This window comes from Myxocyprinus asiaticus, chromosome 7 (genome assembly GCF_019703515.2).
Source record: "Myxocyprinus asiaticus isolate MX2 ecotype Aquarium Trade chromosome 7, UBuf_Myxa_2, whole genome shotgun sequence".
NCBI lineage: Eukaryota > Metazoa > Chordata > Actinopteri > Cypriniformes > Catostomidae > Myxocyprinus > Myxocyprinus asiaticus.
The window spans coordinates 36,419,894-36,560,000 of record NC_059350.1 but is presented as its reverse complement, the minus strand read 5'-3'; the positions used below and the strand labels follow the sequence as shown (position 1 = coordinate 36,560,000).

Genomic DNA, 140,107 nt, shown 5'->3' with positions numbered 1-140,107 from the left:
AGAGAGAGAGAGAGAGAGAGAGAGAGAGTAATTAGCGCAAGTCTCAGTACCTGCCTCTCACTGACATAATCTTCACATTCCTCTGCTCTGAGGAGGAAAAAGAATGAATCTGTGTAGGAATACTGGCCCCGCGTGAGAGTGTATGGTCTAAAAAAATCCAGAAGTTTTTCAAAAAAAGAAAAACCATCAAACACTTTCCAATAATTGGAAATCATGGAAACAATTATGATTTTAGAAAATTTGAAGGTCTCAGACACTGATAGGAATAGAGAAAGTGTGTGTGTGTGTGTGTGTATATGTGTGTGTGTGTGTGTGTGTGTGTGTGTGTGTGTGTGTGTGTGTGTCAGTCGGTGTCTACCACAGTTAGTACCGGGAAATGTTTAGTCTCTTTCTCACCGGGCTGGTCCGAGCAACCTGTTCCTTTCTTTGTGTGTGTATGTGTGTGTCTCAGAAACTCACCAAACCAGAATACTTCCAGCCTCTCGGATTGGAAACGCTATCCTCCCTCAACCTGGAGACTGGCCAGGGCAGCATTCCACACACACACACACACCTTACAAATATCAGCTCACCATCACTTTCTATTTCTCTGATTTATGCAATAATGCTCAAAGGCCTCAAAGTGACAAAAAATACACAAAGAAACTCTGGAAGTGTGTGACTACAAATTATAAAAATTAATCACTCCATCTGCCAAATAACCATTTAACCTATGTTCACTGACCTCCAGCTTGTGTGTGACCAAGCAAGCAGTTTAAAAAGCATAATAATATCTAAAAATGAAAATCAAAAAATGCAAAAGGTTTAGGGTTCGGGTATAACAAATATAATTAGCTCAGTATAAAAACAATAGAAGTCAATGATAGAAAAAAAAAAACACGTATATTGAATTAAATGTTAGTTCAATTCAAGTTAAGCTCAATCGACAGCATATGTGGCATAATGTTGATTACCACCAAAAATAATATTGACTAGTTCCTCCTTTTCTTTAAAACTGCAGCAATCGAGGTTACAATTAGGCACTTGCAATGGAAGTGAATGGGGCCAATTTTTGGAGGGTTTCAAGGCGGAAATGTGAAGCTTATAATTTTATAAAAGCACTTACAGTAATGCTTCTGTTAAAACTCATGTATTATTTGAGCAGTAAAGTTGTTTAAATCGTCATTTTAATGTCATTAAAGGGTTTATGCCATTACATCATCATGGCAATGAAGTTGTAAAATTGGCTATAACTTTACACAGAAAAGGTTAGCAAGCGATTTTATCACACTAAAATCATGTTAACATGCATATTGTTCATCTTGTGGCTGTACTTTTGAAACAGTGAGTATTTTAACATTTACGAATTGGCCCCATTGACTTCCAGTATAAGTGTCTCACTATAACCCAGATTTTTGCATTTTTTTAAAGAAAAGGTGGGATGAGTCAAAATTATTTTTTGTGGTAATCAACATTATGCCACAAATGCTGTCGATTGAGCTTAACCCAGAATATTCCTTTAATTAAAAATACTGTCATACAGAACCAACAGTGCGATGTCCTACAGTTGTTATGCCATAAGTATATTCATGTTATGAATAAATTACAAATCAAAGATAGCTTTACCTAAAAATGAAATTTCTGTCATTATTTACCTACCCTCATGTCGTTCCCAACACATATTACTTTCTTTCTTCTGCGAAACATAGAAGGATACCATTGTCTTATGTCATTACTTCATGCCGTTTGGTCACAAGACCCGGAAACACAATGACGTCAGGTGTTAATGATATGTTGTCATAATTGATTTGGGCTTTGTATACCAGAGTTGTGTACCATTCAGAATTAAATTAAGAATGGCAATTCAACTCCAACTCAATTCCTGAATTAGAGTTGGGGTAGCAAACTGGATGTAGAACTGCAATTTGAATTCAAACTTAAGGTAGTAGAATTAAAATGGAATGAAATTAAAAGAAATTCATTACTGTTCAGTTTCTTTATTAAACATTTGATTATTTTCAGTATTACATGAAACATATTATCATTTGTACAACAAATGGGGTATTTCAAGAAACATTATAAAAGATTACACAATCAATATATTCAGTTTTTGATCTATTTTTATGAAGTTATCTGAAAATAATGTGGTGGAACATTTCTGGTGTTGTATGGCAAAATTAAAATCTGTTTTAATGGCTGTGCTAATTTTAGTTAGTGTATGTGTATATATACTGTATATATATATATATATATATATATATATATATATATATACATACACACACATGCACACTCTGGTGGCCAAATGTTTGGAATAATGTTCAGATTTTGCACTTATGGAAAGAAATTGGTACTTTTATTCACCAAAGTGGTATTCAACTAATCACAGTGTATAGTCAGGATATTAATAAAGCGAAAAATTACTATTACAATTTGAAAAAAAATTACTTAAACTACTTCAAAGAGTTCTCATCAAAAAATCCTCCATGTGCAGCAATGACAGCTTTGCAGATCTTTGGCATTCTAGCTGTCAGTTTGTCCAGATATTCAGGAGACATTTCACCCCACACTTCCTGTAGCACTTGCCATAGATGTGGCTGTCTTGTCGGGCACTTCTCACGCACCTTACAGTCTAGCTGATCCCACAAAAGCTCAATGGGTACCAATTTCCTTCCGAAACAGCAAAATCTGTACATTATTCCAAACTTTTGGCCGCCAGTATATATATATATATATATATATATATAAAGAAATACTGTATAAGTAAAAAATGTAATTTTCTATCAGGGAATAAATAGGCATAATTAGTAAAAACTAATAATGTATTTAAATATGTCACAAAATCTGTCTTGTTACGTTGGACTAATAAAACTAAATCCCAATTTAACTTCCTGTGGAGTGTGACCAATTCAATTCAAATTCCAACTCAATGGGAGCCAATTCTAAAATTCTTATTTTTGCCCAACCCTACTGTATACATGAGCTGATCAATGATTTGATTTGATTTGATTTGAGTGAATAACGACTTAAATTTCACTCTGTTCATCATACAAAGTGATCATATGCCTTCAAAAGACATGTAATATGACACATGAGTTGCATCAACTACCTTTTTGAAACTTTTGAGTGCTTTTTTTAAGCTGTAAACTGAGTCACTATCAACTGCTATTTAATGGAAATCAGTGATCACAACTTTCTTTAAAATATACCCTTTTGTGTTTCGCAGAAGAAAGAAAGTCATATAGGTTTGGATTGGAACGACATGTGGGTGAGTAAATAATGACAGAAAATTCATTTTTGGATGAACCATTCCTTAAATGTGTAATTTATTAATGTGTACCGTTGTCTTCCCACAGCTGCTGATTGGAACAGTCAGAGAAATTATTGACTCAGCTGGACAAAATGAATGATCCAACCCCCATGAGAGACCCATGCATGAAACCTAAGTCTCTGTGTAGAGAGCTGCTCTCCATTCTTACACACAGAAAACAGCTTTCATACAGTCAGTGCATTCAAAACACCTTCTATTGAGAGACAATGCGGGGAGAAAGCGAGAAATATCGGAAACACTTCCTCAATGCTTGACATGAAAAAGGCCTCCAGGTGAATTGCACATAGCCAAAAGCAGGAGGAGTGGATGACATTACATTCCTCTGACATCTCTGGTTGCAGTACAGTGACACAGCAAATAAGCAATATGAACTAGATTGATCAGAGAGATACAGGCCTACTTTGCTGCCTATAGAAATTAAAAATCACAAATGACATCTCTTTAATATCTCAAAAAAAGCAAACTCTGAGCAACAACATTTTTCACTGAGTGATGTTAATGGGAAAGGGAAATTCAGCAGAAGATATACAAAGACAGGTGGAGAGAGAAGTAAACATAAAAAATGATAGAAATTGTCAGAGATGGAGCGAGGAACATGTGATAGGGTCAGCATGTTCTAATGAGCAGTTTTTGTTCTGTGTTACTGGGTGGATTTGAGACTCTGACTGTTAGAATGTTAATCTGTTTAAAGCCAATCACACTCCTGCCTGAAGAGGGGGAGTACAATCACACACTCTGCTCCCCACCCTAACCACACACATTCATTAACATGCAGTCCATAAACATACATACAATAGGTGATTTGCAGTCCCAAAACACAAATACACCACCCCCTCAACCCAAAACACTAACACACACCCATAGAAAAAATGTATGGCTTTGAAGTTGCTCTTTTGCAGCTCAGGTGAATTAATGGAGTTTTCAGTTATATTTCAATTAAGTTTCAACTTTGTGTCAGATGTTTCTCCTAGGAGCAAAACATAGACACAAATGAGGGGCAATTGTTGATAAGAGGATTGAGCCATACAATTAATGTGGATTGCCGAACTGATGATTTGGTCTTGGAAGAATTTAATGAGAAATGTTTGAATTCAAAATAAAATCTTTGACATTTGACTGCATATTTTTTCAAATCTGAGAACAGTTTGTCGTTTTTGAGATCTTGTGAGATTACTAGTATATTTATTTGGCAAAAAATCTTGAGAAGCAACTGTATCTATTTGATTTCCACTTAATCTCATTGCTGTCTAGGATAAACTATTGAGCAATAACATCTCATTTGTGATTTTTCAGAACAATGGCACAGCTGTTGTGCTAATAAATAAAAAATATAACAAAAAATTTATTAACCCTTAAATGCATGGGCGTTTCACCAAATATCAGGGGTGTAAAAAGTACTCAGAAATTATACTTAAGTGAAAGTATGGATACTGAGTGAAATTTTTACTCAATTAAATGTCCAAGCATCTAGCCAAAAACATAGTTGAGTGAAGGTAAAAATGTTATCACATTACATTGTACTTAAGTATTAAAAAAGTAAAAAGTAACTTTTTTAAGTCACCTTTTTACTGTCTCCAACGACCGTCATATTTCTCCCCAGTGACATTCGCAACCTGGTCATAGAAACACGTTATAATAACAAAACATTTTCAAAATGATATTTATGTGGCCTGTTGCACGTAACATGGCAATTTTCTGGTGCAATGAACACTAGAGGTGCTACAATAGCAATTACTTTTATTCCCTTTCACTCAAATCATGAGTAAAACGGCAGATTATCAGTTCATAAAGACTTACTTTTCGCTCTGTTCCTCACACAATGCTGTCTTATGACATATTAACACATTTACTATAGCGCATGACTCATTTTAACATTTGCATTATATAACCAACTACATTTACAAGCTTGTTCAAGTGTGATCAAATTGTGCGGTAGCTTACCTGATAGAGCATTGCACTTATGATATAAAGGACTGGGGTACGAGTCCTGAAGAGCATGGCAAGCGAGTCAACACGTGAGCCCAAAGTGTCACAGAAGCACCACAAAATGATGTGAATTTTGTTTTTCGTCTCACATTTGCTTTTTCTGACACTATCAGTTAGGTTTAGGTTTAAGGTTTAGAGTAGGGGGGTTGGTTTTGTTGATTTAAATCTCGATAGAGCATTAACCTTAAAAATGTTCAGGAGAACATTTCACTCACTTTTAGCGCCACACTGTTAAAATTTCACTTCGGAACTGCCCTGAGACGTGTAATGAACCACATCATAGTTTTCATAGTCACGCAATGTTCATTGCATGGGAGAAGGCACTAACGAAATGTGATGTCAGAGCACCCTCCTCCTTGAGACATAGAGAACAAAACAATTCAAATGAAGCTTTGAAGAACGTTTGTAATGTTGTTGGTTTTGTGAATTGTTTTCTGAGGTTTTCTACCAAATCTTGCTGTTGAGCAGATGGATGAATTTAATAAAATTCATAATTAATATTTACTCATATTCCATTATTTTTATTATCATTATCATTATTATTATCATTGCTGGTTTTATAGTTTTTATTATAATTAATAGTTGCCTAACAACAACAACAACAACAATAATTCAGCAAATAGGGTGTAGAAATTCATAGCCATGATTTAAATATGAAGGCAAATATAGGAATAAATGACATGTACACATTTAATTACAAAAACCTTTTGTTTTATATATATATATATATATATATATATATATATATATAACTTTTTTTTTTTTTTACATTTTAGAATAATAGTAATCAAAACTATGGAATAACATAAATGGAACTATGGGAATTATGTTGTGACTAAACAAAATCCAAAATAAATCAAAAGTGTGTTATATTGTAGAATCTTCAAAATAGTCACCCTTTGCCTTGAATTTGCAGACATGTACTCTTGACATTTTCTCAACCAACTTCTTCAGGTATCACCCTGGGATGCTTTTTAAACAGTATTGAAGTTATTCCAATCTAAGTTGGGCACTTATTGGCTGCTTTTCTATATTATTTGGTCCAAGTCATCAATTTCAAAAAAAAGAAATTGTATAATTACATTTTAGTTTTATAATAAAATAAATTAATATGGTGCCACAATTATATTTTTGTTTACAAAACTAATTTCAAACATTTAAGCATACGCCTTCAGATCAAAAGATTTTTAAGATCATGAGAAACATTTCAGTCAAGTGTTTCAAAAGTTTGGCCTCGAATAAACCCCACCTGATCTATATGTATAAGAGATGTCATAACTTTACTTAATCGGTTAGTCATAATTTTTGACAATATTTTAACGTCTAGCTGGATCAGGGAAATTGGACGGTAACTCTTACACTCACTTGAATCTTTGTCTTTTTAAGAATCCGACTGATCAGGGCTTGTGTCATGGTTGGTGGAAGCTTTCCATTCTTTGATGATTCCGTATAAACTTCTAGCAAAAGTGGAGCCAGTTCTGTAGCATATGATCTAAAAAATTCAGCGGCAAGGGGTCATGTGACGCCATGCGAGTTTCGGACGTGTGAATGGTGAGCTCTGCACACTTTACTAGTTTTAACACTATTAATGACATAAACCAGTGAGACTCCATACACTCTGTTCCATAACAGTTCTAGGAGGACAATACGTCAAAGAATTAAAAATTCTCTGGAGACATTAAAAGACACTTTCGTGCTCAAGCTGATGTCCCTGAGCAGCAGACCCTGAGAGAGGGAGTCGATTTAGTTGGAGAGACCTGAGAAATTCGGCGAGAGATGCTGAGCATGTCGGCAATGCTGACGAAGGTCATTGCTGACTTGAAGGATCTTGCTGTAATGCATCGATCGATCACTGCCATGGAGACAAAATTCTCTGAGGTGGTTACAAGAGTGAGGGATGTTGAGAAACGGATCGATTATCTGGAGTCATTGGAGAGGGAATTATCTGCTAATCCACTAGCGACCAAGGTGGATTTGGATCGTGTCTGGGAGAAGTTGGAGGACGTAAAGAACCGTAGCCAGCGGAATAACGTCCGAATGACTGCATCGCCAAGGACCCCTCTGTCAAGCTCCTGAAGTTTGCAGATGACACCACTATCATCGGCCTTATCCGAGATGACGATGAGTCTGCATACAGAAGGGAGGTTAAAAAGCTGGCTGTCTGGTGCAGTCAAAACAACCTTGAGCTGAACACACTTAAAACGGTGGAGAAGACTGGGGACTTTAGGAGGAACACCCCAACACTGACCCCCCTCACCATTCTAAACAGCACTGTGGCAGCAGTGGAGTCATTCAGCACTACCATCTCACAGGACCTGAAGTGGGAGACCCACACTGACTCCATTGTGAAAAAGGCCCAGCAGAGGTTGTACTTCCATCGCCAGCTGAGGAAATTCAACCTGCAACAGGCACTGCTGATACAGTTCTACTCAGCAGTCACTGAGTCTGTCCTTTGCACTTCAATAACTGTCTGGTTTGGTTCAGCTACGAAATCAGACATCAGAAGACTACAAAGGACAGTTCGGACTGCTGAGAGGATTATTGGTTGCCCCCTGCCCCCCCTTCAAGAACTATACACTTCCAGAGTGAGGAAAAAGGCTGGAAAAATCACTCTGGACCCCAGTCACCCTGCCCAATACCTTTTTGAACTATTGCCTTCTGGCCGACGCTTCAGAGCTCTGAGCACCAGAACCATTAGGCACAGGAACAGTTTTTTCCCTCAGGCTATCCATCTCATGAACAGTTCAATTGCGCCATAACTATGTGAGCAATAACTATTGTGAAATAACTATGTGCAATACACAGTTTAGACTTTCATATATTTATCCAACACATCCAACCTCTTCTGCCATTTCATTCCTCTGAAAAAAAAAAAAAAAAAAATTGCACTGTACATAACAGAATTGTATTTACACTGTACATAACAGATTGTATTAGATTTGCACTACCCATGTGTATGTGTGTATGTATGTATGTATGTATGTGTGTGTCTGTACGTATGTGTATAATTCGTTTTTATTTTTTATTTTTTATTATTATTATCTATGTCTTGTTGCTGTTTTTGTATTGTTTTTGTATTGTTGTACACTGGAAGCTCCCGTCACCAAGACAAATTCCTTGTATGTGTAAGCATACTTGGCAATAAAGCTCATTATGATTCTGATTCTGAATCGTCAGAATTCCTGAAGCTGAAGAGGGTCAGGATATGGTGAAATTCCTGGACGGGCTCTTTCCAAATCTGCTTGACATAACAGGCCATAAGCTAGAAATCGAGCGAGCTCATAGCGTTCCAGCTCAGCGATCCGCTGAGGGAGACATGCCCCAATCAATTCTGGCCAAATTTCTGAGATCATCCGATAAAGATCTGGTGTTACGCGAGGCGAGCAGTAAAGGAAGGCTTTTTTGGAAGAACCACAGCATTTTGTTGTTCCCAGACTTTGCGAATTCGACAAGAGAGAAACGTGATAGATTCAAGGAATGCAAGAAACTCTTCCACTCTTCGCTTTTGCACTGATGTTTCCAGCCAAATTGAGAATAGATTCTAAGGATGGCCGTAAAACATTCACATGTCCTCAGCAAGCGATGTCCTTCATAAAGTCAATGGAGTGAGTAAGTTATTTTGTGGTACTCACGTTGTAGCCGAATGGACCGACTCACTGAACATTCACTGGACTGTTCGAGGAAACTGAGTGCCTTTTTTGTTTCTTTTTGTGCTGATTCCGCCTAGCAGCTGGAGTTTGTTTTGTGGAGTATTTCTCGCAAGACATTGGAGTGATTAGGTCATTTGTTGCACACATGTAGCTGCCGAATGTGCCGGCTCACTGAATATTCGTTTGACTGTCCGAGGAAACTGAGCGCCTTTTATGTTTCTTTTTGTGCTGGTTCCACCTAGTGGCTGGTGTTTGTTTTGTGGAATAACACACCTTCGGGACAGTTATGTGGATGAATCTACACGTTCTTTGTGTTTATTCCGCCTATTGGCTGGAGTTTGTTTTATAGATTATCTTTTGTTGTGTAACTCTATCTCACAAAATTTTTATAGAAACACCGGATTTGAGCAATCCAATGGCAAAATTGTTGTGGGGGCTCTCGTGGGCGTACATGGACTGTTTGAGTTTAGAGGGATTCGTGCGTGGGGATAATGTGCACATTTTTCCTTTTTCTGTTTGTTTGGTTCTGGGGGAAGTTCAGGGTTTGATTGTTGCACTAATGTTGGAATGTGGTCTTTATAATTTTGTTTTTGACACACAATCTATTTTTTCTCATATGTCAAAATGTCAAGTGTTAATATGAGCGGATTGTCTCTTTCCATGTGGAATGTGAATGGGTTGGGGCACCCCTTAAAAAGAAGGAAGGTTATTTCTCTTCTTGAGCATAAGAAATATGATATAGTGTTTCTTCAAGAATTGCATCTTTCCCCACAGGAAGCTGAAAAATTTGGGAAGATATGGGGTGGAAATGTTTTCTTTAGTGCTGGCTCAAGTAAGAGCAAGGGAGTCATTACACTGATAAGTAAGCATCTACAATTTAAATGTCTCAAACAGATTAAAGATAAATTAGGAAGAGTCATTATTGTTTGAGCAGAAATTCAGGGTCAAAGTCTTATTTTGGCTAATATTTATGCACCTAACATTGATGATTAGGGCTTTTTTATAGATCTTGAAGGGATGTTGCAAGCCTCTGGCACCCCTCGTGATATAATATTGGGAGGAGACTTTAATCTTTTGATGGACTCAGTCATTGATCATAGTGAAGCAAAAGTGTGCAAGCCCCCTAGAGCAACATTGACACTTCACAGGATGTGTAAAAATCTTGGTCCTAGTATTTGGAGACTTTTGAACCCATCTGGTAGGGATTATACATTTCTTTCATCAGTTCATAAGATTTATTCTAGAATAGATAAGTCCCTCATTTCATCTGTTGTTGATTGATCAATTGGAAACATTTTAGTCTCAGATCACGCCCTGGTGAGTTTAGAGGTGTTGCCACATATGGAGAAAAGGAAATCATATAGTTGGTGCTTTAATGTATCCCTTTTGCAAAATCCTGAATTTCAATAAATGTTAAAGGCTGAAATCAATGTTTATATGGAGACCAACTGGTCTTCAGTATCCTCTGTGGATGTGGCTTGGGAGGCACTTAAGGCAGTTCTTAGGGGCTGGATCATACAGTATGCCTCATTCACCAAAAAATCCAAAGCACGAGAACTCGTGGAGTTGAAAGGGAATATTAAAAGTGCAGAGGCAGAGCTAAAGCGCCAAATGTCGTCTGATGGCCTCAGAGAATTGACCCAATTGAAATACAGATTTAATACTATTTTGTCGCAGAAGGTGGAGTTTTGGCTGTTCAGGGCAAGACAGTCATACTTTGAGTCGGGGACAAGGCAGGAAAACTTCTGGCTAGATATATAAAACAGAGAGAGTAGTTTTCTACCATTCCCTTAGTGAAATCTGCTGGTGGTGAAATATTTACCTCAGCCATTGATATTTATAATGCTTTTAAAGAATTCTATCTTGATCTCTATAGTTCCACATCTTCATCTACTGATGAGGATATTAAAACCTTTGTGGAACCATTAAAACTTCCTGAACTGATGGCTGAGCAAAAACATTCCCTTGGCAAGGTAATTAAGGCCAGATGGCTTTGCCACTGAGTTTTTTAGATATTATGCTACAAAACACTTTTGCTAGAAGTTCATACAGAATCATTAAAGAATGGAAAACTTCCGCCAACCATGACGCAAGCCCGGATCAGTCTAATTCTTAAAAAGGACAAAGATCCAAGAGAGTGTAAGAGTTACCGTCCAATTTCCCTGATCCAGCTAGACATTAAAATATTGTCAAAAAGTTTTGGCTAACTGATTAAGTTATGGCATCTCTTATACATATAGATCAGGTGGGGTTTATTCGGGGCCGTAACTCTTACGTTAATGATAACATTAGGCATTCCATCAATATCATGTGGTCAGTGGCGAATGATCAGACTCCGGTCGCTGCCATCTCACTTGTTGCTGAAATGCCGTTTGATATGGTAGAATGGGATTATCTTTTTAAGATTTTGGAAATCTTGGGTTTGGGAATATGTTTATTGGATGTATTAATTTACTTTATAGACACCCAGTAGCGGCAGTACAAACGAATAGATTAATTTCAGATTATTTTACTCTGGATAGGGGCACCCAGCAGGGTTGCCCTCTTCCCCCTTATTGTTCTTGCTCTGGAACCATTAGCAGCTGCGATAAGAAAGGAGGATGATTTTCCAGGGGTGGTGGCGGGTGGCGTGGAGCAGAAGCTTTTGCTTTAGGCAGATTACATTTTATTATATATCTCCAACCCTACTAAATCTATGCCTTGCCTCCACAGAATTATTAATTCCTTTTCTAAATTCTCAGGATACAGAGTGAATTGGTCTAAATCCGAAGCTTTGGCTCTGTCAGCGTACTGCCCAGTAACGGCTTTTCTGCCGGGCACCTTCCAGTGGCCCAAACATGGCATTAAGTATTTGGGTATTTTATTCCCAGCAAATTTGTGTTATTTAGATAGAGTTCATTTTGACCCTTTAATAAAAAGTTTTTCGAGCGATGTAGGCAGATGGGCTTCAATACATTTATCTATGACTGGAAAGGTTAATGTTATCAAAATGAATTGTATTCCAAAATTCAACTTGGCTCAAATTGGAGTGGGCCGTGGTCTGAACAGAGAGTGAAGGCCCGCCCCAGCAGGTAGTACCGGAGAGTGAGGACCGCCCATTTGATGGCTAGACACTCCTTTTCAACGATGCTGTACTTAGTTTCCCTCAGCGAGAGCATGAGACTAATGTACAGCACCGGGCACTCCTCCCCCTCCACCACCTGCGAGAGCACCGCCCCCAGCCCATCTGTAAGACAAAAGGGAGAGCGAAATCAGGTGAATGTAAAAGGGGCCCCCCACAAAGTGCGGCTTTCACTTGCATAAATGCCTGTTGACACTGCTCCGTCCACTGGACCGGGTCTGGAGCTCCCTTTTTAGTGAGGGATTTCCTATAATAGCCAGCCAGCCCCAGGAACTGTCTCACCCCCTTTTTGGTCTTGGGCCTCAGGCAGGTCGCAATCACCGTAGTCTTGTCAAGTTGGGGATGCACCTGCCCGTGGCCCAAGTGGAACCCCAGATAACATACCTCCACCTGTCCAATAGCTCACTTCTTGGGGTTTGCTTTGAGTCCCGCCCATCGCAGCGACCTCAGAAACGCCCTCAGATGCTGCATGTGCCGCAGCCAAATGTGGTCTGAGGATTCGGTCCATGACACACTGAAACTTAGCCAGGGCCCCAAACAAATCGAACGGAAGCTTCACAAATTGGTGTAATCCAAATGGTTCGGAGAAGGCCATTTTTTCACGGAAAATTGTTGTCAAGGGTATCTGCCAATAACCCTTTATCAAATCCAGTGTAGAATAAAATCGAGCAGTGCCCAACTGATCGAGCAACTCATCGACGCTAGGCTTTGGGTAGACATCAAATTTAGACACCCCGTTGACTTTTCTATAATCCACACAGAACCGTCGCTCTTAGGAACTAGAACAACCGGGCTGGACCAATCGCTGTGGGATTCCTCTATTACCCCCATATTGCATCCAATTCTTCCCGAACAATTTTCTTTTTGTGCTCGGGCAATCGGTAGGGATAGCTACATACCACCACCCCCAGCTCGGTCTCGATGTGGTGCTGGATGAGGTTTTCAAAACCCGGCAGAGGAGAAAACACATCTGCAAACTTCTGTTGCAACTTGGCAACCTCTGCAACTTGACACGGTGAGAGATGGTCCCCGCAAGTGACCGGGGTAATATGATTGTGTTTTGTATTCACCTCTGGCCCGAGCTCCGCCCTCTCCGGAACTACCGTAGCCAACGTCACAGGCTGAGGTGATATATTTGATGTGCACCCCCTCTATCGGTTCGCTTTACCTCATAATCGAGATCCCCCACTCGTCGTGTGACCTCAAATGATCCTTGCCACTTGGCGAGTAATTTGGAGCCAGATGTGGGGAGTAATATGAGCACTTTGTCTCCCGGTGAAAATTCCCGCAGCCGAGTTCCCCTGTTATACAGTCGGCTTTGACGTTCCTGAGCTTGGAGCAGATTCTCCTGTGTTAGTTGACCCAAAGTGTGGAGTTTTGCTCTAAGATCAAGAGCGTATTGAATTTCATTCTTACTGGTTGAAGGTCCCTCCTCCCAAGCTTCATGTATGACATAAAGCACGCCGCGTGGGCACCGCCCATACAGCAGCTCGAATGGGGAAACCCAGTGGAGGCTTGCGGGACCTCTCGTACTGCGAATAACAGGGGATCGAGCCATTGGTCCCAATTTCTAGCATCCTTGTGCACAAACTTATGAATCATGTTTTTAAGGGTTTTGTTAAATCGCTCCACCAGGCCATCTGTTTGTGGACAGTGAACACTGGTGCGAATCTACTTAATACCCAACGATTCATAAAGCTCGAGTGTCCGTGACATAAATGTTGTGCTTAGATCAGTGAGGATATCTTTCGGAATCCCCACCCAGGAGATTATTTTGAAGAGTGCCTCCGCAACACTGCGTGCTGAGATGTTGAGTAGAGGAACTGCTTCCGGATATCAGGAATTCCGACAATACAGACGTTATTCCACCAGATACGGTTCTCCATGTCCTCCAACTTCTCCCAGACACACTCCAAATCCACTTTGGTCGCTAGCAGATTAGCAGATAATTCCCTCTCCAATGACTCCAGATAATCAATGCATTTCTCGATATCAACCACTCTCGTAACCATCTCAGAGAACTGTACCTCCATGGCAATGATCGATCGATGTATCACAGCAAGATCCTCCAAGTCAGCAATGACCTTCGTCAGCACTGCTGACATGCCCAACATCTCTCGCCGGATTTCCCGCATCTCTCTGACCAAATCGAATCCCTGGCTCGCAGCCCTCTCTGAAGTATCAGCTAGAGCACGTCTTTTAATGTCTCCAGAGCCTGAGGATTTTGAATTCTTTGACATATTGTCCTCCTAGAACAGTTATGAAATGGAGTGTATCGAATCTCACCAGTTTATATCATTAAAAGTGTTAAAACTAGCAAAGTGTGCAGAGTTCACCATTCACACGTCCGGTCCTCGCATGGCGTCACGTGACCCTGAATGAAGTAACAAAAACAAAAGCCGTCAGTGTTTCTAACCTCATGCACATAGTTTTAAATGATACATCACATTCAGATGGGCAGTCACACACGCTCTAGTCGCACAAATATTTAAACATATCCGAAGCTCAAATCATATCCGAAATTCCACTTCTGCAGATGGTCGGAACTCCACACACTCCACACGTGTGACACTCTATTTGACATGACTGACCTCTGGTCTGTTATCTGTCATTTGTTAGATGCAGTGAAAAGGTGGCTTCAGTCCAGTAAGATGGAAGAAAATGATCTGCAAAAATGTAATGAGTACTTTTCAAGTTTAAAAAGTACTATTTTGTCTTTGGAAATGTAATTAAGTAAAAGTACAAATATTCAGTTTAAATTGCACTTGAGTGAAGTTCAAATCCCCAAAAATAATACTTAAGTATTTTTACTTAATTACTTTACACCCCTGCCAAACATTACATACGAGTCTTTAGAGACCTGGCAGTATATGGATCTACAAAATGCCCAGATAGTGTTACATTTTCAAAACATATTCAAGACAATTAGAATAATAAAATAGATTATATTCTAATATAGTTTACTGTTTTATTTTTCATATATCAAAGAGATGATGCAACAAATATAAAACAGGATTCCTTACTTCCACACTGAAATGACCTGAGACGCAACTAGCTGTCAAAGCAATATAAAGATACACATAACACATAATCTACACATAAGCTACACATATTTTTTTTCTCAGGCACTTTGAGTCAAAATAGACACACAGCTTACATCCAAAATTAAGACATACGAAAAGCATTGCCTTCATGACTGTTACACTGAGCCGAGATCTATCCAGTGTCCATGCTGCGTTCATTAATGAGAACACATACTCCACAGATGCAGATGTCCCAGGCAGGCATAAAACAAACTCCACGACCTTGGCTTAGACTCCAAAGTTGATGGTCTTGCTCTTCAGCTCACGAAAAACATCTATCCATCTCTCAGACATGGCCGTCTTGTTCATGTTCCACTCAGTGATGCGACGAGTGACAATGTTTTTCACACAAGCCCACACATCAAAGAGCGTGGTTTCATCAATCAAACTGAGAGCGAGGATTCTGGAGTAGAAGTGTGCAAGGCTACTTTGAATGTCTTTTAACTCTGGGATGTCTCTCAGTAGGGCCCACTCAAGTTTTTCTGTGTTCTCCAATGAGCAGCTCCCGTTTTGGAGGTAATCCACGATGCTGAATAAAAGTTTCTCACTGCACAAAATAAATCATCCACTTGCATGCCACCAGCTTCAATCCAACTGCTTTTTAATGTCAGAGGGTTTGAATGATTTCTCCAGCCTGACTTATCTCAGGTCATGAATGTGCAAATCTATAGCCATGCACAACATAATGATAAGCAAAAATTCCTTCACTTGCGTGCACCTTGTCAGATTCGGAACTTTTCTTCACAAAAAAATGGCTAACACTTGGTGTGGCACACTTACCTTTAGCAGCATCCACATGTTTTTTTGTATGAACATGCTGCGCGATGACGGTGCAGCCTCCATGGGTGATGGAAAAGTGAGCTCCACAAATCTCACACCTCACTTTACTAGGCTCTGTCTCTGAATCCTTTTTTAGAAATGTAAACTCTTTTTGAAGATCCTCATTAAATGTACATGCACGCTTCCTTGACATTTTTCCAGCCGCAATTTCATCTGTGCTCTTTCAAATGGACTCTTCAATCAGTTCACTAACTGGACGTCTATTGATAGAGGATTGTGATTGGATAGTTTAATCCAATCATGTACGGTGTGATTTTATTTTTGTTATTAACATTTTTATTGATTCATAAATTAACACACAAAAAAAAACAACAACATATAATTAATCAAGCACTTTAAACATTAAACCCCCATCATATCCCCTCCCCCTACCAAACTCCCACCCCATCCTGACCCCTCACGAACACCCCTGTGGTCACTAGAATACACACACACACACACACACACACACACACACACACACACACACACACAAAAAAAAAAAACAACGGTGTGATTTTATTGGTTTTACAAGCCGCATCCTTGGCTACCTTTGATTAGAATTCTCACATGACTGAGAAAGCCGCTGTGGCAGTGGGGGCGTGGTCAAGAATCTCTCCGGAGAGAGAGAGAAAGCAGTAAGGGCGCTTACACCCGAGTTAAATTATGTCTAACACCTGTCTCTAATTTCAGTGAGCACAGGGATAGCAGCATAAATAAAGCCACACAGCAGGTAGACGAGAGAGAGAGCCTGGGCACCAGAGACCAGAGTATGAAGCGAAGACTTATTGTAAATGTCGAGAGTTTATTTTGTGAAGTGGCTTACTGAACAACATAAAAAGCTCTAAGAGTGTACACCTGCTGTAGAGAGGGAAATGAAAATCCTTACCTGAACCAGGAAATCTGTTTCTCACCTCCTCCTTCCACGGAGAAGTGTTACAGCCACATAGGCGATAGAGAAATTTTAGGAGAGGGGAAATACAGGACAAAACACAATTTTTACAGAATAAGTCGGGACACTAGAAAAAGTGCTTAAATACGGGACTGTCCCAGGAAAAATGGGACGTCTGGCCACCCTAATTTTTCAGCAAATAGCAATGTCAAATGTAAATCAAGTCAATTACTGACACATCAGTGCCACCTTGAGTAAGAAATAGCATGTACTGTATAACATGTGTCACAGTAGTATGGCAGAGATGAAGGGCCCAAACGCAGAGATGGAACTAAAAGGATTTAATAATCAAAGAGAAAAAATACAAACAAAATCTCACAATGGAGTTAAAAGTAAACTCAAACCCGAACAGGCAACAGGACAGGCTCATCGACAGCCTCAGGGAACTGAAAAGACTCCATGACCACAGGGAACTGGATAGGCTCGTCAACGGCCACAGGGAACAGGATAGGCTCGTCGACGGCCACAGGGAACAGGATAGGCTCGATGACCACAGGGAACTGGACAGGCGATGCGGCGACCACCATGGTCAGGAGCGCTGGCAGCGACTGGGAAACTGCCTTCGTGGCCATGAGCACTGACAGGGACAGAGGAACGGACTCCATGGCAGTGAGCACTGACAGGGGCAGGGGCACAGCCTCCATGGCCACGAACACTGACAGGGAACAGCCTCCGTGGCCGTGAGCGCTGAAAGCGCCAGGGGAACGGCCTCCGTGGCCATGGACGCTGATAGCGGCAGGGGAACGGCCTCCATGGCCAGGAACGCTGGCAGCAACTGGGGAATGACCAGCACCTCCTGACGGTCTGCAGAGGGCTCCTCCGCCTCCTGGCAGTCACCAGAGAGCTCCTCCGCCACCTGGAGGTCACCAACATGCTTCTCCACCTCCTGGCAGTTAGCAGCGGAACAGCCCCCACCTCTTGGCAGTGGGAACGGATTTCTTACTTCTCCTCCTCCTCTTCTGAGGTGCAGAGGCACTGGCTGATGCAAACACTTCCGTGTGGGGAATGTCCCCGTCCTCGGGTTGGGATGAAGATTGGAAGTCTTCTGAGGCACAGGCTGTGATGAACTCATCCCATTTCATGGCCAGCCTGATCAACTCGAGAAGACTCCCACCCTCACCCTGCTCTGGGACACAAGATTTAATGGGCTCAGTCAGACCTGCCCTAAAAAGCTCAATAAGGCAGGCCTGATTGTGTCCCAGACCCAAGGACAGTGCCAAAAATTCTAAGGTATACCCCCACACGGACTTGTTCTCCTGCTGTAGCCAGAACAGCCTCTTAACATGCGTGCAGGATATCCATATATTTTTTTTTTTTTAAATCCATCTCTGCTGGGTCCATCTGGGGCTTGTTTGTTATGTCACAGTAGTGTTGCAGAGATGAAGGACCCAAATGAAGAGATGGAACTAAAAGGCTTTATTAAACAAAGAGAAAAATACAAACAAAAACTCTCACAATGGAGGAAAAAGTAAACTCAAAACTGAACTAGTAAAATACTAGAACCGACCGAAGACTTCTATGGTCAAAATGACAGATTGGGTGCATGACACACAAACTCACCAACAAACAAAACAAACGAGCAGGGAACACAAGACAGAGGAGAGTTTAAATAGAGGAGAAAATAAAGGGACACAGGTGCTGCAGATCTATTAACGAGCAATGCCACTGGCAACGCTGATTGCTGCTGAGTAGCACCTGTGAGAAACGAGAGGGAAACACACAGGCACATGCAGACATGACACACAGACAGAGGAAGGTGGAACACCTCATGGCCAGACTGTGACAATATGTATGTGTACACGTATATGAAATACTGATAATTCACTATTGTCAACATGATATTTGATATATATTGGTAGTCATTTGTATGAATATAGCACTCATTTGTCTATATAAAAATAAATATATATACTGTGATAGTAAACTTAAATAGACATGAAATAATCATAAAAATATAATTTATGGAAGTGCAAAAAAAAAAAAAAAAACAGACACTATTACATATCTAGGGTCTTTAATGATCCTACGCATTTTTGGTAACATTTTTTACACTATTCAGAAGAGAAAGGTTGAGGAATACTAAAGACAAAAGGTGTGGGCATGCCTGCAAAAAATGGATGAGGTACAGGGGGTGGATTGAGGTCCTGGGTCACTAAAGACCCGAGGAATGCATTAATGACTAAAAAAATCCTTCTCCACTGTTCTGTACCCTTAAACTCTATGGATCCGCCAGCGGGTCCAAAGGGGGGCGCTGTATCGCGAAAAAGTTTACACACAAAACGTTAAAGTCTCCATATACATAAGTCAGGCTTATGAGATATCATTTGAAAGCGTACAATCCGAACTTTTCAGAGATAACCACCACTTAAAATAACAAAATAAGGCCTCAAAACATTCATGTTGAAAATTAGCTAAAATGATAAAATGATAAAATATTAGATAAAATGTTTTATATCATCGCAAAGAGGAGGATCTCAGCTTTCTGCTGACACCTAGATGAGCTTCTAGTCCACTCAGAGGATAAAATATGCAATGAAACAACAAGGGTGGTGCTTGAACTGAAAATTAGACTGTCACACATATGTGAGGACTAAAATGCATTAGATCTGTATATTGTGATGGAATGTGATAGAGAAAAAAAAATTCTGGTGCTTTCTGCCACATAGGGAAATAAAATGAGACTTTTCAAAGTGAGGTTGTGTGAACAGAACAAGAATTACACGTTTACAAACTTAGGACAACAACAACAAAAAAGTTGTTTTTTTATATCTGTTTATCATAAGTTTACAAACACATACAATATTATTTATGAATAATTGGAGTATTTTTTAATTTTATTTTTATTTGGGAGGTTCTCTGAAAAATTAGACCAATTTCTTGCAATTAGTCCACAGTATTTGTGAATGGTGAGCTTTTAAATTTGAGTGTGAAAAATTGCGGGCGGCAACCCAAAAATGCACCAGAGTTGAATTAAACTTTCACTTTAGTGTTGTACTGTTCTAATAAAATTGTGTATGATTGTACTAAACGTATTGTTTTCTCCCTTGGATTAATCGCTTCTGCTTTTATTATTCTCATTTGTAAGTCACTTTGGATAAAAGCATCTTCTAAATAAATAACATGTAAGTGTAAATGATTTTTTATTCCTATAGGTAAGTACACTCACCAGTGTACTGTTCCCAATCAAACTGCACTCATTCACCACAAATTTCTCTTTACTAAAAATATAAATGCACAAAGTGGCAAAAAGTATATTTTGACTGTAAGAGAGTGACCTTGTCCTCTGACTGCACTTCTGGACTTTTGTCAAAGCTATTCTGTCTTGTTCCCTCTCTCTCACTCTTTAATACACACACAAATCTCACACAGATCACCTCATTAAAATCTTATACACTAATTCAACTTCTTGATGCGTGAAAGTAGTGTTTCACAGAGAGACAGATTTTTAACCACCAAACTATGGCCTCTGAACAATTCTCCAGATAAAATCAATCTTAAATCCAGTTTTGTTCATTAGACCCATAAATCAACTACACACAGTCCAACATTTTTATATCACTCACATAGCTGTATCAATTAAGCTTTTACACTAAAACAAATGTTATTATCGAAGAAATTTCTCTCACCCCATTCTCAATTTATTATAGTTAACAGTTACTAACATGTAAAATGTAATTATCAAAATCCCACCATGGAGGTAAAGAGATGTAGTGTTGTTTGTAAGATTAAGTGGGTGAGCATGTTGTGTGTGTGTAGTGGATATTTGGTGTAAAGTTGTGCACATGTAAGGGGGATTTCAGGGTGAAAGCAGGGCGCGCATTTAGAACAAACGTTCTCCTCTCCATTGCTACCCCGCTTTTAAGATTAACAGTTTATTGCACAAATTCCACATCAGCTTACAGCACAATGTCTACAAAAAACACACTCATGTTTAACCTAGCTATGTGTTAAAAGTACTACAGAAAAAACCTAGCTAAAAACCTACAAGAAAACTTTTTGAATTTTTAGAAGAAACAAAGAAAACAAACCGCTCTTTACTTTATTTGTGAACCACTTTTCCCTTTGAGGATGCCCCAAAATGTTTTAAGTTTTGGAAACTTTTGGGACATTTAGTAATACTAGCTAGGTCATGAACACACACACGCAGGCATGGTGTGAGAGGCTTTCATTCCAGTAAACTGTTCTGTGTTTTGTTTAAATGAGTGGGTGTACAGGCCCAGCTGACACAACACTGAATATTCCGAGATAAGGCAACCCTTCTCTCCTTCCTTCATTCACTTACACAATGCCATCTAGTGGAGTACAGAGCTACTCATTCAGTAAATGAGTCATTCCTACTACTATGCAATACATTTCATGTCCTCTTCATATACACTCACTGAAAACTTTATTAGGAATACCTGTACACCTCCTTATTCATGCGATTATCTAATCAGCCAATCGTGTGGCAGCAGTGTAATGCATAAAATCAGATATGGGTCACATCAACCATCAGAATGGGGAACAAATTTGATCTCAGTGATTTGGACCGCAGCACGATTGTTGGTGCCAGACGGGCTGGTTTGAGTGTTTCTGTAACTGCTGATCTCCTGGGATTTTCATGCACAACAGTCTCTAGAGTTTACTCAGAATGGTGCCAGAAACAAAAAACATCCAGTGAGCAGCAGTTCTGTGGACGGAAACATCTTGTTGATAAGAGAGGCCAACGGACAATGGCCAGACTGGTTCGAGCTGACAGAAAGGCTACAGTAGCTCAGATAACCACTCTGTACAATTGCAGTGACCAGAATAGCATCTCAAAATGCACGTCGAACCTGTGCTACAACAGAAGAATACCACGTCGGACACTATATTAACACCATAGTGTTCCTAATACAATGCTCAGAAAGTTTGTTAATATATTGTATATAAAATTGAACTCATAACTTTAAAAGATGGAAATCATATAATTGCAATAATTTCATTTTGGGCTGAGCGGATTTTGCCATGTCACCGAATGATATGGTGCTTCAGCACTGCAGACACAAAATGTGTGTGAATCTGGCCTATACTGTGACTTGAAGAAATAGAAGGAAGAGTGAATGTGGACATTATCATTTTAATGTTTTCTACAAAACTTTACAAGACTGCACCAAGAGGGTTTCCATTCAATCTCAATAAGGAAAATATTACTTTAAAAATGAACTAAACAGAAAGGAGCAATTACCAAAATATCTTTCATTTGTATAAATACTTCAACCATTATCTTTCATGTAATAAATACATTTAGACAATCATTCAATTATGACAACACACCAGTTTTTCACTGTGACATTTTTTACACTTCAGGGCTAAAGATTTTATCGCTCTTGTAAAGTGTATTTATTCATCCTTGTACACAATTTCAAGTGCACTTATTGGTACCAGGTCATGTCATTATACAAATATGCAAGGTTCCCTGAACCCTGAGCAATTTCAATATTACAAAACCATTTTAAAGAGCAGTACACTTAACAAGTATACTGGTCTTTTATTTTTAGTTTATTTATTTTTATTTTTTATTTTTATTTTTTCATAGTTACGATGTATCTAGTATTCAACTGCTCCAATTAAATCTTAACATTGTCAGCAGTTTCCAGTGCATATTGTTTTTTTCCCCCTTACATGTAATAGTGGCACTGAAGTTCCTCTGGAACATAATGGGATAGTTCACTCAAAAATGTACTCACCCTCATATTGTTCCAAACCTGTATGATTTACAAAAATAGTTAGAATGTTAGGCTCAGTCACCATTCATTGCATGCAATGAAAGTGAATGGTGACTGAGGCTAATATTCTGCCTAACACCTCCTTTTGTGTTTCACGGATGTCATATGGTTTGGAACAACATGAGGGTGTGTAAATGATGACAGAATTTTCATTTTTGGGTAAACTATCCCTCTAAACATTTTGAAAATGACTTTTTCCACCCTTTTACTGTGCTGATCACTTGTTGGTAATTGTCAGTCTTATTTCAGAAGCATATATATTTATAACCCACAGGCTATCATCCTGAACATTGATCCTCATGGAAACATGTCTGTTCTTTTTCGGCTACAGTACTGAGGCAGTTAGGTCACAAAGAGGTCATATTAGGGTTCAGAGACCAAGCCAGTAGCAAACTCCACCAAAGTACGTGTAGGTCTTCCAGACATTCCTTTCCGCAGGTACGGCACTTCGTCCTTATTGGTCATGACCCTGGCGATGTCAAGATGAGCCTACTGATCAGCTGTCACAAACTCTCTTAGGAAGGCTGCAGCAGTGCAAGCACCTCCTGAGCTGTGAGGTCACATACCAGTTCAGTGTCATGGCAACCATAAACAAGCACAGTCACAACAGTGATTACATATCACAGAGACATCAATGGGAAGATGTTATACTGTAGGTTTTTAAATGGAGAATAAAGACCCCCAAACTAAATTCTGTTCCTGTGTTGATGCATTTCCTATTTAAACAGGAAGTTGGGGCAATATGTATCAAGCAGCGATGAGGTGAAAAGGTATTTTCAGTTTATTTGTTTGTTATATTTAAAGATTTAAGTGTTTAAGCACAAAGTACCCATTTCAAGTGATTTTCTTAAATAAAATGTGGACAATTCGACCAAACAAATTGGGCAAATTAGTTCAAAAAAAGGGTGACTTTAGCCAAAAGGTGAATAGAATACATCCCTGATCAGGAGCTTTTCTGTTTTTTTAAAGGCCAATAGCTTTAAGTTCAAATCTTGATCCACCAAAACCATAATCTGCTGCTCTAACATTCTAGTCAGAGGAGAGGGAGGGAGAATTTTGCCAAGCAAGTTAGTTAAACTCAACATGCTTAAAGCTAGCTACTGTACCTGAATAATAACAATTCCGGTTTAATGGCAAAGACATTTGAACGTAACTCTATGGCCCCTTGTGTAAAGTGATTTGTTACTGCCAGACCAATGCAAGAGCACACGTTAAAGGAATAGTTCACCCAAAAATTATTATTCTTTCATCATTTACACAACCTTATGTCGACTCAAACTCGTATGCCTTTTTTTTTTTTCAGCGGAGCACAAAAGAAGATATTTTGATAGAGATATGATGTCTGTTTGTCCATACAATGCAATGGAATGGTGACCAAAATTCCAAGCTCAAAAAATGACAAGGGCAGCAAAAAGGAAATCCACAAGACTCTGGGTGTTTAATCCATGTCTTCTGAAACAATCCAATCGGTTTTGGGTGAGAACAGACCAAAATGTAACTCCTTTTCACTATAAATCTTGACATCTCCAAGTCTCCTTGGCAATCATAATTTCAAGCTTGATTACACTTCCTAGTGCCATCTAGCGCTCTGTGCATGCGTCAAGCACTAGGAAGTGTAACTGAGCTTTGACCGTGCCTAGAGACTGCAATGGCAAGATGTACAGTAAAAGAGGAGTTACATTTTGGTCTGTTCTCACCCAAAACTGATTGGATCACTTCAGAAGACATTGATTAAACAGCCATACTGTATGGATTACCTTTATGCTGCCTTTATGTGCTTTTTGAAGCTGAAAATTTGGTCATCATTTACTTGCACTTTATGAACAAACAGACTAAAAAAAAAAAAAAATCTGTGTTCTGCGGAAGGAAGAAATTCATACGAATTTGAGAAAATATAATGGTAAATAAATATTGAGAAAATTATCATTTTGGATGAACTATTCTTAAGTATGTTCAACAGGACCATGTGTGCTCATGTAGTATGCTTTTGCCCATAGGAACACACTAGTATATAGCGGACCTCAAAGCTTCAGAGATTACATACAGAGATTTTGATTTCATAGTCTCTTTAAGAAAGTGAGTGAATAATTTTAAAAAGTTAAGTTGTGCTCAAGAATGTAAGAAATTGTGTGACAATTTGCTTGTGAGGGGGAATTTCAGATAGTGTTTGTGAAAGAGGCATGCATATGTACTGGCTGCATTTTCCAATGTTGTTCAGGTCTGCCAGTGCACTGTCTGTTATTTGTTTGATGTAGTGCTGAAACAGTGGCATCCTCCACACCCAGTCACCAGTAACAATGCTTGCCTGGGAACATACAAATAAGCTCTATTAATAATCTATTATTCAAGTTATTTTGATGAGATGTGTGTAACATCAGCTGCTCCGACAGCTAATCAGAATTAGTGAAGACTCCTGTAGCAGCAGAACCTAAGGCCACATCCATGGCACTTGTGAGAAGAATAAAAGACAGAGAGAAACCATAAATATAGGTGTATGAGTACTTGATAGCACAGCTGTAACAATGTAATTGATCAATGCAGCTAGTTTGTGTGTGTACCTGTAAGTGTAGCTGCATTGATTATTGCTTTGTGGCTGAAACTATGAGCGTAACACAGAGCATCAGCCAGAATCAGTTTGCTCACTGCATCAGTGTTGTCGACCTACCAGAGAAAAACAATCATCCAACCAATGTTCCCTCTCATTTTCATTGTCGCTTATTAAAACCTATTTTTTGGGCAGACCCGTTCAGTGTTCTCTGTGCCATTCTTTAAAAATAAACTTTATAAAAATAATCTAATGCAGAACAGTTCATTTCTTTCTTGGGCTATTTATCACAGATTTTGTAGACCTGCTCTTTGAGGGTGTTTCATTTTATAGAGTCGACTAAAATGCCAGGATGTTAGTTATTTACTATTGTTAATTTATGTTTGGAAAGTACAGAACTGTGCGAAAGTTTTAGGCACTTGTGAAAAATTTTGCATAGCAAGGATGTTTTCAAAAATAATGCCATAAATAGTTTTCATTTATCAATAAACATCATACAAAGTCCAGTAAACATAAAAAAAAGCTAAATCAATATTCGGTGTGACCACCTTTGCCTTAAAAACAGCACCAATTTAACCAGGTACACCTGGACACAGTTTTTCTTGGTTATTGGCAGATAGAATGTTCCAAGCTTCTTGAAGAATTTGCCACAGTTCTTTTATCTATTTAGTCTCAATTGCTTCTGTCTCTTCGTGTAATCCCAGACTGACTCAATGTTCAGTGGGGGCCATCTGTTGCAGGGCTCCCTGTTCTTCTATTCGAATCTATACTATTTGCAAAAGATTTTTGGGAGTCTGAAATGTATATCTCCTATTGACACACTTAAGTTTAAGATACAAATAACCATCTTAAGACAAATATTTTTGTAAAACATCTTATGTGCCTAAGACTTTTGCACAGTACTATTGTAATGATGAGTCAACGGAGTTAAGATCCATGTGCAGCTTTACTAACAATAAACATATTAATACAGATAGGCAGGGGTCAATCACCAGCAACAGTAATATCCAAGGTGATCCAGGGAGGTTGACAATAAACAGGCAAGGTGTCAGGGCAGGCAGCAGACAATCACAGGTTATATCCAGGTAAAAAGGTAGTAATAGTAGGCAGGCAGCAATGGGTCAAAACAGGGTGAACAGTCCAGGATCATACGCAGGTAATACAAAAAACTCAGACTTCACCATGACAGAGAGTGAGTGTGAGACTTAAATAGCTGAATAGGTTGGAAACAGGTGAATAGGTAATCATTGCCACGTACGGGGATTATGGGAAATGGAGTCCAGAGAGTTAACATCAATCCCCAGGTGATGGAGCCCTCTGGTAGTGAGTGGGAGGAACAACAAAGGCGGGATTCATGACAGAATCCCCCCCTACCCCCTGCGAGCAGATCCTGAAGCAAGGAGGCAGGCGACACCGGGGTCCAAAGAAACCAGGGCAGATCAGGTAGATGACCAGGGAACCAAGGGAGCCAGAGCAGACCAGGCAGACGGCCATGAGACCAGGGATACCAGAGCAGGTCAGGTGGACAGCCAGGAGACCAAGGGAGCCAGAGCAGACCAGGTGGATGGCCATGAGACCAGGGATACCAGAGCAGGTCAGGTGGACGGCCAGGAGTCCCAGGAGACCAGAGCAGATCAGGTGGACGACCAGGAGACCCAGAAGACCAGAGCGGATCAGGCGGATGGACATGAGACCAAGAGGACCAGAGCAGATCAGGCAGATGGCCATGAGATCCAGAAGACCAGAACAGATTAGGTGGACTACCAGGAGACCCAGAAGACCAGAGCGGTTTAGGCGGATAGCCATGAGACCCAGGAGGCCATCTCAGGGTAGGGCTGGATCAGAAGGCCTGGTTGATGACCACAGAGCTGAAACAGGGTCAGGAAGCCTGGGTGGTGACCCCAGACTGAGACTGGAGCCGTGGCAGGCTCGAAGGGGGAAGCCGTAGAAGGCGGAGCCATGGAAGGCTCAAGGGGCGAAGCTGTAGAAGGCGGAGCCATGGCAGGCTCGAGGGGCGAAGCCATAGAAAGCAGAGCCATGGTAGGCTCGAGACTAAGAGTCCAGGATGACTGGGAAATGACCTCAGTGGTCGCGAACATGAGCAGAGTCTCAGGAGTGACCTCTGTGGTCGTGGGAATGGACAGAGTCTCGGGAGCGACCTCTGTGGTCGTGGGCATGGACTAAGACTCGGGAACGACCTCTGTGGTCGTGGGCATGGACTGAGACTCGGGAACGACCTCTGTGGTCATGGGCATGGACTGAGACTCGGAGACAACCTCTGTGGTCATGAACATGGACATAGTCTCGGGAACGACCTCTGTGGTCGTGGACATGAGCAGAGACTCGGAAACGACCTCTATGGTCGTGAACACTGGTAGAGACTTGGAAACAACCTCTGTGGTCGTGAACACTGACAGAGACTTGGAAATGACCTCTGAGGTCGTGAACACTGGCAGACACTTGGAAACGACCTCTGTGGTCATGAACACTGGCAGAGACTCGGAAACGACCTCTGTGGTCGTGAACACTGGCAGAGACTTGGAAATGACCTCTGTGGTCGTGAACACTGGTAGAGACTTGGAAATGACCTCTGTGGTCATGAACACTGGCAGAGACTTGGAGATGAAAGCCTTTCCTCTCCTCCTCCTCCTCCAGACGCTCAAAGTAGGCAATGCAGGCTCTGGGGCGGATGAGGCTGGCAATGCTGTCTGTCCCTTCTGGAAGCCGGTGGATCAGCTGCTCCAGCACCACTTGGTCGACCACTCCCTCGACGTCCACCCACAGCCATTTCCGGCAGGCATCACAGAGCCACTGAGAAAAGGCAAATGGGTGACCGGCCCCTTCCATCTCCATCGAGCGGATCAGTTGACGGTATTGCTCTGGGCTCTGGCCGACCCGCTGCAGGATGGTCTTCTTCAGGTCACCGTTGACCAGTAGATTAGCCACCGGTAGTTGTTGTGCTGCAAGCTGGGCTTCCCCGGACAGCAGAGGGAGAGCGTCTTCCACCCCAGTCTTCAAAAGCATGGGTGGGCGCAGGGGGCTGCTGTTGTCTGGGGTCACTGCCGGGGCCTTCTCCTGGGTGAGGAGGCTCTGAATGTCCTGCCGGTCCTCTGCCTGAACTCTAGGGACCTAATGGAAGTGGCGTTCTTGATCCTGGCGGAGTTCAAGCAGAGCATGTTGGTGGGTGTGATGTAGGTTGGTGAGGGACTTGATGATGTCGGACAGCGGAAAGGACTCCATGGGGCGTGCAGCCTTCAAGTCAGATCGCGGGTTTTGGCACCAGTATAACAAGGAAGTACACCTGGAACTGGATTCTTCAAACACAGTTAGGGAACTTTTAATTGACCACTTCTCTGGTTTACAGCTTCACAATAACACATCAGCTTCACTCTAACTCATCAGCTTTACACTAACGCATCAGCTTCACGATAACACATCAGCTTCACAGAAAGGCTCTCGACCCAGTCTCTCTCTCTTGATCTGGTGCTAGCATGGTCCTTTTATGCCGCTCTCCCCAATCTCACTACTATTAGAGACAGGTGTTATTTATTTGGCTCAGGTGTATGCACCCTTACCACTCTCTCTCTCCCGACGGACGCTCGACCAAGCCCCCGCTGCCACAAGGACTTACATATTGATCTGTTTCTCACCCACACCTATCATATGGCTTCTGAAGACAATGATTTAACCACTGGAGTCATATGGATTACTTTTATGGTGCCTTTATGTGCTTTTGGACCTTCAAAGCTCTGGCCACCATTCACTTGACTTGTATGGACCTACAGAGCTGAGATATTCTTCTAAAAATCTTTGTTTGTGTTCAGCAGAAGAAAGAAAGTCATACTTTCATAGTTTAATTTTTGGACGCACTATTCCATTGACAGTGAAAAACAAAAAACACACACAACAACAGCACTTACTTGACACAGCTGCATGGATGCTTTCCTTACAGTTATCCCAGTTCTCTTTCCTACACACACCTGTGTCACTCTTACCAAGCCCACCACAACTACTCTAGGAAAGTCCTTAAAAAGTAAGACAATTCTGTTTTTACAATTGACATATATAAGAATCCTGTCATCAGGTTCATCTGAAGGGCAGCCAAGATCACGTAGAAGTCAGCTCACACCTGATGTAAACCATAAAAGATCCTGCTCTTGCCTTTCTTCAGAGGAGATCCAGATCTACAGAGCAGAGAGGAGAAAAGAAGCAGACATGCTCAGGAATGGTTAGCTTGAAGAGTAAATGGACGAGTCATTTAATAGAAGGGTGAAAATGTCAAATTAATGACTTACAACAAGAGCATTTCTGACAGTTTTCCTGAGAGTGACCAGTCAAACTCCGCTGCAGCCTCTGTGAAATGCATTCCATCATTGTCTAACTGTTTCTCATACATGCCTAGAACTAAGCCCTGAAAAAACCCACAAATAACCTGTTAGTCACCTGTAAACACAGTGAGACATTTCCATTTAGCTGTCAAGTTATGAAACTTATTTTTCTTGCAGTGGAAATGCTGTTAGAGTCCGAAAACAGCCGACCATTATGTTTTCGTACTGCAGAAAGCAACACTCTTCTAAACGGTATCAGCATCTTCACTCAATAATGAAACCACATTCAACCGTGATTCTACTCATAAAACTCCACATGTGACATTATAAGGTGAAAATATGTTGGATCTTCACAGGTATGACATCAACAAAAGACGACATTCCGTTCCAAAATAAAAGACAGGTAGACTTAACAAGAACCCTGTACAATAAATATGTAATAATAATATGTAATAAATATAAAATGTTATTCACTAATGCTTTTGTATTCTTATTCAAATGTGCAAAACTAGCACTTCATTTAACTTTCCAAATATAAACATGAAAGGATGGTGACAAAGTAGCTATAGATACTTGTAACACAACTTCACAGAAGAAGGGAAGGAGAACACAGGGAGGCGGGTTTTCCAGGCTCAGGTAAGACTTTTAATCGGCCATTTCAATGCTTCACAACTTTACAAACTCATCAGACTCACAGGCATGTAGACCTTTAAACACATTAGCTTCACAGGCACGTAGGTACTTAGACACATCAGCTTCACAAACACAACAGATTAAACGCAACAGCTTCAGGAGCACCGTGGCCTTCCTTGTGCCAGGCCCTCTCTCTCTGCTGGTGGTGTGGCTGCTTATATGCCGCTCTCCCCATGCTCACTGGAATTAGAGACAGGTGTTAAACATAATCTAGCTCAGGTGCAAGCGCCCTTACCGCTTTCTCTCTCTCCGGATGGATGCTTGACCACGCCCCCGCTGCCACAATACTGTACCACAGACATACAGTAATGGAAGAAAAAGTGAAAGAAACTGGCAAAACTATGGAAGCCGCAGTTTCTGCCGCAGTCGATTAAACCAAATGTGATTCTGTCAGTCATAATACTGAGATATCAAGACATTGTTATGAATTACTGTTATATATTATAATATTTATAAAACATTATCTTAATAATGAGCAGGCCCAGATAGAATCTGTTGACATTTTTTCACATTTTCTGCGGAATTCTGTGGAAAGGGATTTTAATGTAGTAAAAAGTGTTAAATGAAGCTGAGAGTACTATACTTTTATAGCTTATAGCAAACCCAAATTAGCCAAAATATATACACTGGTAGCCAAAAGTTTGGATTTTGCGGTTTCAGAAGGAAATTGGTACTTTAATTCACCAAAGTAGCATTCAACTGATCACAAAGTATAATCAGGACATTACTGATGTAAAAAACAACAACATCAATTTGAAAAAGTCATTTTTGATCAAATCTAGACAGGCCCCATTTCCAGCAGCCACCACTCCCACACCTTATCCTTGAGTAATCATGCTAAATTGCTAATTTGGTACTAGAAAATCACTTGCATTTATATCAGACACAGTTGAAAGCTATTTGGTTCATTAAATGAAGCTTAACATTGTCTTTTTGTTTGTTTTTGAGTTGCCAGAGTATGCAATAAACTGGCATGTCTTAAGGTCAATATTAGGTCAAAAATGGCAAAAAAGAAACAGCTTTCTCTAGAAAATCGTCAGTTAATCATTGTTTTGAGGAATGAAGGCTATACAATGCTTGAAATTGCCAGATTTCATACAAAGGTGTACAATACAGTCTTCAAAGACAAAGGACAACTGGCTCTAACAAGGACAGAAAGAGATGTGGAAGGCCCAGATGTACAACTAAACAAGAGGATAAGTACATCAGAGTCTCTAATTTGAGAAACAGACACCACACATGTCTTCAGCTGACAGCTTCATTGAATTCTACCCGCTCAACACCAGTTTCATGTACAACAGTAAAGAGAAGACTCAGGAGTGCAGGCCTTATGGGAAGAATTGCAAAGAAAAAGACACATTTGAAACATAAAACAAAAAGAAAAGTTTAGAGTGGGCATAGAAACAAACATTGGACAACAGATAATTGGAAAAGAGTGTTATGGATCTTAACCCCATTAAGCTTTTGTGGATCACTGTAAGGTGCGTGAGAAGTGCCCGACAAGACAGCCACATCTATGGCAAGTGCTACAGGAAGCGTGGGGTGAAATGTCACCTGAGTATCTGGACAAACTGACAGCTGGAATGCCAAGGATCTGCAAAGCTGTCATTGCTGCATGTGGAGGATTTTGTTATGAGAACTCTTTGAAGTAGTTTAAGAAATTCTGAACATTTTTTTTTCAAATTGTAATAGTAATTTTTAATGTTATTTATGTCCTGACCATACATTGTGATCAGTTGAATGCCACTTTGGTGAATAAAAATACCAATTTCTTTCCATAAGTGCAAAATCTGTACATTATTTCACTTTTAGCTGCCAGTGTATAAAATATATACAGCATATACAGTATATATATATATATATATATATACATACAGAGTTGGGGAGTAACGGAATACATGTAATGGGAATACGTATTTAAAATACAAAATATAAGTAACTGTATTCCACTACAGTTACAATTTAAATCATTGGTAATTAGAATACAGTTACATTCAAAAAGTATTTTGATTACTAAAGAGATTACTTTGCATTTTATTGTCATTTGTTTCGTTTAATATTTAGTCCTTTCAGATGGAAAACATTTATACATATAAATGATGCGATCCAAAGTGCATTTGAACAGCGGTGAATCACTTTCTTGTGATGTGTTACATTCATACAAGCAGACAGAGAAGTAAGTTTGAAGTAAGTTTGGAGCAGAAGAAATAGAAATAAACATTGTGTAAATTGTCAGCTTTACACTAAGCTAAAATGCTATTTCTAGCTATTTTACATGCACAATCATATTTTTTTATCAAGATAATTCACATTGGATCATAATTTCTTTTTTTCTAGTAAGACCTTTGATATTAGGGCAAAAATTTTATTCTTGATAATAATTTTTGTATTGTTTTCCTGTAAAAATATCAAAAATCCTTAAAACAAGATCAATTAGATTAATCTTGTTTTAGAAACAACACTGCATAAGATATTTAGGTTTTTCAGAGAATGTATTTTTAACATGTGTATTTTGTCTTACTGTACTGGCAGAGTTTTTATAGTCAAAACAAGTGAAAAAATCTACCAGTGCTGAAGAAGTAATCCAAAGTATTTAGAATACGTTACTGACCTTGAGTATTCTAACAGAATATGTTACAAATTACATTTTACAGCATGCATTCTGTAATCTGTAGCGGAATACATTTCAAAAGTAACCCTCCCAACCCTGCCGATGAAAACTAATGGGGAACAGAGGAGAAACACTATGTGCCTCTAATCGAGCCTTCTTTGGCTCTGGGCCATGAATAACAGCGAGCTCCACTTCAAAGGGCTGGGCATGTCAGTAACGTTTCGTTGGCGCATTTTCGCGCTGAGACGGCAGGTGCTTACACTTGGGCCACGGCTCGTGTGGCTTCACTGACGGCTCATTAGTAGCTTTCAGCTGCGCTGGGGCAGCAAGAAATTAATTCTTTGTTGGGTGCTGACCAGAAATAGATCGGGAGCATGCCGGGAAAGGGGAAGTACTACTTCTCTTTGGTAGAAAGTTTTTTAACGCTAGAGATTGCTTTTGCGCCATGAAGCGCTCTGAAAAGCTTTCTACGGCGTTGCCAAAGAGACCATTGGGTGACACAGGGGTGTCGAGGAGGGTGGCTTTCTCTGCGTCATGCATCTCCATGAGAGTTAGCCAAATATGCCGATCCAAAATCACCAGGTTGCTCATTGCTTTGCCAATGGCCTGAGCAGTAGCTTTCATGGCTCACAGCGCCAAATCTGTAGCAGTGCAGAGCTCTTTGAACAGCTCTGGATCGGAACCTTGCTCATTCATTTGTTGAAGAAGCTTCACTTGAAAAACCTGGAGCACTGACATGTTGTGGAGTGCTGAACCAGCTTGGCCCACTGCTGTATAAGCTCTTCCAGCCAGTGTGGACGTCAGTTGACACGGCTTGGAAGGGTGGGCGGGCCGGGATTTCCATACCATGGCAGTATTATGCAGAGGTGAGCTGCAACCACCTGTTCTACAGGGGTAAGTTTTGAATAGCCTTTTTCATCGGCATGGTCCACTTTAGTGATGACAGCAGCACCTCCGACCTGAATGCGCGAAGAGTATAAGGCACACACCAGGTCTCTGTGAGCTACATATAGACCTCAGGGAAGAATGGTGTGCTCCTCCGGTCTGTTGATGACGGCCGATTTTCAAAAAATATTCATACAGGCGAGAATTTTCTGGCTCTTCTGGAGGGGACCACTCAAGACCGAGCTCTTCAACCACCCTCACAAGGATGCGAAGAAGCTCCTTGTCTGTGGCGTGTGCATGCTCTTCACCTTCGCTGGGGAAAGAGCGAAGGATTCAGCATCCTCCGTGAACCACTCGCCTGAAGCCGTGAGCAACACAGCATCATCCCCATCGTCAGAGCCGCCAAACGTAATGCTGTGCACTCTAATAGAGGGCCAGAACTCATCACGTGCATATTGCAAAGGCAAGGACGTTAGATCGGAAGTTCAAGAAGCTCGCTTGCGCCGGCACGAGATCCTCCTCTAAGACTTCCAGCTCAACCTCACTGCCCCACCATGCCTCCTTATGTGGTCCCTTGGGACTTAACACTGAAGTGGTAGGTGGGAGGACACGGGAGGCTGGACCTTCCCTCAGAACGAGGTCGTTTCCAGAGCGCAACAACAGGAGATTCATGCCCTCGCAGTGAGGGCAGTCTGTCTCTATGAGAGCTCCTCATGCGTGGGCATGGCCCAGACAGCGAACCCAGCTCTTGTTCTCATCAGATGGGGGGATGTGCCATTCGCATAGAAAATACTTGCTTAACGACATCTTTAGAAAGACACATATCACGCAAGTGGCTCTTTTAGTCAATATTGTATATATGTGGGAACGACGAGCATCTGAAGCGAAGAACCTTTTCATCGAGAGCGTCTTCGATGGTGATGTGGAGAACTCTTCACCGGAACACACAGGGCAGTGGAAAGCTTCTCTGTGCAGGCACTGATCACAGGCAACGAGTTGTTCCATCCACAGTAAATGTATATCGACAACAAAGCAGAAAGGGTTCCAAGATGAAAATTAAGTTTACAGTCTTGAAGGAAGAAAATTCTGAAAAAATGGTGACTGAGCACCCGCTTATATAGGCCTAATGCATGCCTAAAGGGGTGGGGCTCAGACACCATTGCCAATTAGAGGATTGTATAAGGGTTTCAACAAGGTTGTGGAGAAGGAATTCCCCATAGTGCTAACGGAAATATTGAGTGAACTGAATCGATAGAGAACTGCATTTTTGCACCCATGAAGGGCACTGCGGGAAGGGGAGGCCATTCGATGGGTCGTTAAAAACTAAAGTAATTAAATGCATTTTTTCATGAAGGTCCCTTCTACAACACTGTTAGCAAAGAGTACATTCATACAGTAATGCCATGCTCCCTTCAGAGTGCATGACCACTTTAAGAGCTCTGTCCTTAGGAGTGAGTAGGGCATAGGGATGATCACTTTCGATTGGAGTTTGCCCACCGTCGTGAGTTTTCGTGGTAGATATTCAAACTTACACTGTTATTATGAAAAATAAATTACATAAATAAAGAAATAAAAATATTTTATTTTTAATATTAATAATAATATTTTAAACTTCTTCTAACAAATCTAATATTTAAAAGATTGTTTTCCTTTCATGGTCATTATGGATGAAAGACATTACAAACAACATCTTTAAAGAGAAAATAAGACTTTGACTTAATAGTTTAGTTTTACACTTGTGATCATCTTCATCCTTAAGGGAACATAGTGAGCAATGATGCTTCCTGGTTTTAAGGTGCATTCTGGGAATTTTTAGGGAGTGAACGTTTCAGTGCACTGGAACGAATTTGCAATAAAAGCCCTAGAAATGGCCGACTCCCTGATCAGTGGCCTGACTATGCAGCTGATTGATACCCATCCCTCGTATTGAGAAAACTTCTTATAAAATAACTTGGAATCTCATAAGATAATTATTTCCCTGCTGGAAAAATCCAGCTTAAGCTGGTAGCCGTGTTTTGGAACATGGTAGCTGGTTTCTAGCTTATCCAAGCTGCTTATTAGGTGGTACAAAGCTGGTCTTAAGCTGGTTCAAGTTGGGAGACCATCTTTGACCAGCTATCAGCTGGTCATACCAGCTCAAGGTGGTCAACCTGGTTTTTGGGACATGGTAGCTGGTCAACCAACTACGAATCAGCTTGGACTAGTTCCCATGCTCCAAAACACAGCTTACACTGGATTTTCCTGCAGGTTTTTTTCACCCCTTTTTCTCCCCAATTTGGAATGTCCAATTCCCAAAGTCCTCATGGTGGCGTAGTGACTCGCCTCAATCCGGATGGCGGAGGACAAATCTCAGTTGCCTCCACGTCTGAGACATCAATCCGCGCATCTTATCACGTGGCTTGTTGAGCGCGTTACCACAGAGACATAGCGCGTGTGGAGGCTTCACGCTATTCTCCGCGGCATCCACGAACAACTCACCATGCGCCCCAAAGAGAGCAAACCACATTATAGCAACCACAAGGAGGTTACACCATGTGACTCTACCCTCCCTAGCAACCGGGCCAATTTGGTTGCTTAGGAGACCTGGCTGGAGTCACTCAGCACGCCCTGTATTCAAACTCGCGACTCCAGGGGTGGTAGTCAGCGTCCTTACTCGCTGAGCTACCCAGGCCCCTTTTCTGCAGGGTTTTGTAATAATGAGTAAGTAGCCTACTGCATAATATTGAGACATACTAACACATACAGTACAATTATGAGAAATGTATAATTATTATAAGATCCTAAGTCATGATTTTAAGAAAATGCCTTAATATTATGAGATACTAATGGCTTAAAAATGAGAGACAGGTGTCATGATAAATTGAGTCTGCCAGGTATACTGAGTCCCCATTTAACATCACATCCATTCCATTGGCTCAAAGAGCTAGTAATGGGTACTCTATTCAGTGCCTAATTAAAGATCTTACAAATTCTCTTATATTTACACATTTGGCAGATGCTTTTATCCAAAGCAACTTACAGTGTCCTTATTACAGGGATAATCCCCCTGGAGCAACCTGGAGTTAAGTGCCTTGCTCAAGGACACAATGGTGGTGGCTGTGGGAATTGAACCAACAACTTTTGCTTACCAATTCAGTACTTTAGTCCACTACACCACCACCAATCATATTTTACACATAATAATGTATAACTGAAGTTATAGATTGTGAAATTAAAATGTGTCGTTGTTTGTGTTTTTCAGTTAGCCTAGACTTCAATGACATGCTACCACGATAACACGATAGGTTTTTGCTCAGGCATTACAAACGGTATCCCCCATGGGGACTCTGGCTTCCATTCAAAACAGTAGGCAGCGCACTATTTTGCAAGGAACCTATACTGTATGCTTATTGTTTGCGCACTATTTTGCAAGTGAAGTGTCCTGTGTGCGCTTATGGCGTAGGCTAATGCGCATGCCTTTGACTGCTTGCGTGAAGAAGGCCTGGCCTAATGTAATGTTTTCTTCCAACTCGCAGCCGAAGTCGCGCTCGAACGGCCACCGATCGAAGGTAAAAGAAGACGAAGCCTTTAAACTGCGTTGGTGTAAAGCAATGAAGGCGCATATTGAAATTGTGTGCTGGGGTTGAGGATCAGGACGAGCTTCCGTTACGCGGTTACGCCTCGCGAGTTACTAGGCCCACTGACCCACATTCGGGAGAGCTCTCGAGGAAGTGCGTGCTTGAAATTCAGTATTGCAGTTTTCATTATTGCACCGTGATTTTTATTGACCCCAGTGCTGCTTTATGACCTAGTGGACGACAGGAGGCCTAAGAGTTGTCCGGGCACCTGTGTGTTTAACGGTAGGTAGCAGATATGCTAATGTCGTTAAAGGCGGTAGTTTGGTGACACATAAGCTATGTTGGAAGGCCTATATATAGTGTAAGGTTTTTACAACTATTGAAGTTTACTTATCACTTTGTATGCATGACGTGAATTTTCCCTTTTCTTTATAAGATATAAGGTTGGTTTCGTTTCAGTGTTTTCGTACAATGCCACTGTCCTTTTTATGAGGTGTTGATCGCTGTTGTTTTGGTTGTAATATGCGTGTAATTACAGTGTTGAACTGCAATGAGCATAATGTTTGAGGCTTGACAGTCATTTGCATGCACTTTTAAATGCACTACACTAGTTCTGCATTGACTCAGACTGGCACTGATTATTGTCTTTTCGGATCTGTAAATGAAAATTTACTAAGGAGAAAGTAAATATCCACAGTTTCTTGTGTAAAGGAGTCTGTTTTTGTTGTGTAAGCAGTTATGTGACCCTTCTCTATGTGTCCTCTATTAACCTTTCACCTCTGACTATAGAAAGAATGACCTGACAGATTCTCAGGAAGTATATAAAACTACACAGAGATTGATATGTTGTTGTTCAATTATCTTTCTTTTGTGTGTCCATGTGTTGATTTCACAGGTCTTCTTGTTGGCCAGTCTTTTTCACCAATGTCTTCCCAATGCGGCACATTTATTTTACCCCAGACTGATCCATGAGACAGCATTATCATGAGCTCCAGAGACAGGTATGGCAAACCGAAAGTCCTCACATAGTTCTACAGACATACTACTTTTTGACATCTATGTATTACAGTATTAGTACATCAGAAAATTTGGTTTGATGTTCTGTGTATAAATGTTTACATGTATATGTAGACAGGTTGCTTGTGATGGTGTAGGACCACTTTTATATCCACACATGGGGCTTTACTGTCCCACACTCTGCATTTATGTTTACTCTTACAATAAACAAGAATTCAGTCTGAGTTTTTTTTAATTCTGCAGTTTGTCTTGAATCATATTCTAGAAGCACAGTTTAGCAGCACATAGCTTCTCTCACAGGGCAGCAATATGCAAAAAAAGACAAATTTAACTATACTGCTTTTACAGGGAAAAAAATCATTTAAATTTCCCATTACTCTGTACCTCATCAAACAGAGTAATGCAATAAATGTGTGTTTTGCGTCTTCGTGTTTCAGGGATGATGACAGTATTTTTGATGTGCTGATGGAGGAAGATGAGAAGGATAAGGCGAAACGGTGACTTTAATTTCACCCACTTGTCTTGTCTTACATCAGCAACTTTATATATTTTTTCACTTGAGTGGAATTTTTGCTCGTAAATGCTTAATGTGATAGTTTCCATCCTTTTTTTTGAAATTCTTTTCCTGTATGAATGAAAAACACTGTGCAAAACTGTAGATAGACGGAAAGGTCAATAAAAGTGAGTCTTAGTTTTTTTGCGTGTTTGATTGCTGTTGTATTCTTATTTATTTATTATTTCTATATTGTCTTTTCAATCTGTCACAGAGTTTCGAGAAATAAGTCAGAGAAGAAAAGGCGAGACCAGTTCAATGTCCTCATTAAAGAACTTGGCACCATGTTGCCCGGCAACACTCGTAAGATGGACAAGTCCACCATCTTGCAGAAAAGCATTGACTACCTGCGCAAGAACAAAGGTGAGGCAAAGGGAACAGTTTAAGTTCTGAACAGTGGCTCCATACGCACAATCTAGCTGTTCTCTGGAATAAATAAAGATCTGTACATCATGATAACAGCATTAACTTTAACAGGGTTCTTAAAAAGTCTTACAGTTACTTTTTAAAATTTAAGGCCTTAAAAAGTCTTAAATATCTTAAATAAATTACAAGCAGTCTTACATTTTGGGGCGTGAATAGAGGAGACGCTTAAAACAGTCTTCTGCATGAGTCAAAATCATCTCTCTCTCTTTCTCTCCCTCTCTCTCTCTCTCTTTTGCATCCGTCATTTAGCAGCTGACACTTGAGTTTAGTGTGAGCGTTCGCAGGGAAGTGCATTTTTACTGAACTTATGATATTACAGATGTTACACTTTCATAGACCCGTTAGAAATGCAAATGGCGTTATTTTGCGTCTCTTTAAGCGAGCGATGCACTAACACTGTCGCTCCTGCTTATAATCGACAAAGCCGTCAACGTTACAATTTGCAAGCGCGTGAGGTTGGAGTGGTCTTTTGATGCCTTTCAAATCATGGCGCTTCCTTATTTTACATCACCTTTGACAAGAATTGTAAAGCTAACAGAACTACTCTGCTGCAGAGTTACACCTGTTATATCTCTTATCTCCACCTCTCTTGAGCTCCATCTGACATACAGGTATTTTCTCTGCCATCTGAATCAGTCAATTTAAGAAAAAATGTAATAATATACAAAACAATGATAATATAATGATATAAAATTATAATATTAATAATATACATAATATGAAAATATATTATCTATATTTAATATATAGAATGTAATCTGTTTTCAATATACATCATAACTAATTATGCAGCACAGTTCTCTTTCATAATTTAATCTGTTAACATTTTCAATACATTTTGTCAACTTTAAACAGCCATTTTTAAGGTAACTGACGAGTTTTGACTTGAGATATTTCACACAAAAATGAAAATTGTCATCACTTTATGCTGTTGCAAACCTGTATGACTTATTTCAGTAGGGAGTTTCAGTCACCATTCACTTACATTGAATGAAAAACAAGATGCAGTGACAGTGAATGTTGACTGAGACTAAACGTTTTGCTTAACATCTCCTTTTTTGTTCTATGGCAGAGAAAAATTCATACAGACTCATGGCTTAGCAGTGATGACAGAAATTTCATTTTTAAATGAACTGCCCTTTAACTACTTGTTAAAGTATTTGGTAAAGGTGTCTGCCAAGAAAAAAAATATATAAATGATATTCAGCACATGCTAGACCTTATTCACAGCAGCGCCATATAACATTTTTGATGAGAGTGACAACGAGGCTGTGAGGGATAGACGCACAGTCTCTTCAATGAGCTGTACTGCAGTTTAAAGTGTTTTTGGATCGTTCTGCCATTGGAAAAATCTCTTTTCAAGGACATTCAGTAGACAAAAAACTCCAGACAATTGAGTTGTGGAAAATCAGATGGGATCTTGGAGCTTTTTACAGATTTATACCATGCATGCCATTGAAGAAATGGTAAGTCTGTCCCTCACAGCTTCATTTCCATTCCCATTAAAAATCAAACATGGCGCTACTGTGAATAAGGTCTATAGTCCAATCCTCTTGTTTTCAAAAATGTCAGCGCATGCGCATTAAGTGGTGGTAGAAAGCCCACTGAGTGTTGTGTTAGATTTGACAGATTAGATGATTAAACGAAAGTATGGCACAGAACCATCATAAATACAAATGTTCTTAGCGATACAATTACTATAATAAAATGAGTTAATAACAATCATGTAATCATGTTCGCTATACATTTTTGCTGCAAAGTTGAGAGTTGAAATGATCTCAGTCCAGTCAGCTCTGTTGATGGCTTGAAGCCACAGCAGTCAACTAGAGCACTCGGAATCATTTTTCAACAATGTAATCCGATAAAAGTTTACTTTTTACACATGGTTTTTGCCACCACTTCCATGTTTGACATAAGCTGTGACATTGCCAAAGCATTGGTCTATTGCGTTATGTCTTGCGGGAAAGCAAGTGACTAAAGAGAAGGGTCACAATATAGACTACATACTTTAGGCTACGTGCATTCTTAATGAATTCATTTAGAGTTTTAATGTTGTATTAACTTAATTAAAAAATGAAAACACATAAATGCACAATAAAACATGTCCAGAGACATCCAAGTAGTCTCAGTGGTTTTGTATTTACCAGCTAATGAATTATTTAATGTGTTTTTTTTTTTTATTATTATTATTGCGAAAGTGGTCTTCAATTTTTCTTTTATTTGGCCTTAAAAAGTCTTAAAAAGTCTTAAATTTCATTCCTTCAACAAGCAGAAACCCTGTTTAATGACACAGTCTGTTTAGGTAAATACAAATTCTGGTCTCTGGTTTATAATAGGTCCTATTATCCAATTCCATAAAGAGTTTGAGGTATTTCCACCCTCAAGATCCAGACAGATGCAATTAACACAGAATGTTCAGAATAGCATACTACTCATGCAGGGTTGGGTAGAATACTTAAAGTATTTTGGGCTGAATACAAAATTTTCACCCTTAAAGGGATAGTTCACCCAAAAAGTCATCATTTACTCACCCTTATGCCATCCCAGATGTGTATGACTTATTTTGTTCTGCTAAAAACAAAGATTTTTAGAAGAATATCTCAGCTCTATAGGTCTATTCAAAGCAAGTGAATGGTGACCAGACCTTTCAAGCTCCAAAAATCACATAAAGGCAGCATAAAAGTAATCCATATGACTCCAGTTGTTAAATCGATGTCTTCAGAAGTGAGATAATGTGGCTGAGAAACAGATCAATATTTAATTCCTTTTTTACTATAAATCTCCACTTTCACTTTCACATTCTGAAATTGAAAGTGGAGATTTATAGTAAAAAATGATTGAAATATTGACCTGTTTCTCACCCAAAGTGATTGCATCACGTCAGAAAACATATATTAAACCATGGAGTCATATGGATTACTTTAATGCTGCCATTATGTGCTTTTTGAACTTCATAGTTCTGGCCACCATTCACTTGCATTGTATGGACCTACAGAGCTGAGATATTCTTCTAAAAATCTTTGTTTGTGTTCTGCAGAAGATAGAAAGTCATACACGTCTGGGATGGCATGAAAGTGAGTAAATGATGAAAGAATTTTCATTTTTGGGTGAACTATCCCTTAAAAAGTATTCAGTAATGTATTCCAATATATCACATAAAAGTGACGTATTCCGAATACATGAATACTGTAAGAATACATATTTATAAGGGGCCTGGGTAGCTCAGCGAGTATTGATGCTGACTACCACCCCTGGAGTCGCGAGTTCGAATCCAGGGTGTGCTAAGTGACTCCAGCCAGGTCTCCTAAGCAACCAAATTGGCCCGGTTGCTAGGGAGGGTAGAGTCACATGGGGTAACCTCCTCGTGGTCGCGATTAGTGGTTCTCGCTCTCTATGGGGTGTGTGGTAAGTTGTGCGTGGATCGCGGAGAGTAACATGAGCCTCCCGTGCTGTGAGTCTCCATGTTGTCATGCACAACAATGCACAGATTGACAGTCTCAGAAGCGGAGGCAACTGAGACTTGTCCTCCGCCACCCTGATTGAGGTGAGTAACCGTGCCACCATGAGGACCTACTAAGTAGTGGGAATTGGGCATTCCAAATCAGGAGAAAAGGGGATAAAAAAATGTATATATATATATATATATATATATATATATATATATATATATATATATATAAGAATACATATTTATAAAGGCAAGGCAAAATTGGAAGAATTATGTATTATTATCCAGGGCTCAACAATAAAGACTGCCCGATGGCCCGGGGCCAGTGTGAGAGTGATTCAGGCCAGTTGCTAGAATTGTCACTTGCCCGATCGGACCAGTGCTGCATTTATAACATTAGTGGAAGCAGACAAGTGTGAGAGCACAAAAATTACATGGAGCAAACAAAGTCTTCTAACCCCGCACTCAGAGACGAGTGAGCGCGATTATATTTGGCTCGCAAAGACGTGTGAGCGCATAATATATTGGATGCGTGTGCGCACAAGAACGTGCACACACCGGGCGCTCTCCTAGAACTGTCCTTGCTATTTTCCGAGTGTCTTAGCAGCAGCAATTACCAATGTGTAGAAAGTAGCAGGAAAAAAACCCACTTCATGAATTTCGGAGCAGGATTGCACATCTTGCGCAACATTTGAAGTATCCCCGCACTTTCCCTGTGTACACAGTGCATGAAATTCCCACATTTTTTCGTTTTAACATGTTGGTGAAAATTAGTTATCCATTCATAGGAACACAAGAAATCAATAGTTTCTTTCTGTTGGACTGTAAATCTGTGTCTCTCCGTGCATCTCTCTTCATTCAGTGTAGACACTGTTTAAGGGACAGAGCACTAGAATTGTTCCCACAGTGAAAAAAAAAGCGCCTTTTATCTCATTATTTTGCCTTTAGAAATGAAGTGCAGAATGAAACTTAATAACCTCAGTTAAACACCGGTTATACATGTGGCTGATATTCATGAGCTCAGTATCCAAAATGTAAATATAGATTTAATTAGGTAACGTAATCGTAAAAAAAACGTAAACATTAATTCGACATGATAATGGCATTTGAATTGAAAAGAAGCAAAATCACTCTAGTAATTACTATTTTCAGAGCTGTTCAGCTGCAGGGATGACTATTTAAAACCGTCTACTTTATGTCATCCTCATGACACACCTGTTGCATGTCTCATTTCTGGACTGTACTGGTATTTTCTTTCTGTGCTTTGTGTATCAGTCATTGTTGGTCTTGTCTGGGTTGTCTAATTTCATGTTTATATCCACATTCTTAATTCACAGATTAGGCCTAATGTCTACCTACTGTATATTACACATCACAACCGATTTAGTAGCAAGGGGCCAGTTGTACCAGCTATATGTGAGTTACATCTTAGCCAAGTTGTGGCGTAAATGGGCACTAAGTCACAATTTACACACTACTAAATATTTGAGCAGTGCACCATTAAACTTAGGTAGAATGTAACCCTACGTATAAACTAAATATTTACGGAAGACTCCGACCAGGAGTAACGGTTGGAATAAAAAAGCAGACTGATATTTTATGACATCAATGAGCTCATGTTTTGCGTGACAGGCTTCAGTCCTTTCGACATACAGTATGATGTTGACATTTACACTCGTTTACATTTATGAGAGAGATAAAAACGTACTTTTAAGCAGCTCTTTCAGCATGAAACCATTTTAACGGTACAGTTTTTAGGGTGTGTCGCCCAGTGTCAATTTTCAGCACATTCAAAATATACAGGTGCATCTCAATAAATTAGAATGTCATGGAAAAGTTCATTTATTTCAGTAACTCAACTCAAATTGTGAAACTCGTGTATTAAATAAATTCAATGCACACAGACTGAAGTAGTTTAAGTCTTTGGTTCTTTTAATTGTGATGATTTTGGCTCATATTTAATAAAAACCCACCAATTCACTATCTCAACAAATTAGAATACATCATAAGACCAATAAAAAAAACATTTTTAGTGAATTGTTGGCCTTCTGGAAAGTATGTTCATTTACTGTATATGTTCTCAATACTTGGTAGGGGCTCCTTTTGCTTTAATTACTGCCTCAATTCGGCGTGGCATGGAGGTGATCAGTTTGTGGCACTGCTGAGGTGGTATGGAAGCCCAGGTTTCTTTGACAGTGGCCTTCAGCTCATCTGGATTTTTTGGTCTCTTGTTTCTCATTTTCCTCTTGACAATACCCCATAGATTCTCTATAGGGTTCAGGTCTGGTGAGTTTGCTGGCCAGTCAAGCACACCAACACCATGGTCATTTAACCAACTTTTGGTGCTTTTGGCAGTGTGGGCAAGTGCCAAATCCTGCTGGAAAATGAAATCAGCATCTTTAAAAAGCTGGTCAGCAGAAGGAAGCATGAAGTGCTCCAAAATTTCTTGGTAAACGGGTGCAGTGACAATGGACCAACACCAGCAGATGACATTGCACCCAAATCATCACAGACTGTGGAAACTTAACACTGGACTTCAAGCAACTTGGGCTATGAGCTTCTCCACCCTTCCTCCAGACTCTAGGACCTTGGTTTCCAAATGAAATACAAAACTTGCTCTCATCTGAAAAGAGGACTTTGGACCACTGGGCAACAGTCCAGTTCTTCTTCTCCTTAGCCCAGGTAAGACGCCTCTGACGTTGTCTGTGGTTCAGGAGTGGCTTAACAAGAGGAATACGACAACTGTAGCCAAATTCCTTGACACGTCTGTGTGTGGTGGCTCTTGATGCCTTGACCCCAGCCTTAGTCCATTCCTTGTGAAGTTCAGCCAAATTCTTGAATCGATTTTGCTTGACAGTCCTCATAAGGCTGCGGTTCTCTCGGTTGGTTGTGCATCTTTTTCTTCCACACTTTTTCCTTCCACTCAACTTTCTGTTAACATGCTTGGATACAGAACTCTGTGAACAGCCAGCTTCTTTGGCAATGAATGTTTGTGGTTACCCTCCTTGTGAAGGGTGTCAATGATTGTCTTATGGACAACTGTCAGATCAGCAGTCTTGCCCATGATTGTGTAGCCTAGTGAACCAAACTGAGAGACCATTTTGAAGGCTCAGGAAACCTTTGCAGGTGTTTTGAGTTGATTAGCTGAATGGCATGTCACCATATTCTAATTTGTTGAGATAGTGAATTGGTGGGTTTTTGTTAAATGTGAGCCAAAATCATCACAATTAAAAGAACCAAAGACTTAAACTACTTCAGTCTGTGTGCATTGAATTTATTTAATACACGAGTTTCACAGTTTGAGTTGAATTACTGAAATAAATGAACTTTTCCATGACATTCTAATTTATTGAGATGCACCTGTATATAGGATATTAAAATTAATAAATGTCTATTTTTCCAGCCTGTTGTATTAGTATTTATTTATCACCCCTTATTTATTTTAGATACAGTTCCTATATATTGTTATTTACACAGGGCAAATATACTATTTATCAAATTTACTTTTATTACGTATCGTATTTTAATGGGGATATAATTTATTACAGCTGACAGTTGCATGAGCAAACAAAGTTTGAACATCAACCGTAACAAGATCAATCTGAAACTCACGGCTTTTTAACAGGTCTGTGTACAAATTTGAAGGCTGTTTATTGGATCAATACAGGTAAACGTCATATTCTGTGACTACTAGTTAAGTCTTGCCTTAAGAACAGGTGGTGCGACCAAATTAAGCACTGACTTAGTTACAAACTAACTAGTAGTTACAAAGCCCTTAGTGTGAACTTTATGTCCCAACTTACGTGAGACCTTACGCTCAGCTGGTGCAACCCTACCAAGGTCTCCTCTCTCAGGGATTCTTATGTTTATTACATTCAGCCAATAATCAAATCTTTAACTCAGTAACTAAATCTTTGATCCTGGTTGTGAAAACATTACACAAGGCCCAAAAGTTGAAAGACTGACTAAATGGGTGATGGAAAACCCATCATTTGCTCCACAAAACTCTTCGCTTAAAAACGCATGTGTAAATGGCAGGACGGCTGAGGTTAATGTGATGAATTAATAACTGTAAACCGCTTATATGTGGTTACATAAGGCATAAATCATATCTTGTAAATTATAAACGTGATACAGTTTTGGGGGAATAATACGTCTAAAAACGTAATATACAGGACATAAAATATATTTAGCTTTGGACACAGTTTTTTAAAGCCATGATCGTAAAAACAGCTATTTTTCATTTTTGTGTTGGGGCCAGTGAAAATTTTGGCAGGGCAAGTAAAAATCTGAAGCACTGGCCTGACCGGGCCAGTAGAAAAAATCCTTAGCCTTGAGCCCTGGTATCTTATCTGAACTGCTACATCTCTAGTATTAATGTCTAAGTGAGTCTAAACAGCCAGTTAGCTATTTGTCAGCACATTTTATTAACCTAGGACTATCTTGATTTCTTTAAATTAGATCGCTGATGTTCTGATCTAAAATTAGATTTGGTCGCTGATGTTTTTGATGAAAGGCAGAAGACAAACAGAAGGCAGCTTGGGGTCAGCTAAAATATCTCATCCCCTTTCCAACAAGAAAAATGCTGCCTGTACCTCCACGCCCAAAAAGCCTCTAGCTGTGACATTGTAGCTACCAAGCTGGGTTGTTTGTGAATATTTAGAATGGCATTTTTAATGTTTTTAACACTTTTTTGTATTTCAGTCTTCTTCTTAACCAATTATTTGATTGGACTGACAAAGATTAATACATTTTGAAACACAATTGGATAAGAATTAACCTTTTTTTTATTTTTTAGATGATAACTAGATGCATAAATTAAACATGCAACATAGTGAGGTCCTGTGACAGCAATGTAGGATATGAATGATTTTAACTAGGCTTGCTTCCATATTAAAGGAATAGTTCACCCAAAAATGAAAATTTGCTTATAATTTACTCACCCTCAGGCCATCCAAGATGTACCTGAGTTTCTTCATCAAAACAAAATTTATGATTTTTAGGATTTCATTTCAGGCCTCCTCCTCTAAACAATGCAAGTGTATTTATTCCATTTTTTGATGGTCCAAAATGCATATTTAGGGTGCATCAAAATAATCCACACGACTCCAGTCGACAAATACAGTTCTTCTGAACCCAAACGATTGATTATTTTTAGAAACAAAACAATACTTATATACTTTTTAACTACAAATGTTCGCTTCCGTTCATCTCTGTGACTCGCGCTCATGAGAGGGATGACGTAAGCTCATTGGTAAGGCGTCACGTGGAGGAGGAGGCAGGAAGCACGTCATTGTTTACAAGAGAAACTTGCACAGACCAAGTGCCGTTCACAAACCAAAACAATATAATTGTTGTTTTTTTTTCTCCAAATAATAATAAAAAAACCATTACTGCAGTAAATAATCATCCTTTAAATCTGAGAAATGCCGTTGTGTTATCTACTTGTGCTTTTTCTTTAGCAGAAATATATAGGCTATATGACTGTCAGGAATTCAAGCCACACAAGTTGTAGTTAGTGAAACCAAGCGCGAGAGCGTTTGCTGAGATTCACCGGATTTACAGGGTTTACACAGTGAGATCAATGGTACAGGGGATATCACATAGAAAAGAAGCTTCACAAACTTATTTATGCAGGCAGTGATGAGCGAGTGAATTGAGTGCAGGTGCAGTGAATTAGAAATCGGGTGACGAGGAGCGGAGCGCTGAGGGAGGTGCAGAGCCCGAGGGAGGCGTGACAATGACAAAGTTTTCAAGCATACCTGAGTTCGCTGGAAAAACAGCACGGGCACAGCCGATGAATTCAGATATCGACCCTTTGTTTCTTTCAATGGTCTGAAATCCTCAGGGGTAAAATGTTCACTGCACACCCTCCAATATTTGAGAGAATGTAGGGGTGTACTGATATCCAGGTTCAGCATGATAAGCCAGAGCTTCAGTCGCTTATGATCATGTATAGGCAATTGATGAAAAGTTAATATTTTTCCCGGCGTGCATTTTCTTTGGGGTTTCTGAAGACTGTGGAATCCAGGATACACACACCAAACGACCGACAAGGGCCATGATGGTGCCGGTGTAAGTCGTATCTTTTGCAGCTCTTAGAAAATGAAGTGCAATTCCTGATCAAATTTATCCTCATGTGATTATACATATTCTTAAATGTTCCTAATTTGAGAACAGGAATATCCCTTACGTTTTAAGTGTTTTGTCTTGAGGATGTCTTTTTATTTTACACTTTTTTTTTTAAAATTAGCATGCTAATTGCAAAGCGGAAAGTGACGGAGTTCTCTTCTCTCGCTTAAAACAAATTTGTCTCATCAAGACCCTTACCCTGCACTTTTCAAAGCAAATGGAAGACGTTATAGCAGTAAAACGTGCACGTGACTACGCAAAGACTTCTGGTGAAGAGGATACAACTAAAGATTTAGAGGCATTCCCAGAGACTATGACCAAGAGTCCCCACTCGATGTCACGGAGCCACCAAACGCAGTTCTCTTGGAGGCAATTGAGAGGTTGGGGAAAAAACAGGATACATTTTTGGAGAAGTTATTGGCGATCGAAAAATCAGTGTTCTGTAACTCTGGCCATATTGATGATTGATTGATTTGGTCTCTGACAAGGCTGACTGTGCCATCACCAGTTCTAACAAGATGAAGGATCAAATTGTATCCTTAATGACTGAAAACAAGCAACTCTGGGAAAAGTTGGATGAACTAGAGACATACAAGAGACGTTGGAATCTACGGATTGCTGGTGTCCCAGAAGTGGAGGGTGAAAATGTAAAAATGGCCGTGATGGAAATATTGGCTTATGTTTCACCTGGCCTCGCTGATGTTCTCCAAACCTCGATTGACGTAGCCCATAGGCTTAGAAAGAAAGGGTTCACTCAACCTTATCGATTTATTGTACAGTTCATCTCCCGCACGCACCGTGACCGCATCTGGACTGATGCAAAGCACTCGGAACTTCTCAAGCAAAAGAACAGTAGGATAACGGAGGACTTGACACAGCGTGCAAGGGACGCTCGAAACAAGTTATGGCCACTTGTAAGTCAAGCCAGACTTGAAGGTAAATGTGCAAGGTTTCAGGGTTCAACTGCCATCATCGATGGGAAAAAGATAACAGTGGACAGCATTGTTCAAACTCTTAATGACATATAGCCCCATAGTGTGGGGTTTACTATCCTCATGAGAGAGTTTTATTTTTAAGGGTTCTACTGAACTTTATACGCTAAACTTTAGGCTTGAATTTGTTGAGGATGAAGGGACAAGTGTTGCACTTAGCTCTTTTTTTTTTTTGATGAGGCTTCTGATTTATGTTTGGATTGTTTTCCACCCAAAAGTGGCACTAATACTATTAATAAAATAATTAGTTATATTTGCTCTAATCTCTCTTTGGTAGATATTTACAGATTCATTCATATGGACATTACCTCATACTTTACTTGGTTTAAATCTGACATGTCGCAAAAATCCTGCATTGATCTTTGGTTGGTATCTGATAGCCTAGTCCCTTTTGCTAAATCCTGTAATATTTCTCATGCACCATTAACTGACCATGCTGGTATTGATCTAGAAATTTCTGAATTTACTCATGGTTCCCTAAGGAAGCCAGGGTATTGGAAATTAAATACTTCCCTGTTACAAAACCATAATTACTGTTCGGGCATAAAAAGCATAATTGAAACTTTTAAAACAAATACTAATATCTCTCAGACTTTAAATTGGGAATTGTTTAAATATGATTGTCATAAATTGTCTTTACAATTTAGCAAAAATCTTTCAAAATTAAAGGAATCACAATACACAACATTATTAAAAGAAATTAATCGTATTGCATGTCTGACTTCTAGTGCACTAAACAAAGAAAAATTATATTTGTTAAGAGAAAAATTAAACTCTCGTTACACGGAAAAGGCTAAAGGGGTCTTTATTAGATCCAGGGCCAAATGGTTAGAATCAGGGGAAAAAAAGCAAGATACAAACCTTTATTCCCTCTATAGGTATAAATACCAAAAACGTTTGCAAATAGGAGATGGCACTGAAAGAACTAGATGGCATTATTTAAAAAAACTCCTTTTAATAAAAGCCCAGGGCCTGATGGTTTTCCCTTTTGAGTTTTATATAATTTTTTGGGAAGATATCGGAGTGTTTATTTTGGATATGTTTACGGAATGTGTGGAAAATGGTGAGCTTTCAGAGTCAATGAAGCAGGGCCTAATTACATTGATTCCAAAAAAAGATATTTTGCATTTAGATAATTGGCGCCCTATTACACTGCTTAATTCAGATTACAAATTATTAGCATCTTTATATGCCAATAGATTAAAACCATGCTTGGAGGAAATTTTATCAGTCACCCAATCAGGTTTCATGAGAGGAAGACACATTTCAAATAATATTCGATTGGTGTTGGACCTTTTAGATGATCTAGAACTAGTTAATGATGAGGCTCTTATTTTATTTCTAGATTTTTATAAGGTGTTTGATACGGTAGAACACAACTTTATGTATCAGGCTTTAAAGTGTTTTGATTTTGGCCCAGGATTTATAAATATGGTACAAACATTTTATAATAACATTTCTAGTAATGTGTCCTTATCTAATAGTACTTCTCCTTGGTTTATTCTTCGAAGAGGTATTAGACAAGGTTGCCTTATATCCCCCTTTTTATTTTTATTAGTAGCTGAAACATTAAATCTCTACACTATACATTGCTCTAAAATTAAAGGCATTGAGATAGATCACAATTTAATTATTATTCAACTTGCAGATGATACCTGATAATTTTTAAAGAACAAAAACAAAGTCTCCTTTATTCTGGAGGCAATAAAATTGTTCTCTGATGCCTCAGGTCTATCGGTGAATAAGTCTAAAAGTGAGATTATGGCAGTGCATCAATTAGACGACTTAAATATATCCGGAATAGAGGTCAAACAGGCAGTTCGATATTTAGGAATTTTGATTAGCAAATTGGCCTCTGAAAGAGTCAAAGAGAATTTTTTACAAAAAACTAGAAATATTTTAATTGTTGGCTCCAAAGAGACTTATCTATTTAGGGTCTTGTATTGGTTTCCAAGGCTGAAGGGATTTCAAGACTGGGATATCCTGCATTGTTTCTCTTTGTAGAGTCTAAGATGTGTGCGGCAATTGATACTATTTAATACAGATTTATCTGGAGAAATAAGACAGAGTATGTTAAAAGGAAAACAATTATTAGAAGTTTCTCAAAGGGAGGATTGAATGCGTTAGACTTTAGTACTACTAACAGTATCTTTAAAATTAATTGGATCAAACATTGTCTCGATGGGAATAATAGTGCATGGTTTTTTTATCCCCAACTTACATTTACATTTATGCATTTGGCAAAGTGACTTACAGCGCACTTATTACAGGGACAATCCCCCTGGAGCAACCTGGGGTTAAGTGTCTTGCTCAAGGACACAGTGGTGATGGCTGTGGTAATTGAACCAGCAACCAGTTATGTGCTTTAGCCCACTATGCCACCACCACTGATCTTTAATAGATGTGGTGGATTTAAGTTTCTACTTTCTTGTAATTTCAAATGTACCAAACTCCCCTTTAAACTGACCAACTTCCATAACTCTACAAGCACAATTTTTCTCCACACTCATGCATAATTTGGAACAATCAACATATATTACTCAAAAACAAGACTATTTTCAAGATAGACTGGTTTAACAAAGGATTAATTTTTGTTGCAGATTTATTAAATCATTCTGGTGAAATCTATAGTTACAATGAATTCATTAATACTTTTGGAATAAATGTATCTCAAAAAGAATACTTAAAATTTGTTTGCTGTATTTCCCCAAAACTACTTCATCTCATAAAAAATGAAAAGATGTATATTTCTATAACTGGTTCACTTCCATGTCTCACGGTTTCTCACAGGTCAAAAAGGTTTTGCTTCATGAGAAATAAGGTCTCGTGGGTTTAATTAAAGAGCACTAAAATAACGTGTGAAAGTGAAGAAATTAGGACAGAAATATTTTACTAATATATATATATATAATGTATGTGTGTGTGTGTATATGTATATGTGTGTGTGTGTGTGTGTGTGTGTGTGTGTGTAATTATTTTGTTTTTTTATTAAATTATTAGTGGTTTAATAGATTTCCAAAAACAACAGTGTAAATGTAAAATTTACCAAAATTAAATTTGACCAAAAAGAGATATTTTAAGTATTTAGAAATATTTTAATATTTGATATGATAATGTAAGTTTTTAAAGCCTTAAAAGGAAATCATATATCCCTATTTTATTATTGGATTTATATGTTTGAAGTTAAATATGTCAAATTACTATTAAGGTGAATGAAGCACACATGCACCTTAAGAAATATGACAATTTATGTCAATTAATCGTGAAAGCCCTAAAATAGACAATTAATCGTTAACTCTAAAACAGATAATTAATTGTCATAATCACAATTATTTGTTTGACATTTAATCGTCAGCCAAATTTCATAATTGTGACAGCCCTACGTAATGACATTACATGTATTCCGTTACAGCCTAACCCTGTAAACATGGTATTTCTGCAGTATGCAATATTTTAAAATGCATGGAGTAACTTTACAAGATTTCAATTTGAACTAAAACTTGTTTTTTTTTATTGGATGAGGACCAGATAATAATGGAAATGCAATCTCCTTCAGTACTGTTTAAAAAGCATACCAGGTGGGTATCATGAGGTTGTTTGAGAAAATGCCCAGAGTGTGTAGTAAAGTGTTTAATTTCATTGTTTTGCTAACTTTATTATTCTAAAATTACTATTATACTAACATTATACTATTACTGTTATTCCAAAATATGCAAAATTTTGAGTAGGTGTGTCCAAACTTTTGACTGGCAAAAAAAAACAAAAAAAACAGATAAAAACGCCCCTCGCTGAATCAGTAATGCTACTTAATGAGATTGTGTGACAACAATGTAGCATTCTATCCAACAAAGTTATCCAACACCTAAATCACCCATGTGAAAAACAAACTTCCCCCTTAAACTTAATAGCTGTTTGTGCTACCTTAAGCAGCAACAACTGCAACCAAACACTTCCAATAACTGGAGATCAGTCTTTCATAACGCTATGGTGGAATTTTTGCCCACTCTTTGCAAAACTGCTTTAGTTCAGCCACATTGGAGGATTTTCAAGCATAAAATGCCTGTTTAAGTTCCTGCCACAGCATCCCAATCGGGTTCAGGTCAGGACTTTGACTAGGCCACTCCAAAACATAAATTGTGCTGCTTTTGAGCCATTCAAAGGTGGACTTACTCCTATGCTTTGGATCATTGTCTTGCTGCATCATCCAGTTGCGCTTGAGATTCAACTCACGGACTGATGACTGAAAGTTCTTCTTTAGCATTTTCTGGTAGAGAGCAGAATTCATGTTTCCCTGACGCAGCAAAGCATCCCCACACCATCACACTACCACAACCATGCTTGACTGTAGGTATGATGTTCTTTTTGTGGAATTCTGTGTTTGAATTATGCCAGATGTAACTGGATCCCTGTCTTCCAAACAGTTCCACTTTCGACTCATCCGTCCACAGAACATTCTCCCAAAAGCTTTGAGGATCACTGTGACAAGGAGGAGAGTGTGGCTGGGCCATAAGGATGGACGCCTGGCGCTGAATCATCTCAATCAGTCGGGAGAGAGATAAAGAGGAGCCAGAGATGCCAGTTCGAGAGAGAGATGTATGCAGAGTTGTGTGTGTGCGTCAGTGTTTGTGTTGTGTCTGATTAAAGTCTTCGTGATTGTTCATCTGGTTCAAGTATCCTTTCCGATAAGCAAGAGAACTTTTGTTACCCTGGTGCCGAAACCTGGGACTTTGGAGGAGGACCATGCTTTCCTGGAGACCTCGCTGCTGGCTCAAGAACGCAACGCCGAGAATACAGGATCTGGTGGTACTGGAGCGGTTCGTCAGTGAGCACCGGGAGGCAGAGGAGCCAGCTGCCAAGCGCCGGAAGGCGGAGGAGCTCGGCGGCGGCCAAGGGACGGCTGAGTGAGTCCAGTGCCATTGCCCAGCATTGCTGATGGAGGTGTTCCAGCTGGCTGAGGACCGGGTGGGCGGTGTAGTCAGGAACCAAAGTTTTTTTTTCTTTCACTTTCTTTTTCTTTTCTCTCTCTCCTCTCTCTCGGTCTCTCTCACTCTCTCTTTCTCTCTCCCCTCTTCCTCCCCTCATCCTGCTCATGTTTCCAGGAGGCGGGGAAGACCAGCCGGTGGCCGAACGACCGGAAGGGCAACACCCCCTCCCCTCAAGGAATGGGGAGGAGTAGTAAGTCAGGCCAGATGGTTCCCCGGCCTGAATCGGGCGTTGGGGGTATGTGACGAGGAGGAGGGGGTGGCCGGGCCATAAGGATGGACGCTTGGCGCTGAATCATCCCAATCAGCCCGGAGAGGGATAAAGAGGAGCCGGAGATGCCAGTTCGAGAGAGAGATGCACGTGGAGTTGTGTGTGTGCGTCAGTGTTTGTGTTGTGTCTGATTAAAATTCTTCGTGATTGTTCATCCGGTTCCCGCCTCCTTTCCGATAATCAAGAGACCTTTTTGTTACAATCAACAAGGTGTGTTTTGGCAAAATTCAGACAAGCCTTAATGTTCTTCTGGGTTAGCAGTTAAGCAGTGATTTTCGCCTCGCCACTCTTCCATAGATGACATTTTTGCTCAATGTCTTTCTGATAGTGGAGTCATGACAGTGACCTTTACTGATGTGAAAGAGGCCTTCAGTTCCTTGGATGTTGTCCTTGGCTTTTTTGTGACTTCCTGGATGAGTCGTTGCTGTGCTCTTGGAGGAGTTTTGGAAGGTCGGCCACTTCTGGGAAGGTTCACTACTGTGCCATATTTACTCCATTTGGAGATACTGGCTCTCACTGTGGTTCTTTGGAGTCCCAGAGCCTTTGAAATAGCTTTGTTACCCTTCCCAGACTGATGTATTTAATTCACCTTTCTCCTCATTTCTGAAATTTTTTCGACCTTGGCATATTGTGCTACTGGGTGAAACCTTTTAGCCAACTTCATGCTGCTGAAAAAGTTATATTTAAGTGTTGATTTGATTGAACAGGGCTGGCAGTAATCAGGCCTGTGTTTGTCTAGTCCAGCTGAACCCCATTATGAATGCAGTTTCATAGATTTTGGGATTTAGTAACTGGGGCAAATACTACACACAGGCCTAGTTGGTATTGGATAACTTTTAAGTAAATAGCATTATCATTTAAAAATTGTATTTTGTGTTTACTCAGATTTCCTTCGTTTTATGTTAGATTTTGTTTGAATTTTTGAAACAATTTAGTATGAGATATACACAAAAATAGAAGAAATCAGGATGAGGCGACTACTTTTTCACAGCACTGTACATTTTACTCAAGTTGTAAGATTACAAAAACTGAATTATGTAGAACACAGTGTACTAGTGTTTGAAATGTTCATCATTGCATAATGCACACTGTTCAGGTCCACACATTAGTTTGAAAATGCATTGATTTTGCTACATTTGTGCCTTTCATCTATATTGGAACGATTTTTCCTCTACCAAAGCAAAGCATATTAGTGTGGATGTGGCCTAAACCCAAAATCCAACTTTAGAATATTTGAAATGTGGATGTTTGTTGGGTCAGTTTAAATTAGACTTTAGAGTGCAGATCTCAAGCAGAATGGTCAAGAGTAAGTGTTTGTTTTCACATGCAGAAATTGCTGCGCAGTCTGAGTCGAGTGAGATCAAACAGAATTGGAAACCCCCGTTCCTTAGCAATGAAGAGTTTACACAGCTGATGCTAGAGGTGAGACCTGCTGTGGCTGATGTGTGTCTGTATGTGTTTCTCTTTTGGTATCTTTCTGTATTGAAGGATGTATCCACTAATAGAATGAGTGCATTTTTCACCAAACACTGTCCAATTAAATTTTAGTTCATAAATTGGAGTTGTGCTAATGCTTGTTGGTTTTTTTATGTTGTCAAGGCGCTGGATGGGTTCTTCTTAGTAATGCTGACTGATGGCAACATCATTTACATCTCAGAAAGCGTCACCTCTCTACTTGAGCATCTGCCTGTAAGTGAGATGATGTGTGCATACAAATTTTAATTAGTGGTTAACAGATAGGTTTTTCGATGACCGATGTTTAGACAGCAGGGTTGGAGAAATAATGTTGATATGTACATAGTGCAATTAAATGACAGCAAATGTAATGTAAACAAAATTGCTGAAATGAAATGAACACCTATTTGATAGAATATTTACTCAAAATGCCCTGAAACAAATATTTATAACAGTAATTGTTCATTATTGATGTAGATAAGGCTGTCGGTGCAGTTTGAAACTGACATGAGGAGCTAACACTTCTGTTTATCATCCAAGCTAATTATCAAAATGGCCAAATATGGACTGATTCATCAGCTTGGCCAATATATCAGTCTGTGACTAATGTACATATATAATCATATTTTTCTGTGTTTCAGTCGGACATGGTGGATCAGAACCTTTTGAACTTCCTTCCAATGGGAGAACATGTGGAAGTGTATAAAGCATTGTCCTCCCACCCAGACACTGAAAACCTCAGCTCTGATTACCTCAAGCGTGAGTGTCCACCCTCATCCCCCATAAGAAATTTCTTCTGCTGTGGTGATTTGCCCTGCCCACTGAGATGGTGTTGCCCTCAAATATTATTCTGTGCAAATGTCTCAGCATGTAGTCTTTTTCAAAGTAACATAGTCTCAGTGCACTTTGTTATGTTACCTAATCCTTTTTTTGGTTATTCTTCTTAGCTAAGAACCAGACGGAGTTTTGTTGTCACATGCTCAGAGGTTCTGTGGATACCAAGAAACCACCTGTGTACGAATACGTCAAGTTTATCGGCAACTTTAAGTCTCTCGCCAATAGTGAGTGTTTTTTTTTTTTTTTTCTAATGATTAAATACTCAAAAATATGTTCCCAGCATTTGACTCAACAATTAATTTTTTGTTTTTTAAAGGAATAATTCACCCAAGTATGAAAATTCTGGTGAACTATGTAGTTCATGTAGTCCCAAATGTGCTGATGAATATTCATGTGTTAACATGTTCACATGAGAACTTGCATCACTAATTAACATGCAACAGACCTCAAGAGTTCCACTGATAAATTACTTAAAAATCTGTCATATGCCTTCAGAAGACTTGGAATGTGAGCATGAGTCGCATGGACTACTTTTATGATATTTTTGAGTAGGGCTTAGCAATAAAACGATATAGATTTTTATCGGGGGGAAAAATCCTTGAAATTGATAAACTTTTGAGTAATTTTCGATATTTAGCCGATGTTCTACAAAGAGAATTGGATCAGATACTTGTTGCTAAAAATGCAAGCAGTTCAGCAAAGTTATGCACACAACTAAATAAATGAATAACAGTCATTAAATCAGTCAGTTAGGAAGTACTAGCTGGCTAGCAGCTACATAGTCCTGTTGTCATATAAACCAGTAATGAGGCTTGGTAGCCCGGAGCTAGCACTTAGCTATCTGACTTATATTATATCATTGTGTACCAAACAAGACAGCACTGACAATGCAATAGAGCGCAACAGTCTGGTTCCGGAAGTTAAAATCCCATTAATTTATCCCATAGATGAATTGATTTTCAACTATAGCTTATAAACCTTTAAAGACAAACCAACCGTGAGCTACAAGGTTGTTCATCGATGGTATATGCTTCCGTTGAAGCCATCCGTCTGCGTTATCTCAACTTCATTGTTTAAAAATCGTGTTTGATAGCAGAATTCATGGTAAACAACTACATTTCCCATGGCACAGCAGAGAAAGATCCACAAATCAGAACCGTGCCACGGAGCGACCACACACTCCCTTGACACACTGTGAATGACGTAATTGAGTTGGTCTCCCTTCGCTCTTAAATTACTTATATATTTGTACATATCGGGATATTTAAATGGAAAATATATTGTTTCTATACTTATCAACAACCTAAAATCAATAGTTATATGTATTCCCATAGTTTTTTTATTCATTGATATCATTCGCAATGCTTCATGGGATTGTAGTACGTGCCCTCAGTAAAGACGATAAGTACACAGCCTTGTACCTTCAAATAAGTTTTTGCCTCAAAACAAAGTTCGTGATGTTGTGATTCACCTCAGAGCTGATTGGTTTGGTTCATGGCTCACAACTCTTATGAAGGATTTTATTAAAATCTATGGAAGAAATGAATGGGGAAAATACTTGTGGAACGGTTGAAAAAGTGGGCGGTCACTGTTGCGCTCTATACAGCTATCGACTGGACACAACAGCAACTCCGACATCAACACCATTGCTGTTTATTTATGTATTTAGTTAAATGTTTTTCATGATCCATAGTGCTGTCACGTCAGCAAATTGTTTGACACAGGCTAGAAAATATTTACTTGATGTTGTTTATTGGTGGTTGGCATTCTAGCTCATGGCTCACATTACTGCATTACACTTCAAATTAAAAGGTAGCTTACTATGTGGAGTTTACTTGTAAACCAACAAGTTTACATTTATGCTTTAGGTCTAACTTGTGGAATGCTTTTCTTTCACCATTAACGGGATGCAATGTATATCATGATATCGTTATCGAATGATATGAAAATAAATATTGTGCTAATATTTTTGGCCATGTCGCCCAGCTCTATTTTTTAGTCCTTTTTTAAGCTTTAAAGTGAGGCAGGATCCACTGTAATTGTATTGAGAGGACAGTCTGTGAATCATGATATTTATTAAAACATCTCCTTTTGTGTTCCTCATAAGAAAGAAAGTCTTACAGGTTTGGAACATGAGAGTGAGTAAATCATTACAGAATTTAAATTTTTGGGTGAACTTATTTCTTTAAAGCAAATGCCAAAAACAACAACATTTCCTTTTATGCAAATATCCATTTTGTCTCTCTCCTCTTGCAGTGCCTCAGTCAAAACGAAATGGCCTTGAGGGAATTTTACAGCGTTCGTTGCAACCAGCCTTCGGTGATCAAGTCTGTTTTATTGCTACTGTGAGGCTGGCCAAACCCCAATTCATCAAAGTAAGCTGATAATCAATCATTATTTGTCATGCAGATCTATTTTGCACAGACAACCATGGAAATGCATCATAACTAGGCATTACAGGTATAAACAAGCCAGTATTGACCCGTTTGCTGTTATTGATTGTGCTCAGGAGATGTGTACGGTGGAGGAGCCCAATGAAGAATTCACATCTCGACACAGTCTGGAGTGGAAGTTTCTTCTGTTAGATCACAGGTTGTACACTCACCCTCTGTGTTGCTTTGTTTGTCTAAGACTCTTTCATAACCATCATTATCCAGTCTTTTCAAAGTCTTTAATGAGGTATTTGTGTGTTCTTTTGTTTCAGAGCACCACCAATCATTGGCTATATGCCGTTTGAGGTGTTGGGGACATCAGGCTATGACTATTATCACGTAGATGATCTGCATTCACTTGCCAAATGCCATGAACATTGTGAGTATTAGATGCATATTGCAAAAACACATGTTTTTTGAAAAAACAAATTAAAAGTGCTGTAAAACAAGTTTTTCCCTCAACAAAAATAACTTTTGTGGTCTGTTATTATGGTATAATATACAGTATCTCAGATAACTCTGTCCCTCAACACCACATAAGCACTATATATATAAATATATCTATATATACAGTTGTGCTCAAAAGTTTGCATACCCTGGCAGAAATTGTGAAATTTTGGCATTGATTTTGAAAATATGACTGATCATGCAGGTCTTTATTTAAGGATAGTAATCATATGAAGCCATTTATTATCACATAGTTGTTTAGCTCCTTTTTAAATCATAATGATAACAGAAATCACCCAAATGGCCCTGATCAAAAGTTTACATACCCTTGAATGTTTGGCCTTGTTACAGACACACAAGGTGACACACACAGGTTTAAATGGCAATTAAAGGTTAATTTCCCACACCTGTGGGTTTTTAAATTGCAATTAGTGTCTGTGTATAAATAGTCAATGAGTTTGTTAGCTCTCACATGGATGCACTGAGCAGGCTAGATACTGAGCCATGGGGAGCAGAAAAGAACTGTCAAAAGACCTGCATAACAAGGTAATGGAAAAATACAGGCTGCTCTGGAAAAGACGGTGTGGTTGTTTCAAGGAGCACAATACGACGATACTTGAACAAAAATGAGCTGCATGGTCGAGTTGCCAGAAAGAAGCCTTTACTGTGCCAATGCCACAAAAAAGCCCAGTTACAATATGTCTGACAACACCTTGACACACCTCACACCTTCTGGCACACTGTAATTTGGAGTGACGAGACCAAAATAGAGCTTTATGGTCACAACCATAAGCACTATGTTTGGAGAGGGGTCAACAAGGCCTATAGTGAAAAGAATACCATCCCCACTGTAAAGCATGGTGGTGGCTCACTGATGTTTTGGGTGTGTGAGATCAGCAGTTATAGAAATACTCAAACCAGCCCGTCTGGCACCAACAGTCATCCATGCGATTATCTAATCAGCCAATCGTGTGGCTGCAGTGCATAAAATCACGCTGATATGGGTCAGGAGCTTCAGTTAATGTTCACATTAACCATCAGAATGGGGAAAAAATGTGATTTCAGTGATTTGGACCGTGGCATGATTGTTGGTGCCAGATGGACTGGTTTGAGTATTACTCCGAATGGTGCCAAAAACAGAAAACATCCAGTGAGCGGCAGTTCTGTGAATGGAAATGCCTTGTTGATGAGAGAGGTCAACAGAGAATAGCCAGACTGGTTCCAACTGACAAAGTCTACGGTAAATCAGATAACCGCTCTGTACAATCATGGTGAGAAGAATAGTTGGTGCTGTTTTGGCGGCACGAGGGGAATCTACACAATATTAGGCAGGTGGTTTTAATGTTGTGGCTGATCGGAGCAAATCTATAGGGATGTCATAAAATATCAATGTATCGATTATTGATCAGCATGTTATTTTATCGATAAATTCGAGGGATTGATATATTAACATTAGCCAACGTTTTGTCAGTTGCCTTTCGTCTAATGCAGGGGTCGGCAATTGTACAACATTGGCTTGCAGAGGGGTAATCACTGGCACGCCAGCAATGGTGAGAGGAGTAGACTGTTTTATTTATATGAAGTTTCTCGCACCTGCATTCCAATCTACATCTTGACGTAATCCTTCCTCATGATCACACAGCGTGTTTTCATGAGCTGAATGGGAGGATAAACAAAAACATAAAATGTGACAAGACTGCTGGGTACCCAACGGACTCATGCAGTGCATTCAAGCCATTCACGCATCACGTGCCGGCAGCGCTTCACATTCGGTTAATTACACGAGTAAACGCACCCGCTTTGCTTCGGTCAGGCTGCGCGGATGACAGCCTACATTCGGTGTTTAATTTGTTTCTTTTTGCTTTTAGAACAACACGTGATGTAATTAGGAAGACACCACTATTAATCCTTGAGATTTTCAACCCAGCATACACCCTCCTTAAACCACGGTCGCACTCAAATCTACATTAAACAATTAAAAGAGAAAACATAAACCCACATCGTGGGGTTCAAAAATATAAGTCTATTCAAAATATAAATTAAACCTGGAAATAAAGTTTTAGGAGTTTGCAGGCAATTCACCAAAAAGTGCTGAATAATTGACCCGCTTGTGATGTGCGAATGGGTTGCTCGTACAGCACGAGTCTCGTCACACTTTAATAGTGTTTAACCTCCCATTCAGCTGATGAAAACACGTTGCATGATCATGAAGGATTACATCAAGATATAGCGTGAGGAACATAATATAAAAAAAAACAGTCTGCTCCTCTCTCGCTGTTGCTTGCATGCTAGTGATTACCCCGCCGCATGATTTTGAAAAATGTGTGACATAAAAATAAATATTTAAGATTCCACACAATATCATGATCCGTAATCAAATAAGCAGATTTGTGACATTAACTGTGTTAACACATTTTGTACAAAAGGACAGGTTTTCTTTCATTAAATTCTTCCACAAGATGCGCTGTGAAAATGTACTTGCCGGATCATGATTATATCATAATCATCGGGTTTTGCACACATTTTTCACTCAAACTTTTATGCTGATAATATAGTTTGTAATGAAAAATAAACAAATAAATTAGAAAAAGTGAACGTTTTCCGCCGAGTAGTAGAGGTACACGTGTACCTTCATAAAAAATAATTGTTTCTAATTTTAGAATCTGCCATGTCGTTCTATGGTGATAAATACACTATATTGCCAAAAGTATTCGCTCACCCATCCAAATAATTGAATTCAGGTGTTCCAGTCACTTCCATGGCCACAGGTGTATAAAATGAAGCACCTAGGCATGCAGACTGCTTCTACAAACATTTGTGAAAGAATGGGCCGCTCTCAGGAGCTCAGTGAATTCCAGCGTGGTACTGTGATAGGATGCCACCTGTGCAACAAGTCCAGTCGTGAAATTTCCTCACTACTAAATATTCCACAGTCAACTGTCAGTGGTATTATAACAAAGTGGAAGCAATTGGGAATGACAGCAACTCAGAACTCAAATGACAGAGCGGGGTCAGGCGCATAGTGCGCAGAGGTCGCCAACTTTCTGCAGAGTCAATCGCTACAGACCTCCAAAGTTCATGTGGCCTTCAGATTAGCTCAAGAACAGTGTGTAGAGAGCTTCATGGAATGGGTTTCCATGGCCGAGCAGCTGCATCCAAGCCATACATCACCAAGTGCAATGCAAAGCGTCGGATGCAGTGGTGTAAAGCACGCCGCCACTGGACTCTAGAGCAGTGGAGACGCGTTCTCTGGAGTGACGAATCACGCTTCTCCATCTGGCAATCTGATGGACGAGTCTGGGTTTGGCGGTTGCCAGGAGAACGGTACTTGTCTGACTGCATTGTGCCAACTGTGAAGTTTGGTGGAGGGGGGATTATGGTGTGGGGTTGTTTTTCAGGAGCTGGGCTTGGCCCCTTAGTTCCAGTGAAAGGAACTCTGAAAGCTTCAGCATACCAAGAGATTTTGGACAATTCCATGCTCCCAACATTGTGGGAACAGTTTGGGGATGGCCCCTTCCTGTTCCAACATGACTGCGCACCAGTGCACAAAGCAAGGTCCATAAAGACATGGATGAGCGAGTTTGGTGTGGAAGAACTTGACTGGCCTGCACAGAGTCCTGACCTCAACCCGATAGAGCACCTTTGGGATGAATTAGAGCGAAGACTGCGAGCCAGGCCTTCTCATCCAACATCAGTGTCTGACCTCACAAATGCGCTTCTGGAAGAATGGTCAAAAATTCCCATAAACACACTCCTAAACCTTGTGGAAAGCCTTCCCAGAAGAGTTGAAGCTGTTATAGCTGCAAAGGGTGGGCCGACATCATATTAAACCCTATGGATTAAGAATGGGATGTCACTTAAGTTCATATGCGTCTAAAGGCAGATGAGCGATTACTTTTGGCAATATAGTGTATGTTTGAAAAGACAAAGACTATTGTGCAACGAACAGCCCTATTTATATCTGAAAATATCCCGATATATTGATAATTCTCTGGAGTGTGAAAAAGGTTTCAATCCCAAGCCTATTTAAACTTTAGTATGAAATCTGCTTTTCTTAAAAATATATAGAAATACAAAGTATGGATTTAGGCCATTATATCTGTTTACAGCATAACATAAAAAAAATTTCTACCTGAATTTTCATATTGGTGCATCCCTGTCATCATACTAATACTACACAATATCATTTGATACTGTACTTTCTACATGTCTTTCTCTGTCTACTTAAAGTAATGCAGTTTGGAAAAGGGAAGTCGTGCTATTATCGCTTTTTGACTAAAGGGCAGCAGTGGATTTGGCTTCAGACTAATTACTACATCACCTATCACCAGTGGAACTCGAGACCAGAGTTCATTGTGTGCACCCACACGGTTGTGAGGTACAGAGATGCACACACACACACATACACACTGCTACATCAGCCAGAAAGTTGCCTACAGTGTCCTCACTTCTGCTTTTTTTTTTTTTTCAAATCTTTCTGTCTGTAGCTACGCTGAGGTGCGAGCAGATCAGAGGAGAGAGATGGGTATAGAGGAATCTCCCCCTGAGCTGACTGTAGACAAGGTGAGACATTTCAGAGAGAAATCTCTTGGACATACTTCATCAGTCCAGTAATGTGGGACTGATGAAGATGCTGTGAAATTCCTCATTTAAGCATAATCCGTAAGATCAAAAGGTTTTTAAGATCATCAGAATCTAAAATTCATCCAAATCCAAACATTTGACTGGTAGTGTATATAGACACTATATTGGCTATTGCTTTCTAGATATCAGTCATTGGAAACCTTACCAACTCTACAGATATTTCACTTCTTATTCTCTCTCTCTTTGCAGCTGTCTCAGACTTCTGTCTCTGAATCGCAGTTGAACACCTCCAGTCTGAAGGAGGTGCTGGAGCGTTTTAGTAACAGCCAAACTCCCTCCAACTCCTCACGGAGCTCCCGCAAATCCTCGCACACCGCCGTCTCTGACAACACCTGCGTTTGTAAGCTTTAGCAATTGTGGACAAAAAGTGCAGCTTTGTAATGCATTTTTATATATCTATTTTAAAACTCATCATGTCTGTATGCTTTCCTCTTCAGCCACTCCCTCTAAGCTACAGATGGAAGTGAGCACTCCACCCCGGCCCGCCAACGTTGACATAGCACCACAACGGCGCTCCTCAGTCAGCATCCAGGTGGGAATTACCTCTTTATCACCACTCTTAAACATTTGCTGTAAATTATCCTATAAAAACTCTTCTAACTTATGCTTGTGCCTCATATGATTTTTTTTTTTTTAATGATCATGTCTGCTGAGTAACATTCATCTTATTTGTATTGATAGTCCATGAGTTCTCAGCACACCACTCAGAATGGCTCTCCAGCCCAAATGAGCCAACAACAACAGCAACAACAACAACCGCAACAAACCCAGCTACAGCAGCAGGTTCAGCCTAATGCCATGGTGAGAATCTGCCTGTTCAGGTTTCATGTTTCATAATTCCAATGCAAAGTAAAGTGGTCAAAGAATAAAAACATTTTATTCTTAAAGCTTAAACATGTAACTTTATGGGGCCTGGGTAGCTTAGCAAGCAAAGACGCTGACTACCACCCCTGGAATCACGAGTTTGAATCCAGGGTGTGCTGAGTGACTCCAGCCAGGCTTCCAAAGCAACCAATTGGCCCGGTTGCTAGGGTGGGTAGTCAACTTGGGTTACCTTCCTCATGGTCACTATAAGGTGGTTCACGCCAGAGATGTTCACGAGTCTTTTATTTAAAGTCTGTGTCAAGTCTGGAGTCTTTAACTCTGGAGTCAAGTCTCGAGTCTTTTTTCACGAGTTCGAGTCGAGTCTCAAGTCACTGAACGTTTCATCTTTTTTATGTATATATATATTTTAAATACTCAAAAAATTAAATATATTACTTTGAAAAATCTGGGATGCCAATAGGATTCTACCTGAACTTGTAAACATTTATTTTATTTATTTCATTTTATTTTATGATGTCACAGACTTGATTAACTTATCCTGTACGTTTTTTTTTTGTAATAAAGTTGCCGCAGTTTTTCTCATGGTCAGTTCAACAAGGCTCAGAACTCGCACACAAGCGATGCAATATGACATATGCAATGTAATGCGATATCATTAGGTAGGGCTGGGCGATTTGGCCAAAAAAAATTATCACTATATATTTTTCATATCATTCGATATCAATATTTATCACAATATATACTGTACATTTCATATCATTAATGGGGACAGAACTGCATTCCACATGTTTGTTTGACCTCAAGAATGATTTAAACATAACTTGTTTGTTTACAAGTATACTCCAGAGGGTAAGCTATATTTAAAGTACACTCAGTTTAGGATTTAATGCAACATATGGTGTGTGAACTCTTTTTGATGAAATTTAGCCAATTTCATTATCTTCAGCTGATGTTTGACTCCACTGAAAGACTTTCTTGTGACGTTTCACTGTCCTGCTCAGTAGGTGGTGGTAATGCACCATAAACTGGATTGCCAATCGGCAATAAACATCACCAGAAGAAAATTTCTTGCTTGTGACAGCGCTATGGATCATGACATTTTTTTTACTAATAGTACATAAATAAACTGTGGTGATGTTGGAGTTGTTGTTGTGTTCAGTCGACAGCTGTTGTATTGCATTGTCAGTGCTGTCTTGTTCGGTACACAATGATATTTAATTAGCTAGCTAATGGCTAGCAGCTACCAAGCATGATTGGTTTCCATGACAGCAGGGCTGCCTGCTAATACTTCCTAACAGGCTGATTTCATGTCTGTGATTCAGTTAGCTTGTTGAGTGTATTACTTTGCCGAACTGCTTGTGTTTTTAGTGACACATACCTGTTTCGATCGGCTACTCTAGATGTAGAACAAATTACTCAAAAGTTTATCATCGATATCAAAACATTTTTTTTGGATAAATATCTATATCGTTTTATCGCCCAGCCATATCATTAAATATAATTTTGACAAAAACTTGCCAGCTGTTTTAATGCGTCTTTCAATTGGACTTGGAAATATCGTAATTAAGAGTTCCGAGCATATGAATGACCCAGCAAAGTCAGAAGTTCAAGTGGGAAACTCGGAATTCTAGATGATACCCGAGTTGCCGAGATTGGAGGAGTCCTAAACTTTCAACATGGCAGAGGAGAGTACGGTTTCTGTATTGAATGACAGGTTTTGTTCATTTTTCTAAATACAGCTAATTGTTTGCGCTTGCCGTTTTGGTCATATTCATTTATGTATATCAGCAACCATTCTATGCATGTTGTACATTTTTACACCGTGAAATTAGGTTATATTTGATTATAATGCTATTATCGTCAGCAAGCTGACTAAGTGATATGTATTTTGGTGTCAAAATAAAGGTTCCTCGAGAAATATGAATGGATGAACCTGGTGTCGTCCATGTTTCCAGTTCTTTCCAACAACAAAGCACGTGAACACAACATACTCGTAATTACCACTTCAGAAGTGGGAAGTAGGAAAATTCCAATAGCACATGAAGGCAGCATAAGTCCACAAAATCTGTATGCGTGCTGATTGCAGGATACTAAAATACGGGACAAATCTCTCTCTCTCTCTCTCTCTCTCTCTCTCTCTGCTCTCACACACACAGACAGAGAGAGAGAAAGAGAGGGTGGGAGAGGCGGCATATACTACCAAAACATTAATAAAAGCGCAAGGTTTAACTTGACGCTACCTTTGGTCACCGTCGGCGATCCTAATGAGCTATGTAGCTACACTACCCAATGTTTGTTATGGTACAATATTAGCTAGCTTTGTGTGTTAATGTGACTAACCTTTAAGAATGTGTTCTTCCTGAAGTTTCTGCTTCTGAACCAAATGTGAGCACAAATGGCACGGCGGGTGCCGTCAAGTTTAATGGGACTCATCACATTTCGGGGTTTACGTGGAAATACATCATCGAATTCTATGATGACACACGAGGAAATGTGAAGCAGATGTAATAAAACCATACAAATATCCTTAATATCCTTGAAGATATTAATAATTATATCTCACAAACTATTAAGATCAGACTTAAGTGATCAGGGACCTTGTTAAATATAAATTTCAGTCTCTCTTCCTATCGTTGGGATCATTTGGAAGAATATGCACGTGTTACACCTATCCAGAAACAGCATTTTAGCTTTAGTATTAGTTCTGGTGTTAGATATAATAGTATCTATCCTACACTCTACATATTACTTTACAGTAAATATACAGTAAATCCTTCATTTTGAGTGAAAAAAGCTGATAATTGGAATACTTACACATTGTATCTGTTTGAAACAAATACAGAATCATGGTTTATATTCTAAAATATTGTTATTTTTAGAAAATAAATGTCTGGCCGGCAGATGAAAAGTGAGCGAAAAATCTCATATACTTTTATTGATTAGCTCCCCGCACGTATCTAGGGATCAGGATATCACAGAGACTTGGTAATGATCTCTTTTGACTTGGGCCTGTAAGCAACCATGTAGCAACAATTTAGTAATGCCCTAGCAACAGAACTACCCAAGTATCTTAAAAATGTAATACCTTTTGTTTTACTTGGGCATTTATAAAATGTGAGGGGCACACCAGAGGTGTGCCAGAAGATGTGGTATAAGTGTTTTGGCAGTTACTTTTGCAATTAAATTTAATTACATTTGGGGCCGCAAGTAATGCAGAATTTACACAATTCACCTTTTTAATGAAAGTTATTACCTAGTGTGCTTTTTTAATGACCTGATAAGTTAAAGGGATAGTTAACCAACATTTTTTTAATTCTCTCATCATTTACTCCCTCATGCAATCCCAGATGTGTGACTTTCTTCGTTCTGTTGAACATAAACAAAGATTTTTAGAATAATATCTCAGTTCTGTAGGTCCATACAATGCAAGTGAATGGTGGCCAGAACTTTGAAGGTCCAAAAAGCACAAAGGCAGCATAAAAGTAATTCATATGACTCCAGTGGTTTTTAAAACGGATCATTATTAAAGTTTTTTTTTTTTTACTTTAAATTCTCCTCCCTCCCCAGTAGGTAGTAGGAAAAATGTGAATTGCCAAAAACAAAAGAAGAATGTGAAAGTGGAGATTTATAGTAAAAAGTATTTAAATATTTAACTGTTTCTCACCCACACCTATAATATCACTTCTGAAGATTTAACCACTGGAGTCTTATGAATTACTTTTATGCTGCTTTTATGTGCTTTTTGCAGCTTCAAAGTTCTGTCCACCATTGACTTGCATTGCATGGACCTACAGAGCTGAGATATTCTTCTAAAAATCTTCATTTGTGTACATCTGAAGAAAGAAAGTCATACACATCTGGGATGGCATGAGGGTAAGTAAATGATGAGAGAATTTTCAACATGTACTGCCAGCTACCTTAGTGCACGACACATTATAATTGTATCACTGTACTTTTGTGTGTGTACTAGTTCTCTGCGCAGTTGAATGCAATGCAGCACCTGAAGGAGCAGCTGGAACAGAGGACACGTATGATAGAAGCAAACATTAATAAACAGCAGGAGGAACTGAGGCAGATCCACGAGCAGCTGCAACGAGTGCAGGGACCAGGAGCTCAGGTACACACACAAACACACACATACACACTCATACATGATGTCACACAAGTTTTGTGAATGTTGATATTGACAGTTTTGTTGCCATGGTGACAAAAACATATGATTCCTGTGGTGTCTTTTAGGTGATACTGCAGCAGTCAGGCAGTGGACTCAACATGCAGTTGCCGCATGTTGGTGGAGCACAAACAAGCATTCTAGGGATTGGGACACAGGCTGGGGTCGTAGCTATACAGGGTCAGAGTGTGACAAGTACAGCACACAGTGGGACTGTCTCACAGCAACAAGTACTTTCACAGCAGCAACCTCCACGTTCCCTGCAGCAAAATCTACAGAGCTCCTCTGTTGCACAGGTGGGACTCAAAATTTGCTCTGACAATGTTTGGTGCAATGGACCCTTTTCACAGACTGTGTTTTTGCCTTATTTAGCTGCGTAAATCTTGCTATATGCTAATATAAACATTTTTATATTTGTAATTATTAAATTATTTGGTGTAAATTGACCTTTCGCTAAGTTCTGCCCCCCTTGGGTACCGTTGCACGCTCTGACAAGCTTTGCAGAACTTCCAATAGGAATGATTGCCGTGAACGGCATGGTTTCTGACAGGATATTCTCATAAATGGAATTTATAATATTCTTATGTGGGCTGGAATGAAGAGTGACATTGTAAAGCATATTCATTTGAAGTTTTTTGTAAAATAAAGTGTTAAATTATACAGTGATTTAATTGAGAACTGTGAATCAGAATTGAGGTCACCGATTATCACAGTCACTTGAAAAGAGAAATGCCTGATTACACACCTGATAACATTAGTGTAAGTGAACAGAACTGCTCATAACACACTTTGATGCTGTGAACTCTTTATATAGAATTGCCTTTATTAAGACATGAATCAATACGTAAATTAATTAAGTTATTAGCTACGCAAGTTATTTACCTTGGAAAATGTTGTTGTCTTTGCTGATCTTATACATGTTCATTTGGGAATGAGGGCTGATACAGTTTAATCCATAGAATGCTTTTCTTAAGATTTGTTTAAAGATTAAAAAACAAACACACAGAGCTGCTAAGATAGGATTGTTCAGAAAGGCTTTTAAGGCAGGGCTTAGCGAAGGGTCAGTTTATAACATTATTTTTTGTATTACGCATTAGTTAAAAAAAGGAAAACAACTAGCTACCACTGCTGCAATGTGCTTTCAAATACAGCTGCTGAGAGTGTGACACTAAATTTGGCAGCTTTCTCTATTCTGATTGCAGTAATATCCACTGTTCTCTATTTTTTTTTTTCTCTTTTGAAAGTTGTGGAAATGTAATAGTGTAGATATTATCACCCATTTACCACTTTAAAAGTTTACCCCACTTTCATGTTCCAAACCCAGAAATGTGGAAAGGGCTCATTACAATTCTTACTAAAGACACCATGAAATCTTTGTGCAAGTGCAGTTTTCTTTCTTGTGGTGATGTATTTCCTTTTGAAACAGGAAGTTGGGGTGGAGCATATCAAAGGACTTGTCCCTTTATTTGAATATAGCCAGTAGCCTTTAGTTTTCATTAGGGTTAGGCACCAGTAATCAACTAATTGAGTACTTGTTCTGCACCAGCTAGTCAAGTATTAAAAACACTACTCAAATACTGAAAATGAATTTTCTTTGCAAATTTGCCTGCCATGAGCATCACTGATTACTGTAATTTTCCTCTAAATCTCTCACCAAATCTTGCAGTTACAGTAGTGTCCACTTGTCATCAAAGTGTTGGATGAGGGCAGAAGATATGATGGCATCTGTGATTTTGAAAGCAAAGCCTAGTGTAGCTCTAGCAATATTTGTAATATTTTTATTCTTATTGAATTCTACTCTATTGATATTCGGTTCTTGTTGGAATCATGCAAACCAGTGGACGAAGATCTGCTTGTATGGTGGAAAGAAACTGTGAAACGGTACAAGAAACTCAAAAGCTTATCAGACCAGTATATATTAAGTTCAATCGACTATATTTGTGGCATAATATTGATTACCACAAAGTTATTTGTGACTTGCCCCTCCTTTTCTTTAAAAAAAACCTAAAAACTCACTGTTTCGAAAATATAGCCACAAAATGTAAACAATACGTGTTAACATGATTTTACATTGACAAACCCTAAAATTACTTTAAAAACAATGATTTTAACAACTTTACAGTTGAAATAATACAAGGTTTAACAGAACAATTAGTGTAAGTGCATTTATAAAATTATAAGCTTCACATTTCTGCCTGTTAAACCCTCCAAAATTTGGTCCCATTCACTTCCATTGTAAGTGCCTCACCTGTGACCTCGATTTTTGCTTTTTTCAAAGAAAAGGAGGTACGAGGCGAAATAATTTATGTTAATCAGCATTATGCCACAGATGCTGTCGATTGAGCTTAACTTGCATTGAACCTGGAATATTCCTTTAACATGGGCAGATTTGATAAAGTCCTATTTTTTTAAAAGAGAAGCATAGTTTGTTGAAGTTACCATATTTTGAAACCGTTCTTGGTAACGTTTGTGAATAAAACAAAATATAAATTTCACTTGGTTTATGGTTGTGTACTCAACTAATGTTTTTTTGAAAATGCCCATCCCTAGTTTTCATCACAGCTAAGAACCTTGATGTGCTACCTGCTATTGCAAGTCAGAAGTATGAGATAAAGTATTAGGGGAAGGGGACATTATCATTGTAAAGCATGGACAAAAACTCGGATATGGTTGTGAGTGCAAGATGTGTCATCTGTATTTTTGGTTTGTTTTCCTGGAAGAGAAAAACAGCAACATTTTGTGTAGTTGTATAATTTACAGTAGTGCTCAAAAGTTTGCATACCCTTGGAGAATTGGTAATATATGTACCATTTTTAAAGAAAACATGAGTGAGCAGGCAAAACACATTTCTTTTATTTCTTATGGGATTCATATTCAACTGTAGGTTATAACAGAATGGCACAATCATAAAACAAAACATGGCAACAATGAAAAAAATGAAATGACCCCTGTTCAAAAGTCTGCATACCCTTAGTTCTTAATACTGTGCATTGCCCCCTTTAGCATCAATGACAGCGTGCAGTCTTTTGTAATAGTTGTCTATGAGGCCCCAAATTTTTTCAGGTTGTATAGCTGCCCATTCGTCTTGGCAAAATGCCTCCAGGTCATGCAAAATCTTTGGTTGTCTTGCATGAACCGCACGTTTGAGATCTCCCCAGAGTGGCTCGATGATATTAAGGTCAGGAGACTGTGATGGCCACTCCAGAACCTTCACCTATTTTTGCTGTAACCACTGGAGGGTCAACTTGGCCTTGTGCTTAGGGTCATTGTCGTGCTGGAAAGTCCAAGAGCATCCTATGCGCAGCTTTCGTGCAGAAGAATGCAAATTGTCTGCCAGTATTTTCTGATAACATGCTGCATTCATCTTGCCATCAATTTTCACAAGATTCCCGTGCCTTTAGAGCTCACACCCCCCCAAAACATCAGTGAGCCACCACCATGCTTCACAGTGGGGATGGTATTCTTTTCACTATAGGCCTTGTTGACCCCTCTCCAGACATAGCGCTTATGGTTGTGACCATAAAGCTTTATTTTGGTCTCGTCACTCCAAATTACAGTGTGTCAGAAGCTGTGAGACGTGTCAAGGTGTTGTCGGGCATATTGTAACTGGGCTTTTTTGTGGCATTGGCGCAGTAAAGGCTTCTTTCTGGCAACTCTACCATGCAGCTCATTTTTGTTCAGGTATCATCGTATTGTGCTCCTTGAAACAACCATACCGTCTTTTTCCAGAGCAGCCTGTATTTCTCCTGAGGTTACCTGTGGGTTTTTCTTTGTATCCCGAACAATTCTTCTGGCAATTGTGGCTGAAATCTTTCTTGGTCTACCTGACCATGGCTTGGTATCAAGAGATCCCCGAATTGTCCACTTCTTAATAAGTGATTGAACAGTACTGACTGGCATTTTCAAGGCTTTGGATATCTTTTCATATCCTTTTCCATCTTTATAAAGTTCCATTACCTTGTTACACAGGTCTTTTGACAGTTCTTTTCTGCTCCCCATGGCTCAGTATCTAGCCTGCTCAGTGCATCCACTTGAGAGCTAACAAACTCATTGACTATTTATACACAGGCACTAATTACAATTTAAAAACCCACAGGTGTGGGAAATTAACCTTTAATTGCCATTTAAACCTGTGTGTGTCACCTTGTGTGTCTGTAAAAAGGCCAAACATTTAAGGGTATGTAAACTTTTGATCAGGGCCATTTGGGTGATTTCTGTTATCATTATGGTTTAAAAAGGAGCCAAACAACTATGTGATGATAAATGGCTTCATATGATCACTATCCTTAAATAAAAGACAGTTTTTTTGCATGATCAGTCATATTTTCAAAATCAATGCCAAAATTTCACAATTTTTGCCAGGGTATGCAAACTTTTTAGCACAACTGTATATCAGCTAAAAATTATTTTGTCAACTTTTTGGAGTACACTAGCATACAGAAAGCTTCAAAGCTAACAGGCATGGACTAAAAGCCAAAACACACAAAATTTTAAATGATGCACTGCATCATAAAATCTAAGAGGGGGCCAGTTGCACCAGCTATATGTAAGTTACAGCTTAGCCTAGTTGTGGCATATATGGGCACTAAGTCACAATTTACGCACTATGAAATATGAATGTTGCATCATTAAACTTAGGTAGGACATAACCCTATGTATGAACTAAATATTTATGGAAGACTCTGACCATGAGTAACGGATGGAATAAAAAAGCAGACAGATATTTTATGACGTCAATGAGCTCATGTTTTGCGTGACAGGCATCTATCCTTTCGACATACAGTATGATGTTGACATTTACACTCGTTTGCATTTACGAGAGAGATAAAAATTTTGAAGCGGCTCTTCAGCATGAAACCGTCCTAACGATGCTGTTTTCAGGGTGTGTCGCCCAGTGTCAAGTTTCAACACATTCAAAATATATATAGGATATTAAAATTAATAAATGGTCTATTTTTTCAGCCTGTTGTATTAGTATTTATTTATCACCCCTTATTTATTTTAGATACAGTTCCTATATATTGTTATTTACACAGGACAAATATACTATTTATCAGATCTACTTTTATTATGTACAGTAATGGGGATATAATTTATTACAGCTGACAGTTACAGTTGAAGTCAGAAGTTTACATACTCTTAGGTTGAAGTCATTAAACATCAGTTTTTTTTAATCACTCCACAGATTTCAAATTAGCAAACTGTAGTTTTGGCAAGTCGTTTAGGACATCTACTTTGTGCATGACACAAGTAATTTTTCCAACAATTGTTTACAGACAGATTGTTTCACTTTAACTGACTATATCACAATTCCAGTGGGTCAGACATTTACATACACTAAGTCAACAGTGCCTTCAAGCAGCTTGGAAAATTCCAAAAAATGATATCAAGCCTTTAGGCAATTAGCTTCTAATTGGAGGTGTACCTGTGGATGTATTTTAAGGCCTGCCTTCAAACTCAGTGCCTCTTTGCTTGACATCATGGGAAAATAAAAAGAAATCAGCCAAGACCTCAGAAAAAAATTGTGGACCTCCACAAGTCTGGTTCATCCTTGGGAGCAATTTCCAAACGCCTGAAGGTACCACATTCATATGTACAAACAATAGTACGTAAGTATAAACACCATAGAACCACACAGCCATAATACCACTCAGGAAGGAGACGCATTCTCCTAGTCTCCTAGAGATTAACGTAGTTTGGTGCGAAAAGTGCAAATCAATCCCAGAACAACAGCAAAGGACCTTGTGAAGATGCAGGAGGAAACAGGTAGACACGTATCTATATCCACAGTAAAACGAGTCCTATATTGACATAAACTGAACGGCTGCTCAGCAAGGAAGAAGCCACTGCTCCAAAACCACCATAAAAAAGACAGACTACAGTTTGCATGTGCACATGCGGACAAAGATCTTACTTTTTGGAGAAATGTCCTCTGGTCTAATGAAAAAAAATTGAACTGTTTGGCCATAATGACCATAGTTATGTTTGGAGGAAAAAGGGTGAGGTTTACAAGTGGCTTAATGACAACAAAGTCAAGGTATTGGAGTGGCCATAACAAAGCTCTGACCTCAATCTGATAGAAAATGTGTGGGCAAGCAAGGAGGCCTACAAATTCGACACAGTTACATCAGTTCTGTCTGGAGGAATGGGCCAAAATTCCAGCAACTTAGTGTGAGAAGCTTGTGTAAGGCTACCCAAAACGTTTGACCCAAGTTAAACAATTTAAAGGCAATGCTACCAAATACTAACAAAGTGTATGTAAACTTCTGACCCACTGGGAATGTGATGAAAGAAATAAAAGCTGAAATAAATCATTCTCTCTACTATTATTCTGACATTTCACATTCACAGTAGTGATCCTAACTGACCTAAGACAGGGATTTTTTTTTTCTACGATTAAATATCAGGAATTGTGAAAAACTGAGTTTAAATGTATTTGGCTAAGGTGTATGTAAACGTCTGACTTCAACTGTATGTGAGCAAACAAGGTTTGAACATCAACCGTGACAAGATCAAGCTGAAATTCACGGCTTTTTAACACTTCATTGTACAAATTTGAAGGCTGTTTATTGGATAATACAGGTAAACGTCATATTATGTGACTACACATTACTTTACGGTGAGCTTACGACCTACTAGTTAAGTCCTGCCTTATGAACAGGTGGTGCAACCAAATTATGCACTGACTTAGTTACAAACTAACTAGTAGTTAATAAGCCCTTAGTGTGAACTTTACGTCCCAACTTACATGAGACCTTATCCACAGCTGGTGCAACCCAACCTTGGGCACAGTTCAGTTTGATTCTATTATTTTGGCAAGAAAATGGTAGTGGAAAAGAACAGTATATTGCTTAGTAGTGTTAAAAATCAAATTGATAAGTCAATATTCTTCAATTTAAAGTTAACAGTCCTGAATTAGCTTTACCCTCTGGCTGTAATAGGCACTGTACATTTAGCTGCCTGTTGTCTAGAAGTTGCTTTTAAAAGAGCCAATTAGATATGACATAATGAAATCTTTCATTCTGCACTTATGTAATGACATCATCCAAATGGTTGACATCATGTCTTTTTCTTTGTTTTTCTCAGCGTGGTCTGGTATATAACACCATGATGATCAGCCAGCCTGCCAATACCAATGTTGTACAGATACCCAGCAGCCTGGCACCAAAAATCAATCAGGGCAATGCAATAAACAGGTGAGCGCTCTGTCTTTCTTTTTTTTTTTCTCCTTTCAATCTATTAATGCCTTTCCCAGGGCACTATTTATAAAATTAATTGCTGTATTTATCAGTAATTGTACCAGAGTATTTTATGCTGAGGCTATTTTATATTAATTGAAGATGAATGAAATGAAGGTACAAAGAAATTATAAAGAATAACAACAACAATAACAGGCAATAGTATGTTACACAATAGTAAATAAAAACAAAAGGCATAAAATTCATTAAGGAATTTGACTATTGGCTTGAATTATAACAATCAAGATAAATAATTGTTAGTTTATTCTCTTCAACTCTGCAGACCCATTACCGGGTCCTTGGGCGTGACCTGGACAATATACAAACGTCTCATGTCTGCCCTTATCACTGCTTCTATAAGCCCCAAATAGCCACAAACTCTATATCAGCTCTTACCTTAGGTTGTTTTCTATAAAATGAGCTATAGTTTACTTGTCTGTGAGCTTGCTTGGGTAAATAATCAAATGTTATGTCTCAGAAGTTCAGAAGAAAAAATGCAGTCCAGTAGAAAAAGTATGATAAACAAATCACCGGCAAAATATGCCACCTAGCAACACCTAGATTGAGATTCTAGACTATTCCGAAGCCTAGATATTCAACGAAACCGTGAGGAAGGTCAATATGCTCTAAAAATACAAATGGTGTCAATTAATTACAGTGTGAAATCTAATGGCACATTACTCTATATGAAATACACATTAATAACAATCACTTACAAAAACAGTGGTAAGCAACATGTGAACCATAATCACATTTTCACTCTATAGCAGACATTTTGCCACTTAATGGCAATAATAACACATTAATAACTGAACAAGAATAGCAAAAACATGTAAACTTGCTTTTAGCTGCATACACAATGTAAAAATGTCTTGTGGAGAACTTGTGTGCCACACTTTAAACTTTGCTATTTTAATACTGATGTAACTTTCTGGATTGAACTATTTGCAGGGGGTGCTAAAGTCTGCATTGGTGGCTGTTTGAGCTGTCTGTTAAAAACCTACTAATCACATTTATTCCTATATTGATATGTTGTGTTGTGGGTTGCATGAATGACAGGCCTGTAATGCTAATTTTTCTTTTTTTTTTACTCTATATGTCTGTATCAATCCCAGGTTTCCTGCAGGGCAGCAGTTGGTCACTAAGATAATGACAGCTCCAATGGCGTGTGGCACTGTCATGGTACCCACCACAATGTTTATGGGTCAGGTAGTGACAGCCTACAGCCCATTTTCACAGCAACAAGGCCAGACGCAGGCCATAGCGCTGCAGACTCAGCCCAATGCGACTGCAGAACAACAGGCTCAAGCTACATCATTACAATCAAATCAACAGCAGGGGGCAACACAACAACAGACAAAACAGCAGCAACAGTTTTTGCAGGTAAGGTTTGTTTGAATTTACTTCTGAGGTCCACCCATTGACATCAGAAATTAGTTGATTAGTCGCTCAGGCAACCTTGCAGTTATTTGAAAAACAATACATACTGTATATATTTTGCTGTAAATTAGGGCTGGTCTATGAAGCTTCAAAAATTATATCTCCATGTTTTTCACCCTATTCTATATACATCTCGATAATTATGTATTTGCTCTGAAAAAGCTAGTAAGTGATTTATTTTTTTATTTTTTTTAAATCAGAGGAACCTTAATTTCATGCAGTCAGCCATTGTAGCTAGGGATGCACCAATAGGGATACTGAAGCTTTTAGATGGATCGGGTATCGGTCTGATGAGCCCCTGATGAGCCCCATCCAAATCTGATACTGTGTGTTAGTCATGTTTGTTATTGTCAAGCTCCAAAAATGACATAAAAGAACCATAAAAACACCATTAAAGCAGTTCTTATGATTTGTGCATTTTATTCAAAGCCACTTGAAGATGTGCGATAGCTCTGTGAATCACAAAAGGCTGTGTTTAATAAGTAAATAAATAGTATGTGCAGCGTGTTAGTGAATGGTGCTGCTCTGTTGACACAAACTCGCGCACAGGCTGGTGATGCACTCACTGCTATTTTTAGCCTTCACAGCGGTGCGCAATATTTGAGCGCTACTCAAGAACAGCATCTCAGATGTAGCTGCTCAATAGTTCGGTTCACTTATAATATGCATTTAGAACGGCACCAGAGGTGCATTTTACCACAATTTGAATAAAAAGCTAATTAAATTCCTGTGAACATGCTTACAAACAGACACATACAGGATTTCCTGGAGAGTTTAGAATATCAAAATAAAAGCGTGGGGGGCCTGGGTAGCTCAGTGGTAAAAGACGTTGGCTATTACCCCTGGAGTTCGCTAGTTTGAATCCCAGGGTGTGCTGAGTGACTCCAGCCAGGTTTCCTAAGCAACCAAATTGGCCCGGTTGCTAGGGTGGGTAGAGTCACGTGGGGTAACCTCCTCGTGGTCGCTATAATGTGGTTCGTTCTCGGTGTAGCACGTGGTGAGTTGAGCGCGGATGCCGCGGTGGGTGGCGTGAAGCTTCCACACGTGCTATGTCTCCGTGGCAACGCGCTCAACAAGCCACGTGATAAGATGCGTGGGTTGATGGTCTCAGACGCAGAGGCAACTGGGATTCATCCTCCGCCACCCGGATTGAGGCGAATCACTATGCCACCATGAGGACTTAAAAGCGCACTGGGAATTGGGCATTCCAAATTGGGTGAAAAAGGGGAAAAAAAAGGTTGAGGGTTTAAAAAATGCACGATTTAAATATATTACTGTTGTAATTAAAAGTCAATAATAATAATATTAATAACAATTTATTATTATTATTATTATTGTTGTTGGCATTAGTATTTGTTTACAATTTATAACAATATTTAGGTTGAATGGGTTCCAAAAAATAACTGTGTGAATGAAAAGTGGACTGATGTCTTACAACTAAATTGAACAAAAAAGAGATCTGAATCTTTTAAAGTCCAGATGCAAGTTGAAAAATTTTTTGGGGAAAAAAAGGCTAAAATAAAACACTGGTTTCTTTTCTACTGAAGAATTTAAGACTGGAATTACTGTTAATTTTGCTGCTACATTATCCAGTATACTAGTTAATAATAGTGTTTCTTAATAAGCTATACATTTATATAGAAATAATGTGTAGTTAGAGGTTTCTTTACATATTAAAGAGTACTCCCAATTAGTTCCCCACAATAATGTAAAGATATTCTAAACTGATTATGAAAAAAAACAACACTGGTATCGGCTTGGGATCGGTATCGGCCAATACTGAGATTTCCGATATTGGATCGGAAGAGAAAAAGTGGTATCGGTGCATCCCTAATTGTAGCCAAGTAAATTCAATATTTGAAAGGCATTAAATTAAAATCTATTTAAATATAAAAAATAAAAAAAAATTCCCCACAGTTTTGCACTAAATGAACACAAGGGAGAATGAGATCTAATCATTGTCATTGAGATGCACTTTTATATTTATATTTTATATACAATGATACATAGTAGCTTAATAAAAAGCATTATTTACCTCCATATATTTTTACTAAAACATTTTTTGTGAATGAACAAGGTGTGCATTTTTTGAAAATCCGGTTGAATATTTCATAATACTAAATTATTGCTGTGGGACCAGTCAAGTTTATTTTTTATAATTTAATACTTAATTATATTATTATTTTGAGGATTAGATTTGTTTTATTTAAAAGTAATATACTTCTTTCCTATTTACTTCACCTTCACCTGGAGCTTTTATTTTGACACTTCACATGGAGCTTTTATTTTGACACATGAAAGTGCAGTGTGTAGTTTACAATGCACCGGGTCTGGTGAAGCACTGTTGTCTACCCCTTTTCTGTTATACTGTGCTGCCTTTTTAGATTTGTATAATAATTTGTAGCAGTTCTAACGTTTAGAATTGCATGAATGCTTGAACATTCAGTACTTAATTTATTTCACAATGCATGTAAACTGCTCTAAAAGTGCTAAAAACACAAGCCCATGAGCCCCGCACGTGCACAGAACAGCCTGTTTATTCTGAAGTGCACACAGACCATGTGTCTTATCGCAGCTCATTGCAATTTTATAATCCCATAAGACCTATTGCCATTTTGGTGTTATTTTGATTAATTGTGCTGCCCTGAAGGATGGTGAAATTAGTCTACTTATGGGCTTTTTATGAAAATGACACATTAAAATATTTGCGATATTTATGATATTGCTTAAAGCTGCTCTACATAAGATTTTTTGGTTAAAAAAAATTACAAATTGCCATTTATTGATTGAGTACATAAACAAACATTGTTCAGAACAATGTTCTTACCCCGATTCAGTACGTTAAGCCTATAAAAATAATTTGTATTTTGAGCTGTCGGGTCAGATTTGGCGCAAAATTGCTGGCTTATGACGTACATCCTTGCGTTATTATGTATCGCCGTAAACAGGAAAAAAGTACCAGTTCAGGTGTCGTGTTCCTATGTTAACAATAGATGGCATTAATGCCCTATTTTAGTTGGTGAGCCGCCGTTAAAAATAAGAAGAAAGAAACTCTGTTCAGTCTGTCATGCAGTTCAGGACAGCATCGCTGTAGTCTTGATGGATGTTTATCTGTTATCTATTTGGTGAATTTGTTTACCTGCTATAATGCTTTGGTAGGGTTGTTGAAGCTTATGGTGCTTGTCATGCTTGTATGAATCAAACATTAGGCTACTTATGCATTAACTGATCGCTATGAATCTACGTTTTCTGGGGAAGAAACATATGTGATATGTTTACTAATCTTTACTTCCTGTAACTTATATTGCATATTTAAGCATATTATTGTCATGTTTAATAAAGTGTATTTTATCCCCATCATTATTGAATACTTTTTGCATTGCATAGACTTACTATTGTAGAATTACGGTTCACAGGCGATGTCCAGGTAAGCTCAAATAATGAGATTCATCCGCCAGAAGAGCAGTGCCGAAACACGACTCGCGTAATGTGTTCTTCCGCAAATTGCTTGCAATTTTAAGTTTCAGCCACAGATGTCGCTAGAGAGCACAAAGTAATGTAGTGCAGCTTTCATTTTATATCGTCAGCCAAATCATCGCGATTATATCATGAATATTCGCCCAGCCCTACGTTGAATTGTGCTGTTTCAAATATGTCACTAAGGTCATGTTTATGTCTGTCATAGATTTATCGAAATTGTTAGTGAGTGAAAATTAGAAACAAATCAATAGTTTGTGTAAATGAATTTGGAGCTGTCATGGAGTTAAGTGTAGATTTTCTTAAAACTTAATGAAAAATACAAATATATATTTTTAACAAATGTTTCTAAAATAGCTACTTGTCATATTTGTGATGGGGCCAATGAAAATATTGGTAGGGAACCACTGGCGTGGAATTTTTTTTAATTTTTAATTTTTTATTTTTTTAGCCTTGCTGTAGTCTTTAATTTTCCTGCTGTGTATTTGACAGAGCTTTCTCCATGGCAACCAATCTACACAACTGATCCTGCAGGCTTTCCCTATTCAGCAGCAAGGCACATTTACTCCCTCACAACAACAGCAGCAGCAAACACAACAACAACAGCTGCAATTGAAGCCACAGACTCAAAAACAGCAGAAAGCTGCCTTCACTCATCAGACTGACAGCACTAGTGCCCAGTCTCAGTAACGTGGATGAACACAGCCAATCAGATGGAATAGCCTGGTCACAACATGTCTCGTATAGGTGTTTATTGGACAGGTGTTGTATTGATTGGAAATCCTCTTCCTGGCAACATCTTGTTATGAGGTAGAAGCTTCAGGCAGTCGCATGGAACACAACACCACAAGATGGTCACACTGGCGACCGTGCAGAACATTTCACTGCACCAACAGGTGGTTGCCAAGCTCCTTATTTATTTCAACAACTGAAAGCATAGAACTGCTAGCCTTGCATGGTATTTGCCAAACTGAAAACTCTGGTCTTCTACTGTAAACAACCCAAGAAACTGAGTCTATCTGTACAGTCTCATGTATCATACCATGTAAATAGGCAAACGAAAAGAAACAAGATATTGAATATTTTATATGCTGCATGAAAAGTGTAAACTTTCATATGTACTTCCAGTTTTATGATTTCCATTTGTAAGTATTATTTTGGGGTTCAAGTTTAACATTTTTATATTATGCATATAGTGATGCTTTATACTGTTGCCCTACCCTTAGAATAGCCTCATTACATATAGTTAGGGTGCATCACAGTTTGTTCAGGAGGTTTTTAGAGGCAATAAGGTAAATTTTGCAGCTATTAGTTTCTCCTTTTAGATATTTTACCCTGTGGCTCTGACTCATACAAACAGAATGCCCAGTTTGTTTCTATTTCTGAAATCCTTTTAGACATTTTATGCAGAGGAATTGAAATTGATGTGACATTTTCCAATTTAAGTGCCAACATTGAAAAACCTGCTTCTTCCAGGTTGTGTGAGTTGAATGTTAATTTGCTTTTTAGCAGAGTCATAGTTTTGTTCTAAAAAGTTGTGCTTTGCACCTTTCCCCATTTCTTATAGCACTTATTGTGTTAATACACACTAAAAATGGCCCATCCCTCTAGTGATTGTGATGTATTGGTCTTTTGAAGTTTTTCTGTGTGCATGGATGTTCTGCAGGAAATTGTGTTTCTTAAAGGAGACTGACATGTCATGAATAAGCTTTTAAATTCTTATTCATAAGTACTCTTTTCTTCCTCGTGGTTTTGGGAGCTATGCAAGAAGCCACATCCAAGACAAAGTATTATGTGTGACTGATAAAAGTTCAGAGTACTGTGGACCTTTTCGATACCATTATCATCAGGAAAATAATGATTATGTTGTCCTTATTCCAGTTTCTCTTGCAAAGTTATTGTGTGTGTGTGTGTGTGTGTGTGTGTGTGTGTGTGTGTGTGTGTGTGTGTGTGTGTGTGTGTGTGTGTGTGAGGAGAGAGAGAGAGAGAGTGGGTGTGTATGTGTGAAAGAGAGAGAGAATAGAAAGTGTAGGCTATTGTATCAATAACTGTTTGTGATTCTTCCAGTATCGCTCTGTGGGTTGCTATATGTTCACCCCAGTGATGACCAATCAGTTCTTGCGTTGCAGTAACTCAACATTCTAGATGTCTCCCCATTTGCTTGTTAGCTATATACCTCAGAAATCCATATTGTTGAAAAAGGTTTTATATAAGAAATATCCAAAGCAGTTTTTATTTTCATATGGTAAAGGACTAAGAATAAACAGTCTGGCTGTGTATAGACCGGTAGCACTGTTAAAAGAGAAGAAAGAGTAGAAAGGTATATGGAACTAAACAGATTTTGACGTAGAACTAGTGTTGACTTATAAACTCCCAGCTGTAAAGATGCTGATCAAGTAGACACCAACTTTCCCCTGATTTATCCCATTCTCTTTTATAGTTGTGTTTCATGCACTGAAATCCCCAAGTGTTTAAGTTGTTACTTTGAACTGATTTGGTTCATAGTGTGTGAACAATCATAAAATACTTTAAAGTCCCCCCAAAAAAGCTGCTGACAGGTTGAAGAGAGGATTGATTAGGACTATGCATAGCATACCTGCATTTTTCAACCTTCTGTAACTTTATTTTTGAATACTTTGTATTTCTGTATCCAACCAGAGGAATGTGTTCTTTCAGAATAGAGTGATTGTTGGGTGTAGCCCCTGAAACTCTGAAGTTGATTATATGCAGTGTTGAGCTGATGAAAATCAGTGAGTTAAATGGTAAATAAAAAATAATAATAATTCATCATAGAAAATAAGACTGTAAGTAAAACTATTTTTATTTTTTCTGTGAAAATAAGTACGGTATATTCGGCTCTCCCAATATCATGTTTTAATCCTAACATTGTTCACTCTGTTAATTCTTAATTGCTGTGCACATTAAGTATAAAACCACCATGTCACCACAAAGAAATTAAGTTGCCCTCAGTGTGACTAAATTGTAAGAATTGTCCTCTGTCAATTTACCAAAAACTGATCCTTTTCCCTCCATAGTATTCAGTCTTGAAATAAAGCAAACTATGTTATTCACATTCTCTTATGAGAAGCGATACAGAAGTGTCTGCTTTTGCATTTTTTAAGAAATTGCACAGATTAAGCATGTAATTGTTAATTCATCCAATACAAATAATTGTTTTTCATTTTATTTTCATTTAGTCTGTATCAAAACCATAGCATAATTTCCTTCTGGCCCTTTTCCTTAAGTCATAACATACTCTACAAGTTGAAAAAATAGCTAACATATCAGATATTTACATCGTCAAATCTAAAGTCTCAGTAAGTAAAGTTATATGTCACAGTCAACATTCAACAGTATTTCACTTCTTTCTTTTTTTTAACAAGAGTCCTGTTCTTCAAATGTTACTAACTTAGCAGGATAAGTTTCAGAATAACTTGCCATAAACATAAAGCTCCAAAAATGAGATGAAGTCAGTATAAAAGTAATCCATAAGACTCCAGTGGTTTAATCAATGTCTTTTAAAGCGATCCAATTGGTTTTGATTGAGAACAGATTAAAACATTACCTTTTTTTTTCACTGTACATCTTGCCATTGCAGTCTCTCGGCACGATTTCAAGCTCGATTACAGTCCCTAGCGCTTGATGCATGCACAGAGCACTAGATGGCACTGTAGGAAGTGTAATCGAGCCTAAAATCATGATAGCTAAGGAGACTGTTTTCGGTCAAAAAAATAAGTTATATTTTGGTCTGTTCTCACACAAAACAAACAACTGGATCACTGCTGAAGATTTCACAATTGATTAAACCACTGGAGTCTTATGGATTACTTTAATGCTGACTTTATCTCCTTTTTGGAGTTCTGGTCACCATTCACTTGCATTGCATGGACCTATAGAGCTGAGATATTCTTCTAAAAATCTTTGTTTGTGTTCAGGAGAAGAAAGAAAATCAGTAAATGACTTTTCACCTTATTGAACCAACCCTTTAAGCTTACTTTGATGAACGGTATTCTTGGTCAAAGTTGTTCTGAAACTCTACCTATAGCCAAGTTAGCCTTGTTCAAAGAAAGGAAGCCAGTATCTGTTATTACAGCAATCCAAATTTGATCATTTCAGTTTTACACAGCAACAAACAACCTTTTACTTTTCATACATATATTCTTCAAAAGCTCAAATTCTTTGAAAATATTCATTTCCAAACTTAAAAAAATAGTTAAAATGAGCATGTAAACAGGATTTGTGTGTCGTTTTCTTTTATAAGTCTGACAAATATACCAGCTTAGAGATGAGGTGGTAGTTCTATAGACAATGATGCAATATAACATTACAAATAAATAATGCATTATAACAGTCACTTAGAGAAATGGCACATGCTGAAACTAGTAGAGAAATGCATGTACGGGAACCTCAATCCATTACTATTACTTAGGTGCTTTTGAAATTCACACATAAAACAGGACTCTCATTGCATTCATTATCCCTACCACTGATCTACCTTACTGTTTAGTCTAATAAAGTATTTGCCATTGTTCACCCAGTCAAGAATGAAGACTAAAGAACACACAACATGACGTCATTACATTGTCACTCACTGCACTATGATGTCATCAGTAGAGTTAGTCATTTATCTAAATGTCTGGTGAGGTAATATTGTTAGATTCAGTGTCTATATGCTTGCCTGGCTCAGGTTAATGGGTTGCCTCTCAGGATAGTGCCATGGTAGCTGCTCATGCACCCAAAATACTATGTTGAGCAATACGATAAAATGGAGCCCAGCTGCATTTAGAGAAATACATTATCAGCTACAAGGAGTTACATGGCCGGACATGCTGGGCTGCAAGTCTTGAATAATTTGAAACATACTAGAAGTAGCACTGAACCAAGCAGAGAGCCTTGGGATTGTCCTTTATAAGTCACAATTAAAGACCCCATGAAATTAAAATGGGAGCTTTATGGCTGTTAATCCATGTCTGTTAGCTTTGAAGCCATTTATATGCTTGTGTACTCCTAAAAGTTGGTCAAATGAACTTTTAGCAGATATATGCCTTTATAATTTATAGTCTTTTTCTTCTGGGAAAATGGATGAAAAATTACTCATATTGCACTACACAATTTTTCATCCAATCAAATGCTCGCTAGAATGAGAATGTCCCTCTCCCTTATACCACCTGCAACCAATTAGCAAGTAGCAAATCATTCATCATTGCTGTGAATTATCTAAAGCCTATTGGCAATTTAAAAAAGGGACAAGCCATTCGATGTTTCAACAGGAAATACATCAACACAGGTCAGAAAGCTGCGCTAGTCGATCAATTTCATGGAGTCTTTAAAGAAGTCAGAACTTAAAGGCCACTGGCTTTGTTTAAGTCAAACCTATATGAGTAATCTAGTTCATAGGTAAAACAAAATGTGACTTTGTGACTTTATACAGCCTGATGTTCCAGGAAAACATCATTGGTGGCTTGCAGCAGGGGTTGAGTTGAGGCTGTTGAGCTGCCCACTGAACTCAGCCTTTGCGCCCTCTGCAGGTCTGGAGGAACAAACGCCTCACAACTGCCGCTAGTACTGAGATTCAGGTAATCCTGCAAAACACAATTGCAAACTTACCAAAAATAAGCTAGTATAATGCAAGCATCTATAACTATTTTTGAGCAGTGTTATTAAGAATGTTCAGTAGAGCTAACCCGGAGTTAAAACATACATGTTTGGTGGTCTCTGACAGCAGTAGTTCAGTCCTTTCCACCAGTTTCTTAAAGGTTGGTCTTTTTAGGGGGTCAGCACTCCAACACCATCTCATTACCTCATAACTGATAATACATACACAAATGCCTCATAATTAAGTTCATACTATATACATACACACTCTCTTTGTAATTTTGATATTACAGAACTTTATTGATATTCCTCAAACATTTTTCTTTTTCTCCACATATGTAATAATTCTGAACGAACCACTTAATGTAGAGATTTCATTTAAACATTATTGTATATAATTTCAGTCTAAGTTGTACTATCTATTTTTTATATATATATATATATAAATGTATTCTAATTTTAAGACTAAAACCAAAGCTTACTTAAAACTTTAAAACTATTCTTATGCTGCCTTGGAAGCATAGCTATTTCTATCAGAAAATGCTAATCTAGTTATATATAATTCCAGAGTACACACAGATAATAATGAATATGCATAGATATATCATGAAATGTAAATTCCCTTACATTTCAATTGGGGCAAACTCAGGCTCGCACATTCTGTATCCATCTTGTATCATCTTATAGAACGTAGATCCAACTGGAACTCCAGGATATGGTGTGTTACCTGCAGAAAGTTTCACCTTATAGTACCCTGATAGCAAGTGACTTATAGACACTAAGTAAATGTAATCTGACTCGTACAGACCAAGAGAGAAGATCTCCCACAGTAAGATGCCGTAGGACCAGACATCACTCTCAAACGTGTACACGCAAGCAAACAGACTCTCTGGGGACATCCACTTCACTGGGAGACGCGCCTGAACAGGAAACACATCATTAATGATACTGAACAATGATTTAACACTTTTAGACCATTTTTCAGTATGGTTGTTGCAGTTATAGCAACTGTGGGGTTAGTAGTATGGTATCAAATTCATAAATTGTCCACAATCTTAAAGGTGCACTTAGTAAATTTTTGATTATGTTGCACTGGACAATATAAAGCAGTCTTCTTGGACTTATACTGACACCTAGTGTTGTGGATGCAGCATCACGCCAATGCAATAGTGTGCAGTTACTGATGCCATTGTAGAAATGCGCTATTTGCAGTCAACAAAAATGTATTTATTCCATGAGCGAAATTGTCAGATAACCGGGATAACTGATAAAAAAAAAAAAAGAAAGTAGTATTCAGCTGGTCATTGGGTTATTGATTTGGCTGGTCATATAATGTTACCGATATGACTAGAGTCTTAATCTCAAGTGAGTGTGCATGATTTCTAACATACTTTTCAAAAGTACTATTCATTTCTTCAGTGGGGAAATCTGTTTTAATGAGGAAAACTTGCACCTTTAAATCAATGGTTCATTTACAATGTAAAATCTAAAAAGATATGTTGAATATGGATGTGGAGCCTGAAAGTAAATGAGAGTGTGGTGAAAGATACACACATTCCCTCTCAGGACATAGCTGGAATCTTTAGTGATGTCACGAGCCAGACCAAAGTCACATATCTTTGCTAACCGACCCTGAGTCAGTAAAACATTCCTTGCAGCAAGATCTCTGTGGATACACTTAACACACGAACACACATAAAGCAATTTATTAGTCGAAAGAACATGCATTTGAGAAACTGACGCATAACACTTATTATCAACATCAAGATTTTAAGATTCAAATTTATATAAATGTATGAGGGAAAGTGTATATTTTAGGACCTGTTACTTGTCTTGTGGTGTGACAAATTATACATATAAATTTAAATATAAATTACAAAGTATATTTTTAGCATGTCACACCGCAGGACCAAGTATTTTATGTCAACTACTCATTCACTATAAAGACAATCTCACCTCTGTTCTCTCTGTACAAAAATGTGTTACATCACACATTTTAACAGCACTTATTGTACAATTATTACACTATAAATAACAGGTCTGCATGTATAACACTACAACCACTACTGAGGTAAATAAATGTAATATACAACACTTACATTTTTGGATGTGAGGAAATCCATGCCTTTAGCCACTTGATATGAGAAGCTGAGTAAATCTTCAGTATCCAAAGAGAGATCATCTTTATCATCACACCATTCTGAGAGGAGAGACAGAGAGATGATACAGAATGGAAAGTGTAATATAATGGAAGGTGGTGTGAAAAGTGGCTGTAATTTGTTTTTATTATATTGCGATGGGCCTACCTGTCTGATTTGATCTCTTCTGATATGACCTCATGGGCATGTAACCATTATCAGTGCCTTCTCTGTGCACACACACATACAGTACAATAGGTGGTGTATTACATTACAATTACATAACAAAGGACATTTATTCTCTTGCAAATGTTAGACCACGTCACACACACACTCATCTCTCACATTGAAGGCTGTGTTTGGCTGAGCAGATTTTTGTAATATCCATCTCCTGTTTTGGAACTGAAAAACGCATCCCTCTTTCTTCTAAGGAAGTTCAACAGGTCACCATAGCAACAGTATTCTGTGATCACCAGAGTAGGGCCTGTTGGAAAAAGAAGTGCTCCATAAACTTTCTTTTAAAAGGCACATACAGTAGGCTTTATCTTAACTTAAATTTCAAACTGTTCCTCACACAAATCATATGGCTCCAGAAGACTTGGTATATAGCTCACAAGTCAAATGGACTAATTTAATGGTAGTTTTATGGTGTTTGACTACTGTGATCACTATGAACTGTTGTTATATGGAAAGGGGGAGTACATTCCATTGCCATACATTCCATACATTCTTCAAAATGTATCTTTTTGTGTTACATGGAAAATAACAGCATATGGGTTTGGAACAAAATGAGGGTGAGTAAATAATGATAGAATTTACATTTTTTGGTGAACTATTTCTTTAATCACTTACCTCCTACTGTACAAGCTCCAAGCAAGTTGACAATGTTTATATGATTGCCAAGGTAACTCAGAACTTTCAGCTCAGACATTAGAGCCTCTTTCTCAGTCGAGTGAGCGCTCGCTTTGGACAAAATCCACAGACACACACACACACAGAAATTTACATAAATACAAATTAGATTAAAAACACATGAGCAAAACATTAAATGTTCTCCTTTCTGACAACCAATGTTTGGATTTTTTTTTTTTACACATAAACATTAACTCATATACAGTAGATTTAGATACTGTAAATACTCACGTTTTAGCATTTTTACAGCAACTGTGGTCACTGTGTCTGCTGAGCAGATTCCATATGCTGTAGCAGCTACAACTTTACCAAATGCTCCAGAGCCAAGGATTTTTCCTACACCATTATAAAAATATATATATATATATATATATATATATATATATATATATATATATATATTAAACATTTAGAGGTTATTTCAATATTGCATTCAATACTGACTCGTAATATTATCCAGTTACAAAAAGTGCAACAGTTCAATGTGATACACTAGAAAAGCAAAATTATTGCTCTTGTGTGTGCTAGTGGCTACTTAATGACTAGTCAGTGCATAATACAACATTTAAGAATCAGCTATATCTTACAGAGTGGAGCTTTAAAGAGGTCATTTAATCCTTTATTTATAAATTCATAACTTAGTTTCAATGGGGAAGAAGTTTTGAGAACTACAAGTTACGATATGTTTTCTTAGTACTATTTTATTTCAAAAGAACACGGAACAGCTGATTTCTCATTAGATGGCTCCTTTAACATCTGAATGCAAGTGAAGCTTTCCAATGGCATGGTTCCTACAAGGAACTTTATTTCACCAAATGCTTATAGGCACCTGGAAAAAAAAAACTTACTTACAGGCCTGACTAGTAACTGGTGTCTCTTTGATTCAGTGGCCTGTTTACCACTACATGTAATTAAAAGTTATTTTTCAATGATTTATTCTGATGAAATAAATGAGTCATCTGTTATCATGTTGTTTATGTTTCTCTGTGTATGTGCATTTACCAAAACGCAGCCTTTCTCGTGGAAACTCCCATCTGGGGTCATATGGCAACTGTGTAGGGTCTATGTAGGTATAATTGTTGCCATCAAAACTGTCAATCACCTTCCAGTGGATCTCATATTTGGGTTTCTATATGTAAATAATGACAAGAAGACAGTGCAAGTAAAATAAACAAAAATAACTAACAATAGAGCGCAACAGTGAATGTGAATTTTCTTTTAAAATAACGTCACTAAAGAGTGTTGAAGAGACAAAAAGACTGTAATTTTTATTTTTTAAATGGGAGACTGAACTAATCTTTCCATAAGCTATTGTGAATAATAATCAAATCAGAAAAAATGGTAGAATATAAATCTATAGACTTATTGTTCTTGATTAAAAGTATAAAAACAATAGACTGTAGGCTCAATGCAAAATCTCTAAATATATACAAATATATAAGTAGTTTGAAAGTGTCTCAACTACGTAATTCACAATGTTTCTCTTTTGTTGCAATTTACATTGGTAACAGCAACTTTACTGATTGGTGGATCTCTCTCTCGAATTATGGGTAATGTAGTTCTCCACCATGTAATGAACTGGCCATGGAGACGGTGTTAGGATCCATGTGCAGGAAGTTTATTAGAGAACACAAGTAAACAATCCAAATCAGCAGGCAGATAGACGTAGTCGGTAAGCAGGCGGTTAAATCCAATATTCCAAACAATCAGTCCAATCAGGCAAACAAAACAAAGGGTTATCCAAAAAGCAGTAAATCCAGTAAAACAGGCAAAGGTCATAACATGAGAACAAACAGTGAAAGCAATGGAAAAACGCTTGGTAAGGCAGGGTAAACTGGCAATACTTTGCAAAGAAACAATGGAGGTGAATGGCTATTTATACATGGTGAAAACAGGAAATGAGCAGAGAAGAAATGGGAGATGATCAGTATTCGGAAGAGGGCTCCCTCTGGTGGTTGTTAGGAGGGGTAACAACCTCAGATGTTACAGAACCCCCCCACAACAACTCCTGGTGTTCTTCTGCTGGGACGTCCACTTGGTCGTGGTGCTGGACGATTAGGATGGGCTTGATGAAATTCTTGGATCAGGGATGGGTCCAATATGTCTTTGGCAGCTACCCATGATCTCTCCTCTGGTCCGTAGCCTTCCCAGTCCACCAAGTATTGCATCTGGCTCCCTCGTCATCTTGAGTCCATGATCTCTCTGACCATATACGCTGGGGCTCCATCTACCTCCAATGGAGGCGGAGGCCCAGAATCCATGTTTCCAGAGCCACACCGGGTGGACGGGTTTCAGCAAGGACAAATGGAAGGAAGGAGAGATGCGGTAGTTAGCAGAAAGCTCTAAATGGTAAGTAACTGGGTTTATTTGACGGATAATTCTGAAAGGACCCACATAACTTGGACTGAGATTCCTGCAGTGTAGCCGCAACTTGAGATCCCAACCAGACCCTCTGTCCTGGCTGATAGTTGGGATGGGGGCACCTCTGTCGGTCAGCCTGGAAGCGTTGTGCTTGGTCCGCTCGCTGTAGCCGGACATGTGCGCTGACCCACACCCTCTCGCTTCGCCTAATACAATCGTCCACCACTGGCACCGTAGAAGGTTCTCCTGACCAAGGGAACATCAGGGGTTGGTAGCCCAGCACGCATTGGAAGGGTGTTAGTCCCATAGAGGTATGAGTGAGGGAATTCTGTGCATATGCCTTGCTGTTCTTGCTCCCAGGGCGGTAAGTGACTGTAAAATTGAACCTGGTGAAAAAGAATGACCATCGGGCTTGACGTGGATTCAATCTCTTGGCTGCCTTGATATATTCAAGATTCTTGTGATCTGTGATAACTTGAAACGGGTGGACTGCCCCCTCTAACCAGTGACACCATTCTTCAAGAGCTGCCATAGAAAGTAATTCCTTGTTTCCCACATCATAGTTTCATTCTGCGGAGTTTAACTTTCTGGAGAAGAAGGCACATTTGTAAAGCTTGCCTGGGGTACCATGACGTTGTGACAGGACTGCTCCAATCCCGCAATCTGAAACGTCTACTTCAACGACGAAGGGAAGATTGGGGTCGGGATGTTTCAGTATAGGAGTAGTCGTGAAGCTTGACTTGAGGGAGACAAAGGCTTGGTACACAGCGTCGTTCCATGGCAACTTGTTTGGCTTACCTTTGAGCAAAGACGTGAGTGGTGGTGCAGTGATACTGTAGTTTCTGATGAAACGGCGATAGAAAATTTCAAAGCCCAGGAACCGCTGTAGTTCCTTGAGTGTGGAAGGTCGAGACCATTTGGTAACTGTAGTTATCTTAGAGACATCCATCTCTACACCTGATGAGGTTATAAGCACTTCTTAGATCAAGCTTGGTGTAGAGCTTTGCCGGAGTTGTTCAAGGGCTGGGGGGATAAGTGGCAGTGGGTAACGGTACTTTGTGGTGACAGAGTTCAAGCCTCGATAATCAATACAGAGACCCCATCTTTCTTGTCCACGAGAAAGGAGCCTGCAGCTGTAGTGGAGGTGGATGGATGGATGTAAACGGAGGCAAGGGCCTCCTTGATGTAATTTTCCATGGCAAGGGTCTCAGGGCGTGACAATGGGTAGGCCTTGCTTCTCGGTGGGGCCGTATTGGAAAGAAGTTCAATGGCTCAGTCCCATTGACGATGAGGAGGAAGTTGTGTACCTTTGACCTTATTAAACACATTATGGAACGCTGCATATTCCTCGGGTATCATGGTTTTTCTTTGTGATTCAGGACTTTCCACACTGGTAGTAAGACAAGGCATGGAAACAGCAACATGGAGACAATGTTCATGACAGTAGCTTGACCATTGTGTGAGCTCACCTTGGTTCCAGGATATCGATGGGTCGTGGACGGCTAGCCAAGGATGACCCAGGATAAGAGCGTGCTTGGGTGAGTTGATGACATATAGTGAAATGTTCTCCACATGAAATAGTCCAATCTTGATGGTTATAGGAACGGTCTGTTAGGTTATACCAGTACCAATAGGAGCGTTGTCAATAGTGGTGATGTTGATCGTTGGGAAGCATTGAATGGTGGGTATATTGAGCTCTTGGACGATCTCTTGATTAAATGATTCAGTTTGATTGGTAAAATAGACTTTGCATTGACGTAAAAAACCCCGGCACTTTTCAGCGGAACAATCAAACTTATCAGGGACAGCAAAGCTTACCGGTTCAGCATGGGGAGCTGGCAGTGAGTGAATGTAATGAGTCCAACATTCGTTGGCACAGTTGGTCTTGATAACCCTTTAAAACCTCACACTGGTGTGCAAATGCAGCCTGGAGCTGTGAGACTTCCGCTGGATCCATGGTAGGTGAAGTATTCTGTATTGAACTGGCTATGGAGACGGTGTTAGGATCCATGTGCAGGAAGTTTATTAGAGAACACAAGCAAACAATCCATCGGCAGGCAGACAGACGTAATTGGTAAGCAGGCAGTTAAATCCAATATACCAAATAATCAGTCCAATCAGGCAAACAAAACAAAGAGTTATCCAAAAAGCAGTAAATCCAGTAAAACAGGCAATGGTCATACATGAGAACAAACAGTAAAGGCAATGGAAAAATGCTTGGTAAGGCAGGGTAAACTGGCAATACTTTGCAAAGAAACAATGGATGTGAATGGCTATTTATACATGGTGAAAACAGGAAATGAGCAGAGAAGAAATGGGAGACGATCAGTATTCGGGAGAGGGCTCCCTCTAGTGATTTCTTTTTTTTTTAAGTGAAGTTGAAATCATACAAACAGCTTTTACAGAAGCATATCCACCTTTTTTTTTTTTGAACGCGGAAGTGTTCAATGATTTGACTGTAATAGATTTTTTAATCCAGTGTTTTCACTCGCATCGGCGTATATTCGTAGAGGGTAATGTTTAATTTTTAAGGTATTACATTTGTAAAAATTGTCAAAAAGCATGTGGCTCCATAGTGCCGATACTTCACGGAGTCGAGATGACTGTTTTTATTGAAAGTGCCTCACATGAGTGTGTAGATGACATGAAGCGATGGTCTGAGTTGAGTTACGTTTATATCATTTACTACTTTAAGTTGTTATGACAGCCAACATCTGCACAAGTTGAGCCTGAAATTAATTTTTACTCCAAAAAAAAAAAAATGGTTGTTGTTCTCTGTCTGGATCGCTCCTTTCGGTAGTTTTTACATTGCATCTCGAGACCAGAAGCATAAAAGAGGCAATTAGAATCATCATGGCACCGCCCAGTGGTTGCTCAGGAAAACTGTGGATACCATTGCCTAATAATCTCTGAGCTCAGATTTTTACTTTCAGAACCTTATTGTTGCACTCTATTGGAGCTACTTCATTCAAAGTATAAATAATTGTTTGTTTATATATACATACAATTATATACACAAAATATATACTGATGTTTTGTGCGTGTTGTGACTAAATACCTGCATGTATTTATATAGCAGAACCACCAGAATGAAGCTGAGCAGAACAGCAGTGGACACAACACCAGACAACAGAGGCGTGAAGAGTTTATGAGGTACAGTTCGCTCTGGGTAGATAAGCACATGCCCACACATAAAAACACATCCATGGATATACACACCCTCACAAATATATAAACACCAAAAACATGTTTAAAACAGATACAGTGTAATTCCTCTTAATTTACAGTGCCATTTTAATTAGGCTAGAGTTTATGTGTGAGTGTTTTAAATCTGTTGTTCAGAGGATTTTAAGAGATTAGTGTCAGTAACAAATCTCAATGTGCACACACTGCACAAAATAATAATCCCCCCAGATCTGTCAACAAGCCTGGTGTGTGTGTGTGTGCAGGTTTAAGTGGTTTACGAGGACTTTTTTTTTAGGTTACAAACTGGTAATTACAAGGGTATTATGCTATAAATGTGGTTTATGAGGACATTTCTAGTGTCCCCATAATTCAAATCACTTAAAAAACATACTAAACAATGTTTTATTGAAAATGTAAAAATGCAGAAAGTTTTTTGTGAGGGTTAGGTTTAGGGGTAGGGTTAGGGTTAGGGGATAGAATCTATAGTTTGTACAAAAAATCACTATGTCTATGGAGAGTCCTCATAATGATAGCTGCACCAACACCTATCATCTGTGTGTGTGTGTGTGTGTGTGTGTGTGTGTGTGTTGTGTGTGTGTGTGTGTGTGTGTGTGTGTGTGTGTGTCTGAAAATGTACAAGGATTATCTGTTGCAGCTGGGTGTGAACAGATTCAAATCTATATCCTACTATCAACAACACTGTATGGTGGGAACGGCCCACCTCAACAGAAAAAGCTAATTTGTTTGTGTGTGTGTGTGTGTGTGTGTGTGTGTGTGTTTGTGTGTGTGTGTGTGTTGGGGGGAGGGTGGTTACTTAGCTATGCTTTGGGTACAAAATTGGGCAACACTTTATTTTACAACCTGTGTCAGTGTTACATTTTTTACATGTTACATGTTACTATTGTTAATTGTTACAGAAATAACTATGACAATATGTATGTACAAGCAGATCAACAATCTAACTACACAGTAGGAACATTAGTATCACTCAGTGATTACTGATGTAAATACACAGAAACATGAACACTGTAAAACAAAGTGTCACCCAAATTGTTAGCTAAATCTCTGGGTATGTGTCTCACCACTGATGGAAAAGAGAGCGTAGGCCTGCTCGCCCTGTGTTGTTGCCACACACTCAAGGGTGTGATATTTCCCTTTGCTGACATTTAGTCGACTCTCCACTTCGCTCCGTCCGAACTCTGACCCTGAGACTGTTACAACTGCAACCTCCTCATCTGCCTGTGTCACATTCAACAGGTTGGAGCACCTGTCAGAGGTGAGAGAGTTTTTATAAATGCTATAAAGCCAAAAGAATATCACAAATTACAACTCTTATGATCGTAGAACATTTGTACCACATTTTATCTTCTATTATACACTTTCCAGTTCTAAATGGCTTTGTGACACTGCAATCTCTTGAGACTATTTCTATGGTATAATGTATTTAAATCAAATTAATATGTTAGAAACGTTTAGTATTGTATGGCTGTTACATGTAAGTGGTTTATTTAAGTCTGTGAGTGAGTCATACCGTTTATGTGGTGGCTCGCAGTAAAACCAAGATATTTTGGGGACAGGATACCCTGAAGCAACACATCTCACCTGTCCATCAACCGGCCCCTCCTGGGAAACAATCACAGGCTTACCTGAATGAGAGAATGAGACAAGAAATAGGCAGAAAATTAAACAAACAACCACTGTATTTACATTAAGACTGTATTACAATAAATATATATAATCCTGTCATTCTTCTGAACTCACATATAACATGGACAGTGAATGACTGATTGACTGATGCATATTTGTGATTGGCTGAGAAAGTGTAGATCCCACCCTCTGACCCATGAACTCGAACCAGCCTCAGTTCACTGATGTACCTGTAACGTTTACATAAGCAATGCTCAATGTCTAGTAAACTAAGCTAGCCCACATGAGAGGGTTGTCCACTCTATATAGAATAAATCAGCTTCTTCAAGTGCACCTTTAAGATTTATGTCTGTTTACCAGTTTTAGAATTTAGGTCACTAATGTTGATTTAAAAACACATCAAACAGACATACTGGTTTTGGGGTTTTAAGATAAGCTTCAGACAAAAATAAGCAACAACTTTGGCCCATCAATAAGCTTACAGCAAATATTTGTGTTTAAAACACATGTGCAAGTGTGTGTACCTATACTGCTGGTTGTGTAGTGTAATGACATGCTCGGATGTGTTTTTGAGCTGTTGGTTGTTGTAGGTCCAGTAGACATCGTTGGGTTTGGGGTATGACATCATCTCCACACTCAGAGTCAAGCTCTCTCCCTCTCTCACCTCCACCACGCTGTCCTCTCCCTCTGTGAGGTTAATGAAACCATGCTCTGCCACAGACACACACAAAAAAACACACACAACAGTACTGTTGTTTAGAATGGAATACGTATTTTGCTGAAAATGGCAGGGTTTGACAATGTAAGCCAAAAAATATTTGGAAGGCTGCAAATGACTACAATTTGATAAAGTAGAAATAAAGCTATATATGTTGGCTTTGTGTCACATTTCTCACCATAAACTTCCAGATTGACAGTTGCCAGTGAGACGCCCCTCTCATTCTGTGCTTGGCAGCGAAAGACTCCTGAGTCGCTCATCTTCACAGATTTAATCCAGAGCGTTGCTGAGCGTTGATATCCTCGAGAACCAGGCAGGATGTGAGCGTTATGGGTCTCCAGTGCAATCTAAATCATTATTGAGATAATAAAACTGTTAATGTTAGGAATTGTGCTGTGACAACTTAAGGGATCTGTGAGTATGCAACAGGTTAAAACAGTGTGTGTGTGTGTGTGTGTGTGTGTGTGTGTGTGTGTGTGTGTGTGTGTGTGTGTGTGTGTGTGTGTGTGTGTGTGACTAACCGCTTCAGAAGGGATGCTCCAGGTCAGGTGGAAATCATGATTGATGTTGATGGTACTACAGCTGAGCTCAAACTCCTGATCCTGGATCAGAATCACATTTTCTGATCTGGATAGGCTGATCACTGGCACTGTCGCTGGGACTGTGTTACAAACAAACATGCAATAAAGCTTTATTTATCTTTGAGATATACTGATAGAATTCATTATTTATTGTTGAGGTATACTGATATATCATGATAATAATATACTGAATTATTCCAACATCACACTCAAATGTGTCCAGCGTAAGATATACCAAAAACAGTAACTGCAACTCTTTCAGTTTCATATATTGTATCATCATTCTCTTATCTCCTTCTTTCCCTCTAACACTGTGGCTCTCAACTGGTGGGTCATGACTCAAAATGGTTTGCAGGCAGGGCCATAGCAAGATATTCTGCGCCCCTAGACTGTATATTTCTCTGGGCCCTTTTCCTATTAAAAAATAACATTTAGAATTTGTCGTGGGGCCCCCTGGACCATTGGGCCCCTAGAATCGTTACCACCTTTCACCCCATTAACTTCACCCTGGTTGCAGGTCTGTTCAAATAGGGGCAGCATGGAGACAAAACAAAGCTAAATGCAAATAATAAAATGCAACTACGCATATAATCATGCATAGTTGTGATAGCTAGGTAATAAGAAATAACGTATGATATGCCAGTCGCAAATAAACCCCTGACAAGGTGATCAGGACCATGATACGACGTCATCAATGCTGTGATTGACTAATGAATGAATGCAGCATTACAGAGAATTGTGTGATAATAATCTTTAAGGGAGGACAAATAGCTTCCCATATCTTGTTGCGTTCAAACAAACTATGGTAATCTGGCAGAAATTTATTAATGGAATATTCCAGGTTCAATACAATTTAAACTCAATTGACAGCATTTGTGGCTTAATGTTGATTACCACAAAAATGTATTTCGACTCGTCCCTCTTTTTCATTAAAAAAGCAAAAATTGAGGTTACAGTAGCTGTGTTTCAATCCAAATTGCGAATTTAATTTATGCGAAAAATCAGAATATCGCAAGAACAAAGTTTGAATACAGCCACGTTTCCATCCCATGTGTTCAAAAGAACAAAACTGTCACATCAGCAGAAATTGTACTCTTTTTATAAATAAAATACTCGCATTTATAGCACGCAGACAAAACACTGTAAAGACCTTACGACTTTACTGTGCAGATCTATTTGATATTTTTCAAAGGTGTCAATAAACCTGCTCTGCGGCACAGTTCAAGTTTGTATTCGACTTATTTTTTACTGCAAACTCTATACAGGGTTTGGATTTTCAGGACACCGGTATTTTAGAATGACCAGAGCAACATTTCAGGTGTGATGATTGGTCCACTGGTCAGTCCAGTTATGAACTAAATATTCAGTCACATGACCTTTTTTGATGCACATCTTGTATTCCTAATATATTTTATAGGAGTTTATTCGGTAAATGTGTTTCCAACACAGTTTATGCGCATTTCTTCTTATCGAATAAAAAAATTTATCCACCTCAAGCAAGCGTATACGTTTTTGATACACATTTTGGAGATTTTATTCGCAACTTAGTGTTTCCATCCAGCCATTTTTATGCAATATCCCAAAATGCGCATAGAAATACGTTGATGGAAACCCAGATAGTGAGGCACTTACAATGGAAGTGAATGGGGCCAATTTTTGGAGGGTTTAAAAGGCAGAAATGTAAAGCTTATAATTTTATAAAAGCACTTACATTAATTGTTCAGTTAAAACTTGTGTATTATTGAAGTTGTTTAAATCATTGTTTTCACAGTCATTTTAGGGTTTATGCTGTTACGTTTTCATGGCAACAGAGTTGTAAAATTAGATATAACTTTTCTCAGGAAAGGTTAGTAAGTGATTTTATCACACTACATGTTAACATGCATATTGTTTATGTCTTGTGGCTATAACTTTGAAACAGTATTTTAACATTTACGGATTGGCCCCATTCACGTCCGTTGTAAGTGTCTCAATGGAACCCAGATTTTTGCTTTTTTTTTTTTAAGAAAAGGAGGGACAAGTCCAAATTAATTTTTGTGGTAATCAACATTATGCCACAAATACTGTCAATTGAGCTTAACTTGTATTGAGCCCGGAATATTCCTTTAAACCCTGAAGTATGTCATTTCTGCGACACTAGCGCCACAGAACGGAATTGCAAAAATAAACAAACAGCTACCCGAATACACCCCGCTTTTGTTGGTCAAACAAAGATATAGTCCTGCCCCCAACTCACACCACTGGTTGAGTAACGGGTCTAAGCGGGTTGCTCAAAACAAACACAGCACTTAATGTCAAATGTTGAGATCCACTACATTAACATACACACCACCATACACATACCTAGCCGCACATCCAAGTTATACTGGCTTGATGTCACAGGTGCTCCATCCATCTCCCCTGCACAAATGTAGCAGCCCTCAAAGGCTTTGGAGACGTTTCTGATTGTGATCCCTCTCTGAGGGTGTGTGGTGTAGTTTAGACCACCTGGCAGGGCGGAGCCAGCACAGGTAAGCAAGGACAGGTGACTGACAGCTGGATCTGTTACTAAACAAGGAAGAGTGCCGTCCTCTCCTTCCCTCACCAGAAGATCATTCACCATGGAGCGCACAAATGCATTTTCCAAATCTGCAAAAGAAAGTGAATGGAAAGACAGAGGGAGATGAGCAATGAGAAAGGCCAAGGAGAGAAAGAAAATAAGGAAAGAAAAGAAAAATATAGAACAATGAGGAAATAATGAGACTATGAGTGTGCAAGAGCTTTATCGCACAATCAGACTGTTCAAATACCTACATCATTCAATGACAGTCAACAATAACATAAGCCTACATCAAATCAAATAAATTAGACCACATTTACACTAAGGTGTGGTTTGAGCACACAGCTTAAGGGCACGCATTTGTGCTACTACAAAAGACTTATTCAAGTTTTAATACTGCTCCAGGAGTGAAATGTGGGAATTGAGGCCAACTGCGTAAACATACACATTCAAACACACCTTTCACATAGATGTAGATAGAGCTCTTCGCTCTCGTTTCTGTGTTCTCACAGGTGTAACGACCCATATGCTGCATCTGTGTGGAAACGAGGAGAATGACGCTGGCTCGATCTTCCTCTCGCTCTCCATCGATCCGCCGACCTTTTTCTCGCAGCCACCGCACCCTGCCTGTTTTTGCCTCTGCATCATCATGACAGCGGAGGTCCAGCTGTTCACCTTTGAGTATCACCAGATGAGGGGCATCAGGAGTGATAACAGGTTTAAACCACCCTGGAAAACAAACACACAAGTCAGTTCATTGTCTAAATCAGGTTCAATCAATGGCAGTATTCTTCAGTATTCTTAAAGCCGTGGTTCCCAACCCTGTTCCTGAAGGCCCCCCAACACTGCACATTTTGTATATCTCCCTTTACTAACACACCCAATTCAGGTCTTGGAATCTCCACTAACAAGCTGATGAGTTGAATCAGGTGTGTCTGATTAGGGAGATATCCAAAATATGCAGTGTTGGGGGGCCTCCAGGAACAGGGTTGGGAACCACTGCCTTAAAGGGATAGTTCACCCAAAAATGAAAATTCTCTGTGAAACATATTTAAGTCCTTTTTTACTATAAATTCTCCTCCTGCTCAGTAGGTGGCGATATGCACAAAGAATTTGAATCATCAAAAACAAAATAAGAATGTGAAAGTGAAAATGAAGATTTATTGTAAAAAATAAAAAAGTACTTAAATATTAATCTGTTTCTCACCCACACCTATCATATTGCTTCTGAGTCTATAGATTACTTTTATGCTGCCTTTATGTGCTTTTTGGACCTTCAAAGTTCTGGCCACCATTCACTAGCATTGTATGGATCTTCATAGCGTCATTTGTGTTCAGCAGTAGAAATAAAGTCATACACATCTGGGATGGCATAAGGGTGAGTAAATTATGAGAGAATTTTCATTTTTGGGTGAACTATCCCTTTAAGAAAGTGAGGTTTTCGTGGTAGAAACTGTGGTAATTTTAACTCTTTAAAAGCTTGCATGACGCCTGAAGAACCTCTTTTTGTCTTTGTTTGTTGTCATCTAATGTTATCTAAATAAAATCTTCACTCTGAGGATTTTAATGATGATAAACATAGTAGCTGACCTTTGCCCTTATGCCTGAATGTATGCCAGTGTGGTTTTATTGTGTTTACTTGTTTACCCAACAGCTATTACAAAAATATAAAATCTTAGTTTGGAGGACAAAATTCACACAAAAAAGGGTTTTGAACTGAAAGCAACATACAAAACCACTGCTAGAGAAAATACATATTTGTGTAATTGGACTTTAAACCTTATAGTTACAGAGATATTAACAACAGCCCCTGTCTCCCGTATACTGCAAATCTCTTTGGATAAAAGTATCTGCTAAATGAATAGCTTGCTATTTACTTTCTTACTAAATACATTTCTGTACATGAACAAGCTGTATAGTTATTTTATAAAGTTAACAGATGATAAATGAAAAACATACTTTTGACCCACATATAAAAGCTAGAGGTATAATACAGTACAAACTCCTTTTCAATAGAAAAATAGCAATGTAGTTGTAAATAAATAAATAAAAAGATAAAGTACACTTTAGGGTTAAACAAGTAGGGCTGTCTTCTCCCGTCATCCACATTACTGCACCACGACCATGACTAATATGTTACTTCATCATGATCCATTAAAATAAGACGTCACTGATCAGGACAATTAAAGGAAAGTGGAAAGCAAGTGGACACAGTAGGCAAGGAAAGGGTTGCATTAGTCACTAACGCAGTTTTCTCAGGAATCCGAAACGCTGAAGATCTCATTTGCCTAAACCGTTCTGAGCTTTCCCGCTAAAGCACACACTCACTCACTCGAGCCACTGCTAAACACACACGCCCGACTATGATGACATCAGTGGACATCTAAAACCCCGCAGAATTCATCAAAACAATATTTACTGTAACATTCACTTCGTGCGCCCGTTGACATTTCTGAGATTTACGTCTAATTTTTTTAAGTGAGTTCTAAGCACATTTAGAACATTTAAAACTTTGGCATTAGCTTGCTTGACTGCGCTTACAAAGTGTCCTACATTACAAAGCTTGTGATATTGGTTTTGGGGTTATTGCATTGTCTGCTTCAACCTAAAATGAATTATTACTGAAATATGTGAAAACAGGTTACACATGTAAACAGAATACACCTGTGCGTGAACCTTCTTCTCCCGGACTGCATCTCTAGCTAAAGGTACAGCACAGGCGCTCTCTATTAATAATTTATGATCTCCACCAGGAAACAGAAAGTTGACCGTTAGTTGAGAACAAGTAGTGACACGGTCTGTAATTGTTATCATTGTATTTCACTTGTGATCATTTTGTTGACCGTGTTCTTAGGGGCCGTTCACACCGAAGGCGTCCTTGCGCTAAAAAACAAACAAACAAACAAAGCCTATCCTTTTTTTTCTTTTTCTTTTTTTTTTTCCGATTTACGCATTTCAATTTCATAACAATATTCCATCAAATTTAAATGTGAATATTTAACCAAATAAATTAATATAACTTACAATATTTGGGTTTTAAAATTTTATTTAAGGATTACTCAGCTGAAATGGTTGGAATTTTGCTATGATTTCGAAATATATATATATATATATATATATATATATATATATATATATATATATATATATATATATATATATATATATTATTATTATTATTATTATTATTATTATTATTATTATTTATTATTATTATTATTATTATTATTATTATTATTATTTATTTATGCATTTCGGAAGAAAACAAAATTTGACTATAGAATTTTTATTTTATTTTTTTAAACCACGCGGAAGGACGCAATTACGCGTTCGGTGAGAATGCCCCCGTTCTGCCTTGTATTAATATGACATACGCGGCTTTTATTTCAAGATAATTATATAGGCCTACTCCGTGCTCAACACATGATATTCGCGCGATATACAAATTACCAACTACCCGATAAACTACAATTAATTACTAACCAGTTCAATACATACAAAGATAAATATATGTTTTATTTATACGACGCATTTTGAATAGAGTAAGCTAACTGAGTGCTCCAAGTACATTAACAGATGGATTAACGGTCATCACAGCAACATCTGTCCTTAAAAACAATCGGCTCATTCACTGGATATTAATCATCAACTCATAATTTAACTGAACACACATTGGGATTGTGAAGACTATTTCCACGCCAACATACGTATCTGTAAAAATAAATAAGGCGTATTTTATCTTATCTGAACAATTGAAGGTATTAATGGTATGTTCTTACCTTCAGGTAATATGAATAAAAGTAGAAATGTGCGTAGAAACCAAGCGTGACCCATTCTGTTTGCACGACTGATCCACAACTGACCAAACGAAACGTGAGTCCTCAGCTTGCTCTCTCTCTCTCTCTCTCTCTCTCTCTCTCTCTCTCTCTCTCTCTCCCAACTGCAAATATGAAAGTTTATTTTGACTAAGGTTTTTGGTATATAGCGGTGTATCACGTGTTCTTACTGGAAACTGAAACAGAATGTGAATTAGCACTGGCGTTGTTAAGGGGGCAAATTGAAATATTCATTATCTTAAGTGGAGGATTTTGGACTGTGTCACGTCTCTTGGGGCAATTCAGCAGTTCAGTCAACTCAGTGTTGCCAAGGACCACTATCATGGATTTAAAACTTATTCCGCTGACTGCCCTCTCATGCACACATTAATCAATAGCATTTAAAAAATGTTGCTGCTCTGTAATGACGTGCTGTCTGCTGACCAGAATCATCTATATATGTGTGTGAAAAAAATTTTACGAGGGGAAAAAAATTATATTACAAACTAGTAATTGCAAGGGTATTATGCTATAAATGTGGTTTATGGGGACATTTCTAGTGTCCCCATAATTCAAATCGCTTAAAAATACATACTAAACGATGTTTTTTTGAAAATGTAAAAATGCAGAACGTTTTTTGTGAGGGTTAGGGTTAGGGGATAGAATCTATAGTATAAAAGTCATTATGTCTATGAAAAGTCCTCATAAGGATCTAAATCAACCAATCTAAATCCTAAACAGATACATAATGCATAATGATAATGGTCCTTACTCATCATCTGCAGGCTGTTTGTAAGAAAGATGAAGATGCTGACTCACTGGTCTTTCTTTTCAGAGTTGACTCAGTCTTTTATAGACATGTGATCACTTTGCCATTCTAAAGAGAAGCAGTGTCCTATAAAAATAACGTTATGGTCTTTCATTGTTTTCCCTACTGTAGGACAGTAATCATTCGAAAATAAGATTTATCAGTATTTTAAGACATTTTAAAACAAGTCTCTAATGGACAAAGATGCCAACTTAATGAAATTTGACCACTGGATTTTTGCTGACCATGCATACAATCTCATCTACTCAACCAAGTGACCACTACGTTCTTCATTCCATAATAGTATGATCGGTGTGTGGTGGGGTGGGTATTGTGGTGGTTTTAAAGTGTTTTGTATATGCCTACCTTCACATTGAGAGTACTTTTGTTGTCCATTTTAATGTTGTATAAGTGCATACCCTAAAGTGAGCATGACATAAGATGTTTTATTCTTGAGCTCTGTTCTACTGGGTTATAGGTAAGTTTACTGTTAATTCCAGCTACAGTACATACAAGTGTATACTGGATTAAAATTACATTCCACTATAGGTCTACACTGTATACCAGAGGCCGAATATGTATACAGATTTATAGCATCTCCTCTAAAGCATTATTTACACAATCCTCCATTAAACAACACTCAAAATATGAAGTAATTACCCTTACTTACAAGTAACTGAATTGCAGAAAGTTTTTGTAAGCAATTTAATTTCGTCCATTCAGATTAAGCATTTTCATTGAGCCAACATAACTTAGTTAAACTAGGTCAAATCAATGTTCTATAGTAGTTTTAACTCAACTTCATTAGGTTAGTCAAACTCAATTTACTTATGTTTAAAACATTTTCTTATGTTGGTCCAACTTAATATATTTTATTAATCATTAGTGTATGCTGGTGAGCAAGTGTAAGGACAGTGGAACTGTTGTACTGTCAATTTGATAGCAACTGCTTATGGAGCTAAGCAGCACTTAAATCAAACATGAATTGAACGTGAAAATCCATCCTCGACCTAAGCACAAGCACCAATCTTCACCACAATGGTAACCCCCAAAACTCTCAACTCTCAACAAAAAGCCTAACAGATCTTTTTTATTTTATTATTCCAATATAACAGAACATTAAACATTAACAAATCTCCTCTTATTCTCATTTTGCTCAAAAATGCATAAAATAACTCTTAATTTCAACATTTGTTCATCCCACCCAGTCAAAACATGCTGGGAAATGGAAACCCCCTGCCCAGTTTCATCAATGCTACAAAATGTATTTATGTAGTCGCAACTCAAATGGGTTAAGTAAACTTAATTTTTACAGATATTACTGGATAGAACACAATGAAATCAAGATGGGACAAAATATCCTAGAATTATGTTGCTTTAGTTCATTTTAATTAAGTAAACTGAACAACCTGCAAAAACACTTTCTTTTTTTGAGTGAACTTAATGACTTGTGATGCATAAAATTTGAAAAATAAATAAATACAATTTGAAAACTCTGATGGTATATATTAGATTTTTTCTGTTCATCACAGACATTAACGACATCTTACAAGACATCCATTCATCTCAGACATTATAGACATTTTTTCATTCCATAGTCAATAACAGGAAATGCAGTTTTAATTAAATGCAGTCTTTTCATGGAAATCCTAATGCTGACAGCTACAGAGTTAAACTAATCTGAATTTTTGTGCAATATGCACGACTGTTTTTCAGAAAAACAAAAAGATTAGAAAAATGTAAGATGCTAAGTTAAGTGTGTAATCAAATGGGAAATCTGATTAACTGGCCTATACAGCACTTTAGATCTCATTAAGCTTCTCTGTGTAGCGGAGAAGTCAGAGATAGATAAAGCGGGAGAAAGAAGAGAGAAAATTTGGGGCTGAGGATGGAAGAGAAATAAGAAGCAGAGAGTTTGTTACACTTAAGTTGAGAACAAAACGATAGGTGGAAGAAGAATACACAGAAATGAGGACAAAATGTGTATAGCTTTTTACATTACAATAAAGCCATATATTAGGCAGCATTCGTAACTCATGTCCAATCATAACTGCATCATAAACATTAAAAACATTCCAGAATGCATTAAGTCAATAAGTCTGTCCAAAACCACAAAACAGTATTCATTTGATATTCACAGTTCACTCAAAGAGTATCGTTGCAGTTTAGCTGGTCAATATGCCTCCATTCTTCAATCAATATGACATGACTCTTTGACCACAGGGAGCATATATTGTATAGAGTCCTGACACTGAAGCTAATATTTTGTTTATACAGCCAATTGCTGTTCCTCACAAGCAGATTTCATCAATGCACTTCAGTAAGGATTTAAGACATGTGCCTTGAGAACCCTGTAAACTTTCTTATTCTCATAATTTATGAGCTTCTGTCAACATCAAGATTTTATGTTAGTAGGTATATGAATGTTTAAGAGACAGTGTATTTCATGTAGATCCTGTAACTGTTCACCGCTTCTTTTAAGTTCTTCACAATTTTTAATTACCTTTGTGACTTCACTAGTTCATTTTAAATGATCTTATTGTGTGACAAATTAATTTTTTTAAAAGTAAAAATATTTCATGTTGTCTCCAAGATAATATAATCTAAACCAAAAAAAGGGAAAGCAGCTCTGTTGAAAATACTAAACCAGTACGCTTGAAATCAACATAATACATTTATGTTTTGGATGAGAACATAATTATATAGCGTGAAGTACAAGAGATATTCAACACAGTCATCAAAATGTGAAGTGATCACATTGCTATTAAATGTTCAAATGGATTCAGACCTCTAACGGATGGTTCACTCAATGTGATTTTTACTGCTTGCTCAATTAACTTGTTTAAAATGAGCTAATTTGACATAATTCTTTAGCATTTGGTCTCAACTTAATTTTTATAGCATACAATCCATCTATGTTCACTTAACCTAATTGTGTTGGGACTATGTGAATAATATTTGTAGCATCAGTGTATTTCCCCAGCATGTTTTGCATGGGATAGGATTGGGAGAGCACATTTGAAAATTAAGTATTATTTTAATGTATTTCTTTGCAAAATGAAACAAGTTGGAGACTTGTTAGTGTTTAATGTTCTGTTATGTTGGGATTTAGAGGAGTTTTGTCATGTTTAATGTTTTTGGAGGATATCAGTGTGGAAAAGAGTGGAGCTAATGGTAGAGGTTGCATACACCACTACTGAGAAATCAGTGTGTAATGCTTTTTCTTATGAAACAAATACTGAGGAATCATCAGTGTAATGACTCCCTGTTATACAGTACAAAAAGATATTGAGAATATGCTAATGTGTTTGTTGATAGGTAACAATATGTGGCAAGTTTCAACAGGGGTACTTGAATAGATCAAATTTAGGTTTGGTTAACTCAAATAATTTAGGTTTTCACTACACAAAGTATTTGAGTAGAGCCTACATTTTATTTTCATATAAAAGAAATCAATGTCCACAATTAAGTTAAACCAAAAAAAAAACAACAAAAAAAAAACAAATTTTTCTTTCAGTGTAATTAAAATTGCATATATAATAATTCTAAAACAATTTAAACAGTTTAAAATCATTTAAGATGAAGTATAGTATGTCACACCACGAAACTTTCCAAAAGTATTTCATGTCAACTACCCATATTTGCAGTATATAAAGCATTATTTTTACCATTTGAAAAATGTTGTATCATGTTTTGTACAACTGTGTCCCGCAAAGGCCTATAAGTTTAACTGACCGACTCAGGTCGGAGGGCTAAGTTCCTTGTTCCAGTAAGATGTCTCCATCTAGTGGCAGAAACTAATACTGTTAACAGTAAACCATTTTAGAATTCTTGAGAACTTTTAATAGCTAAATTGTTCTGTTATGTTTCTGTTATGAAACTGGTGAACTCTCGTAATCACGAGAGCTGTTGTGATGTGTTGAATGGAAAAGGGTTCAGCTATCCATGGTTCTGAAACAACTGAAGATTGATGGGGTTGCTGTCCATGGTGCTGAATTTAGAAGTTCTTCTTAAATGGGAATGATATTTCCAAGCCATTTGTCCATGTCATGCTAACTGCAGTGACTTGTTGAGGGGTTAAATGCAGAAAATGTCAAATAAATAGTTTGTTTGGATAAATAGTGACCAATTCAAGCACTCTAATAAATATTTTCATTATTAATTACATAACTTGATCCATACATCTAACACTGTCAGTACTGGGATTTTGTAAGTCAGTGGATAAATACATATCAGTAAATTTGAGCCATAATGACTGAGTTGTCTCATGGTAAAGTGTTCGCCTCTAGTCGGCTACAAGGAGTTTCGTGTTCTAATTCTCCCTAATATAAATTTTTTAATTTAATAAACGAAGATTGCATCTGTACGTCATCAATGAATGTATATCATGAGCGGAGACACATCTGTTTGCATTTTGCTTTGGTATTTAACTGGAAAGCAGCAACAGCAGTGTAAGTAGAGCGCGCGTCCGAATGCACGAGAGAAAATCTCCGCCCTCTTTCACTCAACGCCACTGATAACTGCAATCAGAGGCGTAATTTTAGGTAGGGATGGTATGGACATGTCCCTGTCAACTTTTAGAAAATCGTAAATGTCCCGAAATGTACATTTGGGCAATTTTACCACACAAAAAATACTTTAAACTTTATACTATGTTTTATTTTCATTTTAACAACTATTAACTGTCCTTAGTTTAATTATTAATGTGTAAATTATTGTCTTACATCTTCTGAAGCAGCGGATAAACGGTGTTGTAACGTGACACCTCTTACTTTTCTCTGCGCTGTTCAGGATGCACCAATCACAGTCGTTTGCGCGATTTAAAAAAAAATAAATAAATAAATAAATAAAAAACATTTTCTGGAGATTACGTGGGTGGATTTCGTCCAATCCTTGAAATAAGTAGATATAAACACGCGTACTTTTCCTGTACAAAATGTTTCCTGTCAAAAAGTCGAAAAAGCTTCTGAGTTTTGCATGCATCCCTACGGAGGATTCCGCATTTTCGGCTGATAAGCGCCCTCTTCATGTTTTATTTCGCACATTGGAGAAGAGCATCAGGATTAGAAAATAACTATTTGTCAAAAAAATAATGCATTTGTGATATATATAAAAAAGTTATTAATTGTAGGTTAAACCTAAAGCCTACTTTGATCAGGAGGCCTACTTTTTCTGATAAAAATGTAAGTACATATAAATAAACAATATAAGAAAAGACTATGTGCATGGGAGTGAGGGGAGTTGGAAAGCAGAAAGTGTGGAAAAATGTCAATGTTCCATTCTCCTCATAAACTGTTTATTTTGTGATGTCATTTTGCACATGTAAATTGTTCATTTATCCTATCCTTTGTTTAGTGCTGGATAATACATTTTACAGAATGTCACTTTATGTCCCTTGGCTTGGTATTTATTTTCTCAAGGTAAATCCTCTTTTTTAAAAATCCATTTTATTGTGACCCATAAATATAGGTTTATCGCATTACATATTGCTGCATATTATCCAAGTTTATTGCATATCACATTTTCCCTCCTAACCATGCTGCCCTAGTGGTCAGTTCTTAATTTGATTATTCTTTAAAAAAAAAAAAAAAAAAAAAGAAAGAAAGAAAATTCTAAAGGCTAATATTTAGTATGGTAGGGCGGAGAGATAAGAAATTTGACTTGTTTTATGAGATAATGATATTATTTTGCCTGTATTACCAGACTTACTTTCTTGCATTTTCTTAATACCGACATTTTGAATATTATCCTTGCTATATGTCCCCACCAACTTTCAAACTAAACCTACGCCCTTGACTGCAATGCGCACTCATCATAACCATACACAATAACAAACTCCAGCGCTGGATCGCCACTTATTATAACACACACAAACGAAATGGAAACTCCTGCTCAAGAACTGGAGATGTTTTTTGTTTTGTTTTTCTGCATTACACACATACCTGACGAAAGTTATTTCAAAAAGTGTGCAGGGATTCCACATTGAAATGTGACGTTGTATGTGTCATTAAAAATTTAAATTAAAAGCTTTGTTACGGCGCGTTGGCCACGTTGATTAACGCGCGCGTGCTTGTGTGGGAACCGCGGGCAACGCAACCAAGCAAAGCTAAGTAAACTGTATAAGGTTTCGTGAGGTGGTAAAGGAGATCCATCTGACCGCTTTATATCCAGTTTCCTTTTCTTTTCCTAGTCGCTGTGTATCTTCGGTTTAGAGCTGTGGTGTTTTTTAAGGTTAATTTTACCTCATATTTGTGCAAATGAACCGCATATCGGTAGGCTATTTGTAATGAGGTTTGGAATTCAACTTATGTTACACCCGTTATAGCCAACTCGTGGTCGTGTTACTCCGCGTCTGCTTTCACACTGGCAGTTTAGTTCGAAACACAGCACGGTTCGCATGAAAAATTGGTAATGTGAAAGCTGTCATGCGGACCGGGGAGCGCACCGCGGTACCGAACCCGAGACTACCTGTAGGAGGTGGTCTGAGTTCGGTTGCAATGGAACTGTAGCGCGATTCGCGTGAGTGTGAAAGCAACTCGGACTCGGGTGCGCACTCGTTCAGGAAGTAACGTAACCTGCGCATGCGTTTTAGCCGATGACGACATCTATCTGTCTATCTATACACCTTATAAATACTATATATAAATACTATTATAGGTTATAAATATAGGGTATAATAGGAGATGACAGTGGCGATAACTTCACCTTGGACACGAGCCTGAGTAAGCGTGCAGTGTAAACAAAGATGCAAATGAATGTGCAATGTCTAAATGTTGATTTATAGGAAATTTGAACATCTAACAATTTTTAAATTTCGCTGAATGATGTAAATAAAGAGAATCCTCAAAATGATTACACTCAAAGACCACTTTATTTGGAACACCTGTACACCTACGTATTCATGCGATTATCTAATCAGCCAATCGTGTGACCGTAGAGCAATGCATAAAATCATCCAGATACGGGTCAGGACCTTCAGTTAATGTTCACATTAACCATATGCATAACCAAAGCACAACATTGTTGCCCCTGTACAAAACAATACAAGAGTTTTTTTTTTTATACTTGTGAGGTTGTAGGAAGTGATTAAATAAACAACATTTGCTGAAGTGTTTATTTTTAATAAGTAGGCTATGTCCTCAGTGTAACTCAAAAAATATCTTGCTATATCAAAAGTATTTGCATTTGGTGGCACATTTTGCTAAATCACTATTGCCCCTACATCTACACTAAACCACAATAGCGTGTATTTTTGTTTACAAACATGATGACTGTATGGCTATGTCTGTAATGTATAGATGCTTTTAAAAGTGCTAATCCAACAGCAGAATTTCTTTGTGAGACTGATCTCTCTCTCTCTCTCTCTCTCTCTCTCTCTCTCTCTCTCTCTCTCTCTCTCTCTCTCTCTCTCTCTCTCTCTTTCTCAAATTCTACAATGTTTCCAAAGCTCATATAAAAAAAATCAATGGTGGTCTTCACATGATCATAATCTTCTTCATTTTCATCGCTATTGGCTTCGCAGTGGTCAGTTTAGCTTTCGTTTGTATATATAAAAGTTCCTTACCAATCTATCAAAGGACCTTTTGGCCTTTACCTCTGGAATTTCATTGCAGGTAAGTCAGCAAAACTCAGAATTTAAAGGGATAGTTCACCCAAAAATGAAAATTCTGTCATCATTTTCTCTCCTTCATGTTGTTTCAAACCCCTATGACTTTCTTACTTATATGGAACACAAAAGAAGATATTAGACAGAATGTTAACCTTAGTCACCATTCACTTTCATTTTATTTTTATTTATGTTTTATTCATGGCAAGTGAATGGTGACATTCTGCCTAACATTTCCTTTGTGTTCCTTGGGACAAACAAAGTCATACAGATTTTAAAAAAACATGAGGATGAGTAAATGATGACCGAATTTACATTTTTGGTGAACTAACCCTTTAAGATACAGTGTGTGGTCCACACCCTATTTGTGTCACCCAACAATCAACTCTAAATCAACACTTTTTTTTTTTCTGTCTCTCAGCACTGTTCAGTGCAATGGGCTTTGCGAGTTTCCTTGCAGCAGTTCTGTGCCATCCGCTCACGGAACATGTGGCCAACTACCGTGAGAGTTGTTTTAGCCTTGTGGTCCTTGATCAGAGTCTTGGCTTCTCCTTCTGGTTGTGCATTGCCAGTGCAGTTACACATGGAGCTAACATTCTTGTAGTCACCTCCAGTAAAATTCACCTGCCTAAAATACAGACTAAGAAACCAGAGGAACCCACAGCCACAGGCGATGACTTCCTCTACCAAGGAACAAAGACAAGCTGCAAGATTTGACTGTAATGTCATAGAGGAAAAGAGAATGTTCATATGCACTTACGACTGCTGAACCTACTGAGGTGATCTATTGGGTTTGACTATTTCTGGTAAAAGCTCTCTGGACACACTACTGTTTTTCTAAGACAGCTTTCATTATGTGGCAAATAAGAGATTACTTTTTGGTGGGGGACAGCAAAGACTTAAACAGATTACATATATCAGCAGGGCTTCCACATTGAAATGTGACTCTGTAAGTGTCATTATAAAAAAAAAAAAATCACTAATTAATCAAGTGAAGGTATACTCCCCAGTGTTAAATTAACACTCCTTGGTGTCTCCACGAGTCCACTCTACAGGAGTGTTAAAAACTAAATCTGAGCAGTGTTTAATCTACTCTGTGTTGTGTTGAATGTTGAATTGGCCAAACAGTTAAAGAGATCAAGTAGATACAGTTGAAGTCAGAAGTGTACATACACCTTAGCCAAATACATTTAAACTCAGTATTTTTTTTATTTTTTTTTTTTACAATTCCTGACATTTAATCGTAGAAAACATTCCCTGTCTTAGGTCAGTTAGGATCACTACTTTATTTTAAGAATGTGAAATGTCAGAATAATAGTAGAGGGAATGATTTATTGCAGCTTTTATTTCTTTCATCACATTCCCAGTGCGTCAGAAGTTTATATACACTTTGTTAGTATTTGGTATCATTGTCTTTAAATTGTTTAACTTGGGTCAAAAGTTTTGGGTAGCCTTCCACAAACTTCTCACAATAAGTTGCTTGAATTTTGGCCCATTCCTCCAGACAGAACTGGTGTAACTGAGTCAGGTTTGTAGGACTCCTTACTCTCTAGGGTTGGGCGATATGTCTTAAAAAACTGTATTTCGATATAAATCAGCAAATTGACAATATACGATATATATCTCAATAATGTATTTGCTCTAAAATGGCTCAAAAGCGTTTGTTTTTTTAAATAAGAGGAACCACCATTTCATCCAAACGGCCCCTGCAGCCAAGTAGATTCAATATTTTAAAGACATTAAATTAAAATATAATAATTTGTTTTTCATTAAATAAACACAAGGGAGAGTGAAATTCAGTCATTTTCATTGATATGCACTTTATATTTATATTCTATATACAATGATACATAGTAGCTTAATAAAAAGCATTATTTACCTTCAAATGTTTTTACAAATACATTTTTGTGAATGAACAAGGTGTGCAAAGCTACTTCACTGACTTATTTTTGAAACTCCAGTTGAACATTGCATAATACTAAATTATTACTGTGGGACACGTTAGGTTTATTATTATAATATAATGGTTAATTATCATTATTATTCTGATTATTAGATTTGCGTTATACAAAAGTAATATTTTTCTGTCCAATTACTTATAAATGTTAATGAATAACACCCCCAAATAGGGAAGCATATTCTGGTATCGGAATCGGGTCCAATACCGCATTCATGTACTTGTACTCTTACTCGTAAAAATGCTCCGATACCAAAAACCAATACCATCTGACATCATCTGATCATTACGTAAACATTCAGCACACAGATTAAAATTACACCATGTCCTACTGAGATTATTTAACAGCAAAAGCTGCGATTTAATTAGATAAATAGATAGTTTGCACGTGCATCATTTTAAATGTGAGTGCTTGTGAATGTGTGGAACCGGTGTTGTGCAGGCATAGAGACACAAACTACTCATACCTTTAGACATCCTTGACTCATACACGGAAAACACTATTATGAGCATTGCATACTCTGTTTGTAGCAGATGACAGCAGGCAGAGCGCTAATTCACTTTTTAGCACGAGTTATATACAGACTACATATTTATTTATTTATATAGTAGCCTTTTGCAGTTTAATAATGACTCTGATTCACATAGCGACCGGCTTTTCCGGACTGGGAATCTGCCATCATTACATCAGAACTCCTTGGTCTAACAACACAGAAACACTTAAAAATAAAAGCTCCACCAAAATAAAAGCTCAATTTAAATGAAATAATTTTGACAGAAATAGATCACTACTGAATAGTTATGTAATATTCACTGTTATACTACTACTAATAATAATAATAATTATAATAATAAATCAATAATAACTGTATTATATTTAAGCAATATCTCGCATCTGTGATGCTCTGTTATGCTCTATTATGCAGCACTTTATTTGACAAAAATAACTCCAATGTTGTATTTAGGATTGTGCTGTGAGGTTCTGTATATAAGCACTTCATCTGATAAAAAATAAACAATATTATGTTGAAAATTAATTATTATAATTATTAAGTTTTAATTAATAAATTTATTTAAACACAATTTTGATGATAAAATTGAAATAAACAGGTATCGGACTCAGCATCGGCGAGTACAAAACAAAAAAGTATCGGTACTCGTACTCGTTCTCAAAAAAGTGGTATCAGAACATCCCTACCCCCAAAACCTTCAGAGACCAACCTCAATACTTAGGCAAACACAACAGCCAATATCAAGTCCCCAAGCAAAAACCACAACAGAGCGCGGCTTAGCAGCCATGGAGCTATAAAATAGCAGCGCATAAACTGCGTCACAAGGCAACTGTTACTTTTCTCAACACTGTTCAGGATGGACCAATCACAGTAATCAGTGATTACCGAATTAAGTTTTCTGGAGATTACGCGGGTGGATTTCCTTTTGTATTTAAGGTCCAATCCTTGAAATTAATACATGTAAACAAGCATACTTTTTGTTTCCTGTCTAAGAAAAAAAACAACAACAAAAAAAAAAAAAAAACACCTGAGTTTTGCATACAGCCCAAAGGAGGATTCCGCTTTTATGTCCGCTTGAGGAAGACACCTTTGAATTTGAGCGACTATGTCAGGTAATATGAGGTGGAATGAACGTGCAGGATTTATACCATAAGTAAATCTTCACAAAGAAATTATTGCCATTCCAAATTAAAAATGTTACAGAGTCAGTTGGGAGGCATATCAAATTTAACAATATATCGAAAATAAACGTGCGGTAGGCTATAATTTGTATGCATTTATCCATAAAGTTGTAAGGGGCAGAAAATATGCTTCTGAGGGGTATTCCAGAAAGCAAGGTTAATTTACCGTGACATAAACTCTGAACTCTCGGTTGATTAACCCAAAACTTGTTTACTTGCTGTATATTGGTTCCGGAACACCTGGGTGGAGTTAGTTCACTCAACCGTGAGTTTGAAACTCAGAGTTTGTGTGCATTCTCTGTGAACTCAGAAAGGCATTCTCAGCAGATGGCCGAATTATCGAGTCACCATGGAAACAGATGCTAAGAAGAAAGGCGTGCCATATTTCAGTGGCAGAACATGAATTTTAATGACTGCAAACGAGCATTACTTCATCTTCATTCATAATAGCGATAGAAGCTGCATTGGTTTAGGACAGAGAGTCTGCTTGACGGAAAGAATACTGAATTACTGCATTAATTTTTTAATTAATAAAACTATAAAGTTTAACCGTACATGTAAAAGCTTAATTCAACATTAATATTAGAACTCTCTCGCCTACATTAATGTTAAATAGGCAGTGAGGGGCATTAGTTTCGCTACAAATAGCAAAGCTATTAGCTTAACTACATTTCTGACTAGTGAGACGGTAGCTTTGCTAGTTTTTAAATCAAGTAGCTTTTCAGTAGCGAAGCTATATTTTTTACTAGGTAGTAGCGTAGCGTTGAGAAAAGCTACACCACTACATCATGCCTTGTACCCGGTGTTTACTATCGCCAGTTTTGAATTACAACTAAAGATGTCCGATCACAAATTAATCGTTCATCTGGGTCGTTTTTTTAAAATAAAATTGGTCACCCGATATAGGAAAGCAGTTTGAATCGGTTCACGATTCAATCTGAATGCCTCAGAAAGCTTGCACATGTACTGCTGTATCATTTGTGCACGTTCTCACTTGCCAATAAGCTCATGGAGTATTTTATCCACCTTATTTTGCAACGCGGAAGTAAGCAGCAGCTGCATTTCTGGCGATTGTGTAAAAGTTCTGCTGTTATTAAACCGCAATGTAAATAAATAGAAGGATAATAATACCAGACTTTAGTGATATAAGTTTATAAACTATCACACAACCACAGGATGTACAGCAGAATGATTGCCTAATGTCAGATAATTTTCTAAAGTCAGCATTTATAGTAAAAGAGTAAGTAAATCATTCACTTGTTGCTGTGTGTTGTATTGAAGAGACGGTAATAAAATCTGCTTCTTTCTTTACCGAGATCGTGATAATGCAGTGTTTCATGTCTCCATGTAAACCTCCATTTATATGTACCTGTATAACCTCCGTTGTTTATTTCTAAAGGCAATGTTTCATAAGCCATGCTAAATGTTTGATCTGCAAATCAGTTTACTATACACTGCTAAGAAAGAGAGAATGCTCTCTGACAAGAATGGAGAGTAAAATGCGTCTATTAATATGAAAAGATGCAGTTTTGGTGCAAAGAAAGTTAAAGCAGCATTTGCCCAGCAGCTTTCTTCTCTCTGCTGGTTGTGTAAAGTTTGTGGAGGCATGTCAGACAGCACGTAGGACTGTCCTGTCAGCGCCTGATCTCTCATTCATTCTGCTTGTGCAACAGTGTGATAAAACGATGGTAAAATGCGATATACGGTAAAACTATATGCATTCAAAACCAATGAGTTTATGAAAATCATAATTAATGATAATAATATGACGACGTATATTGCCAGCCTGTAATATAAAGCAGCATAATGTAGTATTTTTGTATCACTAAAATAGCTGGATGTGGCTGATACCGGAAGTGGTCATTCAAGGTTGATCATGGCGGCACCCTAGCTTCGCTGAAAAATAAGGTGGATAACATGGAAAATAAAGATAACGCTGATTGCAGTGGATCTACAATCAGTGGAAACGAAACCTGCAAATGCACGCTATTGTTTGATGAAGAAGGTCTTTATAAAGTTCAACACTTTTGCAGCTTGTAAACGACTTCTGCAGGTAAATACATTTTCCAACCAAAAGAGTATCAAAACACGTATTAGCCTACATGAAAACACATAAAAAAGTACCATGGCATTACCATGTTTTTTGGACATGTACCATTACCTGGACACACTACGTAAATACAATGGTAGGCTATATGAATATGGTAATCATATAGCGAAGTACCATGGTATTTTTTTTATTACCTTGAAGCACCATGTAAATACAATAGTATATGAATATGGTGATCATATATCAATTTACCATGGTAGTAACATGGTATTCTTTGAAGTACTTTGAAGCACCATGCAAATACAGAATGGAACATAAATATGGTAATTGTATATCAAGGTACCATGGTAATGTCATCTGATACCATCAGAAATCACATTGTTATTGCCCAGATGTGCTCTCTCTTTCTCTCTCTCGCTCTCTCTCTCACACACACACACACACACACACACACACACTCACAAGAAATTTGGCCTCTGATTATATATCCTGTAATTCTGTGTGTAGCTGCTGTATTTCTGTATTGTATAGATGAATATATAGATGAATAGTATATATGTACACAGAGTTTTTATACAGGAATGTGCAAATTAAATTATGTTTAAAAGGGTATGGGTTTGTAGAGGTAGTAGTCTAAATCTGAATTGACATGTTGTGTTTTGTTTTTTTACGTACACATACCGGTATGTATTGATCCATACTGTATACTTGTATACTGTATTGCACTAAACTGTAATGTACTGTACCAAGGCTTTGATAAACATCATGTGAATATGTCTTTTAGGTGATTTGTCTATGACAGTATGCTCTGTGCATCTGCGGTTGAAAAAAATATGAAGTAGCTTAAATGTAGCCAGCTACTTTTGGCATGTAGCTTGTAGTGTAACTTGCTACTTTCTCTGAAGTGTAGCTTTTAGCTTAGATTAACTAATTTTTCTGTTGAGTAGCTTGCCCAACACTGTTAATAGGTCAACCGTTATGTTATTTGTTTGCACTGAACTTCATTCTAAGTATTAACATTCATATTCTATTAATATTATAATAATAGGCTATAGGTTTACTATATATTTTATTTTAAGATTAATTTTAATGGTATTTACTATGTACTGTGCATGCTAATTTTATTTTACTGTATGTCATTTGAACTGAATGTATTTCTTTATTTTTAATACCATTTCAAGTATGGGTTTCTTAAAGCTTAGAATCATATCACCTTTAATTTCCCACAGTTGCTGATGGTGTCATTGTATTAATAGACCCTCTTTTAACTGTAGGATCTCCCACAGTTGTCATCATTTTCCATGGATTTTATGTAATGTTTTTCAGTAGGCCACACATGATTATTCGTGTGCATTATAAGATGAAGATCTGCTGTAACAGAGGTGGACAGTGATAGGAGTTACATGTCCATTGTGTTCTTTTCTTATTTGATGTGGTATTAAAACTTGCTTGTTGTGTTGTCCCCTAAAAGGCCATGGCTGGGCATTCTCATGTAGAGGAGGGTCCATCTGCTTCCAGCAACTTGGTACGGAATGAAATGATGTTGTTTTAATTGAAGATCATGTGTCTGATTATACATTATAGATGTTCATGATCTCAGCATTAGGGAAAAGTAACGCATCTCTTCCTTGTTAATAGGAAGCTGTAAAAGGTCCCTGTTGAAAGGCAGATCAAAAATTGTATTTAGAGATGGACCATGTACAGCTTCTGAAGGAGTATAGGAGGCTGAGCATCAGAAAGATACATCTTTTCATTGAATCACTTGACCACCAGATAAAGGAGGGCACTGTAGGTAACTCTAAATTACACTATGTCTCATTTATATTTTCAGATAATAAAGAGAGTACAATAAACAAGTCTGGAAATTTTGTGCATTTATATGTACAGTACATGAATTAAAGTGAAAAGAAATAAAATCTCTAACATCTATGCTATATCTGTGGTCCATGAAATAGTAAGAAGAATAACGAGTGATTAATTGCTTAAGCTTTTAATTGGCAGATATTACCTGCATATTGATACTATGTAAAGTCATTTTATAAATAACATTAATAGTCACTGACTGGAGGAACTGTAAATAGAATGTGGGTTCTATGATCATTTTATTCTATGAAATAAAAAATATATATATAATAAATAATAAAAATTATTTATTAGAAGGGCTAAATATAAATACATAAAACCCTTTCTTTGCAGTGAAGAGTGTGGGGGACTTTCCAATGTGTTCTGCATTAAAAAATATTACAGGATTAAAACCTTCCCATTAAAAGTTAAAGCACAATGTACACAATTTGTTCACTTTTGAATACAAATATGCGGTGTGTGAGACTGGAAATGCCGGAGTAAAGAAGATTTGTGAGGTAAAGTAAAGATTGCAGTTTACTGTAATATTGCTTTAAAAGTATAATATTGTGTGTAATCTGAACTTCCACGCCCACTGTGTCGCTATTAAAAGGGCAGCCTATGAAACTTACTGACATCTACCTGAAATAAACTTTGAACATAACCTACTCCAGAGCAGGTTATGTTCAGAGAGTAAGTTGCTATGGTTACTAACTACTGGCTACTATCATACCCTGAAAGTTACCTCAGTTTTTGGAACAGAAAGCTGAGGTTACCCGCTTACTCTGAGTAAACTTACCCACGTAAGTCGCTTAACTTACTTTTTGGAATACCCCTCTGGTATGTGTGTGTGTGTGTGTGTGTGTGTTCCTATCAAGGGTGTAGTTTCCAGGGGGAAAAGCCCCCCAATATTCAAGCCAAATCTATGCCCTTGGTTCCTATGATGACACTGGCATGTGTGAGAGTCTAACATTTTTTTAAGTGCTGTCAATGCTCCATTCTCCCCATAATTTGTTGATCTTTGTCGCTTTATACATTTAACTTGTTATTTTAGCCCACCATTTGTTTCGATTTTAATTTGTTTAATGCTGAATAATACATTTAATAGAATGTCACTTCATTATATAATTTTCTCAATGTAGATCTTGTTGAAAACAATTGAACTTGATTTTGAAACACGAATCATATGTTTATGGCATTGCATATCGCTGCTACATTATCAAACAAGTTTATCGCATATGGCACTACCCATCCATATCATGCAGACAGTGGTCAGTTCTAAACCCAAAAAATCAGGTTAATATTTAATATGGTGAGGAAAAGAAATAGAGAATGAGACATGTTATATTAGGTAATAATGCTATTTTGTCTATAATTCCAGATTGACTTTCTCACATTTTCTTAATAACAACATTTAGAAAATTAACCTGGTAATACGTCCCGACCAGCTTTCAAACCAAACCTATGCCCTTGCAGTGCTAGTGTTCTGACAATAAACTGTGTTACCTTCTCAGGATGTGCTACCAGCAGTAAAAACAGTGATGTGTAAAGCTAAAATATGGATAGCACAAGTCAGGAGGCATGGGAGAACCTGTCAGTATGTACTTCAACGGCATGAAAAGTGTTAAATACCTAGGTACCACATCTTGTCAGGCAGATAATACCTATTAGGATGTGCTACCGGCATAACTATCATGTAGTGTGATATGGTGTGAGGCTATACTAAGCCCTACCCCAAAACTATGCGATTATAGCGTTGGTAGCTCATCCTGATAGGTAGCATGTATTTTCAGGACACAGTCGTGTCTAGAAAGTCTCACGAGAGTCACATTTGCTTTTACTGCGATTAGGGGAAGGTTTATGGTTCATTTTAGGGTTAGGATTAGGGGTATGTGTAGGATTTCTGCTGGACTCCAAATAAACACCAAGGCTGTGTCTCGTTTCAAAGGCTGCGTGCTAGGAAAGACGTGTCCTTTGAAGGCTGCAGTATACCGAGCGTCGTCCTTTAAACAAATCTCATTTAAACGAGGCGGCTTTCGTAGGACGAACGGAAAAGGAACGTAACATGGTTGCTATGACAGCACGCCACTCTTTAACATGTGCCAATGCTTCGAGTGAGACGGTAACAAAGTCCCTTTAGAAGGGAATGTATGAGGTAAATTTTAGGAGAGTTATAAAGATGTAAAGAGAAAAGAAAATAGATTTTACAGGTGTCTTTTAGTCTAATACTTTATTTTAATTATATATTAATATATCATATATTCTGCATAATATATACTCTACACCCATCTACTGAGGTACTTAAACTTGGGAATTAACATTACTTGCGTTTAAACATCATTTTTATGGGCAAATTGGTGTTGTTATTTTGTTTTTAGACATTTCCGTTGAAGCAAAGAATTGTGGGTTGTGAGTGCCCACGAAGGATACACCTCATACATCCTCCGAATTCCCGTGAAAGAAGGTCGCATTCGAAGGCTGCATTCGAAGTGTCCTACTCGCTTTTATGAAACGAGACAGCCTCGATGACGTATGCGGCCGACAAATGCGACCTCCGGAGGACGCAGCCTTCAAATGAGCCACAGCCCGAACAAAGTGTATGAATGCCGCATGTGACTCTCGCGAGACTTTTTGCATATCGATGGTTCCCCTCTAGGCACGACCCCAAGCGCCGTCTGGGGGAAGTCTACTTTTTTTGCGTGTCAGAGGAAATAGTTTTTTGCCCGTGCACTTTAAGTGTTTGACCAACAGAGTGCGCCATTGTACCTGTTTACCCATAGATATTATTCATGATTTGTAAAGCCAGTGGAGGCTGTGAAAAAGAAACGATGAAACAGGCCTAAATTACAATGACAACTACGATAAACCAAGCAACGATAAAACACGGTAGAAACCTTGTAGGAAATTCAGCACCTCAGAAGTAGCCTACAGTTTCTCATGATTACATGCAATTCATCACTGTACACATAATACAGAAAATGAAGACAAGTGCGGATGCCATGGTTTCCATATGTAAACTCTCTCTCTCTCTCTCTCTCTCTCTCTCTCTCTCTCTCTCTCTCTCTCTCTCTCTCTCTCTCTCTCTCTTTTTTTTTTTTTTGTCAAATCAGTCTAAATTCATTGTCTCGTTTTTACTGATGAATTGTACCCACTCTGATCTACTCTGGTTAATGCCAACAAAAAGACTGTTGGCTGGCAAAAGAGGAAGATGTAGAAACCAATAGTGAAATGAATTGCTTTCCATAACTAGGAGGGAACAGATTTGTTGCAGAGGATGTGGGCCATCATTGACTACATCATAATGAAGATTTATTTGTAAAATAATGTAACATTTTAGCCACAAGATACAGTATCTGCACTGTTTGGATATTAAAAGCAGGAAAAAAACGAGTTGTAATAAAATACTTTTTTATGCTTTAAGTTATGACATGCCAAAATGGTTGAAATTAACAATAAATGGTACACCCTTTGCTGAAGCGGCTGTTTTGAATGAGAGAAAACTGGACCTTTTAACAAGTTTGGGGTAAACGGCGACCCATCACCACCAGGTCTTTTAAATAGACTAAACAGACACACAATTTACATAATTTCAATAGTTCACCCAAATGACAATAGCCATATCATACTGTTCATATGTTACACTTGCTATAGTTTACTTCCATGTTGCTTCGTCAAAAAGCAATGTCAAATGTAAATCAAGTCATCCACTGAAACAACAGCGCCACCTTGAGTAACAAATAGCATGTAAGGATAATATGTGTACATGCATATGGGATACTGATAATTCACCATTGCCACACAGAAGGTAATAAAGTATTTGTTTGTATGAATATAGTACTCATGAAATAAAAAGATATCATGTTACAGTAAACTTATATAGATATGAAATAATCATAAAAACAAAACAAAAAAACAGACACCACTCATATTCCTAGGGTCTCTAATGACCCTATACACTTTTGGTACTTAAGTAATTATAATTTTTTTGTTATTATTATTATTATTATTTGTGTGTGTGTGTGTGTGTGTGTGTGTGTGTGTGTGTGTGTGTGTGTGTTACACTATTTATAAGAGAAAGATTGAAGAATAATAAAGAGGTGTGGGCACAACTCCAAAAAATGGATGAGGTATAGGGGTGGAATGAGGTCTCAGGTCACTAAAGAACAGAGGTATGCGTTAAACATAGTTTATATGTGTGTGTATATATATATATATATATATATATATATATTTTTTTTTTTTTTTTTTTTTTTTTTCATCATTTTTTGTATCTTCATACACTTTGGGACCATAAAAAAGTAATTTTTTCTTAAGATGGGCCTTTGGGAACTGTTGTGCTCAACTGTTAATTGCACTTTGACCACACCATGCACAAATTTTAAAATAATCTTTACATTTAGATACTGGGAAAATGTGTAAAAACTTTCCCTTGGTAATTTGGGTGTACTGTATTTCTATGGGGAGACATTTAGTATTTTTTATTTGCAACCTATGTATACTGTGTGGGTGAGTCACAGGATATCCCACAGCACTTAACCATTACCATCATGCCCATATTAAAATGATAAATCTAATAGTACTGTTTTCTATGATATGAACCTTGTCGCTTTCATTGACTGCTTCTCACTGGAAATTATTGATCACTTTCCACATCTTTTCCTGAGGAGAGCAAGAGTAAATCTGTGTGTGAGTGAATTTCGGACACAGACATTTTGAACATCAAATAAAAATTGTGGCTTATTTTATAGGGACTGCAATACCTATACAAGTGTGAGTGGTGTCTCTCCAGTGATTAGAAATATTCTTGAGATGTTTTGGGGAAATTCAACCTCTATCTACTCACACACATTTTGATGTCACTCTGACAACGTCAATAGATCAAATGGTCCTAAACAATTTTGTATAGTCAACTGGTTGTTTACAGACATGACTAGAAGTCACAAAGACCTTATATTTTGATATTGATTATATTTCTTTGAACCGGTTGCTTTTTGTAGGGAATTCAGCGTTTGACATTTATCTTACCGGTAATTAATTTTCTGACTTTGTATCTAACATTTGAACATGGTTTGGTAACATTTACTGAGATAGTAAAATGATTAGTTTGGAAATTATTGGTGAATTTGTCGGACTGTGAGCTTTTGAGTGTCTAGGAATTTTCTAATAAATGCTGTTTCAAAATTTCTTTTTTTTGTTTATAATCAGAGGCGATCCAACGGACCAGGCAAGCCAGGCAATTGCCATTTTTTTTTTTTTTTTTTTTTTGCCTAGGGCCCCAGAGTCCCTAGGATCGCCTCTGTCTTGATGCATTCCATTTTTAAGTGTTGTTAATGTAGACAATATCAAATCTCACTTGATGGATCAAAGTGCTTCAATGTGATGACATAAATGAAGGAAATGTAAATGTAAAAACTTCTGTCTGATGCAGTTTTAAATGTCTGGGCCAACAAAACAAACTTTTTGTCTATTGCTCTGCAATGTACAGTATAAACATGACAGTACTCTCCCCTAAAATTTTATCCAAAAAGACACTCCAAAGACCTGTGCCCAGGGGCCTTGCAAGATTGAGATCCAGAGCACTATTTGCATTGGGGAAAGTACATTTGCATTTATGCATTTGGCAGACATTTTTATTCAGAAAACTTACAATAGAGTACAATTTAATGTATAATTTGTTTTGTGTGTGTGTCAGTGTTTCCTGAGAATCTAACCCATTACCTTAGTGCTGTTAGCACTACGCTCTGCCAGTTGAGCTACATGAACACTGGGCTCTCATAATGGCATTTTGTATCTCTATATGGCTTGGTGAGCTATCAAATAGGTGAAACCTTGCAACAAATGTGCAATCATTAAAGCGCTAATGTACATGAAGGACATTTGTAAATGAAAAACACAACCATACACGTTAAGAGATACTGACACAGTTGCAGTCTTTCACAACACATTTAGTTGTCTTTTTTAAGTAATATTATACCATTCTGAGCAAAAAATACACATTTTCACTGTTTAATGGTAGTTTGAGAAGCTGCTTTTGGGAGCACCATTGCAAACACCAAAAGAATCAAATAGATTTGAATACACCTTTTGCCATTGTTAAATGACATCTGCGCTTCCTCACTCTTCAAAAGCACCAGTCCTACTGGTATCGTATATTTGGAATTCTTTGGTCTTGTTCCCAGCACAGTTTAATGCACATGCCCAAATCGATAAAGTAAACCTTGGAGTACTTCAAGGCTTTCTATTCTATTTCCCCAGATTCAGATTTCCTTGGCAGAATAAAGAAAATCTGTCTTTCCAAATTACTGGCAATGGTGTATAAGTCTCCATAATTCTGTCCACCATGCCACTGCACACTACTCCAGTTCACATAGATGTGGTCTCTATCTACAGCTGCACAATGAGTGCCCAGAAGTCCTGGGGAAGTTTATCTTTGCCAGCATGATAACATGGAAAATCAGCTTGTTGTTTCCTAGTTTTTTTTTTTGTGTGTGTCAGATTCCAGACAAGCGCCACCATGCGGTAAATATCCATGCCCCAAAAATCCATGTAGGTCTAGATGCAGAACGGAGATCTCCAAATGGGGGCGAGATCTCCAAAAGAGGGCAGGGTTACTCCAGAAGAGGGCAGGTTTACTCCAAATGGGGGTTGTGTCAACTCCAAAAGGGGGCGTCACTGTCTCACATGGTTACGGTTAGGGAAAGGGTTAGGTTAGGTTAGGGGCTCCCTATATCTTTGCTGGCTGTTTGGAGTTCCCGCCACTTTTTTGAGCTCTGCCTGCAGCTATATCCTTCTCCAAAAATCGCCAACACTGTGCCTTTGACGTCACATCTATTGTCATCTCCGCCTAGTGACATATTACATTTGCAAACCAAATAAGTGATAAAACGCTGTTTTGGTCTCAGTACTGTTAGAGTTAGGGTTAGATTTATGGTTTGTGTTAGAAGTAAATTAATGTAATTACTACTCAGATGTTTCTGAAAAGTTGATGTGTTGTGCTTTTCACATCACATTCATTTAAAGGTGCAGTATGTAAGATTCAGAAACCCTTGCTATTAATGACACATGTGGCCATTAAGTGAACTGCAGCCAGCTACCTGTTGCTCGTGCTCGTGCTCTTGCTCATGCACATACTCCATAGGGACATGAACGAGCGAGCATCGGCCAAAACAATGACGTAACGTACAAAGAGACTGAACGTGATCCACAGCATCAGGCTGACAGATGAGGTAGCATAATTAAAATTACACAGTTATGATTGTTTCCCTACAAACTTTGAGACTAAACTAAGCTAACATAGCATACTGATACACACATACAGCTACATACTACCGAACTATACCAGAGAGTTTACTGTTACACTGCACTGTTATGTTGCACTTTTGTATGTTTTGTTTATCATATGTTGTACTACGATCAAGAAACTAGCGTATTTGCTTAAATTTATCCTGTATAACTGACTTTTAGTATAAAGAGAAGATCGTTGAAATTATTTGAAAGTTACAAAGCAAGGTAGCTTGCAATTCGTCAGCATTAGCAGGCATGATCAAGTTAGCTAAAATTACACAGATCTATCCTTATGGCACTATATTTCACATGCTTTGCAGTTATGTAAGCTTACCTGTCCAATAAGAAGAATGCCAGTTCAGGGTCATTTTTGATCCCCAAAACCAAACGAAGGTCCCTCCAAGAATCTGCCGATGTTCACTCTAGTTTTCACTCAACCACGATCATGTTCCCACTTAGCCAGATGGGATTCAGTAGAAGGCTCTCTGGAGCGCGCATAAACGCCACATCCTTTGGATTTTCCCGGCAAAACCGACCCGCTCCCTACGCATGAAAATCAGTCTACAGGCTTTACATTTGACATTTACATTTACATTTATGCATTTGGCAGAGGCTTTTATCCAAAGCAACTTACAGTGCCCTTATTATAGGGACATCGCCCTGGAGCAACCTGCAGTTAAGTGCCTTGCTCAAGGACACAATGGTGGTGGCTGTGGGGATCGAACCATGCTTTAATAGGCAACCTAGGAAGTCCGGGAAGGGCTTATTTTTTAAGTTGCGTTACAAGCCGTTCACACATTGGCAAAAAAAAAGGTGAATATTACATGAAAATTGTTACATACGACACCTTTAAAGACAAAGTGAAAGAACCTTAAGCAACTGGGAGTGCAGTTTGGATATTCAGACAGCAGAGAGTGATTTTAGCAGACAAAACTTTCAACTAATTTTCATTTTCAATTTTCTCTTGTTGCCGAATTTGTATGTGACCAAGATCACATTGTGACAGTTCAACAACCCTTAGTTAAATGAAGGATACTTTAAAAGGCTAGCATTCGAATGTACGCAGACACTAAGCGTTCGCATCAAAACCGAAGTATACTTTGGGCTATAGGTTACAACCTTTTGGTTACTTGCCCAAATTTTCAACCACTACCCCACACTATCCCAGACTCAAGTGTAGGACTATTTTAGTCCCATACTGCATCATCTTCCAAGCTTCCAAAAGTGTTGCTTTTGTGACACAATGATTTCTAATATACGTACAGGAGAGAGCTATTTTTTAGCACTTCAGTTTATCTCAATGGCAGTTGCTCGGCTGGCACATACAGCTGCAAAAGTATGTAACCTAAATGCTGAAATCTTTGCTAATTGGGCCCCTTTGCTGTAAATGGCATGCAATTAACCACTATTAGAAATCTCTTCTGCAGAAAAGGAAAAGCATATGTTTGTGTCACGCTGTTAAACACCCCCCAATCAATCATTCACTTTTGAAACATCTACTATAATATAATAACATTTTTGTGATTTACAGGTATATGTTGCTTGAAAAAAAAATTATTTAGTCAAAATACACGGCTACTTTTGAATGGCCATCACTGGTAAAAACATGCTTTTTGCCCACACAATGGTGTAGTCTACAAGGAGGGGGTACCCTATACGCAAACAATGAAAGTTATGTCAGGCCCCTGAGCCACCAGGGGGACCCCATGCTGACAAAGATATTTCACAGTTTTTCACAATTGCTAAGACACATTTCTTGAAGCCTTCACCCATTTTCTCACAACTTTAAACACAAATCCAAATCTTCAAACTACATTCACAAAACTCCTGACTTTTATGTAAAATCAAACAATCACTTCAAAACCATTTCATTTGTGCTCAAAATCAAACAATGCTTTCAGATCATACACACAGCCAGTCAATACATAAATACTACAGAGCATTCATTAGACACTACATAAAAAAATGGACAACACAGCATCCAGGGCATGTAGTTACAAAAATAAAATAACAATAAAAAATAAAATAGTAAAAGCATTTTGCAAATTACTGTAAAAACAATTATAGTAATCACAATTTAGTACAGTGATCATATTGTATACAGTAAGTACTGCAAGTAATACAGTACTGAATATCTGTATATTCAGCACTTGCATACTGTAAAAATACAGTAGACCAACTGCAAAAGAACAAAGAGAACTCTAAATGAAAAGCACATAACAGTAAACTCAAAAATGCTGTGCAACTGCAAAATCAAAGTCAATGAGAGATTCGTTCTGCCACAGCATCACGCTTATATTTTGTACAATTGGTTTGATCACATCGTTAGAAACAAGTGTGAACAATTTTGAGTCATTGTGTGTAAACGATGACAACTGAGTTGTAGTGTTTAAATTTTGCCTCGTGTGTTTACCATTTTGCAACACAAATGCAAAATGTGTTTTAGTGAGTAAGAATGTGTTTAGGGTTTTGCAAAAACAGTGGATGAAATTTGCAAATTGTGTATAACTACCTGAACTTGTTTAGGGTTTTCCAAAAGAGTGACTGAGCCCATTTACATGCACACCAATACTCTGATTACTCTCTAAAATCAGACTAGGCAAGAAATCTGCGATTACATGACATTTGAAATAATTGCGTTATTGTCTACTTTTGACGTCAAACCGTGAAGAGACATGCACTCAACATGTGCGCATATTGGATGAGCCGGTAAGATCATGGCATAAGGTGTTTACGTGGTACATGAAATCGGAATAATGGTCAAAAATCTACCCATGTCGACCGATTTATTCATAAGTGTTTATGGCCTTTACGCCGATAAAGGAATGCGGATTATTGCGTTTACATGACCGCACGTGTTGTCAGCTTATTAAGCATAACTGGTGTAAGAACATGCCAAAGGTTCGACAAATGGGATTAGGCCACTGAGCATTTGGTTCAGAAAATGGGGTTTGGTGTTTTAGCAATTCAGAAAAACTTTAAGTAGCCTAGTACTTGTATTTGACATTCAAACATAACAAGAGGTTTTTTTTTTGTTTTTGTTTTTTTTTTTTTGTAATCTTGAAGGTGCAAGTGAAGTTTGTTGTGTGTGTTTTGATATTTGTGTTTCTTTTCGTTTACCTCTTCAAACCACCATGTGCAGTTGTTAACTCCATCAGCAACTGCACATCCAAGGATAAAATTCTAAACGACATTTTCTTCCTCTGACCTTCTACTAGATCTGAATTTAACAGCAGCCACAAGAAAGCCTCAAAACCCAACTAAAAGCAATTCTGAAGACCAAAAAGCAGAATTCATTTCCTCTTGTTGGAGTGCCTGAGTGTAGGTTCAAACACACATATTGTGTCCATTATCCACTTTAGTCACCAAAATACCCACAAACTGTGAGAGCCCTGCTGCAAAGACCTCAATGGTTAACTTGCTGATAACTAAGCAATTGCAAAGTATGCAATTCCCATGCTGGTTTAGGTTGGTTTATGGTTAGTGCTGGTTTGGTGCTTGCTGGTGAACCAGGTTGTTTACCAATAAAACTGGTCGAGCAGTATGCTTTTTTATGCTGGTTAACTAAGGAAGTCTTGCTGGTTAAGTTAATCAAAAAGCCTGTTCAAAAGAGTCGTGGACCAGCATTCATAACACATTTGCTGATGATCATGCTGTTTTTTTCAGCAGGGAGGATAGGATATTTTTCAGATACAAATAGAACACTTGTATGTATAAAAGTGATTTGTGGCTATAAATTATGTATCTCTAGATCCGCTGGATATTGAATCTTTAAAGGTTGATGGACCACAGTCAATACAAAGGCTGTCCCTGCAGAGATTATAATTATAATGGCTTCTAACTGGACCAATGATGGAGATTTAAGAGGGAAATGTTTTCATAACCAATGATGTATTTTCCCCAGGGCCATTTTAGTACAATCAGTCAGACATCTATAAGCACTTCTATAAGTCAAATAGTGAGTTTGTTAGAGTGTGGGTGTGTATGTGTGAACAGGTTATAAGTACACTGAAAGAATTCACATATAGGCTACTCTGTAAAGGATAATGAGAAAAGGGGAGAATTCAGCAATTCAAGAGATGTAAAAAAAGAGGGGAAAGGACATGATCAAATGGGAAATCGGTGTGTTAGTTCAGATTTATTTTCCACCCAAACTGATGTGCCAAATTGTGGACAAGCGCCACCATGTGATGGAAGTTCATGCCCGGGATATTATCCATGCTGTGATCTCCGGCTAGTGAGATACTAGGATTATATTACTGTACAGAAGAACAAGTGCAGTTGGGCTGGACACATTTTCGCAAATGATCAGTACAAGTGTCAAGAGCATGTGATACAGTACAACATTACACAGCCTGTAAAGTACATAGTACAGTAACCTCTAACCTGCAGTTGTAGTATAGAAGCCCTGTAGGTTACCTTACTTGTCTACGTAAAGCAAATTGCAGTTACTGTAGTTAGACTACCTGTTTCTTGTCTGAAGGTTTGAATGTTAGATGTAATCATAAAATGATTCAGATGTAGCTGCACTTGTTGCCCAGTATTATTATACCATGCACAAGTACATACAGAAATCAACCAAAATAGAGATATCATCTGGAACAGCTGTTCTTTTGGACCTTTATCTTTGTCTTTGACTCTATTTCCTTGCTTTCCGGATCTTCTAACATTGTTGGGATTCATTTTTCCAAACCACATAATCACCTGTGGCCCTTTTTATTTACAGTGTCGTGAGATTCTGCCTGGTGTGTAAAAAAGTTGCTTAGTGTTTACACATGGAGAAATTTGTAAACTGAGTTCAGGCTTTGATGTCTTTTTTTGAGTGCTTGTGCTTTCTGAATGAGAACCTGGTTGAACTTGTGAAAAATTACGAGATTTGTGTGTACAGTTTGACAGAAAATGTAAAACTAATTGAAATATGTGTGAAAATAGGTGAATTGTGTTTACAGTTTTTAAATGTGTCTTTGTTTTGAGAGTTGAAGTAATGGTTAGGAGAATTGGGCCAATAGAATCAGTTGTAGTGTATTAGCAATCGAGAAAAACTGTAATGTAATTATTACTCAAATGTTTCTGAAAATTGGACAAGCTTTGCTTTTCACGTCACATCCATTCAAAGTAAGTGAGAAAACGATGTTGCGAAGGTGTGCATGCAGACAACTGTAGTTGCAGCTTCGGCCTCTAGGGTGGTAGTTCAAAAATTTGGAAAGCAAACACTGATTTTAGCAGACAAAACATTTGACCTCCTGTCATCGATTTTTCTGCGTGATCAGAAAGAGAATTCGGGAACCATTCATACGAAATTATACAAATGGAAATAACAGTTGCTTCGGCCTCTGGGGGTAGTTCAGAAATTCAGAAAGGTGCACTCAATAATTTTTTTTCTCATTTTAAAAAGTTTTACTCCTGAAGAAATTAATTGTAATTTTGAAACATATGTATAAAATCATGACCACTTACATGAGATGAGGACTCTAGCCATATCAGTGACTTTATAAATATTCTACATAGAGAGGGTCCCCTCATGGGGGCTGCCATGTTAGGATCACATGACCAGATGAATACTACTTGCTTAATCTTAGTAACCACACTTTTATTGGACACTTTCACTCATGGATTAAATTAACCATGGAAGACTGAATAGTACATTTCTAAAATGACATTGGTAATGGAAAAATATTGTGTTTGAATGATGCTGCATCCACACAGCTAGGTGTCAGTGTAAGTCTAAGACGACAAATTAAAAAAATTACTGAGTGCACTTTTTGTCTTTGTGTCATCTTTGACTTACACTGACACCTAGCAGCTTGGATGCAGCATCATTTAAAATCAATAGTTTTCAGTTTCAGATGCCATTGTAGAAATGTAGTATTCACAGTCAGCAATGATTACTTTAATCAATGAGTGAAAGTGTCAAATAACAGTACGATTACTGAGATTAAGCAAGTAGTATTCGGCTGGTCATGTGATTCTAACATGGCAGCCCCCATGTGGGGACCCTCTGTTTTATTTGTAGAATAAAACAGCTTTTATAAGGTTACTGATATGACTGGAGTCTTCATTTTAATGTGAATGGTCATGATTTCCTACATATATTGCAAAATTACAATTCATGTCTTTAGGAGTTAAACTTTTTTAATGAGGAAAAAAATTACTGAGAGCACCTTTAACAGAAAAACAAAATTCGACTTACTGTTGCAGATTTTCACAAAAGATAATAAAAAGAATGAGAGAACAAATCATTAAACATTATACAAATTTAAAAAACACCTTTATGATACTTTCTTGCTAACCTGATAAATCATATCACTTTAACAGCTGCTGTAAATCAAAACTGCACATAAGACTGGAGCGTTGGGAGTATTGTTGTTTCTGTTTTTGTACTAATGGTAAAATATATTTTGTGTATGGTTGTTAAGGTAGAGAAAAGCTAATTCTATTTTATTTAATGGATGAAAATTCACAAATATGAAAGTGTACATTTATAGTGAAGGAATTTCAATGTAGAGACATAAAAATCATAGAAACACTTCTGCTAATTTATTTGTTTGTATTGAAACCTATAATTTTTAATTATCAATTTGATTTTGAGAATGCGCAGTATAGACACAGTTGCACTGTCAAATCAGACTCAACCCAACAAAGGAAGAAAGAGAGAGAGAGAGGTTGTATGTGGTGTGTGTGTGTGTGTGTGTGTGTGTGTGTGTGTGTGTGTGTGTGTGTTTGTGTGTGTGTGTGTGTGTGTGTTTGTGTGTGTGTGTGTGTGTTTGGGAAAGTGAGATAGAGGGAGGGAGATAAACCCTGCAAACCAGATCCACCTCTGCAAAAAAATATTATCACTCATGCTCTTGCACTCTCACACATTTAAATTAATTTTCTCTCCGTTTGGTGTGTGAGATGTCGTCTCTGCTGAGGGAGGAGATGGACAGAGTCTTGTTCAGGCCAGTGGGGCAGAAGCTGGAGGAATTCATTGAAATTGAGGAGGAAAAACAAGGACGACATTTCATCTGTATTTCTAGTAAGAGACATCTGTATATTTTTGTGCATGAATATTTGAGGATGCATTGTAGTGTATGTGTTGGATTATTTTCCATTACTGAGATACATCACTTCTTTAAAAAAAAAAAAAAAGATGTCTACTGATACTGCACTTTTATTTTTTATGGTTCTTTAAGGCATGAGGAAGGGATGTAATAAGGAAAAATAAATTAATGGAATTAATGTGTGTGTTGAGTAGCTAAGGATAAAGAAGCTCAGATCTCAGTGGTACACTGTCGAAGATCGAAGCATTCACAGAGCAAAAAGCTGCGGCACTATGGGCTGGAGGACAATTATGAGCGAATAGAAACATGGGCCCTGGAAGACCTGATGATTCTGGATGGTAGAGATCCCGATACAGTGAGCTAAGTCATACATTCACAATATTTATTCACATATATTTATTATTAACAGGGTTCCCGCTGTCATTAAAACCTGGAAAAATAAGGGAATTTTACATTTTTGATTTCTTGACCTGGAAAGTATCAATTTTAACAAGTTCTTTAAAAATGTATGGAAAGTTCAATAATGCATATAATTTTTTGCTAGGTGCTTCACTGGCTAGAAATTTCTGTTCTGTACAATGTGTGGGAACCTAGATTGCTAGATTTGGCATACAGTACATAAAGTAGTTACAAATTATTTGCAAGGCATGGCTAAACAATAAGGATGGCAGCTGGACTGTGGCCACAATGAGTTCTTACTACTTAAAGGGATAGTTCACCCCTAAATGAAGATTACTTATTTACTCACCCTAATTGCCATCCCAGATGTGTATGACTTTCTTTCTTCTATTGAACACATTTTAGAAGAATATCTCAGCTCTGTAGGTCCATACAATGCAAGTGAATTGTGGCCAGAACTTTGAAGGTCCAAAAAGCATATAAAGGCAGCATAAAAGTAATCCCTTCGTTTTAAGTGGTTAAATTAATGTCTTCAGAAGCGATATGATAGATGTGGGTGAGAAACATAAATATTTAAGTCCTTTTTACTATAAATTATTCTCCCTGCCAGTAGGTGGTGATATGTACATATAAAGAGATTTATAGTAAAAAAAGGACTTAAATATTGATCTGTTTCTCACCCACACCTATTATATCGCTTCAGAATATATGGATTTAACCACTGGAGTCATATGGATTACTTTTATACTGCCTTTATGTGGTTTTCAAAGTTCTGGTCACCATTCACTTGCATTCACTTGCATTCATGGACATACAGAGCAGAGATATTTTTCTAAAAATCTTCGTTTGCATTCAGCAGAAGAAAGAAAGTCATACACATCTGGGATGGCATGAGGGTGAGTAAATGATGAGATAATTTTCATTTTTGGGTGAATTATCCCTTTAAGGCGTCAAAAACCATGCTTGTGCAAGAGCCCAGCGTATTTTCATTTAATTTGTACTCGGCAAAATTTATTCACAGTAGTTAGTGTTTAATGTGATGTTATCTGTACACATTCTGCTCTGCTGATATGACCTCTTTCCAAATTGATGTCTTTATTTAATAATGAACGTGGCCCTGCTGTATCAAATCTCACACATTTAAAGCTACACTATGTCACTTTTTTTTTTTTTTTTAATGTTTATTAATGAGAGAGTGCAAAAAAATCCATCTTCCAAAACATGTCTTTACTTTAGCCAAATACACTTTGATAAACCTATAATAATAATTAATATTTTAAAGCTGTCGGGACAGATAAAAGTTTGTTGTCACAATGAATGAGAAAAATTGACCTTGGATCATTAAAAATGGCAAAAATCTGGGGAATCACCAGCTGTAAAAACAAAGAAACCCCAAACAGAGCAGAGTCTGCAAGCAAAAAGGGAAAGCGACAGAGTCCGTAATAAAATCCGAATCGACATTGGTTTGGCTTTTCAGAGGTGGCGACAACTGAAAGGATTTAAAAGAGACCTAGAGATGGCTTTTTTCTTACTCAACAGGTAAGACATTTTATTGATATGGTTTATGTATAGTTGTGTAATCACACACACACACACACACACGCGTCTGTGTGTATGTGTGTAGTGAAATACAATAATTATACTGTAATCAGTGCAGAACATTTCACTTGCTAGCACGTGTGTATTTTTCTTTATAACGGCAATAATTTATATAAATAAATCCTTTAGTCCTAGGCTTGCAAGGACATGTGAGTCTTGAAATGATGTTGATCATTGGTTGGTAACAATGACAATCTATAAATTAGTTACTACCGTGATCTATTTGGCCAGAATATCCTGCAGTTATAAAACTGTATAACGTTTGACCTTATCAGACTAGCAAACATTATGTCTAATGTTAATGAACGTTGCCTAACTTTTGTAACGTCATTTATTTCAAAACATCAATGTTTCCAATAAGTCAAAACAACAGAATAAGATATGGCACTTACCTGCTCAGATGACATGTTTTTGGATATGTCTTTTCCTTTCTTTCATTATTTATTTGTCCATTCGCTCTGATAAGATGTCCTGTATTCATGTGTACACCGGTGCCTCAAACCATATTCATTCGCGCAGAGGAACAGAGCCGAAGCACAACTTACATAATTAGCAAAACAATGTTTTCCTGCAAGACACATGTAGTTGTATTTTTTAACCGCTAGAGGTCCAAAAGTTACATAGTGTAGCTTTAAAAAATTTAAACAAACATTGTCACCTCAAGAAGCTTTACAACACAGTTTGACAGACAGGTTGTGTTAGGGTACATCATGTGCATTGACGCTGTTTGCAGTGATATCCCAGTCTTTCCACTGCATAATACTTATGTTCTGTTTCCACCCAACCTTCTGTCTCCATCTGTCTGCTGTGTTAGGACGATCCCTGTTTCTTGATGCATTTTGACACAGTGCGGACCATCAGAGCAGTGAGCTGTGCTGCGAAATACAACTTGGCCCGCTGTCTGCTTTCCCTCAGCAGGAAGTATCACCACACAGCACTAAAGCTGCAGAATTTTGACCAGTCATATATTGAACCCACCTCTATGTACTCAGACCGTGGTGACTGTATGGTCCTTTCGCAGATCTGTTTTTATGCCTTCAATCTGGTGTGTCTTTCTCTGTGCCCTGTGCCTCTACCCTGATAGCACATGTACATCACCCAGACGTCTATTTTATATGTGTGTTTACATCTGGAAGACGTATTTTTTAGTTTGTTTGTTTATCTGCATTACGTCTATAAGATGTTTTACTCTCGGATGTCAGTAAGACATTCAGCAGATGTCTTTGAGATGTTTATGACATAGAATGTTTGTAAATCTGATCTGAAGATGTTTAGCAGAAAAAAAAACATTCAAAGAATTAGAATGTAATGCTTTCCAGATAAAAAGATCTAAAACAGACATCTAGGGGATGTAGGTGTACTATCTGGGTGGCATAGAAAAAGTGTAAGAAAGAAACTGTTTAAGTACTGTATGTGTCAAGATATATTCATATAAATTTAAACCTTGTCTTGATGTTTGATGTTGACTAAAAGTTATTGTTAAAGGTGCACTCAGTAAGTTTTTGCTAATCAAAAAAAAGTTTTACACATAAAGACATGAATTGCACCTTTTAGAACTATGTTTACACTGATGCACACTCACATTAGATGAAGACTCCAGTCATGTCAGTTGCTCAATAAAAGCAGATAAATTTTACATTGAGCGGGTCACCACCTCATGGGTGCTGCCATGTTGACAACACATGACAACCTGTGTCATGCAATTGACCGAGTTTTTATTACCACTGACAATAATAATAACATAACATAATAACAGTCCATACAGAATGAATGCAAGTGGAAAGATAAAATGTCCTTGATAAAAAAAAAGAAAAAAAAAAAAGGTCCCTGCTGGAGTGATGAAACAAACCGCAACGACTTGCAGCTCTCTAGGCATGATTCACGGATGAACGGCGCGACATCAAGCGCCAAGTGAGAATACATCAGCCGCCAGAGAGTTCGCCTTGCGAGCTGCAGCAGTCCAGTCACAGTCTAGTGCGAATTTCCATTACACGGATGTGTGTAGTATGAGACGGAAAAAAACACAGACTAAAAGTAACAAAATAGAAGATAAACAAACATCTTTGTGTGAAGCAGCAGCAGTTAGTAAACAAGCTTTGTGCATCCATGACGATAGGTGTCAGTATTAAAGGGATAGTTCACCCAAAAATTAAAATTCTCTCATAATTTACTCACTTTCATGCCATCCCAGATGTGTATGATTTTTTTTCTTCTGCTGAACACAAACAAAGATTTTTAGAAGAACATCTCAGCTCTGCAGGTC

At 38.1% G+C, this 140,107-nt stretch overlaps 3 protein-coding genes and 2 pseudogenes across 10 annotated transcripts; 3 read left to right on the top strand and 2 right to left on the bottom strand.

Annotated features, from left to right (window-relative positions):
* Positions 1-23,031: 23,031 nt before the first annotated feature.
* On the bottom strand, positions 23,032-29,803 carry LOC127443564 (cytosol aminopeptidase-like; annotated as a pseudogene).
* A 7,333-nt stretch (positions 29,804-37,136) lies between these two features.
* LOC127443356 (circadian locomoter output cycles protein kaput-like) lies at positions 37,137-84,181 on the top strand. Of its 8 annotated transcripts, none has more exons than XM_051701866.1 (21): positions 37,137-37,278; positions 38,183-38,288; positions 38,742-38,801; positions 39,072-39,220; positions 56,439-56,530; positions 56,708-56,797; positions 57,205-57,322; positions 57,511-57,624; positions 59,657-59,775; positions 59,910-59,992; positions 60,105-60,211; positions 64,510-64,657; positions 64,767-64,842; positions 65,113-65,263; positions 65,361-65,455; positions 65,605-65,724; positions 69,719-69,865; positions 69,988-70,215; positions 77,006-77,115; positions 78,273-78,540; positions 82,567-84,181. In XM_051701866.1, exons 2-21 carry the CDS (start codon positions 38,272-38,274, stop codon positions 82,762-82,764), a joined length of 2,490 nt encoding a protein of 829 aa, XP_051557826.1. In that variant the 5' UTR covers positions 37,137-37,278; positions 38,183-38,271; the 3' UTR covers positions 82,765-84,181. The 8 variants fall into 8 exon arrangements, with proteins under 8 accessions (XP_051557826.1, XP_051557828.1, XP_051557825.1 ...); XM_051701865.1 differs by having other exon boundaries at positions 37,143-37,569; XM_051701868.1 differs by lacking the exon at positions 38,742-38,801 and having other exon boundaries at positions 37,138-37,278.
* A 1,708-nt stretch (positions 84,182-85,889) lies between these two features.
* On the bottom strand, positions 85,890-105,589 carry kitb (KIT proto-oncogene, receptor tyrosine kinase b). Its single transcript, XM_051701864.1, has 21 exons — positions 105,531-105,589; positions 102,211-102,480; positions 101,556-101,840; positions 99,153-99,292; positions 98,810-98,978; positions 98,438-98,624; positions 98,028-98,143; positions 97,798-97,912; positions 97,349-97,533; positions 96,139-96,245; positions 91,722-91,848; positions 90,951-91,055; positions 90,660-90,770; positions 90,153-90,291; positions 89,976-90,037; positions 89,769-89,869; positions 89,224-89,346; positions 88,478-88,589; positions 88,297-88,396; positions 87,776-87,881; positions 85,890-87,656 (listed from the first exon to the last, which is right to left on the bottom strand). The coding sequence occupies exons 1-21, from the start codon at positions 105,583-105,585 to the stop codon at positions 87,498-87,500; spliced, it is 2,874 nt and encodes a 957-aa protein (XP_051557824.1). The 5' UTR covers positions 105,586-105,589; the 3' UTR covers positions 85,890-87,497.
* Positions 105,590-110,625: 5,036 nt separating this feature from the next.
* On the top strand, positions 110,626-114,697 carry LOC127443563 (clarin-2-like; annotated as a pseudogene).
* Positions 114,698-135,658: 20,961 nt separating this feature from the next.
* On the top strand, positions 135,659-138,925 carry LOC127443562 (exocyst complex component 1-like). The gene is made up of 3 exons (XM_051702245.1): positions 135,659-135,821; positions 136,041-136,201; positions 138,659-138,925. Exons 1-3 carry the CDS (start codon positions 135,701-135,703, stop codon positions 138,923-138,925), a joined length of 549 nt encoding a protein of 182 aa, XP_051558205.1. The 5' UTR covers positions 135,659-135,700.
* The last annotated feature ends 1,182 nt before the right edge of the window (positions 138,926-140,107 follow it).

Excerpts from the sequence above, each read along its gene's own strand:
- LOC127443562 (XM_051702245.1), top strand. The coding sequence starts at position 135,701 with ATGTCGTCTCTGCTGAGGGAGGAGATGGACAGAGTCTTGTTCAGGCCA. Across the intron at positions 135,822-136,040 it reads ACATTTCATCTGTATTTCTA|CTAAGGATAAAGAAGCTCAG; the intron begins GTAAGAGACATC and ends TGTGTTGAGTAG. Across the intron at positions 136,202-138,658 it reads ATGGTAGAGATCCCGATACA|GACGATCCCTGTTTCTTGAT; the intron begins GTGAGCTAAGTC and ends CTGCTGTGTTAG.
- kitb (XM_051701864.1), bottom strand. The coding sequence starts at position 105,585 with ATGGGTCACGCTTGGTTTCTACGCACATTTCTACTTTTATTCATATTA. Across the intron at positions 89,870-89,975 it reads GAAGAGATCAAATCAGACAG|AATGGTGTGATGATAAAGAT; the intron begins GTAGGCCCATCG and ends CTCTCCTCTCAG. Across the intron at positions 88,590-89,223 it reads GCTATGTCCTGAGAGGGAAT|GCGCGTCTCCCAGTGAAGTG; the intron begins GTGTGTATCTTT and ends TTTCCTGTTCAG.
- LOC127443356 (XM_051701866.1), top strand. Across the intron at positions 65,264-65,360 it reads CTCTGACAACACCTGCGTTT|CCACTCCCTCTAAGCTACAG; the intron begins GTAAGCTTTAGC and ends TTTCCTCTTCAG. Across the intron at positions 65,456-65,604 it reads GCTCCTCAGTCAGCATCCAG|TCCATGAGTTCTCAGCACAC; the intron begins GTGGGAATTACC and ends TTGTATTGATAG.